Source organism: Erythranthe guttata, chromosome 2, assembly GCF_056151865.1.
Source record: "Erythranthe guttata isolate IM_541 chromosome 2, IM_541, whole genome shotgun sequence".
Taxonomy (NCBI): Eukaryota; Viridiplantae; Streptophyta; class Magnoliopsida; order Lamiales; family Phrymaceae; genus Erythranthe; species Erythranthe guttata.
This window is the reverse complement of record NC_142534.1, coordinates 4,151,745-4,290,626: the sequence shown is the minus strand read 5'-3', so window position 1 is coordinate 4,290,626 and position 138,882 is coordinate 4,151,745. Positions and strand designations below refer to the sequence as shown.

Below are 138,882 nucleotides of genomic sequence, written 5' to 3'. Positions count from 1 at the left end.
CCGCCCCTGTTATCAGGTATTAATTTATCGAGTTTATACCTCCCAGCTGAAATAAATATTAGATAGTACTAATATATACTCCCTCCGTTCCTAAATAGGTGTCGTTTTTCACCTTGGCACAAATCTTAAGAATCTCAATAAATATGTCTTGATTTTAGGAAAATAGATATTGATGGACCAAAATACCCTTGTTTATTAATTAATGCAGGAAGAGTGTTATAGAGTTAATAAGGGTAAAATTGAAAAATAAGCAATTAATGGAGCATTGGAATTGTAAAATGACAGATAATATGGAACAAAAAAAATTCTCAAAAGAGACAGATATTATGGAACAGATGGAGTATTAAACAACCTATTGCCACGTTTGTATGTCTAGAAAAACAAAGTGCCACTAAAGTTTGAAAAGGTTGAATTGTAATAGTGGTGGAGATCTTGGCGTATGGGTAAGGAGTAACTTTTGTATTGGATGCTTCTAGATTTGATGACACAATTTAAATGCTAAGTAATTTAATATGGATCTTACACTTGGACAATTTTTTATTTTTATCTTAAACAACTTTTAATCGAATATTTGACACGTAGGATCCTTGATTATCATATTCCACGTCCATAACATAGGGGTATAATAATTCTTAGAGGGTGTTTGGCTAAGCTTATTTTAAACAGCTGATAAGTTCTTACGTCTGATAAAATGTTTTAAGAGCTGATAAGTTTTTTTTTTTTTGATAAAAAAGAGCTGATAAGTTGTTACATCTTATTTTTAGGATTAATTTTTAGAGTGTTTGGATAATAAGCTTATTTCTTATTTTTACTCATTAAGATCTTAAATAAAAAGGTGGGGTATAGATATTTTTTTAAAAAGATCTTATTTGCTCTCCAACAGCTTATTTAAAAAAAAATTAAGATCTTTTTAAAAAAAATTACCAAACACTTTGGAAGAGCTTATAAGCTCTAAAACATCTTATAAGCTCATTTTAACATCTTATAAGCTTAGCCAAACACCCTCTTAAAACTAGCATATAAGATGTTTACTTTAGTAACAGCTTATAAGTTCTTTTAAAGTGTTCTGGTAATTTTTCAAGAAAAATCTTAAGAATTCAAATAATTAGCTGCTGAAAAGTTTTTAAAATTAAAAATATATATATACTCCACCTTCTCATTATCTAAATATTTTAAAAATTAATTCTAAAAATAAAATATAACAACTTATCAACTCTTAAAATAACTTATCAGACGTAACTGCTTATGAGTTGTTTAAAATAAACCTAGACAAACGGGCACTAAGTAGTTGAATGTAATAACCCTTTTTTATTTAATGATTTGAAGACAACAACTTCACCACATGGTTGAAACTTAGACTATAGGGAAATTAGGTTAGGTTGTGGTTGTCTATAATTATCAATATTCAATACTTACAATCAAACTTGTATTAACGTAAAGTCACATCCTAAAGTATGATCATGTAATCTACTTGTACATTATTTACAGGCAAACTCGTATTAAAATTGTGTTTATTCAGGTCAAAATTGAGTTTTTTTTTTTAATTTATTTTTTTACAGTGAAGGAACTCGCAGGCAACTATATAGATGCGTTGGGTAAACCTATACTTTCGTATAATAGCTTAGAAACCATACGAGAGACGTAAACCACACTAGGCTTACAATGTATATGACAAACTCAATCCAACGACCGCTGACAAGGGAAATCGAACTTAGATCAACTGACACAAAATCACTTGCTCCAACTGCTAGGTCATCATTTACGAGACAAACTTGAGTATTGATATTATAGCTAGTGGTGGAGCAAAATTTTGTACCATATTGGATTAGAAATACAATCATGCAACACTAGTAGAACAATGATTTTTTTTTTACTACGAGCATTAACTGTAACAAAAGATACCAAAATCGTAGTAAAAAAGACTTTTGCTATGTACGAATTTGCTCCGTAGCATATACGGGTGTGACAAAAACTTTGTTACGGTAAATGACCGAAGCAAATACTTTTGAACTACGATAAATCCTAGTATTTACTACGACTCCAAAATTGTTCCGTAGTAAAATGTACATTTCTTTACGACTTTTTACTATAGCAAAACAAATTTATAGTAAAAAATCATTTTTCTACTAGTAAAAATATCGGAAATTTGAAATGATTGTCTTTTAGTATATGCAGTTATATACATCTATCTTTCAATAATTGTTCTCAAAAAAAAATATATATATATATATATATATATATATATATATATATATATATATATATATATATATATATATATATATATATATATATATCAAATTCAATGCTTAATTTAGTCTGTCTATAATAAGTAAATAAATCCGATTCTGAATTGTCCCATCGAATAACTGGAATAATTTAGGGGCATTAGGGAATCTTGATTTTTGCCAAGAAAAACCAATCTCGATCTTGATTTTCGGATAAGGAATCAATAATTTTTGTATCTCTCCTTTTTCTTTTTCTTTTTTTTTTTTTTTTTATTCTTATTCTTATTATTATTTTCTTTATATGCGTGTAATGTGTAAGGCCTCTATTTGATTTTGAAAAATCTATTTTTTTTTATTGTTTTTAGAAACCCCAAACTCAAATATATTCCTTAGTCTTAAATGATTTTGTCTTAAAAGTATTGAAAACATGAAAAACTTGTGTAGGCCTAAGACAAAATTGAATATTTTTGTTAGAATATAATTAGATTTTTATATTACATTAGAAATCTATTTAGTATTATTTCTTAGTTATGAGTCTTTTCCCATCCCTGTATAAAGAGAGTGGATCGTTCAATATTGTATCTCTGTCTATTATAGTTGATTATTCTATAATAATATTGTCTCGTTATTCTGTATGACTGAATTCGAGTATTATCTATTTTTCCATTCTAACATGGTATCAAGTGCTTGTTTGATTTCCTGTCTAGATTTTTTATTATTTTTTATTTTTTTATTTTATAAGGAGTCAGTAATTTTTGTATATCTCCTTTTTTTTTTTACATGCATGTAATGTGTATGGCCTCTATTTGATCTTGAAAAAATCTATGCTTTTTAGTTTAGTGTTTCTAGAAACCCCAACTCAAATCTACTCATTCTTGAGTCACAAATTATTGTCCTAAAAGTAGTGAAAACATGAGAAACTTGTGTAGGGCCTAGACAAATTGAATTCATTTTGTTTGTGTCTAATTGGACCCTTTTTGGTGGAGTTGCGTGCATCAATTACTATTTTATATTATAATTTTTAAAATTTTAATATTCCATGTATATAATTTTATACGTTATTACCGGCTGTCCTAAAATCAGTTGGTGTTAGGAAACATGAAAACTCTAGTCTTATAGTGCATTATTTAACACAAACAAGCGTTCACAGCATTCGATTTTGATCCACCACGCTTGAGCATTCACCACGTGGACAATTATAGTGCCAAACTCGATCTAGCAATTACGATTTAATTAATATATACTTGTGGGATTAAATTAAATAAATAAACAATGAATCAATCGAATGCTTCATTGCGTTCATTTAAAATTATTCAAAAAAGTAAATATATCATATCGGGTTTCATTATATCTTCCCATTTGTTGGAAGAGAGCGAGTTTTTGAACGCCTATAAAAACTCAGTTCACGCTTCTAGTTTCCACCCCTGGTGAAAAAAATATTTGGATCCAACCCGCGTAGTCTACTTTTATGCAATATCTTACAAATCATACGAAAAAATATAAATTATAATAACTATAGATCATGTACAAACTTGACCTAATTGTCATTATATAAATATTTGGTGGCAATATAACTTGAATTCTATGTCAAAGTGGCACAAGGATTTTAAGTGGTAGATGCAAGAAAATCACCACTTCAATAAAATGGCCGGCAACCGCTTAGTCGGTGCCCTAATTAATTGCTAGTCAAATAATTTTGTACTTTTTAATTAGGTTGTGAAATTCTTAAAAAGAACCCATCAATATCAAATTACTAGATTTTATTGCATTGGTATATTGAATTGCTAACAAATCTCCGTGTTATAAATATTAGCCAAACAATCCTATAAACTTATACTTCCTTTTCTCTTAATTAATTGTCGATTTTCAACTTTGCAAAGTATTAAGAATTTCAATGTACGTATCTTGATTTTATGAAAAACACGTGAGAAAGACTAAAATAACTTTGATCATTCAACGATATGATACAACAGAGTTAATACATAGAGTGAGATTAGTAAAGTTCAAACAAGAAAAAATGCATTTGGTGAATATTTGAAATCTAAAGTGTCATATAATATCGAATAAAAATATTTTTAAAAAGATATAGTTACTATGGAACAGAGGGAGCAACGGCAGATCCATTATAGTTCTAAGGTGCAACTGCACACCCTTGATTTACACTCTAACATATTCTCTCAATATTTTTCTATATTTTTCCAAAAAAAATTGTGAATGATTTTGCTAGTTTTGATTTTCTTACATATTAGTATTATTTTATGTGTGTATTATTATTATAAAAAAAATCAGGGACTCTACCGAACCCGCCTAAACTTTTAGTCTATTATCATCTTTATTTGGTGTTATTTATATTTCTATTATACTCAATTTCGAACACTCTTGACTAAATTCTTAGATTCACCACTGAGTAGGTGTACATGTAATTTAGCATATAGTTAATTTGGTAATAAAATTGAATCGTAGTAAAAAAAAATGCTAATATTATAACATGTGGAGTTTATTAACATTAAATTAAACATATGAATGTAAAATACAATCATTAGGCCCGGTTCTGAGGGGAGGCGAAGTAGGCGGTTGCCTAGGGACCCCGGATTTTTGTAAAAATTTAGGGCCCTCAAATTTTTTTTATACCCTTTATATATTAGTACTTATTCAAAAAAAAATATATTATATAAATAATTATTCAGATTCATAATTCATAAATAGATATTGATCAACGATTTTTACTTGTTTCTATAATTCCTCTAATTATGGGGCCCCCAATTATTAAATTTATAGTTCATTAGTTATTTAATTTTATATATTTACACTTGTTTTAGTGCTACTTAATGAAAATTACCCTTCCAAAAAAATCGGGGGCAGCCGGAAACTATAACATAACTATATCAAAAATTTATAGCGTTGCCTCTGGCTATATATCATACAAAAGCAAATAACATAGAGTTTATCATCTTTTTAGACAAAAAAAAAAAAAAAAGTTTTAACGTAGATTATAGAAGGGTCCCATTTTTCAACCATCTTCAAAACTCGCCTAGGACCCCCAAAATCTCAGAAACGGCCCTGACAATCATCAAGCCTAAATTATTAATACAATTCAAAACCCAACAAGCAAACCGCCCCACTTAATTACTATGAAAAGGACATACAAATGAATATTGTTCCCACGTTTTATTTTATTTTATTTATTAATGGAGATATGTGAATACTAGTAACAATTCATTGCACATATCCAATTATAATATATAAATTTAGTAGCAAAGATAATAATATCAAATCTTGTTCTAAATTTATCGTAATCCATCTACCGTAGTTTCGAATTTTATCTAAATCAAAATTGTAAAGTCTCGTGCGCAGATATCGTTAGAATACTTGGAAAAATATCATAATATAATATTCTATTAGAACAAAATTGAAATAATAATACATAAAACCTACATTGAAAATCTAACGTAATTTGTATTGATTAATAGGATTGTGGAGCTATATGTGGCCTACATGTATTTATTATTATTATTTTTTATTATTTTTTTTATAATTTTTTTTAAAGCAACTACATGTAATAACTAATGTGGCTATCTTAGATATCACGTGATCTAATTGACCTAAAAGTATTTGGCAAAGTCCAACTGCACGTGACAACCACCATGAATTGTTAGTTATATTTGCCAGGGGGGGTTGGTTCAGAATGGTTGTTACATTTCTCTAAGATAACATTTATTATCATGGTTCTATTTAAAAAATTGGTAATATCAAAATTCAATTCGGTATAATAAGGTGTGATAATAGTTTTACTATCATATTATCTTTGATTAATATTTGGGTCAAAATTGATTTTTTTTTTTTAATTAAAAGAAAGAGAAATATGCTTTAGATGCCAAAGCAAAAATAGTATTTAAGGCATATATATTTTTACTATAAATTATTAACTCATCCATCACGAGTTGCTTTTGAAATAGGGATTATTAGCTTAAAATCTCTCAATACTATTTTATGGTGGTGTTTGCAAAAGCTTATTTAAAAGTAGAAGTTAGTGATTGTGAATTAAGTGTTTATTTCTAAAAGTTGGGGGTGTTTACAAATTAGCTGGTAAATTAACTGAATTAGAAATAGATGGCACATTGGTGCTTTTAAAATTATAACTTAAAACAGTTTATTTTAAGAGAAGCAAAATCAAAAATTTGTTTTGCAAACACCTAAAAACAGATTATTGTATGTGCAGAAAAAATGATCATAATCTGTTTCTAAAAGTATTTGCAAACACCACTTAAGTAGCGGACCCGGACCTAGTGCCCACAAGGAACCAGCCCTCATTGCCGTTGAAATTCCCATACTGCGGCTGCCAGGATTCGGCCATAAAACCTTGCACCAACTTACTACCCCGAAACCAGTAAAGTTGTACCCATGCAGGCCCAATGTCCGTTTATTGAGTTTATTAGTACTTGTTAAAGATGAAAAAAAAAAAATTATTTAGGGACTGAGGGAGTAATAGTCTTATAACAAACAACGACTACGTTTACATTTCATCGACAAAAAGATTCGAGTTCGTGAGCCCCCACACCTCGCATTTTGAAGAAGTTTCTATACCGACAAGGCTAACTTTTGATGTTTAATTAATATTTAAGAACAATGATATTAATTAAACAACGCCATCATATTCTAACTGCTCCACTTAATTACTTATGTTAAATTAAAAAATAAAAAATAAAAACTTATGTTAGCTTCCCAAGTTGTTAATTATTTATAAATTATAGCCTATTGTCTTGTCACTTGTGTATAAAAAAACCCATTATCCATCCCATAAAATAAAGTCAACTAGTGACCACTCAATTTTTCTATTTTACTAGATTAAAATCACATTTTACACGTGTCATTTATTTGATGAGTTTGGGTGCTGTTCAATTTTGTATTATGTATTAGAAAATTAGAGGTGAATCATTAGCATGACTAGTGACCAGTTGAAAGATTATCCAGTAAGATCTGATTTCATTCTCAATTTTGTTATATATGATTATTGATCAAAATAAAATTATACAATCTTATGAAAAATGAATTGTATAATCGAAAAACAAATTTAAAAAGAAAGTCGATAAAATCCGGTAAACTGTAAACGAGACGGTTAATGGAGTAACAGGAGAGAAAATCTTAGGTGGTATTTGCAATAACTTTTACAAATTGATTATGAGCTTTTTTTATTCGTAATCTATTTTTTAAGTATTTGTAAAATAAACTTTTGTTTTTGCTTCTCTTAAAATAAGCAATTTTAAGCTATAATTTGTTAAACACTCATGCCCTGATTTTTCTATTTAAGTTTATTTTCCAGTAAATCTGCAAACACCCACAACTCTTAGAAATAAGCACTTACAGCCAACTTAACTCACAATTAATAACTTCTGCTTTTAAATAAACTTTTGTAAACACCACCTTAGTGACTAATGAGATTGACTTATTTCTATTTTTATTTTTCTTATGTAATTAAATTTACATAGTTATTTAGGTAGCGTTTGCAAAAGCTTATTTAAAAGCACAAATTATGGATTGCGAGTTAAGTTGATTTTAAGTGTTTATTTCTAAAAGTTGGGGGTGTTAGCAAATTTACTGGGAAATCAACTTAAAAAGAAAAAGCAGGGTCACGGGTGCTTAACAAATTATAGCTTAAAATTGCTTATTTTAAGGTGGTGTTTGCAAATGCTTTTAGAAATAGATTATGAACTTGTTTCTGCACATAATCAGTTTTTAGGTGTTTGCAAAATAAGCTTTTGCTTTTGCTTCTCTTAAAATAAGTTGTTTTAAGCTATAATTTTGAAAGCACCCATGTACATGCTTTTTCTAATTTAATTATTTTCCAGTTGATTTGCAAACAGGGGCGGAACCAGGATCAAAATGTAGGGGGGCTAACTAAAATTTTGGGGTACGGGGCAGCGCCCCGAAAAAAAATTTAGGTGCACAAAACATTGCAAAAAATAAGTTTATATAACTAATTTTTAATTAAAATATCATATATTATATTTTAGTCATCACAAAAAATTCTAAATTAATTCAAAGTATTCTAAGAATATACTGCACTTAATATTTCGGAGATTCATGGCACGATCTCATCTTTTTTTTAAGACGCTCGATAAAAAAAATTCAAAAATAAGTAATATTCATAAATTTTATTTAAAATAATACAAGTTTTAACCATTTTATTTTATACTTTATATTAAATATGATATATTTATCTATAATTTATATAAGATTTTGGAGAAAAAACAAAAAAATTAATGGGTCAAGATAAATATTTACAAAAACTTTGGGGAGGCCAAAAGTAATATTCTAAAAATTTAGTACCAAATATCTAAAAAAAAAAAATTCTTGGGGGGTCAATGGCCCCCCATGCCCCATCAAAGTTCCGCCAGTGTTTGCAAACAACCCCAACTTTTACAAATAAACACTTAATTCCAATTTAACTCACAAACAATAACTTCTATTTTTAAATAAACTTTTGCAAACACCACTTAAGAGAAGCAAAAATAAAAGTTTATTTTGCAACCACTTAAAAATAAATTATGAGCAAAATAACTCATAATCTATTTTTAAAAACTTTTACAAATATCACCTTAATTATATTGATAAATGCCACATGTCGAAATCTTAAACACCCCAATTGAAGTTCATCGGGTGCAACATAAAATAGACTGATTTAGACATAGGTCTCATAAGACGGCATGTTGATTTTTGAGTAAGTTAATTTCGAATTGAATTCATCAATATTTAAAAAACAATTATATATCATAAGCAAACAAAAAATGAATTGGACGAATTCTGGGTGTCAAATCTCAGTTAGACAAACCATATATGGCCCGACGAACACCAAGTGGGGCTGGGTCCGGGTTTAACCCGACCCTATTTCTCATTCTTATATATAAATTTTAATATAATTAATCTCATCTTGTTATTATTTTATCCTTATATTATAATTCTATTATTAATATTATTATATTATATTATTATATTTCTATATTTTGTCGGTTATTGATGAAATAAGAGTTTGAAAAATCAAATGATATAATAAAATAGGAAAAGAAAACATAATATACTAAAGGGTCTTATGAAAATTGATATTATATGTTTATAATACATAACTTGAAGAATACAATGAACTTGGACTAAACTTTGATAGTTTATTTTATAATAAATGATTTACATTGATTTGATACACAAACCCAGTGTTTTGAAATACGGATCGGATTAGCTGATTGAACTGGCTAATTCATAAATCGTTGCCTTGTGTCGGTCCAGTTTGAGCGGTTGAGCTGTGATATCGAACCCGAGTGAAAATTGGGTTTTTTTTGCCAAAATTTATGTTTTTTAATATAAAAATAAACAAATAAATGGTCAAAACGATGTCTTTCTACTATTTAGTTGAAAAAAAAATTAGGGTAAATTACAACCACCCTTGAGGTATGGTCAAATTACAAAAAATCCGTCATGTTTGGGTAATTACAACTACCCATCAACTATGAATCTTATTACACGTACACACGTACACCATTGCAATGTCAAATTTAGTAGAATCTCCTAGATTATATGGAATATTCCCATATTATACCCGTTTTATCCCATTCGAGCTCCACATTCTGAAGTAAGATGATCATAAAATATGTTTTTTGGCTTGTATATATCAGATTGTGGTGCATCAGAGACTGCATTTTTGCACGAAACGAGTACAAACTAGAGAACATTCCACAAAATCTAGAAGATTATATTGAATTTGACATCATAAAGGTGAACGTATAAGAAAATTCATAATTAAAGGGTAATTATAATTATCCAAAAATGAGATGTTTTTCGTAATTTGACCATATACTTAATGGGTAGTTGTAATTTAACCAAAAAAAAAAAAGAAAACGGTTGTGAAAACATTGCTAACAAACCACAACGTGGGGTGCGTCATAAAATTGTGAACTAGATTATATAAATAGAAAGACTTTTTCTCCAATCAAAATTAAATACTATGAATAATTAATATTAATATTTAGGACAGAAACATGGGAAAGCGACGTAAGGGAATTTTAATGTGCACAACAAGATTAGGGCAGATAGATATGGTTGCACGAAAGAGACACAACCCATGCAACAAGCAGCCTCAATTATACTATGGATATTTTCATTTTTTTTATTTAATTTTTTTTTTTAATTTTAAGTTGCTTTATTTTATAGTTTGCCGACCTGTTCTTTTTGTCACATGTGTACATTTATTAGACTACGCAACTAAATCTAACGTAGAACGGAAGCGCGAAAAAGAATTAATTTTTTTAGTATAAAAGAACTCTTGGATCCACAAGAAAATAGAGAAAACTGTAAATATTTTATTAAAATTCGAAATTTAATTGAAAATAAAGTTCGAAGGCAGCGATTTATACTAATAAAACTGAAAAACTTAATTAAATAAGGAAAATACTATCTAGTAACTATGCGAACAACCCAATTTACTGAATCCTAATTCGAATTTTCTATGACTTGTTATTAATTTTCTTAAATTTTCTAACATAACAAACAAATGAAGTTTTAGGAATTTCATCGATTATGTATATTATATGTACCTCTAATTAAGTTCATAATTTGAATATATTTTTTAAGTTATGTCTATGTTTACATGATTAAAGTCAAATGGCGGTTTAATAAATTACTAAATTTGGGAAAAGAAAAAAAGAACAATTTTGCCCAATAAAAACTTATATCTTATTATTATTATTATTATTATTATTATTATTATTATTATTATTATTATTATTATTATTATTATTATTATTATTATTATTATTATTATTATTATTATTATTATTATTATTATTATTAGTTTTTAAAAAGGTCTCCGGTTTCAATATATGTTTTTATTTTCAATATTTATCTACATAAAACAAAAGAGATTAGTCAAGTGAAAATTAATATATATCTTGTGGGGAATAAATAATGAATAGTGAATAATGAATAATGTATAATGTATAATGAATGAATGAATAATGAAAAAAACAATATAATATGATAGAAGAATTTCGTTGGAACATGGTTAGCACGTCTTACTGTCTATTCCATCCCTCCTGTATTTCTGTGGTTTCTGCATATATATATATATATATATATATATATATATATATATATATATATATATATATATATATATAGAGGGCCGGTTCTGAGGGGAGGCGAAGTAGGCGGTCGCCTAGGGTCCCGGATTTTTTTTTTAAATTTAAGGCCCCAAAATTTTTTATACCCTTTATATATGAATATTTATTAAAAAAAAGATATATAATTATTGAGAACCTTAATTTATAAATAGATATAAATCAAAGATTCTTACTTATTTCTACAATTCCTCTAATCAGTGGGCCTCTAATTATTAAATTTATAATATATTAGTTATTTATTTTTATATATATTCATTTGTTTAAGTGCTACTTCATGCAAATTATTCTTAAAAAAATCGGGGACGCTGCCCCCGAACTCCCATAAACTTTAACCCCACTATATCATATCTAGCTTTGCCACTCGCTATGTACCTTACAAAACCGAGTTAACATAGAATTTATCAACTTTAAAAAAAAAATGAGTTTTATTGTAGATTGTAGAAGGACCCCATTTTTTAGTCATCTCCAAATCTCGCCTAGGGCCCCCAAAATCTGAGGAACGGCCCTGTATATATATCAAATTTGGGTTATCTACTTTCCAATAAATTATTATTATATTATTATTATTATTTTTGTGCGGATGAAAATAAAAATAAATGGAAATAAAAAAGATGAGCTGTGCAAAATTTTGAGGGAAAGGCCAATACGACGCCGTTTTGTCATTTAAACTGCAAAGGAAAAGAAAAAAAACTAAGAATTAAGGATTGGCACTTATACATGTACTTACGCGGTGTTTGCAAAAACTTTTAGAAACAGTTTCATAACTGTTTTTTTTCCTCATATAAAATTGAATTTTTATTTTTGCTTCTCTTGAAATAAACAGATTTAGCAACTTTAAAACTAATTAACTCACATAAATTTTTGTTTTTAAACAAACTTTTGCAAACATCATCTTAATTCGTAGTTCGGGTTGGAAGTTCACTAGTATGGTACGGGCTCATTCTTAGGGATGGCCATGGGGCGGGTACGGGGCGGGTATCGCAATCCCCGCACCCGCCCCGTTTAGAAAATCAAGCAACCCGCACCCGCCCCATACTCGTTGCGGGTTGAAATTTTAGAACCCGTCCCCGACCCATTTTGCACCCGCGGGTACCCGCCCCGTTTGACGACCCGTTTTTCCTTTTCTCTTCCATTTAAACTTTTCCTTCTTATTTTGAATATAAAAATCAATTCTAGTTATGTTCCTTCAAAAAAAATAACTTTTTTTTTCCAATGCAAATATATATATATATATATATATATATATATATATATATATATATATATATATATATATATATATATATATATATATATATATATATATACTAATTACTAAATACAATTAAAATATAAATGCAAATCAACAATCATTTTATAAAATAACATATTACATCATAAATTAAAAGCAAGCATCGTTGTCTTTTAACAAGCCATCCAGTCACCTACGTTCGATAATACTTAATACAAAATAAATAGAAAGAAAATAAATAGAAAAATAATACATACAAGGGTATTATACGTAAATAAAAAATACGGGTGGTAAACGGGGCGGGTACGGGTCGGGTACGGGGGAAATTTTACTATACCCATACCCGCCCCTTACCCGTTGCGGGTATGAATTGTAAAACCCTTACCCGCCCCAATCCTAAACGGGGCGGGTATTACCCGTCTAAAATGGGGCGGGGCGGGGCGGGTACCCACCGGGTCGGGTAATATTGCCATCCCTACTCATTCTATAAAAACAAATGGAGAAAGGGCATGAAATTTCCAGGCCAACTTTTATCAAATTTGTAACCACTTAAATTAGCCCAATAATATTCAGGACAATTTATTTAAATTTTCGACTATATTATTAATTTATTTTGTTATAAAATCTCGTCACTAATCATCAAGAAAATGAGTGTATCGGATTTGGATCAAAATATGGGTGCAAGTTGAAAACCCTAACTGAAATCTAAAGTTAAAAATCCTAATTAAAATTTCAAACCTCAACAATCCTACATGTAATAAGTTTAAATGTAAGAGTGAATTATGGTAGTAATTTTTTTTTTTAAATGAGATAGTTGAAGAGATGTTTAATGGGTGCAACCTGACTATAATTAGGTTGAAGCTGAGAAATTATTCTTGCACCTTGCACCAATTTACCACATCCGAAACCAGTTGAGCTACACCCAATAATAATAATAATAATAATAATAATAATAATAATAATAATAATATATATATATATATATATATATATATATATATATATATATATATATATATATATATATATATATATATATATATATATATATATATATATATATATATATAAAGATTTCATGATTAATTTGAAGATTTGTGGTAACATTGAGCACCAAGCTGGCAAGTTAGTACTAAAAACAACATTCTTTAAGACTAAATGTTTCCAATTTCCCATAGGGGATTAAAAAATGCTTAATTTCCAACTTAAACAAAAAAAAGAGAAACTCCAACCATAAACATAAAAAAATAAAAAATTATAAATTATAAATAAAAAAAATAATACTATAGCTCCTGCCTCCTTCTATATGTGATCTGGTTCTTTAACCATCTATGTAAGAATAGAATGAATATATATATAAATGTATATATATATATGTGTGTGTGTGTGTATTATATTATGCTCTTTTGATTTGTATAATGTGTTTCTCATGACTTTCTGTACATACACATGTATAGAGCTTCATCAATTTGTCCGATCTGGCTCGGCTCGTTTTTCAAACGGATCGATCCAACATTTGTCGTCCTTAACCGCTTTGCTCCATCTACTCTTAAAAACCCTCATTTCTTCGTACGATCTTTGCCGTATCTGCATACACACATATATATACATACATACAACACTTATATATACAAGATATATACATTGCATGCAAGTGTATACATTAATATATATATTTGTTGGGAAAAAACTTACCGCGTATCTCTTACTAGAACTAGTCGACGAGTTCTTTGCATTTGAAGATTGAGTGTTATCCGTCTGCACAAAAAATGAATAATCGAAAATCGTAATTTTTTTTTGACTTATTTAATCGGTTAGTAATAATGTATAATTTAATTTACCTTATTTTTATCGGAAGCGCCACCAAGTGTAGGAAGACCGAGATGAACAATGTACTCGTGATCTACAACGCCGACTTTAAGAGTTCTATCGCCCTATAAATTAACACGATTATAGTTTAGTTCCACCTTATAATTGAATTAAATAACGACTAAAAAAAATATATTCGATTCAAAATTGAGTTATGGAATAATCGAAAACTCGCCTGTGCACAATATCCGAGCTGCATATCCAGGCCCCACGCGTGAATCAAGTCGTTCTGTAAAAGTCCATTGTTCGTTTTCAAACATTAAAATTTCCACAAAAAAAAAAAAATAAAATAAAAAACATAAATATAATTCAAGATATTATTTAACCTAATCTTGATAACGATTCGAATTAAATCAATTTTTGAATATGATTGTAATGTGTAGAGTGTACCTGAATCATATACCACGCGCAACGCCACGCCGCTCTCGAAAAAACGGGAGCCATCATTTCCACCCAACTGCACCACATTTTTTAATTTAATATCAATTAGAAAATTAAATACTACGATAATTTTCCGAGTGCGTAATATATATTACGAAAAAAAAAAAAAATATTTATGGTTTGGAATATTCTTACCCTACACAGGGAGGAGAAGTACTGTTGTTGTCACACTTTCCAGGCTTATAGTATCTCCTATATTATGGAATAATAAAAATATAAAAGCTTAGAAAAAAAAAAAATTTATTCAATCCTTAAAAATTGGTGCAATATTTTATCGTTGATCACTAAAATATTATCGATCAATTAGTCGTGTAATGATAATATTTGCACGAAATAAATCTAACAGTTACGTTATAATACGCATTTTTCATGTAACAATTTAATTGAATAAATTAAATTAAATTAAAATATATAATGAATATATTTACTAACCGGTGCACCCTTGATCTCCGACCACGCACGGTAATCTGATGATGTATCTCGGAGCTACTGCGGTCAAGACCAGGCTGTGAAATCTCGAGCCCTTCTTCTTTGATAATCGATAAGTACCTACAAAAAAAATTAAATATATTTTTTCAATAATTGACTAATTTTAAGTTTAATTTGTAACATTTAGAAAAAACTTATTACACATGCATCCAAAGGCTGAACGAAGAAAATCGATTCAAGAAAGTAGTGTCGTCTATAAAATTCTTCCGGAAAAAAAAATGTCGTTTCGATTGAATTTAATTAGCATGGAAGTATACATATAAATTAAAATAATTAATTTATACCTTTCTGGATGAAAATTATCAACTCCGAGATCTTCGTCCCAGAGGAAAATGTACTCGTATTCAGCAACAATATCTGGATGTAGAAATCGTTTGGCGAACCACCTATATATATATTCATTCGGAAAACGGTTTTCAGACAGTTGAATTCCATTTTTTTACAAAGAATTTTTTTAAAAAATAAAAAATTAAAGAAAGGCGATAAATTTTATTCGTCACCATTTAGTTTGGTTTACGGCAGATACATGAATTACACTGTCACACCATTCGAACTCGTGCCACTCATCCACATGATCGTCGTAGTGAAAAAACATTATCGCGAATTCTTTTCCCATAAACTGCAATAAATCCACCAAATATAAATTGTGTATTTATATTTATATATATATTTAGAGATACCGTATTTATTTATAAGTATACGAAAGTAATTAGACGAATAATTATATAATACCTTCTTAACAATCTCGTTCACCAATTGTTTTTGGTTAATCCCAACTGCTAAGGCCAGCAGACTTGTCGTGTGCTTCGAGTTGTTCTGATTCAGAAAATAATAAAATAAAATAAAAATGTACGAAAACGAATTATTAATATTGAATTATTATTAATAATCCGGTTGTAATAAATTAAAATATTAAATTAGTAGAAAAATGTGACATTAGTGATGTATACATACATCCTCCGGAATCGGACCGGACAAAGGGTGCATTTTCAAGTTTGAAGTTGCCGAAACTATTCCCTTAGGCAAAGCTTCGCTACCGATGGGCCTGCATTTTTCCTACAAAAATAAAATCAATTTTATTTAAGTGGGAAAATAAAAAAATATTCAGAAAAAAATATGAAAAAAAGTATTGGAGATCGATGTTACAAACATTGCATTTGTCGACGGGTGTATTTTCTCGAATATCGCGCAATCCAATGTCCATTTTTTTCGTTACTTGCACCTGAAGATATATAACAGAATCATGCACAAATTAAATTATTAGCAGAAAAAGAACTTTATATTATTTGAAATATAATTTTTTTTTCATTTGAAATATTTGCACCATATATTTTTTTTTCTGAGAATAATAATTAATACGAAAAAACCGACCTCGCATTTGACAGGTTCTGTAAATTGCTGCTTAATGTTGAAACCAAGTCCAGATTTTAACTGCATTTGATTAATTGAACAATGTACATCAAATCGAAATCAATTTAAAAAAAATATCGTTCGAGAAAATATAATTAGATTAATAAGAAATTGTTTAATTAAATTTATATATACCGTACCGGAAAAGAATCAGTTCCGAGCGAAGCGCTTACGAGGAAGTAAGCACCGCAAATCAACGACATAGTAATGAAGAGAGTGAAGATACATGTTCTGCTTTTAGAGTCTGTTAATAGAGATATCTGAAAAATGTAAAAAAAAAACTTTAATTTAAATAATTAATCTGAGGGTGTAATTAAAACAAACATTCTAAAAAAAAATAATTAGATATAAAATGAGAGAAGAGAAAAAGAAAGAGATAATCCCTATAAATGGAAGCATTATTCAATTCTGCACAACTGAAAACATATTGACTCATAACAAACAATAATCAACATACAATTAATCAGAATTAATTAGTGTCTGATCTGATCACCCCAAAAAATAAATTAAATTAATTCAATTCAGATACACTATAATATTATATCAATTACAAAAAATAAATAAAAAATAAAATAAAATTTGCATTCCGATCGACCAAAAAAAAAAAATTAATGAAAATTAAAATTAACTGAAACGAATAAAACGATTAACAGTCCTAAGTTTCAAAAGTCAACCTTTTTTTCCACAAGAGAGAGAGAGATACACAGAGAGAGATACACAGAGAGAGAGATACACAGAGAGAGAGAGACAGAGAGAGAGATACACAGAGAGAGAGACAGAGAGAGATACACAGAGAAAGAGAGAGAGAGAGAGAGAGAGAGACTAACAGAATTGTATGACTTCATCGTGCATGGCAGAAACACCACAAGCTCTACGCCTGCGTAGAGAAGAACAGAAAATGGGTCTCTCTTTATTTTTATTTGATTTTTCTTTTGTCTGAAACAGAAACGACAAATAATCACCCCTGTATGTATATGTATATGTGTGTGTATATATATATAGATATAGATATAGATATGTTTTTGACAGTACGAAGAAGAATTTTGATTTGTATCTCTGTTAGAAAGAAGAAAAATAAATAATAATGCGGGCTGCTGCAAGCCAAGGTTGGAATGTCTTGGTCGTGTAGAGGACGTGGTTTTTGGATTCTGCCACGCGCGAGTATGGAGAATGGTTTTCGTACTCGCTGCTGGGTTCTTGCCACGTGGACGTTGGGTGTGGGGCCACCGTTAATTGTCGTGGATGGGAATGGTATTAACTATTAATTATTTGGATTCTGAGTCAATGATGTATGCAATATTTGGATTAGTAATTTAATTTAATTAATTGTTTCAGAATCTTGCTGGCATATTAGTAATTATTAATTAATATTCCTATTCGGCTCACGTTAGCATCAGCCATTATGTTTTTTTGTCAAAATTACACCGTTGAGACTAATATTTTTCTTTTTTTTTTTTGGAAAAAAAATGAGTAAATTTGTTTCTTTTTTTGGGGTGAATTTTGATAATTTGTGAATCGTATGTTAGTGGTGGAAATAAATTTGAAAATCATATTGTTCAAGTTTATTTAATTTATTTTTTCAAATTTCAAAAATTGAATTGAAACAGGAATGAAATTTTGAGTTGTTTGACTTTTTCGTATATTATTATTTAATTTTTTTCACTTACTAAAGTTTTATATCTTGTTGAATAAAATTATTACAAATTGTGATGTATAAAATCCTCAATGATTGGTCAAATATTGAGTATTATGATTTTTCTTTTAGGTATATAGTCATTTGAAAAGGTTGGAGAATCAATTTTATGGGTGAAATTGAATAAAAACGAAAAATTGGTTTATGAGATGTTACATTTGATAAAATTAATCGGTTGTTTATGCACCGTACATCTATACAAATAATTATCAATTATGCACACACATATATAGATGCGTGTGTTATTATATATGTAGAACAAGTCACCCAATATATTTCATCGAGTGTAGCATCTGCAAAACCAGGAAAATTAATTAATACCATCGATTTTGTTTCGAAAGTAACAAATTTTATAAAAAGGGTTTTTCTTTCTAATTTTCAAAATTTTAATTCCACATTCTTTTTTTTGGACCATCATTGAAATTTTATATTAAAATATGAGATTCTGATTTCGAGATGATTGTAATTTTCAAAGATATTCGAAGAAATATATATGTCATCCATTCCAATTCAATTTTTTTTTTTTGATTGGGTATGAAATGTTTTGAATTCCATCCATTTTAATCTAAGTATTTTGATTTGGAATATATGTAGCACGAAAACTTCAACTTCTTAACGTTTTCGCGTTTTGTATCGGATACTCGAGGACATCTGCTGGAAAACTTGTGAGTCATTTTGCAATTTCAAAAAAGATAGAAATATGTTGAATAACAAATTTTTATTATTAAAATAAAAAAATTGTAATATTACTATAATTTGAGTACTTTATCATAATAAATATGACACTTAAAATGTATTTTTCTATGTATATAGAATATTCATTCCTCTCAAAAAAAAATTCTATTTTTTTTTTAATATAAGCCTTATAAATATTGTTACAACACTCTCAAATTGTGAACTCTCAACATCTATCTCCACAACTTAGTAGACAAAAATAGACTCATCGAAGCTATCTTGCTAATCTCAAATGGTCAAATTAGAACAACTCAAATATATTAATATATTGTTATTTATATATAAAAAAAATTGCTATTATATTTTACTAGTTGAAAATTAAATAAATGAAATTGGGAATTTGCCGAGTAATATGAAAGTGACGTAACTTTTATCAAAGGTCACATTATTGAAAACAAAATAAAAGAATTTTCCAAGTTCTTATCTACGATGAAAGCATTATTGAAATGGTTATTGACTTATTCTACTCAACATGTACTTAAAATAAAAAAATAAAAAATTAGAATAATATTAAATAAAATTAAAAATAAACTAAGTTTGAGTGATTGATGTGGATTGGAAATCAATTTAATTTAAATTAATTTCCCAAAATTATATGATAAAAGTCAAGATTATTCGATCCGAATGTGACAAAGCGTACACTTCTCAAAGATTTAATACATATGTCGGTGCCGTGTACAAATTATTATTTGCTAATTTTAAAGAGAAAAGAAAAAAAGAAAATAAAAGGAAAAAAACTTTCAAGAAATATGTATATTAAATAGGTTTTTAGCTCATTATATATGGAGTAAACAACACTAACAACCCCTAGACATGATCACGGTTGCGGTTCTAACCGGAATCGAACCGTGGTCAACGGTTATAAAACTGGAATTGGAACCGGTTTGACCAAAATTGTAACTGAAATAGGAAAAGCCGGTCTAGTTACGGTTTCCCAGATATGGAACCGAGAATGGGCTGTTCGAACCGGCCAAACCGTTTTTATTTAATAACAAATTAAAAATTAAATATTCCATTCAAACCATCGAATTTCAAAAAAAAAAAATGAAATTTCCACGTGGTAGCGTCCAATGTCGGATTTAAATATTTTTTTTTTTAATTTCCACGTGGCAGGTATTTTTTCAAATAAGAAGAAAATATTATTCGGAATCGGTCGAACGGGCCGGTTAGAACAGGAATCGGAACCAGCGATTTGGATCCGGAACCAAAAACCGTGACTATATCTAACTACCCTTATGTAATATCTAATTGTTACAGAAGCCTCTTTGTTAAAATAATTAGCAAGAAACCCCTATAAAAAAAATAGCCAAAGCTAGATAAGTCTATGCGAGTTAATCATGCAACACACCCACCATAAATGAAGTTTTCAATATTTTCAATTCAGTCCCTTCAACTTTCATAAATGTCCTCTTCTTTCGTAAATCAGGGACTGAATTGCAATTTCTACGGAATCACACTGAACATAGCTGAACATACTTGAATTCGATCTTTATTTTAAACTGTTTCACATCTTAAGTTTGTGTAACACATCTTTAGATTATTACTGTCTTATGATAATTATTTGGAATAGGCCCAATAATTGGGACATGTTTACTTAGGTTTAGATAGCCTCAACTGAACATATGTCAATGGCCTTTTTAGATTATTATATGTATCAGGAACTTCTTTTCAGTATACACTCGTAGTACATCCAATTCTTGTAATTGTACCATGGTTTTAAGTTCTTAATATAATATCATTTGTTATTGTTCAAAAAATAAAAAAGCATATGCCTATGGTCTTCAGAACAGTAATTTCACATCATATAAAATCATTATTGATATGCATAACTGGGCCAACCCAATGGGCCTATAATTCCTTACCTACTGGGTCACGAACCCAATATTGAAGACCACTACCACCGAAGCCCAATCACCTTCAAGTAAGGTTTGGGCCCGGCAATCTCAACTAAGGTATAAATAAATGTTTGAACTCATTTCTTAAGGTAGGTCCTATTATCTGAGCAATACTACCAACTGTATTTTCTGGACTATTTCCACTATCCGCACGTCTGACTTGAACGTCGGAGGGTTCCGCCGGATCAACTCCGACTTAGTTTACGTGTTCTATGATCGCAGGTATCTCAAGGTCATCAAGCTCGTGAGCCAGTGATCCACTCTGCTCTTCCAGCTCATCATACTTCAACACTCTAAGGTGACCTATCTCTAGTATCATCAATTATCATTAAAAATCAAAATTGAAAATATTATATGTACATGTTCACAAACCCAGTGCCGATCTGGCGTATTTAGGGGCTTGAGGCGATAATAAAAATTGTATGATTAATAATATGGGAATTCAGGGGCAATGAACTGATGTTTTTTTTTTTTAGGGTATTTAATGTCTAATGACATAATATAAATAAAATATTTATTAATAGAAACCTCATAAATAAAATATTGAAAATATTAATGTATACCCAGATAAAAAATGCAATAAATTTTGTTTGATTAAATTTTTTTATTAAACTTTACATCTATTTTTAAACTAAACTTTTAAAATTAATAATATAAGAATAAAATTTTGTTTTGGAAAAAATGAAGTATATATTTTTTTAATCAATAAAACAATAATTTTTTGCATATAAAAAATATATAATATGTGTATATAAAACAATACAAAATTTGGCCCCTCTAGGACATTGGGCCCTACTCGCCCCACCCAAGACCGGCCTGCGCGAACCATTAAGATATGTTCTATGCTACACTTGGTGAATTTTACTCGAATTATGTCAACCATTGACTCATTTTTTTAATATTATAATGAATGAAATAAGTACTATACTTTTTTTTTTCTCTTATTATTATAATGAATAAAATATATCTAACATGTAATTTAATGTTTTTTTTTTTACAAATTTCAACAAATAAATATTTATAAAATTCATATAAAATGCTAAATTTATAAAATTATGCTAGTTGTCACAAATTTATAATTAAAGTAGGGCTGGGACTGTTGGTTTTTATCCACCAACCGACCCATTACCGACCATATTTTTAAGCGGATAATCAATTTTTAACCGACCCATTGGATCGGGTCGTAAATTTCAACCAACCCATCTATAATGGGTCGATTGGTGGTTTCTAATACTATCAAAAGTTGGTTGACCGATAATTTTCAATTATCCAACTATACTATTAAAATTTTATTAAAAATATAAAATAAATGCCGTGTTTTCTTACGTGGTTATTGAAATTATCAAAATAATTAGTATTTTAAATTTTAAAACAATCAACAAAGGAAAAAAAATTGACCTAAATCTTCAACCAGTTTATTTATGTCCAACCTTAAACAAAAAGCGCGCAAAACTCCACTAAATCTCTAGTGCATGTTTGAAATTACTATGAATTTCCTAATTATATTTTTCTGTTAAATTGTTATTAATTATTTTGAGCTGATAAATGATGATCGCACCGTGGCATTACGCAAAATGTGGATATTTTTACTCCAAAATTTGATTTTTTTTTAAGTGAACTAGGTGGCGGGTATAAACCATCAACCGACCTATTCCGGAACCAAATATTCGGTTGCCAACCATCAACCGACCCACAAAGGTTGGATCGGCAACGATTTTCAAATTTGAACAAAAATGGTTTGACGGATGGGTCGGTTTTTAGGCTGGTAATCGACCGACCCAACCCAGTCCCAGCTCTAAATTAAAGTATTTATAGTATTTATAGTATTCAATATTAGTATAAGTTTATGTATCTTATACACATTTTTTGAAATTAGAATATTTATAAAATGTAGCGTCGCGGACATTGTTGCGGAGACCGCCGTTGGAGATAAAATGGAACATCACGGAAATTTAGCGGTAGAAACAGACACTATTTAATTAAAATGCTAAAAAAAGATTTAAAAATTATAATAAGTTACTCTAGCATAGGTCGGGTCGGACAATTATCGACCAATTACGTACTCGACTCGACCAATCGATTTTGCTGAATATTTAAAACGATTACCAGCTCGACCATTATGGGTCGAATAATGGTTTGCAACCGACTTTGTTGGGTAAACAATGGGTCGATTGATAGGTATTATCGGCCATCTATTTATTGATTTTTCTCTTATACAATAATAAGATATTTCTAGAAAATATTCAAAATTTTGGGAATGCTTATATTGCAAAAATTTTAACTTTAAAATTAAGAGTTTTTTTTCTATTCAACTTCTACAATAAGTAAATATATCATAAAGAATATGAAATAAATATTATAAAATAATACGTGGAGGTTTATAAATTTGTGTTTTCAGTTTTTGAGTTTTGAGTTTTGACTTCTTTTATATATTTTTCTAAACGTTAAAGAAAATAAGGATTACAATTAATTATTTATAATAAATTTTTATTATTAAAAAAATCGGTTGACTGATATTACCCGACCAACCGACTTTGAGTAAACTAAAAATCACCGACCGACTCATTTATATATGTGTCGGTTCTCGACCAAAAAATTATCGGCTAAAAAAGCGGCTCGGTTGAGCGACATAACCGACCCATGCCCTACCCCAAAAGTTACTAATATTGAAATTAATATAATAATTTACAAAGTAATATTACAATAAAAGAAACTATTATATTAATTTAAAACCTTTAAATTTGCAAATGAGTGACAAAAATGTACAAGTTTTCAATTTAGGGGGTTAAATATAAGTTCTGAATATATCTCTTTATTTTGATAGAAACCATAAAATATAGGGACTAAGTTGAAACATTTGAAAACATAAGTGAAATCAGAACTAATACCAAATCGTCGGCGTCACCAGCCCTAATCCATTTTCCGCCACCACGAACACCGCCAGAAAGCCGTCCTCCACCCCATTCTAGTCCGCTCCGTCCGATTAAATCGCCGCCACGGTGCGCGTGAGCCGCATTTATTTCCGTTCCGGCGGATAAATCGCTTCTCTTAGATTTTACAACACGCCAGCCGCTGTATGCCGGAACTTTGCCGCGGTGGCCTCCGTTCCGATTCCACGAACTCCGTTCCGGCCGCTGTAGCGGCGTTCCGGTGAACCACTCAGCTTCAATTGATTATGTTTTCCTTTCCTTGATTCTGTCTTACAGTTTATAATTTGAGTATGCTATTCATGCTCTATTAGAATCTTTCTATTTTACAATAGAATTTTACCTTATTATTAGGGTTGGTGTAATGAAACATTGCTAGAACTGTGTTTCTGACAAATCTTGCAGCATATGATTCGTTTTGTTGGTTACTTTTGTCCACATTTCTGTTACAAAGTTAGGGTTTTTCCATCCTTTGATTTTGGTGTGGCATTGCATTATATTTAGAAATGGGCCGACGGTAGCATTGAGTAGAAAAAGATCTCGAGAATTCCACAAAAAATGTCCGAAGAAGCTGGAATGATGCTGGTCTACGACGACCCCTCGGATCAAAGATCCATGTCACTCGACGAAACAAGCAGCACCGAGGATTCCCCAAACGGGGCCCACCTATCCCTAGAGTTGACCAACGAAGCCACCACCCCCTACATCGGTCAGCGCTTCCCCACCCACGATGCTGCCTACGAACTCTACACCGAGTTCGCCAAACGCAATGGCTTCTCGATCCGCCGTCACCGCACGGAGGGCAAAGACGGCGTCGGAAAGGGCCTCACGCGGCGGTACTTCGTCTGCCACCGCGCCGGCAACACTCCCGCGAAAGCATCCAGCGAGAACAAACCCCAACGAAACCGAAAGTCCTCTCGGTGTGGGTGCCAGGCGTACATGCGTATAAGCAAGTCTTGCGAATTGGGAGGAGTGGCGGAATGGAGAATAACGGGGTTTGCAAACCACCACAACCACGACCTTCTAGAAGCTAACCAAGTTCGTTTTCTCCCTGCTTATCGAACGATCACAGAATCAGACAAGAATCGAATACTCATGTTTGCGAAAACCGGGATTTCGGTCCAGCAAATGATGAGGCTGCTCGAGCTCGAAAAATGCGTGGAGCCAGGTTATTTGCCCTTCACAGAGAAAGACGTGAGGAATTTGCTTCAGTCTTTCAGAAAAGTGGACCCGGAGGACGAGAGTGTGGATTTGTTGAGGATGTGCAGAAGTATTAAGGATAAAGATCCCAGCTTTAAGTTTGAGTTCACTCTTGATGGCAATGGCAGATTGGAGAATATAGCGTGGTCGTACGCCTCGTCTGTGCAGTCTTATGAAATATTTGGTGACGCAGTGGTGTTTGATACCACACATCGTTTGACTGCTTTTGATATGCCTCTCGGAATATGGGTGGGGATGAACAACTACGGCATGCCTTGCTTCTTCGGTTGTGTGCTTCTTCGTGAGGAAAACTTGAGGTCCTTCTCGTGGGCTTTGAAGGTATAAAAAGTGATATTAGAATTTAGAACGTATTTTCAGAGGCTAGCTTTGTTGTCTATTCAGTTAGGGTTTATTGCATTTAGCACCTCCCGTGTTTTCTCTAATTGTCAAAAAACTGTGTATATTAACAAAAATCCCCTTGATGATTCAATTTTATTAGCAAACTATGCCTAAAAGCGCACCATTTAGAGGGTTGTGTGCTAAAAAATTGCATGTTAGGTTTTTTTTTTTGTTGCTAATATTTATAACACAAGGGGTTTTTAGCAATTCGGTATAACATAGAGGTACTAAATGTGATAAACTTTTTCTGATAATGTGATTGACATTCTGTGTTTGGCTTGTTTTGTTGAAGAGAGAGAGTAGTTTATATACGTTCTGGTTTGTGTATGAATGTCAGAGAATAGTTTATATGTTTGCAGATAGGTCCAGTATGTGTGATATCAATAATATCTGCTAACATCGCAGTTCGTGTACGAATGTATTAGGCTTTCACGACATTCATGAACGGGAAAGCTCCACAGACAATACTAACCGACCAAAACATGTGCCTCAAAGACGCAATAGGAATGGAGATGCCGACAACGAAACACGCTCTCTGCATATGGCTTATTGTGGCAAAATTCCCGTCGTGGTTCAATGCAGTTTTGGGTGAAAGATACAACGATTGGAAAACCGAGTTCTATCGGCTCTATAACCTGGAAACGATCGATGATTTCGAACTGGGTTGGAGAGATATGGTGAACTCTTTCGGCTTGCACACAAATAGGCATATAGCTAGCTTGTACGCCCTACGGAATCTTTGGGCACTCCCTTTCTTGAGAAGCCACTTCTTTGCAGGAATGACCACTCCTTCACATTCGAAATCGATCAACGCTTTTATTCAACGCTTTTTGAGTGCTCAAACTCGCCTTGCACATTTTCTCGAACAAGTAAGCTCATTTGTTTATGCTACCTGTATGAAGTTTGTTTAGTGGATTTTATTGCATTTAGTAACCCCTGTGTTATATCAAATTGCTAAAAAACTCCTGGTGTTATTAATATTAGCAAAGAAGCCCCTTATAATGCATCTTTTTAGTACATTACCCCCTAAATAGGGATTTCTATTGAGTTTATTGCACTCAGTAGCCCTGAGTTATATCGATTTGCTAAAAAAACTAGTTATTTTATTGGCAAAAACCCCTTATGATTTTTTTGAGCAATTAGCACCCCTGTTTAGGGGGTGTTTAGGTGGTTGTGTGCTAAAAAGAGTTTGAATCATAGGGTGGTTTTTACCTATAAAATAACATGGGGTAGTTTTTTAGCAATTCGATACAACTCGGGGGAACCGAGTGCAATAAATCAATTTTTTAGCACATTATCACAGAGGGAATTTTTAATAAAATAACACGAGGAGTTTCTTTTAGCAATTAGAGAAAATACAGGGGTGCCGAGGGCAATAAAACCTTATTTAATGAGTTCAAACTTCTCTTCCTCTTCACATTCTTGTTAATCTCCTCCGATTAAAAAAGTACTGTTATTTTACGATCAGGTAGCTGTAGCAGTGGATTTTAAAGATCAAGCAGGAGAACAACAAACGATGCAGCAGAACATTCAAAACATCAGCCTAAAAACAGGGGCACCAATGGAATCACACGCCTCCTCAGTTCTAACGCCTTTCGCCTTTTCGAAGCTCCAAGAACAGCTGGTTATGGCAGCCCACTACGCATCTTACCAGATGGACGGTGGAGATTTCCTCGTCAGACACCACACGAAACTCGAGGGCGGCCGGAAAGTCTACTGGGCCCCACGAGAGGGAATAATCAGCTGCAGCTGCCACCAGTTTGAATTCTCCGGAATCCTCTGCAGGCACGCCCTTAGAGTGCTCTCCACCGGAAACTGCTTCCAAATACCGGAAAGGTATCTGCTACTCCGGTGGAGGCGGATCAGCTTGCCACCTGGCGGCAGACAACCTCAGACGGCTCCTAGGACCGATCAAACGGATAGGGTGCAGTTGCTGCAGAGCATGGTTACGAGCCTTGTGGCGGAATCTGCGAAATCGAAAGAAAGGATGGATTTTGCAACGGAGCAAGTTTCGATTATCCTTTCCCGAGTTAGGGAGCAGCCCGTTTCGAATCCTGGCTTGAGGGAACTATCTTCCACTCATAGGAGTCTTGCTTGAAAAGGAAAGAACATATATATATATAATATATTATATATATATATATTAGAAGACAACTTTTGTAGGATATAGTGAGAGAAAATATACTAGGTAATGATGGAAGGCATGTCTGTAAAGGGGTTATATTGTGACACATTTTTTGTAATTGTTTCTGATGAAAAAAAACCACACACCCTTTGTGTTTTCTCAGACATCTTTTGGGAATATCTCTATTGAGGTGAATGTATAAACATTTTATTATATCAATATATATATATATATATATATATATATATATATATATATATATATATATATATATATATATATTGCATTTATTTATATATTCTTCAAATATATTTATAAATGTAAATCAAACAAATTCATCAAATGGGACTGTAAAAATTGTTGGATGGTGATGTAATTATTGCACATTATGAAACTAACATGCTAAAATGCGCTTGTTTTTTGGTTTGTGTTTTTAGCAGTCACTACAAAAGCAATCTCCTAGAGAGCAGAACTTGATCTGGAATCTCGGGCAAAGGCAGTCGCTTTCGCCGGAGCAACTGCCGACGATAATGTGGTTACAATAGCACTGCCCTGCAGAGCAGAACTTTTTCTTGCACCTCCTCGGGCAGAGGCAATCGCTCAGATTCCGGCACTTCCCCACCTTTGTGTCGGCGCCTGACTCTAGGTGGTTTTGTGGCGGCGGATGGGAAACTCCGTTGTTCGCCGCTGACATGGACGAATCTGTAAATTAAAGAAAATTGATTGGCCAATAATAATAATAATAATAAGGGTAAATTGCAACCACCTCCTGAGGTATGGTCAAATTACGAAAAAACCCCTCATGTTTGGATAATTACAACTACCGCTCAACTATGAATCTTCTTATAGAGTCAAATCCAACATAATCTTCTAAATTCCGTGGAATGTTCTCTAGTTTGTACTCGTTTTGAGCAAAAATGTAGTTTCTGATGCACCACAAACTGATATAGACAAGACAAAAAAAACACATCTTATGATCATCTTGCTTCAAAATATGGAGCTCGAATGGGATAAAACTGGTACAAAATTGAGAAGATTCCATATAACTTAGAAGATTCCACTAAATTTGACACCGCAAGGATGGACGTGTAAGAAAATTTATAGTTGAGAGGTGGTTGTAATTTACCTTAATAATAACAATAGAAATACTATCTTATATTAAAAAAGGAATAGTAGACACCAGATAGTTTTTACAACATAGATGTACACATAATCACACAGCGACAACGAGAGAAGAGGAGAGAGAGAGAGAGAGAGAGAGGTACTAACCCAGCCCAATTAACAGAATAGTGACAAGAAGAACCAATTTGAATAAAGCCATCTTCTACTTGTACAATGTAAAACAACTGTAGATATTCTCTTTAAGTAAATATGTATGTATATATAGCTATCACATAATTCAAAAATATGGTATGTACTAAAAAGTAATCACCACACATGATTTCTTTCTGTTCTTATTGGAAGTTCAATTCAATTTACGAATCTAATTACCTACAATCAAATTCGAATTGTACGAACCCTTAACCTAAACAGCTGTGTTAGAAATCTAATATTTTTGGGGCAATTTAATGTATGTCCTTCTATAGTAGATTTTATGTGAATAAATCCAACTAATAATTTCTTATTTTAATAAAATACATTGTACCTATTGTGGCGAAAATACCCTAACAATATATGAAAATAAAAATCCAACAATAATAGCATAATCTATATAACCTTTTAATTCTTGATTTTATCCCCAAAAGATAGTAATCAACTCCTCCGTCGAAACTGATTTATGCTTGTTTTAAAAAAAAAAAAAAATTATGCATTTTTTTTATTTGCATTTTCAGTTTCTTGTTTGCATGAGTTTTATGGTCTTAGAGGGTGTTTGGCTAAGTTTATTTTAAACAGCTGATCAACTCTTACGTCTGATAAGTTCGATAATCAACATAATAATAAACTGACTAGAAAGGCGTACCCCAACAAAAACTGCAGATTCCTCTTCAAAAGTCGAGTTCGAAACAACGACAGTATTTTTAAGTACGAAAAGTTTCACATACACAATAATATACCACCACACCTTACTATGAACATATCCGTTCGTCCATATAATTACCTTTTTTCCCATTCAAGAAGGACAAAAAAAAAAATTAAGATTCCTCGTCTCTCGAAAGAACGCATTTTATTTCTTCGGAAAGGATATTCCAACAGCCTCGCGCAACCAAATTGCATCCTCTTCATTCTGATCTTCTCTCCACACCTTAAACTCAGACGCATACTTAGTAGAGCTCCATTTTTTCAAAATGGAAAACGTACACTTGTCCCTATCACCATCCGGTCCAAGAACACACCATGTCTCATCTGCCACGTCATCATTGTGACAGGTGGCACTTTCGTCATCGCTGAGCAACTCGATCACCTCAATCTTGGGAGCATCATTGTGGACTTTTCCAGACTGCATTAGTACTGACTCCGATTTCTTCGTTTTCAGTTCGACTGTCGGAAACTGCAGAGTCTTACTGCGGGTGATCTTATCATGGTTGTGTAGAGGTTCTTCGTCAGAGGGGAATCTTTGGGACATGTGTTGCTTTTTATCCGATTGAGATGCATTGTTGTCGTGCTGAGCCTTGTCTTCTGTCATGATAAATACTAAATATGTCAGAACAAATTCTGCTTTTTTATCTTGAAATGTTTTAAATTGGAAAAAAGGTAGTGTATGAACACCATAACAACATCTTGACAATCAAATTATATCTATTAATTAGTTGCCGGAGCAAAGCACTAATTCAAAACTAAAGAAAAATAGAGTTCAAAAATGAGGTAAACACTCGGAAAAATATAAATGTAACACAGGCAACCTCAGTCATCCGGCATACCTGATGCTTTATTATCCTGCCACCTGTCACCTGGAACAGAGGAATCACATTGTGGGATCGATTTTGGGGAGCTTTTATCACTTTTCATGTCATCATTTTCCATTTCATCATTTTCCATAACATTATTTTCCATGTCATCATTTTCCATGTCACCAGAATTAGAATCGAGCTCGTTTATGTCTGGAATCACTGTAGGAACATTGGCTAGCAACCGTGACTGTTCTGATGGAGTTTGTAATCTCTTTTGCTTCTCCAGGTACTCAAAAAGCGTTGAAACAATATTAGTTAAGGCCAAAAAATCTCTTGCAGAATAACTTTAAAAAGGGGATTACATGTTATTTCTAAGCAATATTTGCATTCGAAAAGATTACTTGTTTGCATTCAAGAATAGTAACTCATAATACAGCAATAATTAAAAGCAATTCATGAATGAAATGTAACACAATAGTAACTCATAATATAGCAACTCATAAAAGGATATTCACGCCTCCATCCTTTCTCATTGGCTCGATCGATGAGGTTTCGCAACAAGGCCAGCTCTTTACTGATCCACTGAAACAATGAGAAGAGAGAATCTTCATGTAAACATTCGCAACGTCGATAGAAACTATTCTTTATTAATTGAAATGCAAGAATAGTGAACAATAGCAAATGATTAATTGAAATGCAAGAAACTGTTCTCAAGCCCGTTAAATATAACAACCAATTATATTAGCTAAAAATTTGACAATTTAATTTCCCACATCTAAGTTACACGTATAAGTTGAAAAAAATTTATACTTGCTCATAGCGGAATCGAAATTTGAACTTCCATAATGAACAACAAATAAAGCAAGTCAACAGCAGTGGAAATTATTATTATAATGCAAGACAAGGGCATAAAGCATACATGCATCGTTAAATCCTCGTGAAGAATTTTGGCTTTCTGTTGAAGATCAGCCTGTCAAAGAAGATACAATTTATTACATTTAGAAACAAATTCAATACAAAACAGACTATAACCGCCGTCTTGGAATTTTACACATCAACTTTTCTAGTAAAAAAAAAAGGAATTAAACAGAATATAATACGTGTACGATATATTACAAGTTAAAACGGCAGCAGAGCATTGAAGTCATAGTAATACTCACCACTTTAGGCCTTTCAATCTCGCCAGCTACTACTTTCTCTCTCAAATCCTTACATTCTTCCTGAAACAAACAAATATGTAACATGTGTCATACTTTTCTTGATTAAATGCCAGATTTTTGCAGGACTTAAGAATTAAGATGCAATTGAGCTTTCTTGAAATTTTCTAGTGTAGTGTTAGGCTTGTTATTGAGAAATAGAGAATCCTCTGATATTACAGTAATGTTTTTTTTAGTTTAAAAACGAGACACAAGATATAAAAATGTAAATGAGAATATGCCGTTCAATATTGGAAAATCCCTGTAAGACGTCATGTCCTGGATCAAGATGATTACCTCCGAGAAATTATCATCTGAAATCAGACTCAAGTGAATTTCTTTAGGCATAGCTGAAAATAAAAGGACAGTCTCTTTTTGGTTTTCACCAATTGAAACTGTTTTTACACCTGAAAAAACAAACTAAAAATAAAGCTTATGCAAAAAGTAAACGATATTTCATACCGAGAGTTTAATTGCCTAGTCCCTAACGCAGCCATTGTAAAATGATATGGTTGATTCTGAAGGGGTCTTCGATAATTAAATGTTTTAAATCTTAAATGAAAGAAACATGGTCAATGAAAGCGAAGTATAATCAATTCTTGAACAGGAATGCCCAATTCTTGAACGATAATCAAATGGACCGGAGTTGAGTTTGACTCACCTTTGACTTGCATGAGCTGATGAGAATTTCTTGCACGACAATCGTGTGGATCACATTTGACTCGAACAAAGCATCCAATCACCTTCTCTTCAAACGATTCCGGTTTCTTGAGCAGCTCATGCAGCAAACTCCTCTTCAGGTAAACAAGTTTCACATTTTCAGCTACAACAGACGCAAAACAGCTTTGTAACACACCTTTTTCCACTTCTTTCTTCTCCAGTTTTTTCTCCTTTTTTTGCCTCTTACATGCACCCTGAATATCTGCATCACTGTCTTCTGTATCGTCTGCCAGCTCATCATCCTCATCCTCCTCTGAATCCTCACAATTCTCAGCAAAGTGGTCATCGAGGAGGTCATATATTCTGTATCGACTTAACGTTTTCTTTTTGAAAAGGGATTGTAATTGCTCGTCACATATGACCATTTTCCTCCTCTCTGGATGAACTAGTTTATTTTCTTTAACATACTCGTATATAATGTCAGTCACTTCACGCTGTGACAATTCTCCATCTCTGCTTTCACCGATTGAAGAGAGGAAAGATAAAAGGGATTTCGATGCCCAACCAACAAACTCCTGCTTATTCGATTTTGTGAGTGTTGGTGTTGTAGACTTTTGTCTAACGGATCTCTTCCCTTTACGATTTCTCTTACTTTTCTTTTCATACTCCTCAGCATCATAATCTGAGACCTCCTCTTCATCAGATTCTTCTGTCTCATAGCCAGATAGACATCCTTTTTTCTTCTTCGCCGCATTTAGTGCAGCACGCAAATCCTCCAATGTGAATCCTTCTTCGTCTTTGATGATATTATAATATTCCATGTATAGACCCTCACATGTATTTCGATCTGTAAAATCCACCTTGACCTGGATAAAGCCAAGCATTTAGAACGCATCCCAATTTTACTTGGTGACAAACATGGCAAAACACAAGCACAGAGAAAGCAGAAACTCTCACTCTCTTCTTTGCACATATAAGTATAATATTACGTCATATAGAAATCTTGATTTGTAACTAGTAGGCATACCTGCTCCAGCATCTACATAGTACATATAAAACGTGGATCTAACTAATAGAAATAAGTTAACCAATGAACTTATGCACTGGAAAGTATGGATGTAGAATTAATTAAGGTATCTCTATACTATGGCTTCTTAACCTTACAAAATTTTTAGGAAGCTTTCAACATAACTACATTATCTGAATGCATAAGGATCGAGAAATTAAATATTCGAGGGATTACAGATGTTCGAAACTAGAATCTATCCACTTCCCACATTGGCCAGTTCATAAATTGAATAGCAAATGTATCGATTTTATACGGACACTAGATTCATTTTCAGATTATTGGCTCAAAGAAGAAATATAGAAAAGAGTTCAAAGCAAAATATAGAAATGAATGTGTTTCAGAATACACGTAAATGTGTTGCTACGACAGCCGCATATACAGAGTGTAAGGAGTGGATCTAATGGCAAAGTTTCTTCATTAAATTTCTAGAACAAGTGTAAGCCAAATCATACTCCATTATCTGCTGAGCTGAGTCGAAGCTATAGGGTCACACAATGGAAAAATGGTTACTTCATGCACATAGTAGATAAAGTAGGGTACATTTCATGTTGACCATACCCCATTGGAGTCAATATCCTTGTTTTCTTCGATAAGTAATGCGAGCTTTAGGCAGCAACTGCAGAATCCATTTTTCGGTTTAATTTGTAAGAAATCTGCAGAAGGAAGGCAGCGGCGGCAAAAAGCAGTTGTACAGGTGTAGCAACGGAAGTAGGATGATTTACGACAAGAGTAGCAGGTGTGCCAATCTGAAAAATACATTATTCATTTTACATGTTTGATTTGTTAATTAAATATAAAATAGTGCACACAATTATCTTGAGTGCTATACTTGAGATATATGTAAATAAATAAGTTCATTGGTAAACATTTTATATTTATTATTCATTGAAGATTTATCTAATTCATTTTTTTAATTCTAAGTTACATTTGACGGTATAATTTAGTACATTTTTGTTAGTACTTTTATTATATGTGGTAATTTCGTAATAAAGTTTCTAAAAATACTATAGCTACAATGTTTTTTTTCCATGTACGTGTATCCTAGTCGTATCATAACCTGTAATTTTCTGCCATTATCGTGTGCCTATATCCATTTTATGCCATGTAGAAATTACCGTGTCAACATCCATGCAATATAGGGCATCTGTACTTCATCACTAGTACATCTTTAATAGTAGCACAATCAAGGACTAATTACGAAAATTTCAGTTAGACTAAATGGGAGGTTCGACTGCAATAAACTGTGAAGATTTCAGTTGGACTACGACGGGAGGTTCACGTGGATTTAGACGAGTTTAATATCCATTATTCCACAAGATTTACTGCCCAAAGTCATGAAACAAAAGAACAAGGAAATTTACTCGTTAGTTAATAATTTTTTACAAAATAAAATCACAAGTGCTATGCTTTCCAAGTTAAACGAAGGTCAATAAGAAGAATCAAGTAGATATACAAATAATTAAAGTGATGGATGTCAACTTACCGCATGCCCAGTAGTCATCACTTTCTAAAAACGAGTCGTCCTTCTCCACACAGCGAGGATGGTAACATTTTAGACATTGCCTGTAAACAGAATTGTGCATTATTTAGAGATGCTAATCATTTTCTATTTATCATGATTATTAGGTTATGTTTGGCAGAATAAACAGGGAAATTGCTCGATAAGGGCAATCACAGTAGCATGTTGGGGGGGGGGGGGGGGGGGGGGGGGGGGGGGGGGTGCAATTGCCAAAACGACAACTCAATGAGCACTTATATCACTTCATATATGTCAATGGAGAAACGGATTTCTTACAGACACTGCAAAGAATCACTTAATATCCACAGAAAACATAAACATCAACGTACAGGCAAAATCATACAGAGATACTTTCGATCCAACTTAATGAATCTCAAGAAAAGCTATCGTAATGTTTTATTTTAAACATTTCATTGCAGCGTGAAGTACATAAGCTTGGTAGTTTGTTTATTTTTACTTCACCAATATCAACGGAAAAATAAGATAAATTGGGTCGTCGGTAAAGAAAATTACATAGATAACCAAAGGAAAAGGAAGAAAATGCCCTCGCCCGAAGTTCTATCTACAATCACATAATTTTGTTCTCCGTTTTGCCTCCACTAGCACTTCCGTTTTGTTTTCCACAGCACTAAAGAACTCGAATACATAATTGGTTCCAGCTAAGTACGATACAGCTTGATATATGTACAAGAAATAGACGAAACGACAAAATAATTTCTCGTGTCAATGAATCACTCTAAAGCATGATAATAGCATATGTTCCATCACTGCATGTGGCTTATGATTTTAGGCAGAGTATTGGGATAATTAAGCCTCTGTACAATTCCTTTTAACTAAGTGATATCCACAAACTATAAACCTTATATCCAACTTGAGACTGAAATAATTACAAATAAATAAATAAAATAAAAAAAATGAAAACTAAAATTGGATTACAGAATTATAGCAATTGGAAAATTAACACATAAATAAGAAGGAAAAACAAAAAAATTGAGAGAGAAAATAGAAAACGCACTGGTTATCACATATACGAATATCGCCGCCGTCTTTGCATACAAAACACCAGCTATCGGCGGCTTCTTCCTTGCTTAACGCCACCTCCTTCTTGCCTTTGCTTTTCATCGCCGCACTCAAACAATGCTTCCGGCTTCGAGTTCTCTACAGAAAAACCCACATTTTGCCGATATTTAGCAAAACCCTCCGTTTTTTTTTTTTGAAAAAAAAAAATAGTAAAATTAAAGAAGAATTCAGCCTGAATACGACAAAGTTTTGGCAAATTACCTATTCGGAGATCAGGAAATATGAGCTTCCGCTAAGATTCTGCTACAATGGCGAGATAATTAACCCATTTCAGAGAACAGAGAGGTTTTTAATGTGGTGATAAAATTGAAAATGTTGAAGGTTTTGATCATGCATGTCATGTGTCTTTTGTGTGTGTGTGTGTGTTTTAGAGAGAGAAAGAGGGGAGACAAGGAGAGAGAATGTTGGAAGATCATACAAAATGAATGCAAGTTGCAGAAACTAGTGAATAAAAAATGGTGGAAGATATATTATATACATTTTCTTTTTTTTTTTTTTTTTTTGTGTGGTTTATTGGAACTTTTGAAAAGTGATTTTGAGTTTGTTTTGGGTTTACAATCACTTTTGAAACATCTTATAAGTTGTTTTTAACAGCTTATAAGTTTAGCCGAACATCATCATTTAACCTATCTCTTTTTATTAAAAACACTACAGGTAACTTATATGTTTATTATTGATGTAGTACGGAAACTTCAACTCCTTAATGTTTCTGCGTTTCGGACGCGTTTCGTGTCTGAAATTCGAAGACATTTGTCGGAGATCTTATGGACCATTTTGTAATTTCTAAACAATTAGAAACATTTGTGAACTTTGAATAGCAACATTTCAAATATTTTTATTGTTTCCATAATTATTTACATGATTTAATGATCAATGCAAATTGATAGTTGATAGTAAAAATACTAAAAGTTATTTTGATTATGTTTGTATGAAAATATATAAAAAGAGTTTATATATAAATAAAAACTTATATATGTTTATATAGGCTATTTATAAATGTAGCCCTATATTTTTTATATGTTACACGTTTTCCCCAATTTTCCGTAACCTCATTTATGGGACATGTCATTTCCTCGTATTCGTTTTCCCGTATCGGCGTTTATGTGTCCGTGCTACATAGCTTATTATACAAACACTTCAAAATTTAATTTTAAAACGTAACAACTTATCGGCTCTGAAAATAACTCATCAATATAAAAGTTTTCAATTACTTAAAATAAGCTTAGTCAAACGGGCTATAGGTACTTTTTTGTAAAAGATCTTATAAGTCATCCAACAACTTTTATTTTTATTTTAAGATCTTTCTAGAAAAAACACCAAACAATTTGAAAAAAAATAACAAATAAAATGCAAAAGGAAGGAATACATATAAATAAACAAATAAATAAATTAGTCATCTAAGTTGTCATGTTTCAGTTTTATATAAAATAACGATGCAAAATTTGTATTTCTTATTGAACTTCACCCGTTGTCTAATGATGTAGCTAACAAACTCGTCGAAAATTATTTATATGGACACTTAAATATTACAAACATTCTCCTAACTTATTTTGTAAATTCATCTTCTCACATAATCAAAATCCTATCAAAGCTAAGATGTCGAATTTATAACTTTTAAGCGTCCATATAAGTAAAGTCCGTTTTAAGTTTATTTGTCATGTCTTAAAACTAAAAGTTCATGCGTACCAAAAATACTACATTTGCAAAGTTATTGCACGAGAAAATTGAAATATAACAAGTTAGAGGACTAAATCCCTAAATAGGCCAATATAGAGGACCAAAACTACAATTTACCAAAAAATAAATAGAATTTTCCAATCATTCAACAAAGGAAGAGAGAACATTTTATATAGCAATAAATAATAATAACAAGTCTAAAGGGAGAGAATCAATTAGCTACATAAAGAAACTAATCTCACTTTAATTTGTCTAATCTTGAAAAATAGCACTGTACAACAAAAACACTCTTCCCCTATTCCTTTTGCTATCCACTACCTACTCCTCACAGTGATCCAATCTTCCGGCGCCTCGAAAACGTTTTCCGATTCATATTTCCGCATCAACTTCTTCGCTGTGAAAGGAATCATCTTATCCACAACAAACTCATCGTCGTCGGACGAATAACTACCGTCCGATTCGTAACTCGCGAAATCTACAACACTAGTCGGCGAAAACGAAAGCCCCTTCCGCAAATTACTCACGAAACTCGCCTTTCTCGTAATGAATGGATGGCAGAGCAACTCTTCGGTCGTCCATCTCTTCTGTGGGTCCCGCTGCAAGCACTTTGACAGAAAATCCAACCCCTCCGATGAAAAATGCCTCGGAAATTCAGGAATCTCGTTTCCTTTCGCAATCTTTAAAAGTGCAGCCATTGGATTCGCTGCATCGCCGCCCCACGGTGGCCTCCCTGTAGCCATCTCGATAACCGTGCATCCTAAAGACCAAATATCCGCGGCGAAATCCAGCCCTTCGTTTCTCACTACTTCAGGAGCCATCCAAAGAGGAGTCCCTCCTATCCCAATTACGCAAGACTTTCTCGATTTTCTATCGCTCAATCTCTTCGCGCATCCAAAATCGGCGACTTTTATAGCTCCTAACGAATCCACGAGCACGTTTTTGCACTTGATGTCGGAGTGCACAATCCCGTTTTTGTGCAAGTACTTCAAGCCTTGAAGAATTTCTCTAGTGTACAAACGAATCAGTCTCTCGTCTAACGACCCTCCAAATTTCTGTGACAGATCGGATAAGCTACCTCCTGCCATGTACTCGAAGAACAGGTTGTAATTTGTCTCACCATTTTTGGTAAAGGAGACATCTTTTCCTATGCATTTAACTATGTACGGAGAATCGAGATTCTCGAGAATTTCGGCCTCGTTTTTCAGCGACATGATCCCGGCTTCCGTTTTTGCAGATTTAGCAACGAAAAGTGCTCCGGTGGAAGTATCTACGGCCAAATGAACGGTGCCGAATGAACCCGATCCTATTACACTGCCCTTTAGCCAATCAGCCATTTTCTCTTCTCTTGGTCCTTTTCCCAAACACCTTGCGTGCATAAAATCGTTCGATCACTCTCCAAATTATCGGCAAAACCCGATCGGTGGCCCGAAATTCGGAGTGTTTTGAAATGCACACAGATGCTGGGATTTATTGAAATCCCACCAAGTTGCATAATGCAACAAGAACGGAAACAATCAATAGAAGAACGCCAAAAGAATACAAATTCACAAATATGCAATACAAATTCAAAAGTGGGAAAATTACAGGGTGCAAATCTCTCTCTCCCTTTGCAGTAAATCTAAAAAAAATTGGAAAGAGCGGCTTCCATACGGTGGAAAACCGCTCCTCGTGAACGAAGCTTCCTGTGTGTACCAGAAGGGAATCAAATGGTGGTTCTTTCAGAGTGAATTAAGAGAGATGAGAGAGAAAGCTATTGAGAATATATATATATATTGTGTGTGTATGTATATGCGACGGTTGGTGATCCAAGAATGTTGGAATTTCTTGCGATGTGATTGGGTGAGGAAACCGTGGAGAAATGAATTGAATGGTTAACTGCCACTTTTCCCTAAAACTAATTGCAATTTCCGTCCCTATACTTTACTATTAAATTGATTTTAGTCCCTAAATTGTCGAACCCATGAAATTAGCCCCTAAATTTTGAAATTTTTTGGTTCGACCGTCAAGCCTCCAGGTTAAGTTGGACGGAATTGCCATGTGCGGCGCAGGTGACGTGCACATCATTCTCCCTTTCCCTATTGCTATTCTGAAATTCCTAATTCCCAAAATTTCTCATAAACTATCGTCAAGCCCTAGTTTCGCAAGCCGACGAACGTTAGTGGAGTTGAAACATCACAACTTATCAACAATCTTCGATTTTGGTAAGTTTCGTCAATTGAAGGTCGATTTTGGTAATTTGTCTAGATGTAGCTTTGATTTCATGTGTGCTCATTTTCACTGAAATTTAAATTAACATTCAACATATTTAGAAACCAAATTAAACCCTACTTTTCTTTGTCTCACTTTCAACTAATGCATGTGTAATTGGATAGTTATTGTTATTTGGATCTAATCCAACTGCAATTAATAACTGAAACCATGGTTATCCTTCAGAAACCAACCATTTCTAAACCCAATTTTAAATTCATTAAAATGCATAAAATCATACAAATATGTTCGCGCATGCATGTCAATTGTATTCTCACAGTAGAACCTGGATTAGTTCTCTTTAATTCTTGACAGTAATTCCATATCTTGTTGAATTGTTGCTCAAAAGTTCCCTGAATTAGTTTCAATATTTTCATTACTGAAATGATTTGCGCGGTAGTAAAATTACGAATATCGTTCACAATATGCTTTTCTTCCTCTATCTAACCCTCCCAAACCTCCCAAAATCTCCCAAGAACTCTCAATAATCCTCTCAAGTCATAAAATCTCACAAAACTTAAAGGTAGTTTATACTCTAAATCACTTATATGTCAATTATAATTAGTTTATTTGATTATTATTAATTATTCACTAATTACTTAAAAAATATTAATCAATTATTAGCTAATTATAAATAACTAAATTATCTGTAATTATTTATTATTTAATTATCAACCTTTAATTAAAAATTAAAATTCTTTATTATTTATTAATCATTCATTAATAATCAAATAATAATTAATTAACAAGAAAAAAGAAAAAGAAAAAAAAAAAGCATGCACGCCCATGTTGGGCGTGGATCGTGTTTTTTCGCTTCTGAGCGTAAAACATGTTATTTCACACCCGTTTTAAACGTGAATAGGTAAAAATACGGATTTTTAAAACCCTAAAGAGAGAAAGCTTTTGAAAATTAAAACCGTATTCGTAAAAATGGTACCGCATTTATCAAATCCCTTTTCATGATTGCCCTATAAGGTTGTGATTTAGTCACAAGCTTTCAAAGTTGTACATATCTCGTTCATAAATTCAATTGTACCTAATTTTGAATTGTCTTTCAATTTTTTTACAAAAATCTTCCAATCCAGCCTCATTCAATGCTTGTGTTGTTGTAATTCCAAGAGGGAAATAAAACGAAACAAAAACCTAAGATTTCTTTTTAATAGTAAAATGCTAGGAAAAAATAAGAACTCGTGATTTTTGTAACCGCCTCGGTCCCTTCCGAAACGGCGTACTTCCCCAACAAAAACAAAACATGAATTAAGCTACATTGAAAAATAGCTACAACAAACAATGAGGGAAAAGAAAAAAGAAATTTGAAATAGATTAAGCAAATGGTTGTTGATTTACAGAACAATCATTTTGGTTCAATCTCAAGATAACCTGCTTATAAATAAATGCAGGACTTGTATATAAATATAAATGTATGTTTGTCACACACACTTGTGCAAAAGAATGATAACTCAAATCAATGATATTGTACATGTGCTGGAGTTGTAGTAGTATTTTCAGCCAACCATCTTCTTACACGTGTAATCAAATATAACCTGGAAAACGCTCCTCGAATCAGCTTCATCGGACTGCCTTAGCAGATGAGCCACCCTCGAAAAACCAATGTGTTGTCTGACCACAGATTCTTCCTTAATCTGCGTCTTTCTTTCCTCGTTTTTCGGGACCTTTTTCTGCGTTAGTGCCCATTGCATCGCCCATATCGCTAGTGGACGCATGTAAGCAAGTGATCGATAACGACCTTCGAAATCCCAACCCTCGGGTGTCTGAAAGGAATATCTGTGAAACAAGATATTTTATCTTGGCTGCTAAATATTCGGAAAATGCATATAATACGAAAAAAGAAGCGATAAAGAAAAGAACGTACCCGTGACCTTCTTCAGACCAAGCTACTTCACTGACACCAACGGCGGTTTTAAATGCCGTTTCAACCATATTCTCATGAATCATGCCTGCAGCAACTGCATATGTAATCCCACTCCATATTTCCCTCGACTGCATTGAACACAGATCAGGTTCGCCACTTGGCAGCATCCCATTGGCTGCCCCCATTCTCCCGTTCTTTACCTTCAACACATTGAAGTTGTAAACCTTTTCAAGCGCTTTTCGTGCTTTATCTTCATCTACAATCGGTGAAAGACCACAAGCTCGAGCATACCTACAAATTTTTATTTTCATTTTTGCGTGAAACGTCAAATGTCAAAGAAGTTTTATATCTTCCACCAGTACATGCTTATAGAAACACACCAATATAGTTCGTATTTCGAAGTATGAAAATTAAATCAAGAAACGTGTGCATAAGATGTTGACATCATATAAAATCAAGAAATGTACGCTCTACTAAAAGTAAAGACGTGTTATTAGACCATAAGGCCAGTTTGCCAGGATTTGTGTTTCTTTTTCACCTCAAGTAACGGCGGAATAGGGGTTTATTGCATTTAGCACCCCTGTGTTCACTCTAATTGTCAATAAACTCCCCTTATTATAAATATTAGCAAAATCTCCCATATGGTTCAGTTATATCAGCAAACTACCCCTAAAAAGCATCATTTAGGGGGGTTGTGTGGTTTTTTTGCTAATATGTATAACATGAGAAGTTTCTTAGCAATTCAGTATAACAAAGGCGTACCAAACGCATTAAACTCGGCGCAATAGGTTAAACGAATAAATTTCTACTCATAGAACTAAAAAAAGAAATCTACTTTCGATAACAACGTACCATTGTCCAGCCAATTGATCAGCCTGAATAGATGAGCTCGTACTACTCCCACTATCATCATAATCAAAATATTCTCCATTCCACAACTTCTCATAAACCTTCTTCGCTTTCTCAAACCTAAACCAAAAATACTCCTCCGAACCCTTATCACCAACAACACCAGCAAGAGCCGAAGAAGCCTGCAAAGCCGCCACCCACAGCCCGCCACAGTAAGCACTCACCCCCGATACAGACCAAGTATCGTACGTCTGATCAGGAAACCCCTCGTTTTCAATCATGCCATCTCCATCTTTATCAAACTGCTCCATATACGCCATTGCAATGTATACAGACGGCCACACAGCTCGAGCAAACTCTTCATCGCCAGTCGCAACAAAATCTCGATAAACTTGCAGCACGAATTTCGGGTTCAAATCTTTCCATCTGTCAGTATTGTGGAGGCTGTAGAAATTCACCTCGAACCACGGGTCCCGCATTCCGATATCGTGCGGGACCGCCCCGAGGACTTTCCTCTGTACGGAAGTTCCGTCTTGTAAGAGATTCATCTTGCTGGGGTCGTGCATCATTACAGCAGCGGCGAAATCTCTCTGTATGCTGAGCTCGATTTTGGGGAAGAGCATCGTTAGGGCGAAGGATGCATAGAAGTGGACGTCGTACGTGTTGCACATGTGGTACTCGATTCCCTCGAGGTAGAGGAACTGCCCCACGTTTTCTTCTCCTTTCTGGAGCAGGTTTGTACCTAGGGCTGACGACATCGATACTGGAGTGTGGATCTCGTTGAGTAGTGACGTCATTCTGTCGAGGATGTTGATTGCTGTGTCGTTTTGGTCAGAGGGTGTGGGGGTGGCGGCGGCGGTGGTAAAAGTGGAATTTGACCGGTCGAGGGAGAATCTTCTTTTGCCGATAGTACGTAAACCATGCAATGGTGGAGATCCATCTGAAAAAATATATATAATAGTAAAATATATATTAAATTAGATCAGCTTAACTCTATAAATCTTTGAACATAGATTCCATTTATCGAATACCTGTCCAAATTGTCCCCCCTGCGTTAAGATAGTAAAGCTCGTTGAAAAGAGTTGATGGATACCTGCAGTAGACCAAGAAAAAATGTTGGGTTTATTGCATGGCATATTTACTTTCATTGCTAAAAAAAACTCCCCATTTTGTTTTAATTAGCAAAACCCCCTACAATTTAATTATTCTAGCAAACTACCCTGAAAAACTCACCGTTTAGGTGGGCTCTGTGCTAAAAAAAATCACCGTAGGGGGGAATTTTTGCGAATAAAAATAACACAGGGAGTTTTTTAGCAACTCGAAATAACAGAGTTTTTTTAAAAATTCAAAATAACATGGATTATTTACCAACCCTCATTAGGAGAGTTGGTACCTAGCCTTTACCAATAGGGTAAAGGTCTAGGGTTCGAGTCCCCCCCTCCCATACTTCCCCTTGTTATGGACTTGAATTTACTCAAAAAACAAAATAACATGGATTATTTTACAAGTCACTCAAAATATGTTTAACCCTTCAACCTTGCTGCAAGTTCAATATAATAAAAGAAATACTTACCATTCAGGAAGACTCTTGTCCTCGAGAATAGGTCTTTGCCATGCTTCTATTTCTGACTCCCATTGGTGATGCTCTTTATTTTTTGTTAATAAAAACGAAAAAGATATAAAAGAAAAAGAGAAATTAATCTGAATGTTTTCAAAAATGTTTACAATAATACAATTTAACATGATATATTGAGAGATTACCAACAATAGCATCATGGGCAATCTGGGATGCCACGTTACTTTGAGTCCCGTAGAATTTTGTGTAACGTCTGATTAAACAATTTAACTCACTAATCCAATGTGCGGAGAAAAAAAGGAAAATATATTGATGAAGTGTACACGAAATAAAGGAATGGAATGGTAACTAGCCTGAAATAAGTTCTTCCACCCTGAAAGTTGATTTCGGGGCAAGCCCATGACAAAGAAAACGTAACAGTTTGTACAGTTTGTGGTGGAATAGTGAGAGAAGCTGCAATGGCTGCCCCAATGAGTGAACCAGGTTCTGAAGGCAACGACATTTCTTCGGAATTTAGGTGGTCAAACGATCCCCGCTGATTACAACAGAAAAGGGTTATTCTGTCAAGAATGATGGATCTCCTTATAGTTATAGATCCATAATTCATGAAGAAACTAATTCATAAATTCGAAGTTCAAATTATTCTTGCAAGATAAGTTAACAACCTTAAAATCCACAATTTGATTTAAAAAAAAAAAGACAGTGGCAGCTGCCTTTTTAGTTTCAACTAAGAAATCGACAGACTCTTTTGCCACAATTCTTACAACTCTTGATAAGAATGAAATGCCTCGAAATTTTCAAAACAGTAACAAAAGTTACAGAAGCCGATACTCAAATAATTACCGTTTCTTTATTCTTTCTTATACTCCAATAATTAACATAAGTCACATGCAAAGTAAGTTTAGATTGAAGTGATAACGGATAAACGTACCTCTTTAATTTCATGCCACATGTCTCTAGCTGTGATACCTTTTGAGTTTCCAGATATCACAAAACCAGGGCACTGAGAGACATGAACTACATCCGTTTCTTCTGCTGCAATTGCAAAAGCTACCGAAGGCTTTCCGTTTGCAGTCCTATATCAGCTTACAAGGACTCAAAAAGAACATCCACGGAAGAAGCTATATATATATATATATATATATATATATATATATATATATATATATATATATATATATATACTGAATCATTTCGCATTTATGACAAGCCAGGCACTTACATATGGTGCAAGAGAACTCCACTAGTGTTCTCCGTCCTGTAAGAACATATCAGATTAACAAGTCATTAGAAACTACTAACACATACCTAATATAACTGAAAATAAGTATTGCATATTTTTACCTAAATTTCGAATTGAAATGGTGACCGGAGAGTCCCGAATCCCCACCAACAGAATTCTAGCAGCATTACAAGGACTGTAAGAAACGTATTTCGAAAATCCATAAAAAAAAATTAACAAAGGAAAAACTTACAGCCCAACTAAATAGCAAGGTCGCATCCGCTTCCGTCTTTCCCAAATTCGACAACTGATATTAAAAATATCAGAATTATTATTTGCCAATTAAATTATTATGGAATACAATTCTTTTCATTTTTTCTCTGTTTAAAAATGAATTTTCGTGTTTGTAGCTCGATCGTGATTTGGATTGAGATCCAATCCAACAATTCATTACAACTATTGATTGCAATTATTTTATTTTTTTTCCTTCGCCTTCTTTCATCAAATAGGATCTACTACTCGTATTTGCTATTTCCTTGTACTGGTTCTAGGAAGTCAAAACACATCCTCAAATCACACAGCAGAGGCTTAAAATGGAGTTCGGATAAGTTTTTCATACCGTAAAAGTAAATACAGCCACAGGGTAGCTGCTTTCCTTGTAGTTGTTGGGGATAACGGGTGAAAGTTGACGACACACTATTTTTAGAGCTGGATCGGGTTCACCTTCATTCAATAGAAAATGTGATTTTGTGAGATTAAAAAAAAAAAAACATGATCGTGGGAAATAAAAAACCAAGAAAATGTTATAAGATTACATAATAATTACCATCGTAAACGGTCCAGGCCCTCGGATACAATGCATGGTAAGTAGAGTTTTGGCCACCCAAATTCCAGTCCCATGATCCTATCCCAGAAACTGAGCTGTCACTGTTTATCCACATTATTTAGAAGCGCTGAATACCGATTTTCAAAACTAAGTTTTCACGGAGAATTGAATGTACAATGTGCTTACCTCAAAATTTCTGGGCTCTTTGGGCATAGGACACTAGAAAACTTTTCACCATTCGGTCGAGAAACAAATACCTGGAAAAAAAAAATAGTAACGGGCTAAGAAATACATCACCATCGACAAACTAATATATGCCAGAGCAGAGTGCTGTAATCAAATAACATATTATACATGAGGTAAAATATGCATTAGATCACAATGCGATGGGTCTTGTATTAAATTTCATTTAGCATAATACAAACCTCTAAAACTTACAGAAAATTGGTTTGCCAAGACTGGTACATCTTCACAGATCCTAGGAAATAGTTGCCAACGCATGAATTCACCTTTGCAACTTCTTCCAATGCTTCCGGCACTGAAAATCAACATCAGAATATAAAAACTATTTGGGATAAATTTAAGGTATTTATGCCTAACCCGATTGAAAATTATTTCAGCCATTTTTTAATTCATGGAAGACGGATAATTAAAAATTCTAATGGGTCTTAACAGAGACACAAGAATAGACTAGTCATAAACAGCATGTTATTGAAACGAGTTATTCTCTCGTAGGAGTTTGTTAGAATGTATCATTGAATGGAAAATATTGCTATATTTGTTTGGACAATTGCTAAGTAAATATACAGTGTTCGAACAAAAAGAAACGAGAGAGTTAAGGTAGGTATTATACCCTATTCCACCAATAGGAACCCCATGGCAAGATGACGTATGGCGCTTCGTGAAAGGATCAACAAATACATCCTGCATGAACAAAGTAAATCACATTCTTTAAAACTGATACCAACCTATTCGGTTTTCATTTTCCATAGTGGAGGAAAAAAATAATTTACGCTGCTTGCGGATTTATTTTTCTCCTCTCGAAGATGTCGCCACAGTCTATAACCTATAGGGGCCTGCAGAAATCAAAACCGAGATATTACAGGAGATAGATATAGTGGAACATTAAGCATGGATAATAGTTGACGAAAATAAAGTTCAAAAGAATACCATACTGATGATCTCTTTTATACTTAAACTGAATGAAGAGAGGGCACTCTCCTCGGTAGTAAGTTTTCTTTTCCAAGTCAGAGATGGAGGTGTCCCGGGATCAACTTTGACCTGGAAAATATACGATGGATGGATAAGAAATTAAGATACTATTTAAAAAAAAAAAAAAAAAAAATCGATTTGAAATATATCACAGGTTATGTCAGCAAAGATGACAATCTATGTCTCGAAAATCTCAAAAGAGCAAGTAAGACAGTCCACTAAAGCAAAATCATGGAGTTATTCTAGATAATGGAGTGCCACGATAAATTTCTTGTGGAAAAAATAAATATTATTCAGTTCAAAGGAGGATGGTTATATCGAATACCGAAATCAAACAAAGAGGACAATGAAATAGTTTCAGTACAACGTCGATCATGGTAAAGATGATGACAAGTGAAAATTCAGTTAGAGGGTATTTCTGAAAGAGTGAAATATATCCTGCGTACAATCAAGAATGGAATAAATAACGAGTCGATCACTCCAACAGATTAACATACATATTTAAGACAAAACGAATACTACATTTATTTGTTAAGTACTTGCACGGTGTTACCACAAAGTGAATAATCATGAAAGCAACCAGATACAAAGTTATCATCAACATAACAAAGGAGACACAAACTCGCACTAAGTTCCCGACGAACCTTATCACCGTGCAAAGCCGGCTCCCCTTCTCCTCCATCAAAACCAGTCTCCGACATATTGCCTGCAAGTAAGGGCAGAAACAGACGATTGTGTTTGAAATTAAATCAATATTAATTAACTAGTCATGACAAGATACCATTACACACACACACACACACACACACATATGTGTGTGCCCAAAAATATACTTAATCATCCTTATAGAAATGCTGAAGGTTTTAACTAAATCCCATATACTAGAACAGCAAAACAGTATCCCATACATATATATTCAAAATTGCATAAACACTTAAGTTATTAAAAAAAGTTAAAAAAAAAAAAAAAAAAAAAAAAACAGAATTTTGAAAGAGATAATAATAATAATAAATAAATAAGCAAATTGAGCACACAAAAAAAATATTCAAAATCAAACAAAACACCCATTGCAGAACCAGATACAATACTTGATCACAAGCCCATTCAACTAAAAAAAAAAAATCGTTCACTCTAAAACAGAGGTTATTGATCATCAATGTGATCAGTGGAACTGATCGGAAAACATGGAAAACTAACCGCCGGAGTAAAATTGCAGATGCTAATTTGCCGGAGATGGCAATCGGAGATTGGTGGGAATTTGTTTGGTTGTATTGGATTGGAGGTTTTAGGGGAGGAGGAATCAAACAACCATTGCAAGTCAACTTTTTCGCTCTGTTTTTGTGGGGAGGGGCCGAATTGAAAACCTCTACGCTGGATATTTGCATTTTAGTCCCTTTACTTTTGATTTTATTACTTTTTTCCACGATCCTTAATTATTCTTTTTTCATTCTTAATTGGCTAGTGTGATTACGACGACAACTAACTATAGAGTAGTTCAATTGGATGGATAAGAACGTAATATATATTTAAGTTATATTTCTAAATGTTTTAAAAATAAAATATTATAATATTTGGATGAAAAGGTTGTCTTTAAAAAATTTAAAGGGACCCCAATTATTTCAATTATAAAATTTATTAATTTTTTATAAAGTAAAGAGATCCCACTTATTTTTTAAATAAAAAGAAAAGGTCATTGAGCTATTAATTAGATGGTGGTAATAGATTATTTGTAACTAAAATTGTTAAAATTAAATAATTATTTGAGATCAAGTTATATTTTAAAGATAAGTGGAAGCAATCTCAAAGAAGTTGTATTTAGATATTATAAGTTCTTTTTAAGAAAAATAATCAAGTACGTTTAAAGCTTACAAGTTAGTTTTTAACCATTTTATGTATGTTAATTACGTATGATTAGAGATGGAAAATATCCAATGCATTTCACCACCTCCATGGTTATTTATAGCTTTACTTTTCTTGGCATTATTAAGCTATACAGTAGAATCATAATAAATTAATATTCGAAAAATTAATAACACTGCTTAAATACTAAAAAAATAAAAAAATTGGGCCCGACTCGGGAATAATATGCTAAAGTAATAATTCGCTAAATTTATAAATAATGGATAATTAGAAATTCTAATAGAGCCCATCGGATATATAAAATAATGATTCGTACAAATAACTCTTCAAATAATACATCGTACAATATATTTATGCCAAGTTTATAAAGATATAGCAAAATATATTTTAATTTTCTTTTGTTTCTTGTTGAAGTTGGAACACACTAAACTCATTCCTCACTTTCGATTTTGTTTTGTCACAAATCAACTAGTAATAATAATAATTTCATAAAGTATTAACAAGTTTTTTTTTTTTTTTTCTTGAGCAAGTATTAATAAGTTATCAATAAATGTATAAATCAATAATTACTAATTTATCCATAACTTGAAATTCCGCAAATTAATGAAATTTTATTGGTACATATTGTATCGAGATTTAATTGTAACATTGAATGAATGATTTATAAAATTTGTTCTATCTTATAGTCTCACCTCTTAACTCTGTTAATTCTCATTATGCCCTTTGCTATTCTCGTAAATAGTTGCACCATGATCAGAAATAAAGTGTGGTCCTTGAGATTTTCAATTTCAATTAGTAAAATCCTCATTTCGTACATTTAAAATATGGAAATTAAAATCCTCAAAAAAAAAAAAATATGGAAATTAAAATCCTAAAAATTCCCTATAACAATTTGCATTCAAGTAATAAATAGTTAAATTATGGGTTAAATACAAAAACACCCCTGTACTATGGACTTTGTATCATTTACTCCCCTGTACTATACATAAATACAAAAACCCCCATGTTATTATATTTTTTTCAAAATCTGACGAAAATACCCCTACTAAACCTATAAATATAAGGGTTTGTTTGAGCCATTTTACACAATATTTTTTAACATTTTCGGTCAATTTTACTTGGAAATTTTTATTTTTTTTATTTTTTCCTTCAAAACATTAATTACTTAGATTTTTTTTTTTAAATTTCTGAATAAAAATCTTTTTATTTTTGTCATTTTCAATTTCTTCATTTTTTTAAATGTCTTTCGGTAGTTCAAATTCTCAACAATAATAGGATTGTAAAGATGTTTGTAATCTTAGGATGTTTGAACTACCGGAAGACATTTAAATAACAAAAATAAAGAAACTCAAAATGACAAAAATAAAAGGTTTTATTTAGAAAATAAAAAAAAATGTAAGCAATTAGATGTTTTGGAGAAAAATATATAAATACCAAAATTTTCAACGTAAAATTGACTGAAAATGGTAAAATATATAGTGGGAAATGACTCAAACCATATATATATATATATATATATATATATATATATATATATATATATATATATATATATGCTTGAATAGGGGTATTTTCGTCATATTTTGGAAAAAATACAATATGAGGGGGGTTTTTGTATTTATGTATAGTACAGGGAGGTAAATGATACAAAATCCATAGTACAGGGGTGTTTTTGTATTTAACCCTTAAATTATATATCAAGCAAAAGACTTGTTCAATCCAATAATACAACCTCTCATGTTTGGTGCCGACATGTTTCAAAAGACAAACAAAAATGCACAATCATACAAAATAACTATAAAAAAATAAAATAAATAACGAAAACATAACAGACACATCACAATGCTGCCAAGGCAAGAAGAATTGAAAAAACAGGAAAAGTATATATATATATATATATATATATATATATAGTCATCTCAAGACAAGACATATTTTGACGAACATCAATGGCAATCTCGAGAATTTTTTCAAACCGAACAGAAGCCGTAAGCAACAACTAGAAATCACCGATAAATTACGTCTAAATAAAAGCTTCATTCGATGGTAAACAATTTTGTTTATACCGTAACTGATAAGTGCCCAATAAGTGGGGCGAAATAATCCGAGCCATCAAAAAGGCAAGAAAAAATTCTCTCTACATCTGGCATTGTTCAAAGAGACAAAATAGCACAGCATAGAAATACAGTGCTCTTATTTACCGGAAGTATCATTTAACTACTTCCATTTGAGAAAAAAAAAGAATTCGAGGTTTGTAACAATGACAAAATATATCTCCAACTACCAGAAAATTTTAATTACCCTCTTAATAACAATATATCTTCAAGCAGTAGCCTCCTTCAGATACGCAATTAGATCTGCACGCTCCTTAGGTTTCTTCAATCCAGGGAAGACCATCTTGGTTCCAGGAATATACTGCAAAAACATCAACAAGTTGCCCATTTTAAGAAATCTCGACATTTATTACCAGCAACGAGGGTCGTACAATAATTACAAACATTCCAGAAAGAAAACTCAAGTAAGCAGATCATAACACAGAAAAGAACCGAAAATAATACTATATAAATTACGCACACTTGCATATTTACTTGCATAAATGACAAACGTGTATTCTACGTCAACAAGATTAATACAGATTCCAAGACAAAGGTCCATCACAAGTGATTCTTCTTCAGAAAGTCCAATTGGATAAGGCATGCGAACAAGTTCCAAACATTACATAAGACAGAAATCTTGGATAAAGGGGAGCACAAATGACCCTCTAGCTACCACAACCGAGCATCGAATGATATGATACGAGCACATGCAAAACAAGTAAATGGATTTCATAAGATATCAAGTTTATTTAAATGAACTTTAACCCAATTGGATTTCAAATTGACTGTGTGACGATACCAGACATCAAGCTTAAAAACGGCAGTGCACATACTTTGCTGACAAAACAAACTAGAAAACAAATTCAACAGAACCATGAGAAATTGAGATCGATATAAGAATACAATATCCGTCACAAAAACCTCGAAGCAATACGTTCAACATGCTAAAATAATATATGTTGTTCACACATCACCATTGTTTCAGTTAATAACGAAATTTCACACACACACACACACACACACACACACACACACACACACGCACACACACACACACTAGTACCTTCTTAGGGTTAAGCAAGTAGTCGTAAAGTGTATTCTCTCCCCAGTTGACAGCCATGCTCTTGTTGGCAGCCGAGTACGAATAACCCGGGGTAGTACCAGATTGTCTTCCGAAAAGACCATTCAAGTTGGGACCTGAAATTAACAAGACATGAGAAAATTCTTACATGTTCGGATAGTGCTCAATACAAGGAAAAAATGGTGGAACAAAATTACGAATCACCTAAATAATTACATAGTTTCAAATAGAGAAAATAAAACACCACCAAATCAAATAAACACATCAATATACAATAGCCTAATGCCAAGAACAATTTTTTATTTTTATTTTTTATTATCACATCTAAAAACAGAGGCAAACTTAGATCTCAGACAATTTACGGAAAAATCAAGCCAAGTCAATATCAGAATACCAATTCGATGAAAGGAAAAAATAAAATTTGTCGGTGATTCCAAAGCCGAAATCAAAGTGAATAAACGATAAAAACGATCACGAGATCCACGCACACAAATTCCTCAAGCAAAATCCAGCGAATATATCAAATTTAAATACCGGTACATCGGCAAGAGCAGATCAATAAAATAAAAATAACCTACAATCCGATTGAACAATGAATAAGAAAGGAGGGAGGGGGGGACGAAGGAAAACCTTGTTTGTGGCCGGCGCCTTTGTCGACGGTGTGGCACTGAGCGCACTTAGTCCTGAAGATCTTGTCGCCGGATTTGACATCGCCGGGAGGAGCTTCATCGAACGAGGCCATCGACCCGATTCACTGTGGAATTTTGGATTTGGGGCACAAGGGTTTTCACGATGGAGGAGCGTATGAAATGAATGGGAATAATAATAATTGAATATTGAGAAAATAAAAAGGAGAGAAGAAGAAGAAGAAGCATCTAGAAGGGTCGTGGGATGGAGTCTACAAGAACAAGTGAAAGTACGATTCTACCCCTGTCGCTGGTCAATGGGTGGAAGATCCACATTGGTTGGGTTTATTGTTTTTCGAATTAATTAAAAGTTTAATTAATACCAAAATATATACTATGATAATGCTATAATAATAAGTTTAAGAAAATTATGATTAAACTAGAAATTATTCATGATTTATAAGGATTAAAGAAGCATAATAAATCTAAATAATTTATATATTAGTAATTTTGGTTGTGAGGTGAGGTCATTTGGGTGTCACATTTAATAGTTATTATAAGTTGTAACTTGCGAAATAACTCTTATAAATGAATTTTAGGGCTCTTACTGATTTTTTGTAATAAAGTTTTTTTTATTATTTATTTTTATTGTCCTTTACTCGTATACAATAACTTCGAGAGATGCAGGGCAATGTTTTTAATGGTTTTGGGAGTTAATTTCATTTTATTTGGGGGAATATATTTTGAGAGAATAATTTGTATATAATTTGAGATTAAACAAAATACATTGTAGCAGTTAAACTATATTTAAAGTTGTTTGAAAAAATACAACTATATTTAAAGTTGTTTGAAAAAATGCACCAATCATTCGAGAGGAGGCAGGACACATCAAGGTGGGTAGTTTATTCGGAGGTACGCCAGGAATAATAGGCTGATGACGCTGAATAAAGAAGTCGTTTGGAGAAGAGAGAAACTTTTGAAATTGTTTTATAATTTTATTATAAAAAACAACAAACACGAATCCATTTCTAAGACGAAAACAGAACCCACATTAAGTTTCTCTTCTATAATATTCGAACTAGTCTAGATTATGAACCCTACCAGTAACTTCTTTAAATTGGAAATTGCATTTGACGACACACAAATACCAGCAAAACTTAATATACAAATCTCACAATCACAAATTACCTAAAAATCCTTCCAATAACAACCAATTACAGAGATACAGATCAAGAGTGAGCCACCACAATAAAAACAAGGTGGATATAATCAACAAAACAAAACAAAACCAAAAATTAGCAAATCATTATACAAACACTTCTGTTTTTCGCCACAAAATGCCTTGCCTTTTCAATGCTGACTAGGATTAAAAAGGCTGAGTTCCACAAACGAACCAGACAAATTTCTCCCGAGATCGCTCCGATTAGAAATTAACGAAACAGTGTCGTTATCGTACTCATCAACGGTCACCCTCCTAGCTTCTACATCTCTTTGCAGATTCCTCAAAGATAAAGAATCTGCAATAGGAAGGTACACGAGCATGCAAATACCCACCCCGGTGCAACACAAAAGGGAAAGAAAAGCCAAGAATGATATGCTGTCAAATGCAAGTCCTTGTTGGTCGGTTAGGACCGACAAACCAAGCAGAAGAACCCTCAACGGTAAAAAACAAGAAACGCAAAAGATCAATCTGTACACCCTCTTCTGCAAACCCTTATTTATTACCAGGTGAAGAATTCGCCCACCGAGACAGAACAAGTAAGCGGTTAGTACGGTAGCGAAAATGCCAAGGAAGATGGTGCTCAATAAAGGATAACTGCAAAAGGCAATAATACCATCGCTCGTCTTTGAAGAAGAGATGAAATAAGAAGGTAGTTTCGGATTATGCTCCTTATACTTGGGTCCGATTAAAATAACCACAAGCTGAAGAACGAGCACTGGGAAGCAATAGAGAAGAACGAAGCCGATTGTTTTCACATTCCACTTCCGACTTAACGTACCGGATCTCTGCAGAGAAGCACGGAGAAGAAAAACGAGGGTGAGAAACATGCATGGCTCTGCGAATCCCAGGTTTGAAATGATGTAGCATTTGCAGATATTTTCCTGCCATTGCAAAGTGAGTGTATCCAAGAATCTGCCTTTGCATCTCAATAGATTCAGACGGATAATTTCACCGACACCCCACCATACGGCCAAGAAGATGTATGTGATTCTGATAATCAAAGGACCGCTGAAATAACTGTACTGAACAAGACCGTGCCCGCGGACCCTACTTCGGAAGTAAAATGAATATATAATACAAAACAAACCCAAAAGGAATAAGCCCGAAACGAGACAAATCGTCACCACACCAAGTGCATCACTGATAAATCCTGTCACACGCATTACCCAAAGCACAGGTTCCACTCATGCTCTTGGCCAGCATGGACACACAAGAAAAAATACTCTATCGAGTACCGTGATAGATTCCTCAGAAACAGCAACCATGCAACAAATTGCTCGACTTTTTAATGTCCTTATGAACTCAGATTTAAATCCACTTGTGAACAATAAGTATTTACTAGAAGTAATCTTTTATGAATGAGAACCAGCCTGCATCATCCAAAGAGGAAAATCGGTTGTCAAAGCAACTTCAAAAGAACAAGTCAAAAGTTATATATTACAACAGTAAATGTGAGCAATAATATTATATAGCATATGCATATGTCCTATGGTCATAAAAGTGTGTTTTCGTGACAAGAAATAGTGTCAAAGGTGAAATCGCTAAAATTCAAGTCGACAAGAAGAATGACAAACGACCAACATTTCTTTGATATAATGAATAAAAAGTTAATTTGCCATAAGCAAAGATAATTTTTTTTTTTAATAGAACTCGACAAAACTTGGAATGCGTAGTTTCATGATTATAAGATATCCATCGCAACATAAATCCTCGCAATCTAATCCTTTCCTACCAAACACATTAAATCTGACTTTTGACGATATCTTTGATGTGATTTTACTCAGTAGGCCACATGCACACACCACGTGGCAGAACAACTTAGTAGAAAATGAAAAGTGTCGCAAACAACATATTAGTAGTGCACGATAATTCACACAACTCTTCGTAGTTACTCTTTCCAGCAAACTGTTATGTGCAACATGTACGAACACCACAAGCAAGCGAATTTTTGTCGGGCAAATGAACAATCTTATTAGTCTAGACTAAAAACCCTATCAGTAACATGCAAAAAGTAATATGCAATTGACTATACATCTCACAATGACGAATGACTTACTTAAAACCTTCCAAGAGAATTTACACGACAAACGGTCCGATGATCAATCGGTGACCACACAACAAAATCTGATCTATTTCCTAGTATTTGCCCGGCTACATTCAGTGTTGTTTTTTGAAATTTGGTAGAAGTATCGACTCCTAAATTCGAAGTACTTTTCATAAATACAGCGGTGACCTATACAAAAACAACTAAAAATTGTAAAATAGTTAGTCATCTATTCTCGATTTCCCTCAAATTCACTGTCTAATGCATTTATGCTGTGTACACTGGTGCAAATACATCAACCTCCACCAAGTATTCCACATACGAGCACGCAATTTCATGAATCATGAATAATTAATCAGCAAAATCCAAAATTGAAAATGAAAAAATTCTAGCCTAATGAACAACTTCACAAACTCAATCGAAAACCTCCTAATCTGTAACATGCACGACAATTTCACAAAATAGGACAACAAATAAAAAAAATGTGATAGCGTAAATTGAAAGAAAAACACGCACAAGAGCGCTGAAAAAACAAAACAAGTTGACAAAAATCCAAGCTTTCATACCAAAATGCATAACTTCAAAACATCAGCTCCAATTCAATGCCAACAAACGAAAAATTAAAAACTCCAAAAGTAAGAAGGGTAGAGAGAGAGAGAGAGAGAGAGAGAGAGAGAGAGAGAGAGAGAGAGAGAGAGAGAGAGAGAGCTTACGACTTGCGAATTAGCGATCCGTCGAGGTATGAAGATAAATTTAAAAATCGGAGATAAATGCAAGAGAGAAAACCCTAGCCGGAGAGAAACCAAAACTCAAGCCAAAAGGAGAAAAAAAAGAAAACCGGAAGAATTTCTAGTGAGAGAAAGAGAGAGAGAAGAAAACAATGTAAGGTAGAGGGAAGTAGTCTTCAGAGAGTGTGTTTGTGGGACTTCTTTGCTGACAGCCTGTCGCCAGCCAATAAATCCAAATATCAGGATAAAAGTTTTATTTATTATTTAATAAATAAAAATAAAAAATATTATAACAAAAATTCAGCTTAATCTGTAATTTCGCTTTTTCCTTTTTTTTTTTTTTTTTTTTTTTTTTTTTTTTTTTTCTTTTTTAACCTAGTTGTGTGATTGTGTCTATAATTTCTTGTGTGGGGTATATTACGTAATTAGTGGGGAGTTTGAGGGGTTTTTTTTTTAAATATTCCAGACAGGGGGCTTATACTGTTATACATACTGGCATGTGATGTGCACGAAGCGAGAGGCTCGGGTATGTCCGAGCCTAGCTGGCGTTTGGCTCGTGACGGGTTTTGCGGTGAATGTCTTCCTGGCTGAAGGTCTGGTATCCACGTATTTACGCACGATCGTGTGCCACTTGTTTATTAAAAAATAAAATTAAAATATTGCCTTCGTACATTTTTTGAGTAAATTCTAATTCATGTATTTTTTTTTTAAATTGCATGTTACACATACTTTTTTTGAAGTCTAATTTCGTCCGATGCTTTAAATCATCTCAGCATTGACTAATTAATTAATTAATTAATTAGATGAAAATTAAAAAAATAAAAGAAACATTGACTAATTATTAGATGAAAATAAAAAAAAAAATTCCTTTATAACTATGGTGTTTGCAAATGATTATTTAAAAGCAGAAGTTAGTGATTGTGATTTAGAGCCCGTTTGGCTAAGCTTATTTAAAACATCTTATAAGCTCCTACATCTGATAAGATGTTTTCGGAGCTGATAAGCTGTTAGATCTTATTTTAAAAATTATTTTTTAAGGTGTTTGGATATGTAGCTTATAAGTTACTTTTTGTTTTTATAAGTTGTTCAGGTGTTTGGAAATAAAAGGTCTGTTTATTGCTATAATGACAAAAAAGTACATGACGCCAGTATAATTCTTAAACTTATTTGACTCAAATACTTTTGTTCCTAAAATATTATTATAATATTTACAAATTATTTTTTCAAATAATAATAATAATATAAAATTATATAATAATATAAAATAAAAGTTGTAAAAGAAATATAATTTTTTTTTAGATGAAAGAAATATAATTTATTATGGAGATAATAAGAATATTCGTGTATTTTTATATACATATAAAATATAAATAAAGAATAATTTTTTTTACAATTATTATGATAATTACGATAATTATATTTAACTAATTATTAATCTTGATTACAAAAGAATACGTTGTTTTGATAAAATATAAATATTATTAGTATTCATGTAATATAATAAAGTATTTGAGGGTAATTTTGTATTTTAAGTGTTTTAGTAAAGAAGCAAATAAGATCTTAAAGAAAAAAGGTGGGGTAGAGGTACTTTTTTAAAAACATCTTATAAGCTCCCTAACAGCTTATTTTTGGAAACAATAAGATCTTTTGCAATTTTTTTACCAAACACCTTTTAACAACTTATAAGCTCCTAAACATCTTATAAGATGTTTTTAGGAGCTTATAAGCTTAGCCAAACAGGCTCTTAAGTTAGTTTTAAGTGCTTATTTTTAAAAGTTGGGAGTGTTTGCAAATATTAAAGAAAATGAACTTAAATAGAAAAAGTAGGGTTAGGGGTGCTTTTAAAAAAATAGCCTAAAGTAGATTATTTTAAGAGAAACAAAAGCAAAAGTTGATTTTGCAAACACCTGAAAATAGATTATGAGCAAAAAAAACCGCATAATCACTTTCAGAAAACATTTGCAAACACCACCTACATATGAATAGTTTGATGACACGTAGCTTTTGTTTGGACTAGAATATCTTATATATAAAAGAAAGAAACGTTGGGCAACCCTAAAAAACCTTAATGGTATTTCTGTAAATTATTTATTTTTAATATTTCTTCTCTACTAATTTCTAACTATAATTTTTAATAATTATCAAAATTAAAACTAACTTGTGAAGAATACTACATTATTGTGACTTATGTAATTATTTATTTTTAATATTTTTTCTGTAATAATTTTTTAACTATAATTTTCAACAATTATTGATCTCCTAATTTTCATCAATATATCTCAAATCTTAAGAGATAAAGCTAGAAATTCAATATGAACAATACTACATTATTAAATTTTACTATATTAGTTTACTATATTTTCTTATTATGTATTAAATTGATCTTTTTTTCACTATTTAAATAATATCCCGTGCATCGCACGGGGGAAAAATGCTAGTTATAAAAATATTCCTTACTTTTTTTTCATTTTTTTTGGAGAATTGAATTTAAACTCATAGGCATTACTTTTATTTTCATCAAACTATTTTTTTAATGAAAAGCATAAATATTGTAATATAATTTTGCTCTATTAATGTATATTAAATACTAATAAATTAAATTTTATTATTTTACATACAAAACAGCAAAAATACAAAAAAATAGAAAAATTGAATTTCCTATGTTATAAATAATATTTTTATTTTTTAAAGGGAACTAGTAATAGAAAATTATTAAAAAAATAACCAATGAAGCAATTTCCTTTCCCCTCTTTCTCAAAGCAAAAATCCAATTTAAAAAATAAAATAAAATGTCCAATTTACCCTTTTATAAAAAGAGGGGCAAATTGCACATCACCCCCTAAAAAATTCTAATTTTCGCACTTTACCCCCTCAAATTTTAAAAGGTGAATGTCCTCCTACAAACGTTATGCTTGTTGCATATTGCACCGATAGCAAATTTTGGATGAATCATTCATCGGAATTGAGGATTTTTGTTGCACGTTGCCCCGTTATATGTTATTTTTGTTGCACGTTACACCTTAAAAATATTATCCTTTTGCATATTGTCCCTTTCAGATGTTGTTTTTGTTGCACAATGCCCACAAAAAATTGGCATCTGGGGCAAAGTCCAACCAAAATAATATTTTGAAGGGGAATTATCCAGTTTTTGAATTTCTAGGGGGGGAAATATGAAAATGAGAAATTTGTAGGGGTTGAAGTGCAATTTGTCCTAAAAAGAGAGAAGAATAAAGAGATTGAGAAGAGGATTCAAATCAAACACTCGAAATGAATTATGCGAGTAACCAAACACCACCTCTTTCTTTCATTTCCCCGCCATCTCATTCCAAGGCTTCACTTCTCAACCTCCGCAGAATCGCCGCCGCCGCCGCCGCCGCTGCTCACCAAGAAAGCATGCATCGACCTGTTGAAGAGCTGCAAATCGGTACATTCTCTCAAGCAAATCCAAGCCCACCTCTTCACCCATGGGCTCCACCAAAACATCGACGTTCTGCACAAGCTCATGGTCTTCGCTGCAGGCGCAAACTTAGCCCACGCCGAGAAAATATTCGCTCGGATTGATCGCCCGACTTTGTTCATCTACAATGTGATGATCAAGGCTCATGCGATTTCCGTTTCCGGTAATTGCAGCAGAGCCCTCTCCCTGTTTGATGAAATGCGCGTGAGGGGTTTGTGCCCCGATAATTACACGTACCCTTTTGTGTTTAAGGCCGTCAGCCGGTTGAGGGTGGTTCTTGAAGGGGAAAAGATTCACGGGTTTGCGTTGAAAAGTGGGGTTTTGTGTGATTGTTATGTTTGCAATTCGGTTCTTGATATGTATGGGGCGTTGGGCTGTGTGGAGAGCTTGTCTAAAGTGTTCGACGAAATGCCCGAAAGAGAATCGATTTCGTGGACCCTCCTGATTTCCGGGTTTTTGAAGAGTAAGAGGTTTGAAGATGCTATTGGTGTTTATCGGAGGATGAGACGAGAGGCAAATGTGCAACCCGATGAGGCTACAGTTGTCAGCACTTTATCGGCTTGTACAGCGTTAAAGAGTTTGGATCTCGGCCGTGAAATTCACGAGTACGTGAATATGCAGTTGGGGTTTACAGTGATCATCGGAAATGCTCTGCTGGATATGTATGCCAAGTGTGGGTGCTTAGATATTGCTAGGGGAATATTCGATGCTATGCAAGAAAAGAACGTTATTTGTTGGACTAGTATGGTATCGGCGTACGTTCGATCCGGTCTTTTGGATGAGGCTAGGGCATTGTTTGAGAGAAGTCCCGCGAGAGATCTTGTTCTATGGACAACCATGATTAATGGATACGTACAGTTCAACAAAGTTGACGAGGCGTTGACCTTGTTTAGGTACATGCAAATGGATGGAGTTAAGCCAGACAAGTATACTCTCGTTTCCTTACTCACTGGATGCGCCCAATTGGGAGCACTCGAGCAAGGCGAATGGATCCACTCTTACTTGGAGGAAAACGGAATACCCGTCGATGCTGTGGTCGGTACTGCACTTATAGAGATGTACGCAAAATGTGGTTGCGTAGATAAATCATTGCGTATTTTTAACCAATTGAAGTATAAAGATACAGCATCATGGACTTCAATAATATGCGCTCTCGCTATGAACGGAAATACATCCACGGCTCTGCAATTGTTTTCCGAAATGACACGAGCCGGGATAAAACCAGACGATATCACCTTTATCGGCGTTTTAAGTGCTTGTAGTCACGGAGGGCTAGTAGAGGAAGGGCGTAGGCATTTCAATTCCATGGCTGAGTTTTATCGAATCGAGCCGAAGCTGGAGCATTATGGTTGTCTGATAGACCTTCTTGGTCGAGCCGGACTTTTGGATGAAGCCGAGGATGTAATAAATAAGGTTACGGATAAGGATAACGAGATTATTGTCCCACTTTACGGTGCTTTGCTGAGTGCATGCAGGAACTATGAAAATATCGGTATGGGTGAGCGTATTGCGAAACGGCTTTTGGAGATCGAGGCAAGCGATTCGAGCGGTCGTACGCTTTTGGCTAATATTTATGCAGCTGCGAACAGATGGGAAGATGTAAGAAAAGTTAGAAGGAAAATGACTATGTTCGGGACTAAGAAGTCGCCTGGGTGCAGTTTGCTTGAAATTGATAATGTCGGCTAATTCGTGGTCCGGATATCAACTCTGGTTGCAAGTAAGCGTTTAGTTTTAATTATGTTAGAGAGCATTCGGTCTCGTTTGTTAGATTACCTGTGTTGAATGAAGTGACTATTGGAATTTCTTGTGTTCGGTTTTTCTTGGACTCGGTTTTTTACAGAATGCGGCATAAGTATATAAAATATTTCATGAATCATATTTTCGTGTTATTATATATCTAAACATATATGATTTTTTTCACGGGGTTCGGGGCTACGTCCCTAAAATTTTTAGGAGTATTTATGTAAAACTACATAAAGCAAAGTATTTTCCACGCCCAACTTGGGCGAGTTTGTGAGGTTCGGGAGTTTTAGAGAGAGAAAGCAATATAATTTTGGATGAACGGTATTCGAAAAATTAGACCCGTAAAAATCATTTCAGTTTAATATATGGATACATTTATCGAATAAAATCCCAGATTACAGCAGCACGAAGTACGATATTGTGATAGAGGAAATGTTATTTCGAAAAGGAATTACGGTACTTGATTGATGGTCGGGTACACAAGAGACGCAGGCGGGGACCATCGGACCCGATAAGATGTGATAAAATACTCGATAAGTATTTATTAAATCCAAGATTGGAAATTAGCTTATTTCGAAATAAAACGATGAAAAACTCAAACAAGTCATCATTTTTTTGATGAGTTAAGTCGATGTTGGGCGAGTTAATGTTGTTTAGAAAAAGAAACGTTTTCTATTTTGATTCGTCGAAAATTTCGAAGAATTTCTGATCTATTTTAACGACTTTTAGCCGATAAAAATGTAAGTGTATTTTCGTACAAAACGAACAAACAAGAGACCTTTATCGAAACTAAAAACAAATTGTTGTCCTTACTACTAAATTTCCCCTAATAAACACATGTTCAAATTAAGAGCATTAAGAATTTGCTTTTATTCAAAACTAGCATTTTTTTCCCCGTGCGATGCACGGGATATTATTTCAAATGTGAAAAAAATAATCAATTTTATACATAATAAGAAAATATCGTATACTAACATAGTAAAATTTAATAATGTAGTATTATTCATATTTTATAACATTGGTTTTTTTAAATCTGACATATTAAGATTTATAATCCAAATATATAGATTAAGATTTAAAAATCGTATTTCTATTTTTATCTCTTAAGATTTGAGATATATTGATGAAAAATCGGAGATTGATGATTGTTAAAAATTATAGTTATAAATTAGGTTAGAAAAAATATTAAAAATAAATAATTACAAAAATATCATTAGGAATTTTTTGAGTTGCACATCGTTTCTTTCTTTTATATATAAGATTAGCAATATTTCCAAAATATTCTCTTTTTATTTTTAATTAGTTTATTTTTATAATGAATGAACCTCAAATACAAGTGCAGTAATTAAACATTAACTCATGTGCAATAGCTTGCAAACCATACGAAAGATGTAAATTACACTATTCATAACTCATTTATGACAAACTCAACTTAGAAAACGCAAAAAGCCAAAAACAGAATTTTCCTCTTGTTTCTATCGAGTTGGGACTCTAAAATTGGAAGTTCCCAATATGTTTATACAGTGCATATATATACATATAGATAAATATGCTTTTATTTATTTAAAATTCAAATTTTGTTGAAAAAAAAATCCAAAATTCAAAATCGTAGAGTTTGAACTCAATTAGTCACTAATTTCTAATTGCATTTTATCATCATACTACAAAAACATCTAATTGTTAAAAAAAAAACATCTATACAGATTCAATTCTATTTGAAAATACATCAAAAATTTGTATCATAATTAAAGAGTGATATTAATACCTATATTGTTTTTATAAGTATTTGGGCTCAAATATATTTTCTAATCAAAAGAATTAAACAAACATACAATTATTCAAAAATAAAAATTTTAAATCATTTTTTTCCCTATGTGGAGTTGGGATATGTTTTAAATAAGGTTAAATTATTGTAAACTTAAATTATAGGGTAAATGGCAAATAGGTCAATGACAAGGGCACTTAATTAAAAGAGGGACATCTAACTTTTTTGTCTTTCAAATAAATCCAGCAAATTCAAACTTATTTGCAAATAAGGAAAATCCTTTTATATATATACCAAAATTACCCCCAATTTATTGAAACCCTATTCAACTCCAATTTCATGATTTACACCCCAATTTAGTACAATTTCATCAATTAACCAATTTTAACCTAATTTCAATTTTGATCCCAATTTTGACCCGCCACCACCGGAGACCGCCGGTCGCCGCCGTTGACTTTTTTTTTTTTGAAAAACTTTTTTTTTTCCTGAAATTTTTTTCCGGCCGGTCAACTGCCGTTGACCGCCGGGTCTCCAGCGTTGACTTTTTTTTATAATTTTTTTTTTATAATATTTTTTTTCTTAAAAAAAATAATTTTAATTAATATTACTGTCTTGGCTGCTAAATTATTGTCTCCGGCAGTTATTTAATTGTCGGAGACAGTAATTTAACTGTTAATTGATTTATTTTTTATTCAATAATATTTTAATTAATATTACTGTATTCGTTGCTAAATATCAGAAGACATCTGCCTGGACTGGGCGGTTGCTTGTAAGGTTTGAAGCCTTGCTTGATCGGTAACTGGTGCTCGACCAGATTCCTATCAAGGCCAGGCATTTATGAATACTCCCAAGTAAAGCATTGTGAGCAAAAATGACTGCTATTGCAATCTAATCCGAGTATCCAAAAGAAACAATAGCACAAACCGAGTACGGTAAGAAATATTAGGAATGAATAGAGAAACCTGCGTACGACTTTGTTTTACTGCTCGAGGTGGTGATAGCTTTTATATATTGACTTAATTAGTTGCTTGCATAGTGCTCTTCCTATTCTGCTTTTGTCTCAGCATATCTTTCATCAGCAGAGGCTGTCGGAGACAGTAATTTAACTGTTAATTGACTTTTTAAAAAAAAATATTTTTAATTAATATTACTGTATTCGTTGCTAAATTACGGTCTCCAGCAGTTATTTAACTGTCGGAGACAGTAATTTAACTGTTAATTGACTTTTTTATTCTTAAAAAAATATTTTTAATTAATATTACTGTATTCGTTGCTAAATTACTATCTCCAGCATTTACTTAACTGTCGGAGACAGTAATTTAACTGTTAATTGGCTTTTTATTTTTTTTTTTAATTTTTTTTCTTAAAAAAGTTATTTTAATTAATATTACTGCCTTGGCTGCTAAATTACTGTCTCCAACAGTAATTTAACTGTCTTAGACAATAATATTAATAATATTACTGTTCGGGAAAATAATATTCATAATATTATTGTCCCAAACAGTAATATTACTGTCTGAGACAGTAATTTAGTAGTCAAGACAGTAAAATAATTAAAATATTTTTTTCTAAGAAAAAAAATTCAAAAAAAAAATAAAAAAAAAAATAACGCTGGAGACCGGCGGTCAATGGTGGTTGACCCGTCCGGAAAAAATTCAGGAAAAAAAAAGTTTTCAAAAAAAAAAAAAAAAGTCAACGTCGGAGACCGGCGGTCAATGCCGGAATCTGGCCGGAAAAAAACATTTCAGAAAAAAATTATTTTCTGAAAAAAAAAAAAATTGGGGGTTAATGTGATATATTTATTTAAATCCAGGGTCAATGTGTAATATTAAAGAAGTTAGAGCATAATGGGTGGAATTGATAAGAATTATATTATAGAGGGTATTTTAGATTGAAGACATGGGAATGAGTTTAATTGAGAGACTGTTTTTTTTTTTTTAGCAAAATGCATTTAAGTCCCATGTGATGGGCCTTTTTGCCATTCGCCCTAAATTATAATAACGATGTTATCATTCATCACACGTCATATTCGAACAAATATGTAAATTACGTTTTCTTGAGGACTAACGTGAAAATTCATTATAATCGAGGGGCAGAATAGCAATTAGTCATTAAGTATATATCTTCGCCCTTTCCATTTTCCCAACAGAAAGAGAAGAAAACCTTTTTTCGGTTCTTCACGAGCGAAAGATCATCAAACAGAAAGGAGAAAATGAGCACCGAATAGTAAGAAAATAAATCCCAGTTTTTTTCATTAATTTTTTTAATTAATATTTTCAGATTATCTAATCTTATTGTTTATTAATTAATTAATTAATTTTTTGTAGCGATTATTTGTTCAAGCTTCTTTTAATCGGCGATTCCTCTGTCGGCAAATCTTGTCTTCTTCTCAGATTCGCTGTATGTTGATTCTTAAATCGCATTTATTTATTTATTTAATTAATTAATTAATTATTTATTTATTTAATTAATGCAATGGGCTTATTGTAATTATTTATTTATTTATCGAATGGGTTTTCTTTGATCCTCAATTTCATTTATGGAAGTAATGTTAATTGATTGATGATTCTAGGATGATTCGTATGTGGACAGTTACATTAGCACAATCGGAGTTGATTTCGTAAGTTTTGTCGGAAACATTTCGTGTTTAATCTGTCGATTGTTGTCGGTTATGTTTTGTTCTTTTTTTATTGTGTTTATGGGATGATTTTTTTTGTTTTTTTTTTTTTTTTTTTGCAGAAAATAAGGACGGTTGAATTAGATGGGAAGACAATCAAGCTGCAAATCGTAAGTTACGAATAATTCAGTTATCGAGTGCTTCACTATGTATAAATGCATTGCAGAGAATTATGCAATACCGACGAGTGTGTAGTATTGTAGTGTTTTTCGATTGATTGTGTTTTGATTTTTGTTTGTTTTGGGGTATTCGCGGGTACGATTCGTTAGTAATTTGATTAAATTGAAATGTTTTCATTTGTTGTTTTTCAACGAGTTTGAAGAAAGCTACGTTGCACGATGATTAAAGAGTTTTTATTATCTTAAATTTGCTTTAGCCAAAGTCGCATACGTTAGTTGATTAAATTGACGGATCACTAGTGTTGATGGTTGTCGCCGAGGAGTAAACGTAAAGAAAATTCTTGCAAATTTGATTATACTCTCTTAAAAAATGCGTGGTGTTTCCTATTTTTTTTTTATGATTGAGGAAACTATTGACTCTCGTACTATGACGGGAATAGGTAGAAATACAAATTATGCCATTTTTAATAATGCAATAGGGAATTATTAATTACGTAAGCCATGCAATTTCGATACCTTAAGCAAGATTAGGAGTTATTAGAGTTAACTTATTGTTGTTGTTTTATGTGTTTCAAGTGGGATACTGCGGGCCAGGAGCGGTTTCGGACTATCACTAGCAGTTACTACCGAGGAGCTCACGGAATCATTGTAAGAAAGATCTTGCTTTAGTTATTACCGTATTGCTATAATTTTTTGTTGCAAAGATTACATGTATGCATACCAATCTATTGGTTCGGAGAAGTTTTAGGGAATAATTCTCTGTCATTTTCCTTTTCGTCGGAGCCGTTACGCGTTTATTTTGAATTAGTACATGCTGATTAATGTACACGGTACCAGAAATGTTGTAGTGTAAATTTAACTTATTTACTAAGGCCTCGTTTGGTTGGGGAGATTAGCCACGATTAACTAAAATAATTGGACTTTAATTGATGTTTGGTATCCCCAATAACTTGTCGGGTCGACCCGCAAATATTATGTTATCATGGTTTATCTTACCTTCTAGGCATGTTTTTTATTGAATCATCGAAGATCCAATAATATAATTGGGTCTCGTTAGATTATCTAATCTTATCTGGCTAATCTTATCTTGGCAACCAAACGAGGCCTAAGCCTGTGCATTTCTCTTGGTTTATACCTTTTCTTTGGCCATTATCTCAAATCAGTTGCTTAGTTGCTCTACTTATGTTAGGTATTTTAACCCACCAAATTCATCTAGCATGCTTATGCTTCTCGTTTTTTTTAGCAATTAGCAATACAAGGAATTCCAAGAATCATGATCGAAGAGCCTTTTATTTCATTAAAATATTCCTTTTCACTGATATCACTTGATCGCAATTTACACTTTAATTGAGTGTTCTCACACATCGAAATTGTAATAGATTGTGTACGATGTTACCGAGATGGAGAGCTTCAACAATGTTAAGCAATGGCTTAATGAGATTGATAGGTACGCCAATAACAATGTTTGCAAGCTTTTGGTGGGGAACAAATGCGATTTAGTCGAGAGCAGAGTTGTCGACACACAAATGGGAAAGGTGAATAACTATTTCGCCCAGCAATTCATATTAGAATTCAATGTGATACTAAATCATTCTTTTTTGTTAATTTATCAATTTTTTGCATTCTGTATCAAATATGCAGGCATTAGCCGATGAGCTTGGGATTCCTTTTTTGGAGACGAGTGCGAAAGATGCTATTAATGTCGAGCAGGCTTTCTTGACTATGACTGGCGAGATTAAGAAAAAGTAACGTCACTTATCGACTTATCGTTACTTGCTTACGGCTATACTATTCTTTATTATGTTTCCGAAAATCTTAATTTTGTTAATCATTTTATTATTTGATGATATATCTAAACGAGTGTTGAATGCAGGATGGGAAACCAGCCAACGGCAAACAAGCCAGGCAGCACGGTCCAGATCAAGGGACAACCGATTGAGCAGAATAGCAACTGTTGTGGTTAATTGTCTGTGTGTGTGTGTGTGTGTGCGCGCGCGCGCGTGTTTAATTTAGAAGATTGTAAAAAAGAGTAGCAAATGTTTACTACTTTGGATTTATTTGTTTGTAAACACTAAAAAAATGTTGCTAACTGTGTTCTTGAGAATGTGAAAAGACTATTTGTTAAGATTTATACCATCTTTTTTAAGACCGCTTGTTAAGGAAAATATGACAAAGGAAGTTGGAGAGTGATGAATCGATTTTTGTTTAAGTTGATTGAAACATCGAAGATTTTGACTTTTCAAAATACTATTTATATATTCAAACCATTTGAAAAATTTGATTCGAAGTTTTCGGAAAAAAACAGAAATCAAAATAGTAAAAAAAAAACAAAACTGAAGAATTTCGAAAAATTCCATACCAATTTCCACTTGGCTACACATAATGAATAATCAATATACTCAAATGAATAACATTCGATAACAAACCCTCAGCAAGTCTAAGAATGAAGAAACTCCAAAATGTCGAAAAGTACGAGAAGAGAATAAATACAAGCAATTCAAAACAATCAATATCCAAGACAAAAAGGAAGCCAAAAAAAGATAAGTAGGCGGTCGAGGGGCAATTTGGTAATTATGAAAAAAGAAAAAAAAAGGGAGAGAAATTCAGCAATTAAGACGTAGAGCAGCACGTCTTCTTTGCAATGGTATCTTGCGAAGAACCAACATCAAGTGTCTTCCCTTCTTTGACACTCGAAAGTGAAGGCTCGTCCGAAGAGAGAGACTTCTTACTAATAATCCGATATATTTCTGAAAGTGCGGACTGAAAAGCCTTCTCCACATTAGTTGCTTCCAAAGCAGAGGTTTCGATGAACGAGAGCCCCTCTCTTTCGGCAAAGCCTTGCGCATCTTCTGTTGCAACAGCTCTAAGATGCTCGAGATCGGTTTTATTGCCTATGAGCATAATAACAATGTTGGCATCTGCGTGGTCTCTCAGCTCTTTCAACCAACGAGTCACGTTGTCGAATGTAGTTGGTTTTGTGACGTCGTATACGAGAAGAGCTCCAAGGGCACCACGGTAATATGCGCTCGTTATTGCCCTGTATCTCTCTTGTCCAGCTGTGTCCCATATCTGAGCCTTCACAGTTCTCCCATCAACCTACAAGCTCGGGAAAAAAAAAATTATATAATTTTTTTTCTTTTTTCGAACATTAAACCAAAACAAGTCATGCAAAAATATCACTAAATAAAATAAAACTAAAGATCCAGAGATACTTAGGACTAAACGAGAGTTCATCACGGTTCTGTTATGGGCTATAGAGATACTTGCCCGAAATTTTGTATGCATTCTTACAACAAAATTAAAGGCTCGTAATCTTTATATTTGCACGAGAACCAAGTTTATGTGTGTTAAGTAGCATTGTGCTTTGCACGATACTCAATTATCCTTTCTTTCTTCTTTCATTTCCTTTCATGTTTCCTAAACCTAATGCTTCTATGAAGCAAAAAGAGATGCATTTGGCTCTAAATAAAACAAAACCTCATAATCCGACTTGTAGAATCCAAGTCCCCAAGATATGAGGCAGACTCAGTCCCTTGTCACAAAGAGACACGTTCACAGAAACGAGAAAGCTTCATTTGTTTTGGACATAGCTAATTTGATTAAGGAATAGGCTCTCATATTCATTGTTACCGGGGGTGAAAGTCGGATGGATCGGATCGGAATTAGCTATTTCGGAAAATTTCCAAAACTTTTCGGAAGTACAAAATCAATTCAACGATTCCAATTTCAAAATTTTCGGAATTTAACAATTTATTCCAATTCCCAAATTTCGGAATATCGGAATTTTTTTTCTGAAATCACACAAGTTTTAAAATTTCAAAACTTAGTGGAAATATTCTGAAAATTTCATAATTTTCCAAAAATAAGAACATCCACGTCGATGAAAGTAAAACTAATAACTAGTAAATTTTAAGTTCAAAAAAAATAATAATAATAAAAAAACCACATCATAATATCCAATAAAACTTCTAAGTTCTAACAGCAATTTAATATGTCAAAATCCTAAAATAAAACTCAAATCAAATTACTATATCAGAAACCAAAAAAGAAAACTTAAAATTACTATTATATAAGATATATAATTTATAGGTATTTTTTGGAAAAAAATCGGAATTTTTCGGGATTAATTTTAGCAATTAAATCGGATCAGAAATTCCATTTTTTTTTATTTTTTATTTTTTTTATACAATTCCAATCCAAAAAAATCGGAAGTTGGAGTGAAAAGAATTATTCCAAAATCGGAACTTTTCGGATCGGCAGAACTGGCGGAAATTGGAATTGCTATTCCAACCTGCACCCCTAATTGTTACTATTACTATTTTATCCTCATTCTTAATTGAAGGTTAAAAAAACAATCAGAAGAGAGCATCAACGAAGAAAAACGTAAACAAGCTCTTACGAGTTTGATTAATTACAAGAACTTGGAAATGCATATTCCCACATTTCTCAGATACGGCACAAAAACAATATCGGAGTTGCATCAGACGATTTAAATCTCAATAAACTAACACGATTATCCAGATTCAAACCGAGTAAATTTTAAATTTAAATTTATTGAAATATAACTGCATAATCACACACACTCATTCTGACATTGACAGATCTAGAGATCTAAATTACCACCACATAAATTATTCAAAAAACAATCATAAAATCAAAATTCACCGACTTTCTAACCCTAATCACAAAACAAATACTAATCAGATGACACGTGGCTCGAAGAACTCGCTGAATATCAAATTATCAATCACCATTTTCACCCTTTCATTTTGTTAACACACAATTTTGAATCAATTTAATACTAAGAATAGAAGGCGATTGAAGCGCGTGTAGAAGAAAACCTGAAGAGTGCGCGTGGCGAACTCGACGCCGATGGTGGATTTGGATTCCAAGCAGAACTCGTTCCGAGTGAATCGGGAAAGCAGGTTCGATTTTCCGACGCCGGAATCGCCGATTAACACTACCTTGAAGAGGTAATCGTACTCCTCGTCGGGCCTCCGAGCCATTAAATCACTGAGTTTAACTCGGAATCTTTTGCAACTGCGGAATCGGTTTCCTTCACTTTTCTAATTTTTCTTTTTCTTTTCTTTTCTCTTTCTTTCGGCAGACATGCCCATGGGGAAATGAGTTGTACTTAAATGCTTTAATGTTGTAAATATGTTCAATGACTGAAATACCCCTCGAGATTTTCATGGAAATTTTGACGAGATTTTGGAAAGGGAAATCTAGTAATATTTCCATTATTTTAGGAACTTTTAAATTTTGAAATTTCAAGTGGGACTAACTATTTGACTGAGTAACGGCCTAAATTTGCTGCAACAACAAAAAAAAAAAAAAAAAAAAAACCAATTTTTCCCTTAAGGTAAGGGCAAAAATGTCAAGGACTAAGTTAAAATCAACTTATTTAATTGAGCGTAAATTACGAGAAACTTCGTGAGGTAAGATGTAATTATGAAAATCTCTCTTATGTTTGAGTTATTACGAAAATACTTCTGAGGTATGTTGCACGTCTTACACAGTCCCCATGTAGGGATGGCAATGGGTACGGGTTTGGCGGGTCTTGGACCCGGAACCGACCCGTTTGGGGTGGGTCTGGGTCAGCTAAATGGTTATGGGTCGGGTAATGGGTTTAAGTTTCTAGAACCGGATGATTCTGAGGCGGGTTACGGGTTTTATTGGAACCGACCCAGAACCGACCCGCATATATATATATATATATATATATATATATATATATATATATATATATATATATATATATATATATATATATATATATATATATATATATATATATATATATATATATATATATAAATTTCGGATTTCATTTATCAAACTATTAATTTTCATCTTGTCTATTCTCATTTACCTATTTTCACTGTTTTATTTTTCGACTCTCATTTCTCGTGAGTAATATTTATCACTTGTTGACCACCGCTAATTGTGTTGCATTTTGAATTTTACTTATTATTGAAGTTAAATATAATTACTTGTAATTTTATTGTCCATGTTATATAACTTGTAGAGATTTTTTAAAATATTGTATTTTAGCATTGAGATTATTTCGTAAAAATATACAAGCAAAATGTTTTGAAAGTTAAAAAATATTAAACTTTTTGTATGTTAATGGGTCTAGCGGGTCTGGCGGGTCAGAACCGTTTAGTTAGGGTTTGGGTTGGGGCGGATCTGGGTCTAAGCTAAAACGGGTTGGGGCGGGTCTTGGGTTTATATATTTTTCGTGGGTCGGATCTTGGGTTTAGGCAAACCCGGCCCAGAACCGACCCGTTGCCATCCCTATCCCCATGCGGTATTACATTTAATAGACTCTTTTTTATTTTGTGAAATATTCTTCTAAAAATGTAATTTTTGCCCTTTAACTATGCTACATGTAAGCAATTAATTACTTAGGGGATAACTTGTAGTATATTTAAAAGACATAGTTAATTTTAATTTTAAAACTAAATATATATGAAAAAAAATCAGGAGGTTTTCATAATATTGTATATATGAGAGGATTTTCGTAATTAGATATAACCTCAGGGGTTCTCGTAATTTATCTTTTTTTTTTCTTTCCAAATAACAGAGGGGTAAAACGGACAAAATACATTTTATGTGAATTTAAACAGTCAAACATTGGTCATAGGAGAATTTCGATAATTATACAAACATGAAGGGGATTTTCGTAATTAGTCTTTCCCTCAGGAGATTTCTCGTAATTTGCCCTTTAACTTATGCGCGTATAATTTTGCGACCATGCGCAATACATAAAAATAAATGAGATCACAAATTGTTGTGATTACACACTTCCATTACAGGCAGAACTTGATTTCATGGACTAACCAAACTCAAATAATTTCTTAATGAAATCTTCACAATCACAATAATCGGCAAAAATAATACACAAATTCTTTTAATTACACAAAAATTATTTGAGTTTGGTTCGTCGATAAAATAAACCAAAACTTGAATGCAAAATTTGTTCGAAGTTTCACACTTGTTTCTAGTCCAACTCGATTAAGAAAAAAAATAATTAAATATGTATGAGAAGTTGGTTCCTCGAGCTCGAAATGTATCTCACTTAGTTAAAACTCAATCAAATTCATTAATGTCCGAAATTTAATAAACATTTTTTTTATTCAATCAAATTTGAAAATTTATGCACTCAGCTCGACTCGATTTCATAAAACAAGTGATATATAGCAATTCACAAGTTCGTTGAAGGCTATTACGTTTACTAATCTCCAACCTTAGGGAACTTCATTAATTTTTCCACTTTGATGTACAATTTTTTTTAATACAATTGTAGATTAAATTAAATATAAAACCACTTTTAGAATTACTATAGAGTTTTAGAATATGCACCAAATTCCTAATTTGCATAACAAAGTAGTAGAATATATGTGATGAATTCAAGAACATTAATGTATAATTCTACTTAATTGATTCAAGGTTTAGTAGTATCGCAGTTTCTTTTATAGTGGTGTTTGGTGAGATTATAGGTTCAGATTATTTTGTATGCGTGTGTTGAAGGTCAACCTTTTTGTCGATTAATAAAGTTTTTGGAGTATAATGGTAAGTATTATGTCTGTCAACGAGTAACCCGAGTTTGTCCCCTTTAATGAAGATTTTTATCTTTGTTATAGACATTTTTCTCGTAAAAGGCAGTTTAGTTGGTGGAGCAAGAGATGCAGTGTCAAATGTACAACATTTTTAAGGTTACGTTTTTTGTCGAACTCGCACAAGCGCGAAATGTTTACCCCATAATAAATTATTTAAATGCCACAAATTGAAGTTTTCCTTGATGAGAGTATTGTCAAACCTTACTCCATCAACTATGCCATCCTTGTAGGCGTGGTTTCCTCCAGGAAATTAGATGTTACACCTGATTATTTACATTGGGTGGATTTGAACCGGCACATACACATGGATGTGTGTGATTATGTGTAGATCTACGGTTCAAATTCACCATATATAAATAATCAGGTGTAGCATCTAATTTCCTGTTACCTCTTTATACATAATTTTTTTTGATGAATTCTTTATACATAATTTGACTTAGAAAGGGAAATGCAATCTTTCAAAAACAAGAAAATAACAACTTTCTTTTCCAATATAAAAGGAAAACAAAAAAATCAAGAAGTTCACAATAATACAAAGCAGGGTACAGAAAGACTAATAAACCCAGGGCATCCATATGTAAGACAGCCCGTTACCCGTATATACTCACTCCTACTTAGCTTCTTCGAGAAATGGGTAATCGGTGTAACCAAGAACGGGATCCGGAACATAGAATGTGCTCCTATTATACTTGGTAAGAGGAGCATCAATCTCGAACCTTCTCACTAAATCCGGATTCGCCAAAAACGAGCGCCCATAAGAAATCAAATCCGCATAATTTTCAGAAATGGCACAATTGCCCTTACTCCTATCGTAACCACCAGCAGCAATAAAAGTGTTCTTGAAAGCCTTTCTCATGGGGAGTAGCTTATGAGGAACTTCATCTTCCGGCCCTTGATGCACCCTCGCACCAGTCACCCTCGGTTCGATCATGTGTAGGTAGACAAGGTTGTATTTGTTGAGTTCGTTGGCCATGTAAAGGCCTAGTTTATCGGGATCTGAGTCGATCGACTCCATGAATTCGGTGTATGGAGATAGTCTTATTCCAACTTTGTTAGATCCTATCTCGTTCGTCACCGCTTCCACTATTTCAAATGCAAATCGGCTTCGATTTTCCAAGCTTCCCCCATATTCATCGGTTCTGTCGTTGACTTGATCTTTGAGGAATTGTTCGATTAAGTAGCCGTTTGCTCCATGTATCTCAACTCCATCAAATCCTGAAAAACGCAAAAAATGTTAAAAAATTATGAGTTGCTAGTTTTAGTATGCTTGAGAATAATTATGTACAAACCTGCTTCAATGGCATTGCGAGCAGCGACCCTAAAATCATTGACGACACTACGGATTTCATCTTTGGATAGTCGTTTAGGTGGGGCCCAATCTACTCCGTCAAGGCCAGGTGTAATTCCCTTGTCCGTTGATGAGATTGGAGCTTGGCCATTGGGTTGGTAACCTGAATATTAAAGGCATTTATTATTCAATTTATGTAGAGCATTTGTGGACCGAACAAGAACTCAAAACATTTTTGAATATTTATATATGTATATATTTCGTCATGTATTTTTTTTTGGCTCTGTTAATTACTCGGATCTTAGGTTCGACCGATATGCTTTACATACACATCGACTGTACAACATAATCAATTTCAGTGTTACACGAGTTAAGTAAATATTACACATACCGTAAGTAGAGACACGGCCAACATGCCATATTTGCAGGAAAAACACGCCACCCTTTTCATGAACTGCATCCACAATCGGTTTCCATGCCTCCACCTGCTCCTTTGTCCAAATCCCGGGTGTGTCTCGGTACCTATAAATTTGATGGTAATAATTTTATATCAAGTTGCAATTTAGCTAGAACAAACACATAGTGCATTTGAACTTAACGATTTGGATTGGAGAAATGATTTCAAATAACTCCAACTGAGATAGGAATGTGATTCGATATTCATTGCAAATGAATCGATCAAAACAAAGCTAAACGGAAATATTACTACGGATTTGAAATACTTCCCTTCAAATGTTGTCACCCAAATACAACCAACGAGTGGGCTATACGAGTCGAAACTCTTGAAAATACAATTGTGATAATACGGAAAATAGAAGAAAGGTGTGAAATGAATAATACCCTTGTGCAGTATCGGATACACCAGTTGCTTCAGCGATGAGAAGACCGCCTTTGGTTGTTCGCTGACTGTAGTACACTGCCGCGTGAGGCTGCGGCACATTGTGGAAAGACCGGTTTCGAGTTAACGGTGCCAATACAATTCTGTTATTGTTCAAATATTTGAAAAAGAGATTGAAATAAAAATTAAAATATGCTTCAGAAACACAACAACAATGTACTAAAGATCCACACACTATTTCTTCATCTTCAAAGTTCATAGGTAGTAATTAATTATAAACCTAAAAATAAAAAATAAAAAATTGAAAAAAAATTAAAATTAAAATTAAAATTAAAATTAAAATTAAAATTAAAATTAAAATTATTAAAATATGCTTCAGAAACCAACAACAATGTACTAAAGATCCACACACTATTTCTTCATCTTCAAAGTTCATAGGTAATTAAATATAAACCTAAAAATTAAAAACAAAAAAAACTTCGGAAAAATCAATAATCACAGATTTAATTAATTAATACAGCAGCACAAATTTTCTCGATCGACCTGAATCATATACACTGTGACGCTCATTGATTAGCTTAGATCCAAAAAATTCACTCTCCGATTCAAATTTTTAATCGGCATCGCACACAATCACAAAATTACAAAAAAACCTAAAAAAAAAAGGGGAAAATTAATGCAGAAAACGAACCTGTGAGAGAGATCAAATTCGCCCATTTTGTAGGGAGTGAGCAGAGGAACGAGGTTTTGAGCTGCCATAACTATGAACAATCTGCGGCGACAAATGCTGTGAAGAGAGAGAGAGAGAGGAGAGAGATGAGAGAGAGAGAAAATTGAAGAGTTGGCTGAAGAAAAAAAGATCTTCTGTATGTATATTTTATAGGCTACTGCTACGAATCAATATATATATATATATATTTCTCCGTTCACCGACATAATTTTCTGGCCACATATAAATGCAAATCCCTCAACGGCTACTGTTCACGATTGGCGTGTATGGTACGCGTTTGGTATCGAATTGCAATTTAACACGTTCTAGAGAGAGAAAGTAGAGAGAGAGAGAGAGAGTTGATTTGCTGAACTGAAAGAGTTTGTTCATTTCTGGCCATACGTTTACTGAACACGACACTCTTTCATCAATGTGCGTATCGGGTGACGTCGTTTTCATTTATTTTATTATTTGGGTTAACTTCACGTGTCTCTCACATTAATGACACGTGTCCAAATAAAAGTTCCGAATATTTCGGCAACTAATACATTAATAGAAAAACAACTGGAGAACAAGTGTAACTTGTACACTAATAGAAAAATACTAACACAACAATAATAGAAAAAACTAACAAGAATTAATTAGACATAAACTCTTCTCTCTCTCTTTTCCTTTTCTATAGCTTTACTAAACATAATTAACTATGTTTAAAGGGTAACTCATTCTTCTCAATACATTTGTGGCAATGTTTGGAATGATCTTGGTAGTTATTTTTATTTTATTTTGCATATATATGTTTTGATGGAATTATTTAAAAATGGAAGTAATGTTTGTTTATGATTTGAGATTATATAAAATACACTGTAGCAGTCAATCATAGTTAAAATTATTTGAAAAAAATGTACTTTAGAAAAAAAATTGAAATATAAACTAATATTTGTAGTTTTTTTAGTGAATATATTTTTTTACTGTACTAAAATCATGTGTGGGGGAGAGAGAAACTTTAGAAGTTGTTTTGGGAATGTTTTCTAAAAAAAGGTAAAACAAACATGGATTTTTTTTCGGGAAAGAATAAGAGTGAAAAAGAAAATTAACCAAACATTGCCTTAGCTATTGTTATGTAATCCTCGTTAAATTAAAGACTCCGAATGAGTTTATCAATGGTAATTAGATAATACATCTGGTTATTTACACTGAATAGATTTCAACTGTAGATCTATATATAATTACACATACATATGTATGTATGCTTAGTGACTAGTTATTTAATCAATTTATGATTGAAATCCAACCAATATAAATAGGGATTTTTGTGCATAAGTCCCCAACCAAATATTTTTATTATTCTAGGTTTATGGGCTATATCTCTTTCACCAATAAGCCCATCCCTATTAATATTTATTATAAACTAGTACTTCACCCGTGCGTTGCACGGATATCAGTTTCAAAATGAGAAAAATAATAATATTTAAACGATTATCTCTTTATAACAACACTAATTCAAGTAAAACAAAATGGAAGGAAATAAAAAAAAATTATCTCTTAATTCAGAGTTATAATATATGAAATTCAATTAAATATTACAAAGAAAAATATGCGAATGGCGCAAAACACGATATGAAGATTAAGTGAAATAATTTAAAATATATGGTATAACTCTATTTCATTGAATGCAATCTACTACACCATGTGAATCCTCTGCAAAATAACTAACTTAACAACAAACACAATAGCATAAAGGTAACACAATAGATATTCAAATAACCTGCAAGTTTATCGCTAACAACATTCAATTAGTGATGCACATTACTCAAACAAAAACACAACTTATAAATATTGCAAAAGAGATAAGATGTATACGCCAATACCAATAATAATATCAATACTGATATCAATATTGATACTAATATTATACTAATACTGATACTAATTCTAATACAAATGTTAATACTAATACTAATACTAATACTAATACTAACACTAACACTAATACTAATACTAATATACTAATACTAATACTAATACTAATACTAATACTAATACTAATACTAATACTAATACTAATACTAATACTAATATTAATACTAATACTAATACTAATACTAATACTAATACTAATACTAATACTAATACTAATACTAATACTAATACTAATGCCAATATTGATACTAATACTAATCCTTACTGATATTGATACAAATATTGGTACTGATACTGATACTGACACAAATACTGGTACTGATATTGACACTGATACTGATACTGATGTTAATACTGATACTAATGTTGATAGTCATATTGATACTCATAGTAATATTAATTTTAATACTAATACTTTTACTAATACTGATACTCATACTAATGCTGATGCTAATATCGTTACTCATACTGATACTGATGTTGATAAAAATACTAACACTAATACTAATATTATATTAATAATATAGATACTAATACTAACATTGATACTGATACTGATACTGATACTGAAAATGATACTAATATTGATACTCATACTGATATTGATACTGAAACTGATACTGATACTGATACATATACTGATACCGATATTGATACTTATATTGATACTGGTACTGATATCGATACTAATACTGATACGGATACTTATCTGATATTAATACTAATATTAGTACTAATACTGATACTATTACTAATAGTAATATTAATACTATTATTGATACTAATACTATTATTAATTACTAGTACTAATATAAATACTAAAACTAATTTTAATGCTAATGATACATATATATATGTATATATATATATATACTCATATTGATACCGATACTGATACTGATACCGATACTGATACTGATACTGATACTGATAGTGATACCAATATTAATAATGATACTGATACTGGAAGTGATACTGATATTGGTACTGATATACATATTGTGGTACTGATACTGATATTGATACTTATACTGATACCGATACTAATATTGATACGGATACTTATACTTATGTTAATACTAACATTTGTACTAATACTATTACTAGTACTAATACTAATACTAATACTAATACTAATACTAATACTAATATCAATACTACTACTATTACTACTACTAATATTAATACTAATACTATTATTAATACTATTACTAATATTAATATGTTTATATTGTTAATGTTAATGCTAATACTAATTTTGATGCTAATGCTAATCTAGATATGCTAATTATTATGCTAATGCTTATTATGATTGTAATTCTAATATTATCCAAATCCTTATCGTATTTTCAATCCTATTCATAACACTAATCATAGTTTTAATCCTAATCATAATCACAATTCTATTCCTAACACTAATCATAAGCCTAGTAATTTTAATACTAATAATGCTAATGTTAATATTAATTCTAATTCTAACTTAATTATAATTCTAATCCCAATCCTAATGTTAATTGTAATCCTAATACTAATGCGTGTCACTAATTATCGTACTAAGCATAATCATAATCTTAATTATAATTCTAATACTAATATTATTAATCATAATCCTAATATTATATTAATCCTAATTACAATATGAATCCTATTTCTAGTATTAATACTAATATTAATTCAAAGAATGTTAATTATAATACTAATTGTACTACTAATTAATATTAATCACAAATTTTGCAACAATTTTTTTTGCAATGATCTATTATTTAGTATATAAAAAACAATTATATTCAATCTCGAACCTTTATATCAATTTTTTTCATGTGTGGTAGCTGAACTATAAAAAAACACATATTAAATATATTAGAAATTAATATTTAATTATATTATCAAACTGACATTAAAATTATTTAAAATATTATAAGGGTATAAGCAAACGTAAGACGTAAAAGAACAATAATCATTGTTAATAAGATAAATTATGAAAATCCTCCTGAACTTAGGCTAAATTACAGAAAATACCCCTACTTATCGGTGATTACCAAAATCCCCTTGATGTTTGTTTTGTCTTACACGACCCCCTTATTGTGTGATTTTTTACGGAATCTTTTTTATTCCATGTAATGTCCCAAAAAATATGGAGTCTACCCTTGCAGACGTGACATTTCTTTTATTGTACTTTTTAAACTCAAAAATTACCCTCAGGGGTGGTCATGGTAATAATAAAAAAAATGTGAAAGTGTTATTTAAGAAGAATAAAGATTTCGTGTAAAGTTCACCTGAGGATAATTTTTGTCTTTAAAAAGTACCATAAAGAGATGTCGTGTGTGCAGGGTATAATAAGCATTAGAGGAATATTCCACGTAATAAAAAATTCCTTGAAAAATCATACCATAAGGGGGTCGATGTAAGGCGGAAACAAACATTAGGGGAATTATTAATATAAACTATTTACGGCAAGAGCACTTCGAGTCGGATTATTAAATGAGCTATCAAAACATTTAACCACCATTTTTATACTCCAAAATAGTAATTTTTAATTCTAATAGAGTTATGAAATGAAGGATTTTGATATTTCATCTTTCAGAACGTAAAAATACATTATGCAATCATGCAGAATAAAATATCAAACATGAGTTATGAATTTAACCAGCTCAATGTCCATTTAGAAAATAACATGTGTCAATTAGATATATTTCATTAAATATTTAATACATATGGTTGGAGCAAATATATTTAGATGCATATCAAAATAAAATATTAAATAGCACATAAATATTTGCAAACTCATTTTGATACTTTTGGGTTGGAGTTGCTCTACATATTTACTTAATTATATTTATTAGAGTTATAATGAAATACTTATTAGTGGAATACAATATATAGTATATACGATCATTATACATTTTAAACAAAACAATTGATATTCTTAATATTAGGCATTAAATAAAGTGGATAAACGAATATAATACCAAAGACTTAGAATAACATTATATTTTGAAATATATAAAATCAATTCGTTTTTTTATCAATTGATTAAACTTAACTTAGGTTATTCAATTTATTAGCATAATCATGATAAAATTTGTATTTTAATTAGTATATAATTTAAAAACTTAAATCAATCGTAAAATATATTGTCAGTGGATTCAGTGAAGAAAAAATTATTGTTTAAATAATAACATGAAATTCATGTAGTATAATTTTCAATATGGTAAATAATTTGGAGTACATTAGTCTACACGTGGCATAACAAATAGTGTCAATTTTCGTAAGATAGTAAATTCAAACATGTATCTTTCTTTTTTTACAGATAATATTAATATATAATATTAAATTAGTAAAAAAATACATATTCTCTAGACATGTTCATGTATAATATCAAATAATTTATTCTGCAAATCTTTTTTTAATATAAATCCAAGTTTATAAATTAAAATAAAAAAATTCCGTAACACCACCAATCATGCAATTATAATAAGGAAAGATTTTAAATCGAATTTAACTGAATTCAAATTAAATTTATTATAAAATTAAATTAAAAAATAAATTTATTTTGGGTTTCCAAGAAAATTGATATATTTAGATAGGGGTGAGTTCGGGACGGGATTTCGGGAATTCGGGATTTTCGGGATCGGGATTTCGGGATTCGGGATAGAAATTTTAAATCCCAATCCCGTCCCATAATATTAAATCCCGGTAATATCGGTATCCCTAAATATTTCGGGAATTCGGGGTTGGGATCGGGAATCCCATATTTTGGCTAAAAACTAAGAAATATATATATATTTTTTTTCATTAATATTATTTTATACATTAAACCAACTTGAATATATTATATAAATACTATTATTATTGCACTATTTATTTTTACCACAAAACTTGGAACAAATGAAATTTGAAAAATTTAAAAATAAGTTGAAACGATATATTATATTGTATTTCTCATCTCCTTGACAAATATATATATATATATATATATATATATATATATATATATATATATATATATATATATATATATATATATATATATATATATATATATATATATATATATATATATATATATATATATATATATATATATATATATATATATATATATATATATGTGTGTGTGTGTGTGTTTGTGTGTGTGTTTATTAGTTTTTTTTTTTCTTTTTTCCTAATTCGGGATTAAAATATCCCGATCGGGATTGAACCAATTCCCGAATCCCGATCCCGTATTTGTTCCTAATCCCAATCCCGAATCCCGTAATCCCGAATTCCCGAAGTTTTAATCCCAAATAGTAAAATTATAATCGGGACGGGACGGGATCCCGAATCCCGATCCCAAAGTCCCAGCCCTATATTTAGAGCATTTTATAAATGGTAGGATATAAATATATTAATAAAATAATAAAATATATTTAATTACCTTTAATTTTGGAAAATGATGACATGTTTTTTGATAATTTATTTCCACCAATCAATTCGCCACATGGGATGAAATTGAATACACATCACCAATTGAAATTGCCAAATGTCAATCAGTTAGGTGTGGAATTCAACTTTTATATATTATATAGTTTAAATTAATACATATACATTAAGTTGGCAAAATATTTAAACAAAAAAAAATCCATGTATGGTAATTAATTAATTTATTGGTATATTCATTTGAATTATTAATGATTTGTAAAAATAATAATTATTAGTGTTATTATTATTTTTGAATATTATTATTAGAAAAAACTAAATTCGAAAATATATATCATCAAAAAATGAGTGCTCTATTTTAAAAAAAAAAGACATTCGACAAATATATTTCATAAAATTAAATTAAAACGTGCGATAAAAACAATTAATTAACCGTGTATAAGTAATTAAATATAATTGTGATTATTTTGCAATTAAAAAATTGAGTGTAAAATATGATATAAACAATCGAATACTCGTTAAAAAATTGAGTGTTCTGAATTTTTAAAAAAGAACAGGCGAAAAATATAGTTCAGAAAATTAAAATTATAAAACAATATAATATTTTTAGAAATGATAGGATATTAAATTCCTGAAATATTATATATAAATATGTGGCAATTAATAAATGATTGTGTAAATGTGAAATAGGAAAGAACTTAAAAACATACCTAAATAAAAATGTCACATAATCAATTGAAGAATCCACCTCATCAATTGAACTCCAACTAAGCAATTTTGATAAATGACATCATCATTTGCCACATGTCAATCATTGAGGGCATAGATCCTCTTTTTATATTATATATAGATAAAGGAAACATTCATGTATATGTCAATATTACCCCCAACCCTTTATACCCATTCTTAATTTTAACCAAAATTTAATCAATTTTGTCCACAAAAATCCAATTTTGATTTTTTTTTCAAAAACTTTTTTTTTTCAATTTTTTTTTTTGCCGCCGGATTCCGGCGTTGACTTTCCGATTTTTTTTTACTCTTCTAAACCCGATTTTCAAATACCCACCTTCACTCTACCACCAGGGCTCAATCCCGAAGTTGGTTCCATTTGGACCAGTTTGAACTCTTTCAATGATCTGCTCATTTTTGGGGACACTGGGGAGTTTGTAAGAATTGCAACAAACATTCTGACTCTTGCTGGTGGAGATGGGGCTTAGCTGTTTTATTTTCTTCCGGATTTTTTCGTCGGTTTCCGGCGTTGACTTTTTTTTTTAAATTTGTTTTAAGTTTTTTTTTTTTTTTTTTTTTTTTTTTTTTTTTTTTTTTTTTTACGTCCGCCGCTAAACGTTGACCGTAATTGTGCTGTCACTGACAGTAAATTAACGTAATTATACTGTCAATTACAGTTAATTAACGCTATTGTACTGCCGTTGACAATACATTTATGTAATTGTTCTGCCGTTGACAGTAAATTAACGTAATATTATTATTTTTTATTTTTTGTTATTTATTTTTTTTATTTTTTTGATTTGTTGACAAGTCAATGTAATTATATTACTGTCGTTGACAGTAAAATAACTGTAAACACATCAATATTATTATTTTTTGGGTTTTTTTTTTGTTTTGTTTGAGTTATTCACGGAGTAACGTAATAATATTATTTTCTATTATTGTAAACACAATAATATTACTGTGGTTGACGGTAATATTACTGTTGTTATAGTAATATTGCTGTCAACCACATCAATATTACTATTTTGTTTGGATTTTTTTGTTTGTTTGAGTTATTCACGGAGTAACGTAATAATATTACTGTCTATTATTGTAATATTACTGGTTGACGATAATATTACTGTTGTTATAGTAATATTACTGTCACTCACAGTAATATTAATTCTTTTGGCTTTTTATTATGTTTACATTTGTTGAACGGTCAACATAGTAATATTACTCTATTACACAATAATAATGAGTTTTGTTGTGTTAATATTATTGTGCTAGAGATTAATATAGCAATATTACTGTGTTAAACTGTAGTTTAGTTAATTTTATTGTGTTTAACAGTAATATATTTAATATTACTGTCAATCACAGCAATATTATTGTTTAAACGAAAAAAAGTTACAGCAAGAAAGAAAAGAAAAATAAAATCGAAAAAGGGTCAATGCCGAAAACCGGCGATGACCGCCGGTTAATGCCGAAAACCGGCGAAAAAATACGGAAGGAAAAAAAATTGAAAAGTCAACGCCGGAATCCGGTGGGAATTTTTTTTTTTCTGAAATTTTCTTTTTTTTGAAAAAAAAAGTTTTGGGTCTAAAATGAATAAAATTTGGGGTCAAATTGAGGTTAAATTAAGTTAAGGATGAAATTGTAGCATATTAAAGTATGAGGGGTTATTTTAGTCCTTTACAAAAATCTGGACCATGTGTGGACTCATTGGTAAATGAGTTTTTTGTCTGGATCTCTCTCTTTATGAATAAGTACCCATTGATGAGTTTATTTGTAATGACCCCATATAAATAACCAAGTGTAACATCAAACTAATGCACGGAAAAGAAAATTGGGGGCTTAAGATATGTGTCACCAGTGACAAAACTTATTAGAACTAAATGACAAGTTCAACTAAACTTTTGTTACACGTCCTTTATAAAATTCATTCCAAAAATGCCCTTTCATTCACAAATTCAAAATCTGCATTAAGTAAAATTCAAATTGTATTTATTGTTTTCTAATCTGCATTTAATATTTTCAGTTTTCAAACCAACATTTTTTGATTTTTTTTATACAAAACACGTTTGTCCTTTTCTTTTTCTTTCTATTTATTTATATTTATTCATTTTAGCATTTGTTATACTATTAAAAAAAATTATCTTCATAATATTGAAAATTACGAAAAAAATGTTTCTCATTTTCTAAATTCAATTTACATATTTTTGAATTTTTTTTTTGATTTTATCATGTTAATACTGTAGTAGACTATAGTATACTACGATGTATTATAATATACTATTGTATACTATAGTTTACTATGGTGTATTGTTCCTTACCTTGCAGCAAAACAACACTCAATCGTCGCCAAACCTTAGCCGCCAACAACGCGCAGCCGCCGCCAATCCCTAGCAACCAACAACTCGCAGCCGCCGCCAACTTCTATCCACTAAACCTTAGCCGCCAACCAAAACTCTAGCCCCGTCAAAGAGCCCTAACTTGATGCAACCTCCTCCTACTGTAGATCTAACCTTACACCACCGTTTCAAATGGCCATCTACCACCATAACCATCCACTCTACAACTACGACAACCATGCCTCTCTCAACCGTCTTGAGCCATGAGTCGCCGCTGCCATTTGCATATCCGTAGTTCTCCAACGTCACCACCCACTATAGCCATCACCATAGCCACCATAACTGAGTGGTGAGTGAGAGCGAGTGATAGAGAGAGCGAGAGGGAGAGCCGAGACGGAGAGCGAGAGGCGAGATGGAGAGAAAAAGAGAAAACAAAAGAAAAATAAATTTGATTAGTCGAAGAAACGTGAGATATTATATTTAGGGTATAAGGGCAAATTATGAATAAAATAATAGTTAGGAATATGTCATATATTATTTCAAAGTAGGAATTTAATTAAAAAAATAAATTTAAGGTTGTCATTTAATTTAAATTAGGTTTCATGGACTCTTACCATATTACTCCAGGAAAATTAGAGACTATCCCCTCCATATTACATTTATGGGCAAATTACCAAAACCCCCCTGAGGTAAGCCTAAATAACGAAAATCCCCCCCATGTTCTCGTAATTACGAAAACCCCCCTTGACTAACGGTTGACCGAATTTTTTTAACCGAAAACGTGAAATGTCTATTATATTCTTCTGTTAAATATGTAAAAAATAAAGGGCAAATTACCAAAACCCCCCTGAGGTAAGCCTAAATAACGAAAATCCCCCCTGACATCCCTTTCAGTTGATGATTTATTGCTTTTATAAATTTATTTATTACTTTGTAATTTGTATTGATAATTTGATATTATAATTTTTTATTTTTTTTATTTATATATTTTAATTGATTTTATTTATCCAGAGGAGTATTCATACGGATTTATGCTTTTAGCTTGAATGATGCATGGTTGTATTTCTCGAATTGTAAAATATTTAATTTTATATATAAAAAATAATTAAATTTTGAAATCTCATTCATTGATTTTTTTTAATCCAATAAAAATACATTGTACATTCATAATGATTGATTATATTTGGGTTTAATTTGAGAAAAATAAGTATTTTGTACATTCATAATGACCCCTCATTAAATAAAATGCTTACAATTACCCCCCTAAGGTTAATTTCGTGTAAAAGGGCAAAATTGGTATTATCGGAGGAATATTCGGGAGAATAAAAAAGATTCTATCGAGTCTAACACCGTTAGAGCGATTTGTAAGACGTCTGCATACCTCAGGGGGGTTTTCGTAATTACGAGAACATGGGGGGGATTTTCGTTATTTAGGCTTACCTCAGGGGGGTTTTGGTAATTTGCCCTACATTTATTTAATTAATTGTATAACTAATTAATACAAAAAAAAAAAAAAAAAAAAAAAAATCACGCACGCATATTAACAACAGTACATATGCACATTAAAAGAGTATACACGAGCACATGCGCACACACACACACTACACATGCTATAGATTAATATAGCATGTGCACACACAAAACTATGTATGCACAATTAATTAAATAAAATAAAAATGCACAAGAACACACGTATGTGCACATGAACACATGCACCCATTACAAAACACATTGTGAATTTTAAGGGCTTCAAAAAAGTATATTCTTTGTGTATATTCGTATTTAATTAATTAGTTCGGCACAATTATTATAAGTGTGTTACATGTTTTTTATGCTTGTTTATTTAGATTGAAAAGCTTATGATACTTATATACTATATGATGAGTTTAAATGCATATACATAATAGGTTAAATACTAAATAGAAATGGGTTGTATTCTAAATATTCATCTCATCCTGAATTTTAGGCCCCCGAATTCTCAGGAACTCGATAAACAATGAAACCTTAAATTTTTTTTTTTAAATAAAAATAGGCAAACATCAACTATCTCCTTTTACAATCATCATTCCAACATACAAGGAAAAAGAACACAAGAAGTTCATAACATCACAAAGCATATAACACATTAAAATTAAAACATATTGATTATAATTGCTCCTAATTAATTAGCTTTCTTCAAGAAATGGATAATTGGTGTAACCAAAAACGGGATCTCGAGACAAGAACGTCTTCCTATTGTACTCGTTAAGAGTAGCATCCAACTCGAACCTTCTCACTAAATCCGGATTAGCCAAAAACAAGTGCCCATACGCGACCAAATCCGCGTAATTTTCAGAAATGGCTAAATTACCCTTCCCCCTATTGTAACCAACGGAAGCAATAAAAGTATTCTTGAAAGCCTTTCTAATGGGAAATAGCTTATGAGGAACTTCGTGAGCAGAGGAATTGGATTTTGATATGCCATAACTATGAAGAGAGGGAAAATTGAACTGTATGTTGAGTACTTAAGAATTATTAATTCGTGTATATATATAGGTAATTATTATATTATATTATATTACGAGTCATTTTCTGGCCTCGTGCATTTCTCAACAGTCAACGCTACACTCTCAATAAAAAAATAAAAAATAAAATATAAAAATAATAAAAAAAAAGAAAAAAAAAAGAAGGAAAATCGAAATCGAAATCGCAGCGCTCCAAGAAAAACAAAACCTAATTTTTTTAATTACTTTTTGACATGATATTGTATAAATATTTGTTTTTGCCCCCCAAATTTTATCTTAACAACTTTTTATTAATATGATTTTTTAATGAATGAGTCCCTGACCAACTATCTTTATTATTCTAGATTCAGGCGTTATATCTCTTTCGTCAATAAACTCATGTCTTCAACACGTATTATAAATAAAGACAAAATTAATGTATATGACAAAATTACCCTCAACTTTTTAAACTCAATTTTCTAATTGTAACCCCAATTTAACTTTAATTTAATCAGTTTTGACCACACAAATTTAATTTTGACTTTTTTTCTTTTTTTGAACTTTTTTTTTCTTTCGAAACTTATTTTTTGCCGCTGGTTTCCGGCGTTGACTTTTTAATTTTTTTCTTCCCTAAAAAAATTATCTTTTTTTTTACGCCCGCCGCTGAACGTTGACTTTAATTGTACTGTCATTAACAGTTATAATTATACTGCTGACAGTAATTGTACTGTCATTGACAGTAGTACATTTACGTAATTGTACGGTCGTTGTCCGTACAATTATTGTCAACCACAACAATATTATTATTTCTTTTGGCTTTTTATTTCTTTTATTTTGTTTGAGTTGTTGACAAGTCAACGTAATTATATTACTGTCATTGACGTAAAATTACTATAAACACAATAATATTACTGTCAATCACATCAATATTATTTTTTTTTGCCTTTTTGTTTTGTTTGATTTGTTGACCAATTAACGTAATTGTAATATTATTACTCTCAACCACATCAATATTCATTCTTTTGGTTTTTTATTATGTTTACGTTTGTTGAACGGTAACATATTAATATTACTCTATTACACAATAATAGTGATTTTTGTTGTGTTAATATTATTGTGCTAGAGAATAATATAACAATATTACTATGTTATCGTTAATATTACTGTGTTAAACAGTAATATAGTTCATATGACGGTCAACAGTCGATAAACAATAAAACCTTTAGAAAAGATTAAATAAAAATAGGCAAACATCAACGACACAAAATATCTCCTTTTACTAAATAATCTCCTTTTACATCATTCCAACAAACAAGGAAAAAGAACACAAGAAGTTCATAATGTCACAAAGCATAACACATTCAAACTAAAACATATTATTAATCATAATTAATTAGCTTCTTCAAGAAAAGGATAATCGGTATAACCAAAAACGGGATCTTGAGAGAAGAACGTGGTCCGATTGTACTCGTTAAGAGTAGCATCCAACTCGTACCTTCTGACCAAATCCGGATTAGCCAAAAACAAGCGTCCAAACGCAACCAAATCCGCGTAATTTTCAGAAATGGCTAAATTACCCTTCCTCCTATTGTAACCACCGGCGGCGATAAAAGTATTATTGAAAGCCTTTCTAATGGGAAGTAGCTCATGAGGAACTTCATCACCACTAAATCTCGGTTCGATCATGTGAAGGTAGACAAGGTCGAATTTGTTAAGTTCTTTTGCCAAGTAAAGGCCTAATGCATCGGGATCGGAGTCAATCGACTCCATAAATTCGGTGTATGGAGATAGTCTAATCCCAACTCTATTAGAACCGATCTCGTTCGTCACTGCTTCAACTACTTCAAGTGCGAATCGGCACCGATTCTCCAAGCTCCCGCCGTATTCATCGGTCCTGTCGTTGACTTTATCTTTGAGAAACTGTTCGATTAAGTAGCCGTTTGCTCCGTGTATCTCAACTCCATCAAATCCTAAATAATAACGCACAAAATATTGAAAACAACGAGTTGCTAGTTTTAGTATGCTCGAGGAAATTTATTAACTTATAAGGAGAAGGCATGCACAAATATTTAAACCTGCTTCAATAGCATTGCGAGCGGCAACCCTAAAATCATTGACAACACTACGGATTTCATCTTTGGATAGTCGTCTAGGTGGGGCCCAATCTACTCCGTCAAGGCCGGGTGTTATTCCCTTGTCCGTTGATGAGATCGGAGCTTGCCCATTGGGTTGAAAACCTGGAATATTAAAAGGCATATTTATTTATTCTAATCCACACGATCACAACAAAGACTAAATTTTTAAGTGCATGAGTTGGTAAATATTTCCACATACCGTAAGTCGAAACACGGCCAACATGCCACATTTGCAAGAAAAATACGGCACCTTTTTCGTGAACTGCATCGACAATTGGCTTCCATGCCTCCACTTGCTCCCTCGTCCAAATTCCAGGCGTATCTCGGTACCTATATATATAAATTAAATTGGAACGTAATAATTTATATGATATACATCAGTTAAAAGATGATTGCGATTAAAAAACACATTGCATTTTATACTGCACGATTTTGGATTCGAGAAAGGATTTCAAATGACTTCAAATGAGATAGGATATATTTGAAATTCCACCGCAACGGTTCAAAATTACTTGAAAAGAAAGCTAATGATTTGAATTCCATTGCCAATAAATCGATACATAAAACACAATGACGGACCGGATCCTAGTTGGAAATCCTCCCAAAATACGAAGTTCATAATTCTATCTTCGTCACTCTTAATAATCACACACGGCTCTCTGAATCAATGGCGATCGTGTGTTAAATGATAATTTGGTGTCGTACATTGAGAAATAGAGCATACACTTATATATTGTATATGAAAAACATACAACTTTATTTACATGTAAAAAAAAATTCTTGTTCGACCATCGTGGAGGTAATTGCTCGCCGTCATTGACATATTTTTTTCGTATTAAATTTCGAACAACCATAAATAAATTCCTGTATTGCTTATAGATAATCGCCGGACATCCTAAACATTGATACAATTACAAGTTAATGATAGAAAAACAGAATTAACAAAGGTGTGAAACGACGAATATACCCTTGTGAAGTGTCGGATACACCGGTTGCTTCAGCAATGAGAAGACCGCCTTTGGTTGCTCTCTGAGAGTAATACACCGCCGCGTGAGGCTGCGGCACGTTCTTGTACGACCGGCTTCGGGTCAATGGTGCCAATACTATTCTGTTGCACGAATGTTCGAATATTTGACAAAAAAGAAAAAGAAAAAAAGTATGCTTTAGAAACACAATGAATTAACAATGTATTAAATATCCACAGACTACTCTCCCCTCTTCAAAGTTTAAACATCAAGATATTTTTTATCAACATAGTTAATACCTATTCACTAGCGGAACCAGGATTTTAAATTGCGGGTAGTGGAGAAGCCAATGTAGGGTGGGGGGTCATGCCCCCCTCAAATTTGAACTTTTTTTTTAACTACTATATGTGTAAGTGTAGTTTTTTTAGCTTTGCATTGTCCTCCTATAATAAATGGATCTAATAAGTAGGATAAAGAAGTTACGAAATATGACTTGGAACCCGGGCGCGAATCCACCCTTGGAAAGTGATGGCACTCAAGCCATCCTCAATTATAGAAATCTCCACTATATTACAAAAAAAAAAACCAAGTTTTTATTTTCATATCTTCTGGTTTTGTTAAAAAAAAAAAACCTATAAAAAATTAACTCCACCATGTAGCAACATCTCAAATTCATCAGTGTTGGAACTAACAATTATTTTCATTAATTTTTTGAATGCATATTCGGGCCCCAGTGATGAAATCCACTTCACCAAGAACGCACTAAACCTTTTCTGAGAGAGCCGATCATGCTAATTATACACAATTTTTTTCTTTTTTAAATTTAAAATTAAAAAATAAGGATTAGAGTATTCTTGAGGGGGCCATGGCCCCCTGTGGCCTTATGCTGTTATACCGTTTTAAAAAGGAAAAACTTGTACACTGGTTATTAAATTATGATAAATAATCCCACAAAAAAAGAAAACATAGAAAAAGAAGAAATTGCACCTGTGAGAGAGATCAAATTCTCCCATGCTGTAGGGAGTGAGCAGAGGAATGGGATTTTTAGCTGCCATAATTGAACTGTATGTTGAGTACTGATTAATTATTAATTCGTTGATATATATATTTTATATAGAGTTAATTATTATATTATATCAATCTCGTATATATATATATATATATATATATATATATATATATATATATATATATATATATATATATATATATATATATATATATATATTCTCACAATAAATAGATCGATAGCATTTTCTGGCCACATACATTTCTCAACGATGGTGGTAATGTCTGTGCACGATTGGCATGGCGTGCCTCGTACGTGTACTTTTTTATGTGTCATTTTACACGTTTTAGAGAGAGAAAGTATAATACAATTGCTGATTGAAGAGAGTGTGGATTTATGCCCACATACATTCCTCAACAGTCAACCCTACTACACTCTCAATAAACAAGAAAATATAAAAAAAAAAAAAAAAAAAGTATGCGTTTTTTTTTTTGTGTGGTAAATATCACTTAACCCCTTGTAATTACAATTGTTTGTTGATGACTCCGTTTTGCTTGTAATATTAGCACATAACCCCCTTATGGTTGATGGGTAGTTTCCGACTTTCCGTTAGCTTTTCCGTCAAACTTAACCTCTTGTGTCAAACGTTAAAGTAATTTTTTTTGCAGATGACCTCCCTGTGCTTTCATTTTTGCAGATGACCGACCCCCTTGAATTTTTTCACACGCGGTTAAGTTTGACGGAAAAACTAAAGGACAATACCCTATAAACCACAAGGGAGTTAGTTATGTGCTGATATTACGAACACAAGGGGATCATCTGCTAAAGTACGAACACAAGGGAATCATCTGCTAAAGCTTGTAACCACAACGAGATTAAGTGCTATTTAACATTTTTTCCCCCTCATATGTTTCTCAAAATTGCATCTATTTAGATATACATTATGTTAATTCCCGAAACCGAAATCAAAATTGAACTCACGGATATTATTAGTGGCGTAACAATGAAGGGGCGGGGGGCAGCCGCCCCTCCAAGAAATTTGTTTTTAATTACTTTTTCACATGATATTTTATGAATATGTGTCCCCCCACCCCCAAAATTTTATATTAGCAACTTTTTATGAATAACTCTATGAATAAACCGGGGGCGCCGAACTCCAGAAAAAATTACCTACGGGGCTACGGTTACATTTATTATTTCCGAAAAAATCCGCCTCTCGTAAAATATAGTCTGGGTTCGCCCTTGGATATTATGGTCATTTTCATATTTTTATGGTGACAAATTGATCAATCAGAGATAAAATTCCTTTTGGGCACCGACGTGAACATTCGTGGTTTGAATTTGTACATTTGACCGATCGATATTTATTTGATTTCGTATAGAACTAAAACTCAATTTCATATGATTAAGGGGCCGACAAATTTAGATGATTGGCTAAATGTCTTAAGAGGTTCGACAGCATTTTCATCAAATTCTTTAAAATAATATTCATAGGAAATAACACAAAATAGTTAAATATTTATAGACTTTAATTATAATAAAATACATTGAAATATATAGTATATGTGATCACTAAAATCCTTTAAAAAGAGGGATTACGATAACTATTGTGAATTTGTGATCAATCATATTCCAACTATTTTAGTTATTTCAATAGTTACATCATCAAAATTCGTTCGTCTAGATAAAGTTTAGCATAATATAATTACAATACTTATTAATTCAGAGCTATTTCTTTAAGGAAAATATTCAGAATTCTATGTTCTATAGAACATGATATCGCGCATCTTTCGTTTTTGCAAGTAGGTATTACGCCTATCGCATCCTATACACGCAGTTCATATAAGAACACATATTATACACACCACACACACAAACTATCACCCATTGCTCACATACAAACGTACATACACACAAACACGCACACAAGAACGCACACGTAGACATACATGCACACAAACGTTACGCACACAATTAAAAAGTTATTTACCAAAAAAAAAGGCAAACATAAACTTTCCCTTGCAACTAAGCCAAACCATCATGCCAACGGAAAAATTACAGTTTATGTCCCTAAACTTTACCACTAAAACGATTTATGTCCTCAAACATTTCAATCCACGAAATATGTTCTCAAACTTGCCACTTTTGATCACTTTATGTTATGCCGTTAACGTCGGCAGCTAACTTCGACGGAAAATGCACACGTGACGTCTATGTGGCCGTTAAATGTGACGTGGCACAAGAATATACTAATTTCCTCTAATTCACTCTCCCAAATCCCAAATTCCAAATCACGTTTTATTCCCATTCCCAAATTTTCAATTCAATCTCCATTCTTGCTTGAACCCATACTAAAATCGAAGTCATAAACCCATAAAAAGTCAAAACATTCTCACATTTGAAGAGTTTTTCCCTTCTTAAAGAACAACAGATTCACGTGCAAAAAAAATTAGAGGAAGCTTTAATTCTTCTCCCAACTTCGTCTCTAGAACGCTGGGTCGTGTGATTTTTCACCTGCTGATGCTTGTGCCCCTTGTGGTCTCGAGGAAGCAAGCACAAGGATGGTGAAGATGGCACAAATTCTACCCAACTCAGCAGTTTCAGAACCTGTCCAGAAGGTGTTCGACAAAATGTCTGAACCAATTCCGGAAAAAAAAAAACATGCAGCACTTGTCAAAGCTGCATATAATTCTTTTTTCGCCAAGAATAGAGTGCCCAAGAACGAATTCCAGCTCCCCGACTTCCCCAACGAAGTGGAAGAATACATGATTTTTCAGCCCGAAGATGAAAGTAAAATCGATGAAACATTCGGCATTTGCTGGTAAAACACCACGAAAAATAGCCATGGATTCACAGACGATTCTGCTATTTTCGAATTTCATCTCAATTGAAGGATTCGAATTGGGTTTTTAGGGATTGGATTTACGGGTTCATTGGGGATATGGATAATTAGGGATTTTAGAATAGAAATAGGGGAGGAGAATGATGTGGCGCTCCACATCACGTTTCGTCGACCAAGTAGGCATTGGGTGTTGTACATCTCGACATTTAACGGCCACATAGACGTCACGTGAGCCACGTGTGCTATTTCCGTCGAAGTTAGCTGCTGATGTTAACGGCAGATCATAAAGTGATCAAAAATGGCAAGTTTGAGGACATATTTCGTGGATTGAAATGTTTGAGGACATAAATCGTTTTAGTGGTAAAGTTTAGGGACATAAACTGTAATTTTCCCTCATGCCAACTAAGGTCGTTCCTGAGAAATTGAGGGCCCTAGGCGAGTTTTAAGAATTTGTAAAATTGGATTCCTGTTTTGTATTGTATAATGTATATATTAATTCATTGATGAGAACGACTGGATAAGAAATAATCAGATGTAACATCTAACTAATGTAGCCAAAAAAAGCAGAGACTCTCCTCCCCAAATTACTTTTATTTAATTCATTGTTTAAACAAAAAAAAAATAAAAAAAAAACATGCACACATATTAACAATAGTACATACACACATTAAAAGAGTATACACAGGAGCACATGCACACACACTCTACACATGCTATAGATTAAAAAGCATCGCACAGACACACACACACACCATGTGCACACACAAAAGTATGTATGCACAATTAAATAAAATAAAAATGCGGGAAAATTACATTTTTCGTCCTCAAACTTTATCTACTTTTTCAATACTGTCCCTAAACATTTTCGAGTTACAATAGTGGTCCCTAATGATGTCATTTTTCTACAATTTTCGTCCTACCGTTAGATTTGCTGTTAGTTTGGATGGAAGTATGACGTGGACTTGAAACGTGGACCAACTTATATGACCAACTAATACACGTGGACAATTGTTTTGTTGAAAAATGTAATGAACTGGAAATTTGTAGGTAGTAGGCGCAACATACCCATTTCTCTACACTGCCACACTTCTCTGTTTCTCCATTTCTGCACTCTGCAGCACCAAGGAAGATACATCATATCACAAGCGCCTCTCCAATTCTGAACTTTTTTTGTCCACTTTGTTGAGCTCGTACATTGCAATCCTTGTAGTTGCTTCGTTCTTCAACTCGCTCCCCTTTGTCTTGTTGCTTTCTTCTCGTACTTGTGTGTTAATACACGTACATTAAAATCAGTCTTATAAGAGCATTTGAGAACCAAAAAAATTAAAAAAAGAAAACAAAAAAACCATATGAACCAACTAAGTACGAGATGAAGCAATTTGTCCCCCATAGGCAACAATTATTAATTATAAAGTAAAGATGTAACAGTTTCTTTTTTTGAGTTAAGAATTTCTTGGGTGTGAACACATCTAAAAGCTCCAGGAACTTTTGTTAAAAATATTCCAAACTTACAGCATGCATGGAGGTAGTGATTATGTTCAAATGAATTAATTTTTTTCGTATTTCTTCACTAACATCACTGTCATCTTGTTTATGAAGGTTGGTTATAACTGTGTGTGGTGTGTGTTGTGTGGTGGGTGTGTGGTGTGTGATGTGTCGTCTGTTGTGTGTGGTGTGTTGTGAGTGTCTTTTATTTCTTTTACACAACTACTCAACGATTGTCAAACGATAAATTTCACTTCAAAGATAGAGAACCAAGAATAGACTTATTGAACAAAGACTAAGTGTTTTTTAAGTTCAGATCTTTAACTCTTTTTGTAAATTATCACAATAACTTCAACACAATTCTTGGTTGGTTTCGAAATGGGTATTTTGAGAGTCATGTGCGTGCATGGTGATTCTCTTGCAAAGTTAAAATGGATGTGTTTTTGGTGGTTCTGCCGCAAAATAATTGGGTGGTTGGTGATAGTGTGCATGGCAACATCCGACGAAGCTTTGCTCGAACTCAACAGAAGCACACGGGTGGCCATGTTGGTTAACCATTCATGTAGTATGAATTACAATGATATTTATAATTTCCACATCATACTTCCATCCAAACTAACAGCAGAAACTAACGGTAGGACGAAAATTGTTGAAAAATGGCATCATTAAGGACTACTATTGTAACTCGAAAATGTTTAAGGACAATTTCGAAAAAGTGGTTAAAGTTTGAGGACGAAAAATGTAATTTTCCCTAAAAATGCACAAGAACACGTACGTATTTCGACATGGACACACCCATTAAAAACACATCGAGAAAGGCGACGAAGGTCGCGCGTTCTTTCATTACAAAAAAAAAAAAAAAAAAAACCGGAGGAGGCGGTCTAGGGCTACACATTATTTTTATTTTTTTTTTATTGTAAGGGTCAAAGTACATTCTTCGTGTATTCATATTTATTTAATCAATTTAGCACAATTATAAGTGTGTTACATGTTTTTTATGCTTGTTTTGTTAGATTGACAAGCTTATGATACTTAGAGCAACTTCAGCTGTTGTGTTAAAATTTATCACTTCTTATCAAATTATACACGGTGAACAGTGTTTAACACACCATTTTTTTTGACTCACTTCAGCAATCATTGTTTATATTCTAAAACATCACTTGATTTTGCCATTTCATCCATTGTTGTTTCAAATTTGACAAGCGATCTTATCTAATATCCATCTTATCTCTCAATATTAGGCCCCCGAATTCTCAAGAACTCTATAAACAATAAAACCTTGATTTTTTTTTTTAAATAAAAATAGGCAAACATCAACTATCTCCTTTTACAATCATCATTCCAACATACAAGGAAAAAGAACACAAGAAGTTCATAATATCACAAAGCATAACACATTAAAATTAAAACACATTATAATTACTTTTTAATTAATTAGCTTCTTCAAGAAATGGATAATCAGTATAACCAACAACGGGATCTTGAGTGTAGAACGTGTTCCTATCATACTTATTTAGAGGAGCATCCAACTCGTACCTTCTCACCAAATCCGGATTAGCCAAAAACAAGCGTCCATACGCGACTAAATCCGCGTAATTTTCAGAAATGGCTAAATTACCCTTCCTCCTATTGTAACCACCGGAAGCAATAAAAGTATTATTGAAAGCCTTTCTAATGGGAAGTAGCTCATGAGCAACTACTTCACCACTAAATCTCGGTTCGATCATGTGAAGGTAGACAAGGTCGAATTTGTTAAGTTCTTTGGCCAAGTGAAGGCCTAGTGCATCGGGATCCGAGTCGACCGACTCCATAAAATCGGTGTATGGAGATAGCCTAATCCCAACTCTATTAGAACCGATCTCCTTCGTCACTGCTTCAACTACTTCAAGTGCGAATCGGCACCGATTCTCCAAGCTCCCGCCGTATTCATCGGTCCTGTCGTTGACTTGATCTTTGAGAAATTGTTCGATTAAGTAGCCATTTGCTCCGTGTATCTCAACTCCATCAAATCCTAATTAATAACGCACAAAATATTGAAAATAGTGAGTTGATATATAGTTTTAGTATATGCTTGAGGAAATTTATGTGGCTACTCTCAATTGCAGCGATTTGCCCTCCTATAGTTGAAAAATTGTCTCAATGTGGTCCTCGCCGTTAGTTTTTAGACATTTAACCTTATAAACACCGTTTGATCTAAGTTTGAAATTACAAAAAATCACCCCTCCTAGTTTAAAAGATTATTAAAAAAAAATTAAAAATTTAAAAAAATTAAAAATAAATTGTGGCTGCCGTTGTCTTGATTTTTTTTTCTTTTTTTCTTTTTTTTACCCTTTATTATATTTTTGAGGAAATTTATGTACTAAGGAGAAGGCATGCACAAAATTAAACCTGCTTCGATAGCATTGCGAGCGGCAACCCTAAAATCATTGACAATAGAAGGGATTTCATCCTTGGATAGTCGTCTAGGTGGGGCCCAATCTACTCCGTCAAGGCCGGGTGTAATTCCCTTGTCGGTTGACGAGATTGGAGCTTGCCCGTTGGGTTGAAAACCTGAATATTGAAAGGCATATTTATTTATTCTAATCCACACGAGACAACAAAGATTAGATTTTTGACTGTTAACATGAGTTGGTAAATATTTCCACATACCGTAAGTCGAAACACGGCCAACATGCCACATTTGCAAGAAAAAGACGGCACCTTTTTCATGAACTGCGTCGACAATTGGCTTCCATGCCTCCACTTGCTCCTTTGTCCAAATTCCAGGCGTATCTTGGTACCTGTATTGAAGATATTAATATTAACTGATACATTTCAGTAACAGCTTAACATTTTGGTCGAGATGGTCATTCAATATGGTATCAGAGCCAGACCAAATAAATTGTTTTGCATTTTTCTAGCGATTCGACATATAACCAATGTACCGAACGCAGTAAACTCAGACATATAGTCGGAAAATATTTTAATGAGTGAATTGCATTTACTAACCCTGTGTAAATTGCATCTGCGCGATTCCCCCCATCATAATAGAATTAGCAAAAAACCCCATGTACTATTAATGTTTGGAAGTATCCATTAATGAACATGGTGAGAAGATTTATTCCAAAGAAAAAAAGGACAAGAAGTCGAAGAAGACGAAGAAGAGAGGAGAGGGGAGAGATGGTCTAGGGTTTTGGGGGTAACAATGTCATTTCACATGCAAAAAATGAAGAAAAATCGCACAATCCACGAGTGTGACACACGATATGCTTCGAGGGGGGGGGGGGGGGGGGGGGGGGGGGGTTTCGGGGTTTTTGCTAAATTTTATTAATGACAGGGAGGAATCACGCAAATACGTACGATTTACGCAGGGGTAGCAGTAAATGCAATTCACTCATATTTTAAACCTTATATTTGTATATGCAAAACATAACACTTGTAAAAAAAAATATTGTTTGACCATCGCGGAGGTAATTGCTTGCCGTCATATACATATTTTTTTCGTCTTAAATTTCGAAAACCTATAATTAAAATCGCGAACTACTTATCCGAGATATTGATCCAATAGAAGTTAATGATAGAAAAACCGAATTAACAAAGTTGTGAGATGAATGTATATACCCTTGTGAAGTGTCGGATACACCGGTTGCTTCAGCAATGAGAAGTCCGCCTTTGGTTGCTCTCTGAGAGTAATACACCGCCGCGTGAGGCTGCGGCACATTGTTGTACGACCGGTTTCGGGTTAACGGTGCCAATACAATTCTGTTGTACGATCGTTCGAATATTTGGAAAAAAGAAAAGTATTCTTTAGATACACAATGAACAATGTACTAAACCACACACTACTCAAGAAACTCAACATAGTTAATAGCGTCACTGGCGGAGCCAAGATTTTAAATCTGCGGGCCAAATGCACTAAAACTTTTATGAGGGGGGCCAATAATACTAATTATATACAATTTTTTTTTAAATCTTTAGTTAAAAAATAAGGATTTGCGAGATTTTTTTAAGGGGGCCATGGCCCCCTCTGGCCCTATGTTTGCTCCGTCACTGGTTTCAAACAGACAAACTTATATTGTTTAGCCCAAGCAGTTAGATTATGATAAATAATTAACAAAAAAAAAAAGAAAAAAGAAGAAGAAATTAGACCTGTGGGAGAGATCAAATTCCCCCATGTTGTAGGGAGTGAGCAGAGGATTAATGGGATTTTTATCTGCCATAACTCTGAGTAATCGATCTGTGGGGAAAATAAAATGTTGTCAAGAGAGTGAAAAAATATTGAACTGTATGTTTACTGAAGAATTATTAATTCGTATATATATATATTTCATATAGAGCTAATTATTATATTATAATATTATATCGATCTGTCATTTTCTAGGGCACATGCATTTCTCAACGATGGTGGGTAAGGGCGTGCTGGTGGTTGTACTTGTTTAGAGAGAGAAAGTATAGAGATGCTTATTGAAGAGTGTGTCTGATTTCTGGCCACATACATAACAGTCAACGCTACACTCTCAATAAATAAAAAAACATAAAAAAAGAAAAAAAAAAAAGAGTACGCTTTTTATTATTTTTTTTTTTTTTTAAATATCACTTTAACCCCTATGGTTACAGGCATTTTGAAGATGCCCCTTGTGCTTGTAATATTAGGACATAACACCCTTGTGGTTGATTGGGTGTAGCTTTCGTTAATTTTCAGTCAAACTTAACAGCATGTGTCAAATGTCAAAGTAATTTTTTTTTTGCAGATGAACCCCCTTGAAATTTTTCACACGCGATTAAGTTTGACGGAAAAACTAACAGACGCTACCACCAATAAACCACAAAGAGGTTATGTGCTGATATTACAAACACAAGGAGGTCATCTGCAAAATTTGTAACAACATGGAGATTAAGTGATATTTAACCTTTTTTTTCCCCCTCATATCTTTCTTAAAATTGCATCTATTTAGATATAGGTCATGTTAATTCCTAAAACCGAAATCGAAATTAAACTCACGGATATTATCAATGGCGGCAATGAAAGCACCCCCAAGAAAAAAAGCCAACTTTTTTAATTACTTTTTGACATTATATTTTATAAATATGTGTTTTTGCCCCCTAAATTTTATCTTAGCAACTTGTTATAACTAACTCTAAAAATAAATTCAAGGACTCTGTCCACGAACTCTCGAAAAAATTAACCTACAGCTACATGTATTATTTCCGAAAAATTCCGCCTCCCTTACAATATAGTATGGATCTGCCCCTGAATATTATATACATATTTTTATGGTGACAAATTGATCAATGAGAAATAAAATTCTTTTTGGGCACCCAAGGGATAATCATAATGGTAATGAACTTGTACATTTGACCGATCGCTATTTATTTGATTTCGTATGGAGCTAAAAGATTCAGAGAGATTCGACAGCAGTTTCGTCAAATTCTTTTAAATAATATTCATAGAAAATAACACAAAATACTTCAATATTTATTGACTTTATTTAAAATAACATATATTAAAACATAGTATATAAAAAATGCGATCACTAAAATCCTTTAAAATTGTGGCCAATCGTATTCCATCAATTTTAGTTATTTCAATAGTTATTTCGGTCGTCTAGATAAAGTTTTAACATAATATAATTACCATTCTTAGTAATTCATAACTAATTAGCATAACAAAATTTAGGAAAATCACAAGAAATTCACAATTACAAATTAAAGCAGGGTACATAAATACATATTAATCACTCGTTATTAGCTTCTTCAAGAAATGGATAGTCGGTGTAACCAACAACGGGATCCGGAGTGCCAAACGTGCTCCTATCGTACATATTAAGAGGAGCATCGATCTCGTACCTTCTCACTAAATCCGGATTAGCCAAAAAAAAGCGTCCGAACGCAACCAAATCCGCATAATTTTTAGAAATGGCTAAATTGCCCTTACTCCTATTGTATCCACTAGCAACAATAAAAGTATTCTTGAAAGCTTTTCTCATGGGAAGTAGCTTACGAGGAACTTTATCTTCGATACCCGCACCACTATACACTCTCGAATCGATCACATGGAGGTATCGGATATCGAACTTATTAAGTTCGTTGGCCATGTAAAGGCCTAGTTTGTCGGGGTCCGAGTCGATTGACTCCATAAATCGGTTGTATGGAGATAGTCTTATTCCAACTCTATTAGAACCGATCTCGTTTGCAACTGCTTCCACTATTTCAAGTGCAAATCGGCACCGATTTTCCAAGCTCCCCCCATATGAATCGGTCCTGTCGTTGACTTTATTTTTGAGGAATTGTTCGATTAAGTAACCGTTTGCTCCGTGTATCTCTACTCCATCAAATCCTAAAAGCACAATAAATGGAAAAAAAAACAAAGTGATATTTGTTTATATTACGAGGAGTACTTGTGGATTGGAATGAGATATTTTATTGTAGTTGTCAAATCATGTTTTGGAAGAAATGAATTTTGCATTCAAGTAAAGAAAAGGCGGATTAAATGTATATGTTTGTATTGGGGAAATTACAGTTTTCATCCCTCAAGTTTGCATCGATTTCATATTTGGTCCTCAATGTTCACAAAACACACATTTGGTCCCTCATGTTCCAAATTTAACACTTTTGGTTATTTTCGTCAATTTAGGAATCAAGCGTGTTCCATAAAATTGACGGAAAGGACCAAAAGTGTTAAATTATTGGAACATGAGGGACCAAATGTGAGATCAGTGCAAACTTGAAGGACGAAAACTGTATTTTTCCCTGTTTGTATTTTATTGGAGATTAACAAATTCAAGATTTGAAAATGATAATTAGGGACACTTAACAAACACTCGGAGCCATTTAAAGAAAAAAAATACGAGGAAGTGTGCACAAAACCTGCTTCGATAGCATTGCGAGCGGCGACCCTAAAATCATTGACAATAGAAGGGATTTCATCAATGGATAGTCGTCTAGGTGGGGCCCAATCTACTCCATCAAGGCCCGGTGTTATTCCCTTGTTCGTTGATGAGATCGGAGATTGGCCGTTGGGTTGAAAACCTGACGACCGAATAAGAACCGAGTTAATAAACTTCAATATTAAAACAATTAGGTTTTCTGAACATACCATAAGTCGAAACACGGCCAACATGCCACATTTGCAAGAAAAAGATGGCACCCTTTTGATGAACTGCATCTACAATTGGTTTCCATGCCTCCACTTGCTCTTTTGTCCAAATCCCAGGTGTATCTCGGTACCTATATATATAAATTAAATTTGAAAAACGTAATTTAATTAATTATTTATTAATATAAGGTTGCATTTGGCTGAGAACATTTGATCAGCATCGAAGGTTTTCGAATTCATAATAACAAATTCATTGAACTTGATTTGTATTCGAGAATTTTTTTTAATCTCTCTCTCTCTCTCTCTCTCTCTCTCTCTCTCTCTCATATATATATAATATATACACACACGCATATATATATATTGTGCAGGGAAGTGGCGGAGCCAGGATAGGGCCAGAAGGGGCCATGGCCCACTCCCACAACAATTCTCGAATCCCTATTTTTTAGGGTTTTTTTGCAAATAGAACCCCTGTGAAATCTCAAACGGACTCAAAAACCCCATATGTTACAAAAAATAACTGAAACCCCCTACAAACTTTTTTATATAACACATTTGACCCATTTGCAAACTAGCCTTTGACCACACGGGAAAAGACAGAAATACCCCGGGTTCTTTTGCTATTAAATAAAAAATATTATATATAAATAAATCAATTAAAAAGAAAAGGAAAAAAAAAAAGCATGGTCTTCATCATCTTTCTAGGGGGGAAGTGCCTTTGACTAATGTTCATAGGGGGGTTTTTTGAGCGTTTCGAGATTTCAGAGGGTTACTATTTGCAAAAAACCTCCTATTTTTTATGTAAAAAATTCGGAAAAAAAAAGAAAAAGAAAAATCATGCATAATTAGCATTATCGGGCCTCTCATAATTTTTTTGATGCATTCGCCCCCACAAACTTAAAATTTTGGCTCCGCAGTTTTGCTGCAGGGTTCTATTCCGGTTGGGTTCAATTGATATAAACAAAAAAAAAAGTACCCTTGTGAAGTGTCAGATACACCAGTTGCTTCGGCAATGAGAAGACCGCCTTCGGTTGCTCGCTGGGAGTAATACACCGCCGCGTGAGGCTGCGGCACGTTGTTGTACGACCGCCCTCGGGTTAGTGGTGCTAACACAATTCTGTTTGTTGTTGTTCAAATATTTGAAAAGAATAAATAAAGTATGACTAAATAAAATACATAAGAAAAGAAGAAGAAATCAAAGGCAGAAAAGGGAACCTGTGAGAGAGATCAAATTCCCCCATTTTGTAGGGAGTGAGCAGAGGAATTGGATCCTTTTTAGCTGCCATTACTACTATGAATTATCGATCTGTTTTTTACACTTTTAGAGAGAGAAAGAAGAGAGAGAGAGAGAGAAGTTGGTGATTGAAGAGAGTGTGGATTTCTGGCCACATACATTCCTCAACACGCACTCTGCAGCAATGGCTTGCTTCGTACATGTCCTTTTCTTTTCTTTTCTTTTATTTATTTATTTTCTCCCACGTTTCTTTCTTAAAATTGAGTTTTTTTTATTAATTATATTATTCTAATATTTTATCTTACGTTTTCTCATTGACCACTGAATCATAGTTTATTAGGTTAATTACAATGACACGTGAGATATGGTTAAATTACGAAAAACCCCTTCATGTTTGAATAATTATAAGTACCCCTTTCAACTATGATTTTCTTACACGTTCACCCTTATGGTGTCAAATTCAACATAATTTTCTAGATTCCGTGGAATGTTCTCTAATTTGTACCCGTTTTGTGCAAAAATGCAGTGCACCACAATCTAATATATACAAGCCAAAAAACACATCTTATGATCATTTTGCTTCAAAATGTAGAGCTCGAAAGTGATAAAACGGGGACAAAATTATAATCTCGAAGATTCCACTAAATTTGACACCGCAAGGGTGGACGTGTAAGAAAATTTATAGTTGAGGGGGTGGTTGTAATTACCCAAACATGAGGGAGTTTTCGTAATTTAACCATACCTCAAGGGGTGGTTGTAATTTACCCTAATTTATTTTAATTCGGTTTGAATACAATTTGCACTCTTATATTACCTAAACCATCGCATTTATCGTTAGGGTTAAATTATGATTAGGGAGAAACTGTACTATAATTTATTTTGGGGGTGAATTATAACCACTCCCGAGGTAAGGTTAAGTTACGAAAAAAGAAACCCTCTTATATTCTTTAATTTGTATTCATTTTGTACAAAAATGCAGTTTCCGATGCATCACAAACTTCTATTTACAAGTCAAGAGACACATTTTATGATCATCTTGTTTCAAAATGTGGAGGTCGAATTGGGTAAAATGGGTACGAACTGAAGAATATTCCATTTAATCTAGAAGATTCTACTAAATTTGACACCACAAGAATAAACGCATAAGAAGATCCATAATAGAAGGGTGGTTGTAATTATCCAAAAATGAAGGGTTTTTACGTAATTTAAACTTACATCTGGGGTGGTATCCTTAGTTTTGGTTAGGGTAAAATGCTTAAAGTTTTAATTTTTTTAGGGGAAAGTACAGTTTGCACCCCTGAACTATAAGGGTTGTCCGAAACACCCCTCTTGAACTACAAAACGTAACAAAACGCCCCATCCGTTTGCAATCCTTTTGTTTGTAATGACGTGGTGAATTGACTTTTTTTCTTTTAATTATTTTTTTTATATTGTAATATCTTTTGACATTTTTACCCTCAAACAAATACACTAAATGAAGCCAAAATGAACTTTGAAAAAAAAAAGCGTAAATAGAGCTTTTTTCATCTTCGACCAAGCAAACCCCCAACAATCGCAGTAAATTTGGATGCCTCAATTGCTTCAAGATCTCCGCCCAATTACCATTATTCACAGCGTATTTTCTCCCATTCCATATACTCTTTTCTCTTTTGTTCTTCTTACTCGACCTCTCAAAGTAAAACACCACATACAAAATTCAAGCAACAGGTATCATGTGGTGGAATCGCCGATCTCCGCCTCCATGCGGTTCCTGCACCTGTATTTGGCCGGTCAATCAATTTTGGGATATCACTAGCTTTGGATGGAGAATTGTGATGGGTGTGATGTGGGGAGGTGTTTGGATGGGAGAAAGAAACGTTGGGTAGGGCTGGTACAAATTTTCTAAACACATTTAAGGGCAAATAAGTAAATTCGCATAAAAGTTAACGGTGTTAGTTTTCCAAAGTTGACCAGAAATGACAAGGGGGCGTTTTGTTGCGTTTTCTAGTTCAAGGGGATATTTAAGACAACCCTCATAGTTCAGCTGTGCAAACTGTACTTTTCCTTTTTTTTTTTTATGATTCACTCGCTTGTAGTGGTTAGGGTAAAGATGTAATTGTTTCCAGAAAAAAAATTAGTAAATGGTCATTGAAGGATATATTGGTCAAATACTTATTTTTCTAGATGCTTAGAATTCGGTTTTCCAGCCTATAAATAACACCAATAGGCACTTTGCACCCTATAATTCTAAAGATGGCAAAGTCCACTATAATGATGTATTTCATAGCAAAATACACCCTATATCAATGTCATGTGAGATATTAATTATAAAACAAACTCAATATATCATGATATTTTTTATTTTGAAGTTTCTTTTTGTTATCTTTTATTTTTGGGGAGATTATAGAAACTCCTCAGGTAAGGTCTGATTACGAAGATTCCCTCATATTTCCTGAGATAATCTGTCATTTTGCACAACCCCTACGGTGTTACTTTTAACCAAAAAAAAATTATTCCATAAACTATTCGTTTAAAAATGTCATCTTTGCTTTTTAACATGTGTCACTATTGTTCAAAGAAGGTAATTAATTGTAAGCATATTATTACTAAGGGGGTAAATTGTAATATATTTGAAAATTGAAGTTATTTTTAATTTTAAAATTTCATGTATTTCTTCACTTTATAATTATTAAAAATAGAAAAAGTATATAAAAATATATAAAAATAATTAAATACATCTTGTAACATTAAAACTTTTGATTTGTTTTTTAAAAAAAATTGATTTTTTTTACAATCTTTTATTCATTAAAATCGAATTTACATATCTTTATAATTTTTATTCAATAAAATGAAGTCTATCTTACAAATATTTTCATTGTTTTTAAATACATTTTTAATATCTCTTTTATTTTATCAATAAATTTGGGCAAAGTATGAGGAACCCCCTGAGGTAAGTTGTATTATCGAAGATTGCCCTCATATTTGCGTAGTTACGAAAAACCCCCGAGGTATGTTATCGTCTCACAGTCCCACCAAGGTATTACTTTTGACTGAATTTTTTTATTCCATGGAATATTCCACTAGAAATGCCATTGCTATCCTTGGTGGGTGTAAGCACAGTAATTGTAGGCACAATAAAATTAAACTTCTATAAATTAATACAGTTGTGACCGACATAATTATCTGTGAGAAGAAAAAATGCCATGTCATTAAAGTCAATGTTTTCTTATTGAATTTATTAATGAAGATGGTAAGTGTTACATTTGATACTTCAAGGGATAAATGCTACAATCCATATACTTTAAGAGCACAAAGTGTATTTAACCCTACATTTATCATTTTTTCATAGATAGCGTAACGATTTTGAATTTGTACATTTCAATGATGGCTATTTATAGCTCTCGATTTTCATCAAATTTCGTTTAAGTTAGTCAAGCGTACGGGGAACAAATTAGCCCATGCCCTTGCTCAATATCCTTGTAATAATGTGCTGGAAGGTTTTGCTCTTCCACCCAATTTGACTGATATAGTCTGAATAAAGTTCTTCTTCCCATAAAAAAAAAAAATGATGGCTATTTATATGATTTCGTATGATTAAGGGCCCAGCAATTTTAGATGATTGGCCACGAGTTTTAGAGAGATTCGACAGCAGTTTCGTCAAATTCTTTTAATAATATTTTATGGAAAATAACACAAAATACTTCAGTATATATTAACTTTTAACTAAAATAACATAAATTATAATGTATTATATAAAAAATGCGATCACTAAAATTCTTTAAATTTAGGGATTACGTTAACTCTTCTTATAAATCGTATTCCATCGATATTAGTTATTTCAATTGTTATATCATCAAAATTCGGTCGTCCATATAAAGTTTAGTATAATATAATTACAATACTTAGTAATTCAGAACTAATTTTTTTTTAAGGACAATATTCATAATTCCCAGGTTCTATAAAACATGATATCGCAAAATTTTCATTTTTGCAGGTAGGTACCACGCCTATCATGTCAACATAATAATACTTGGGAAAGAAGTTCATAAATACAAATCAAAGGTACATACAAATATATTAATTACTCCTAAATCCTAATTAGGTTCTTCAAGAAATGGATAATCAGTGTAACCAACCACAGGGTCTGGAATGTAAAATGTACTCCTATTATACTTATTAAGAGGAGCATCAATTTCGAACCTTCTCACTAAATCCGGATTCGCCAAAAACGAGCGTCCATACGCAATCAAATCCGCATAATTTTTAGAAATGGCTAAATTGCCCTTACGCCTATCGTATCCGCCAGCAGCGATAAAAGTATTCTTGAAAGCCTTTCTCATGGGAAGTAGCTTATGAGGAACTTCATCTTCCGGCCCTTGAAGCACCACCGTACCGTACACTCTCGGTTCGATAACATGTAGGTAGCAAATGTCGAACTTATTAAGTGCGTTTGCCATGTAAAGGCCTAGTGCATCCGGATCCGAGTCGATTGACTCCGATAAATTCGTGTATGGAGATAGTCTAATCCCAACCCTATTTGAGCCGATCTCATTGGCCACTGCTTCCACTATTTCCAGTGCAAATCGGCACCGATTTTCCAAGCTCCCGCCATATTCATCGGTTCTATCATTTACGTAATCCTTGAGGAATTGTTCGATTAAGTAGCCATTTGCTCCATGTAACTCAACTCCATCAAATCCTACAAGTAAAAAAGGGGGAAAATAAAAACAATAAATTAAAATATAAAATTTGCTTATAGTGGGAGGAGACAAATTTCACTGTAGCAATGCACCAACATAATTTTGAAGATTTTTCAAATGTCGACTCTAAAAATGAAATTAAAAGCTTAACGAACTCGTATAATTCGAAAACAGAGCATATAACAAAACCTGCTTCGATAGCATTACGAGCAGCGATCCTGAAATCATTAACAACACCAGGAATTTCATCCTTTGTCAGTCGCCTAGGTGGGGCCCACTCTTGTCCATCAACGCCAGGGGATATTCCCGTGGCTGTTGATGAGATTGGAGTTTGGCCATTGGGTAGAAAACCTGATGGCCAAATAAAAAACAAGTTAAAACATCATTTTGGAAGCGAGTATGTATACACAATAAGATTTTGAAAATGAGGTTTTTTGCAAATAAAATAAAAAATAAATAATATTGAATTGGGTTTAATTTGTAATACCATTAGTAATGGCACGGCCAACATGCCACAGTTGCAAGAAAAAGATGGAACCTTTTTCATGAACTGCATCTACAATTGGCTTCCATGCCTCTACCTGCTCCCTTGTCCAAATTCCCGGTGTATCTCGGTACCTATAAATGTGACCGTAGTAATTAATGTTGCTGGAGGTATTAAATATTAAATAATACATTTCAGATTTCACTAAAAACATAATTTTTTAGTCGAGCTGGTCATTCAACATGGCATCAGAGTCATACCAAATGAAAGATTCTGAGTTCGAATCTCACGTCTGCACTTTGATATACACTAGAAATCCAAATTGCAATATTAGGATAAAAAATGGCCCCGGTTCACTATTCATTTTTAGGCTACAGAATACCAGTTAAACCTCTTTAAATTAATACAGTCGGGACTAATAAAATTCTATTACTTTAGCGGAATATTAAATTACTGAACTAATAGTTTAATATTTTTTTACCGAGTTGGGACCGAAAGAATGTATTTTTTAAAACGAGATTATTAATTTATCAAGGTTCAACAACTGTAGTTAGAAACGACCCTCGTTCCATCGAAATGGAACCTAAACGTAGGTTATATACATGTCAAATTCTTAAAACTCGTTAAATAAAAATGCCAATAAAATAAATATACCCTTGTGCAATGTCGGATACACCGGTTGCTTCAGCGATGAGAAGTCCGCCTTTGGTTGCTCTTTGAGAGTAATACACGGCCGCGTGAGGCTGCGCGACGTTGTTGAAAGACCGGAATCGGGTCAGTGGTGCTAATACAATTCTGATGTTCAAAGAAAAAAAAAACATTCTTTAAAAAACAATAATATACTAAAGATCAAACTTCATATACAATTCACTTTAAATCAACAAGATGCATCTTAAAATGTTCAAACTTCGATACGGGCCGGGCTTAAATCTAATAAAGTCGAGGTTTTTTTTTTTTTTTTTGCATTCGATACCTCTGTGTTTTAGTTTAATTGTTAAAAAAAACTCTCTACAATAAATTAATGTTAGCAATAAAAAAATTAAAATAAAAAATAAGGGAAAACAAAACAGCAACAAAAAAGAAGAAGAACCTGTGAGAGAGATCAAACTCTCCCATTTTGTATTGAGTGAGCAGAGGAATATTTTGAACTTCCATAACCCTGGTTCTATGGTAAATATGTTGTAAAGAGAGGATAATAAATATGTAGAATTGTTCACTCACACGAGTTTTGTACGATAAACTAACCGAGCCAGGATTTCAAGTTCGGGGGCAAAAGTTCTTTTTTTTTTTTTTTTTTTTTTTCTCTAGAGGGGCCGTTGATGCTATTTTACATGACATGATTAATTGTTTCTATAGATATTTATGAGCTTTTAGTACTAATCACCCCAGTGTAATCTCTAATTGCCACAGAAGTCCATGTTTAAAAACAATTAGCAAGAACCCCCAATAAAATTAGTCAAAGGCAATAATGCCCATCCAAGTTGATGGTGTCATACACTCGCGAAATAGGCCATTGGGGTTGTTTTTTTGACCTGAAAAGACTAAAATACCCTTTAATTTAAAATTTTGGAAAACAAGTCCCAAAATGATGTTTCCAAAATTTTCAATTCAATCCCCTTCAATTTCAGAAAAGCCCTCTTCTACTTCAAGTCAGGGACTTTTTTTTGCAAATCTTTTTATCAGGCAACGGGTCATCAACCCTTTAGTTTCGGTCGTGGATCCTCCATGACGAAAGGCAAAACTCCGGCGACTCTTTGACGGCGAAGAAAGAGGATTCAGATGATTGGTTTTTAAAGTACATTTCAACTCGTTCTTCTCTAGAAATTCGTCTTTTCATGAAGGTCAACAGACAATTTTGATGCAAGGACCGGTGTGCGTCACAAAACACGACGTAGGGAGGTTTTCGTTAATTTTTTTTAACAAATAGATTTTGGGACAATTAGAAATTACACAGGGGGTCTATGCTAACACTTAATATATTTCTATATAATTTAATAAGAATTTGAAAAATGTTCGGGGGACATGGCCCCTTTAGTCCTATACTGACTCCGCCATTGATATCAGATGAAACTCTTCATTTTCTCCCACCGACAAGCGATAGCAGCCACACACCTCAATATATGTAAGAACTTTTTTATTTTATTTTATGTGAATGAGTAATTATAATTAAAATAAAATATTTTAATAGAAGCGACAATTGTAAAATACCTTAAAATTAATTAATGTGCACATGTATATTGTACGCAGCCACACATGTCAACATTGACGTGCATGGATCAGGGTTATAGCTTTGTCTCATAGCGCGTGTGGTACTGTCAAGTGTCAACAACAAGAAGGGTATTATTGGGAAAATAAATATTTTAATATTGGACCCGTTCATCCTGATTGTTTTTTTTCTTTTCTTTTTTTAATTCTTAATTATTGTTTTAATTTTTTACTTTCAAAATATTCTACTTTGATAGCTTATGCGACTCAGTTAATCCTGATTTTAAAATTTCTACTTTCTCCCAATTTATTTGGAACAAAATTATTATTATTAATTTTCTTATTTTTTTGCCGAAAAGATTTATTATTCCATTATTTGTTGGGGGTGTTAAATCCTACACTAAGAGTTACTAAATCCCGCACATAAATAAAAAATATTCTCTCTCTACCAAAAATATTATCTCTCTACTAAATATTTTCTCTAACTTCTCTTTAATTTTTTCTAGGGTTTTCCACACAAAAGTTATTAAATCCCGCACATAAAAAAAAAAAATTCTCTATACAAAAAAAATATTTTCTCTCTATGCTCTATTTTTTCGACTTCTCTCCAACTTTTTTCTAGGGTTTTCCAAATACTAAGAAGTCGTCAAAAGTCGTTTTTTGTTACGTAATAATCATCAACTAATGAGTTCAATACCTTCTAACGACAATCCACTTAAACCTGATGTAAGATTTTAATTTTCTTTGCCAAGGCAGAGGGCAGACAACCTGGAAGACGAAACAGATAGCGCGCACATGTTGGACGCGCAGTACACTGTATTCGCGTCCAAGATGGGGCGCCGTCTTTGATGCGTCCGCTTCTACTTTAGATGTGATCCGATGTTGTGTTTTTTTTTTTTTTTTTTTTTTATATTTTTTTTTTCAGGATAATAGGGAAGTTGATTATTCTGAATATTTTTTAGGAGTACAATTGTTTAATTCTAGAGCCGATTTAATACAGTGGGCGAGAGACACAGCTGAAAGCCATGGCATTAAGCTAAGTATAGGTCATACTTTTTGTGATAGAGTATACGTCACCTGTGATCGGTATGGAAAAAAGTATGTGAAACGGAAGAATAGAGGTGTAGAAAGTACAAAATGTACTGACACGAAAAAATGTAATTGTGATTTCCAGCTGAAGGGGGCTCTACAAGCAGAGGATAAATGAGAACTCTCTATAGCTTACGGGAAGCATAATCATCCTCCGACTTCGAAGCATGTGAAGCATAATCATCCTCCGACTTCTAAGTTACCGAGATGTTGACGAGAAGTCACGTGAAGTCTAAGAAGATTTTAAACTATCTTTGACGTGAAGATCCAAATATTATCACTTCGTTGAAATACATTTATAATGCAAGACTCAAAATCAAAATTAAATTAATGTGCAGAAAGATAGTTATTCAACATTTGATGCAGGGTATTGATTAGAGCAAGTATATACAACGACACCGCGCTGATTCAATGACGAATGAGGTTATTGACTTGGTGTTTGTTGATCCTCGAATTCCTGATATATATGCAGAAGTTGTTCCCGTATGTCCTACTCATCGACGAGGCATCTGTAAAAAAACAATTACGAAACATTGTAGCAACAAATTCTTATCTGCGAATTTAACAAACAAGAAAATACTTGCACAAAGATAATTTATTGAATTAAAATAAAATATTGCGGGTTACAAACTCTAATTTAATCCTCTGATTATTCTCTCAAGAAAAATATATGATTGACTTTGAATTTCGGAGACGAGTCGTTGACTTGATCTTCTCCGGATTTGATTTGGATTTGAATAACGTCTTCCGAGGGTCTTGCGACTTGAATCTCGGATCGAACGCTGAACTTTGACGGATTTTGACTTGAAGATCTTGGAATTCTTGATGGATTTGGCCCTTCAATCTTCCTTCGATCTTGATTTGATGTTAATAACGTTAATTCGAGGGTAACGCCTTGATTTGATGAAGAACACCTTCGATTTGATGAACTCCTTCGATTTGATGAAGAACGCCTTGAATTTGATGAAGAACGACTTGAATATTGTAGAGAGAATTTTCTCCTACGGTTTTTATTCTTCTTGAGTTGTGTCTTGAATTGTGTAGGGAGGGTCCCTATTTATAGTGGTAGAATAAGAGTCCTACACAAAGTCTTCTTGATGACGTGGCGCGATTTGATTGGCTCTCTTTAAATTGATATTTATCTCTTATAACTTGGAAGAGAAGAAACAATCCTATTGGTCAATAATTAATTGATAATTATCTCCATGACTTATTTTGCAAGATAAATTATAATCTTGGGATTCAATTTAATATAATATAAATTATATTAAATTTACGTGTCTACAAATGCCCCCTCGAGACTTGTTCACGGACAATGCGTCTTGGAGTGAATGAGTCTCGATAATTGTTTAACTTCAATTGCAGCTTGATCTAGCAAAGCACATACATTTTTTGAAATCATGACTGGACTTAGAGAGATTCTAAGTTGCCTACGTACCCTATAGAGGGATCAAGTCATAACGTAGTTCAAAATATATCCTTTTGAGGGATGTCATGCACAGTTTACACTCATGTGGACAAGGAGAAACATTTGCAGTTTAAGCTCGTGCTGAAGGAGCATTTGACTTGAATTTGTAGATAGTTTACGCTCGTATCAAGGAGCCTTGACTTGATTCCGATATATAGATAGTTTATGCTCATATCGAGGAGCCTTGACTTGATTTGGATATATAGATAGTTTATGCTCGTATCGAGGAGCCTTGACTTGACTTGGATATATAGATAGTTTATGCTCGTATCAAGGAGCCTTGACTTGATTTGGATATATAGATAGTTTATGCTCATATCAAGGAGCCTTGATTTGATTTGGATATATAGATAGTTTATGCCCGTATCAAGGAGCCTTGACTTGATTTGGATATATAGATAGTTTATGCTCATATCGAGGAGCTTTGATTTGATTTGGATATATAGATAGTTTATGCTCATATCGAGGAGCCTTGATTTGATTTGGATATATAGATAGTTTATGCTCATATCGAGGAGGCTTGACTTGACTTGGATATGTAGATAGTTTACGCTCGTATCAAGGAGCCTTGATTTGATTTGATCTTGTAGACATTTTAAACTCGTGTCAAGGAGTATTTCATTTTTTTTTTTTTGGACATGTAGACCTTTTAAACTCGTGTCAAGGAGTGCTTCATATGAACTTGAATTTGATATGTGCTCGTAGACCTTTTAAACTCGTGTCAATGAGTGTTTCACTTGACTTGGACTTGTAGACCTTTTAAACTCGTGTCAAGGAGTGCTTCATTTGATTTGGATATGTAGACCTTTTAAACTCGTGTCAAGGAGAACTTCATTTGATTTGGACATGTAGACCTTTTAAACTCGTGTCAAGGAGTGCTTGATTTGATTTGACTTGTCATATTGCATAGGGTGTTGTTTTGCCCCCATCCTCGTGATCTTCTTGTTCTTCTTCGACATGTTCTTCATTGAGCTGGTACGACTTTTGGAATGAAGGTTCTTTGACTTCATTTGCAGTTATACTCAATTCCATATCATGTGCTCGAGTGGCCAACTCTTCAAAACTTTTAGGTTGAATTCCTTGAAGGATATATCGGAGTCCCCATTGCATTCCTTGGATGCACAGTTCAATAGCTGATGTCTCGGGCAGTCGATCCTTGCAATTAAGACTCAAATTTCTCCAACGGTTGATGTAGTGGATGACAGGTTGCTTCTTCCATTGGCGGGAATTGGTGAGCTCAATCATGCTGACTGTTCTTCGAGTGCTGTAAAAGCGGTTGAGAAATTCTTCCTCTAAGTGCTTCCAACTATCGATGGAGTTTGCCCCCAAATCAATGTACCAATCAAACGCATTGTCTTTGAGCGATCGGACGAATTGCTTGACGAGGTGATCTCCGTACGTCCCGGCATCATTGCAAGTCTCGACGAAGTGTGCCACATGTTGCTTGGGGTTGCCTTTGCCGTCAAATTGTTGAAACTTTGGAGGTATATAGCCCATTGGCATCCTTAGATCATCAATCCTTTGCGTGTATGGCTTGACATAGGTTGATGATGACTTCGAGCTTCCTTCCAACTTGTCTTTGATGGTTCCACTGATCAGCGTTATCACTTGATCTACATGAATCATCCCTTCTGGAGAAACTTGAAGTTCTTGAGCTGGAGCCTTCTCGTTTTCAACTGGTTGTTGCTTTGTGGATGTCTCGACTTCGTCTTGAACTTCTATCTGATTCTCCACAGCTTGACTAGCATCGGCTTTGTCCATCTTGTTGATCAACTCGGCAATTTGAGAATCTCGTTGTTGAACATGCTTTGTGAGTCCCTCAATTGCCTTTGTCAAACTTGCAATTTGCTCCTCCATGGTTGTAGCGTTTGTTGTCATGACGGATGCCACCTCTGAGTAGCCTGATGTTGAACGAGGCGTGGGCTGTGAAATCTTTCGTTTTGAACCTTCCACGTCTGCGCTTGTGTTGACAAGAGGTGGTAAGCCTTTCTGAATGGTTTGAGGCGTCGAGTTAGTCTCGGAGGACGCTTGCAGCTGCAACACTTCGAGGATCTTCGAGAGAGAGAAGAGATGAGAGGTAGAGATGTCCCACCGGGCGTGCCAAAATTTGTAGCAACAAATTCTTATCTGCGAATTTAACAAACAAGAAAATACTTGCACAAAGATAATTTATTGAATTAAAATAAAATATTGCGGGTTACAAACTCTAATTTAATCCTCTGATTATTCTCTCAAGAAAAATATATGATTGACTTTGAATTTCGGAGACGAGTCGTTGACTTGATCTTCTCCGGATTTGATTTGGATTTGAATAACGTCTTCCGAGGGTCTTGCGACTTGAATCTCGGATCGAACGCTGAACTTTGACGGATTTTGACTTGAAGATCTTGGAATTCTTGATGGATTTGGCCCTTCAATCTTCCTTCGATCTTGATTTGATGTTAATAACGTTAATTCGAGGGTAACGCCTTGATTTGATGAAGAACACCTTCGATTTGATGAACTCCTTCGATTTGATGAAGAGCGCCTTGAATTCGATGAAGAACGACTTGAATATTGTAGAGAGAATTTTCTCCTACGGTTTTTATTCTTCTTGAGTTGTGTCTTGAATTGTGTAGGGAGGGTCCCTATTTATAGTGGTAGAATAAGAGTCCTACACAAAGTCTTCTTGATGACGTGGCGCGATTTGATTGGCTCTCTTTAAATTGATATTTATCTCTTATAACTTGGAAGAGAAGAAACAATCATATTGGTCAATAATTAATTGATAATTATCTCCATGACTTATTTTGCAAGATAAATTATAATCTTGGGATTCAATTTAATATAATATAAATTATATTAAATTTACGTGTCTACAAACATATTTATTAAACATTTAAAAAAAACATTTAACGTAAATTAAGCATTTATTAAATATTAGAAAGTTATTTAATATTTATTAAACAAGTCAAAATATTTATTCAATATTTATTAAATATTTTTTAATTATTAAATATTTATTGAACATGTATTCAATATTTTAAAATTTTAATTATTTAATTCTAAAATATTTTTAACATTTATAAAGTATTAAAATTTTATTAATCATTAAATATTTATTAAAAAAATTAATAAATAATTGAATTGATATGAATTAAAAAAAAACAAATATGAAAGAAAGCATCAGCCCTTCGCTTCCAACGTAGCCGCGCCTCCCAAAACCCCACACCTGCCATGACGTGAATTTCATGGCAGGCACCCCACCCCGCCTCCTCCCCGCCCCCCCCAAAATCCCACACCTGCCATGGACGTATTTCATGGTAGGCCTTTCATCACCCTCTACCACCCACCATATATTGACAAGTAATAAAATTGTGATTTTTTTTTTTTAAAAAAAGAGAGAGAGAAGAGAGAAGAAAAACCTATTTTATTGTTAATTAGTAGAATTAATTTGAGATAGAATGATTACCTTGATTGTAAAATAAATTTCATAAGGTTTTCTTCAAGTTCGAATCTCGAATTATAATACTGTTTTTATGATGTTTTTGTGCAAGCATGAGGGGAAAAGAACTTGTTTGGGGGAGAGAAAAAGAAATTTTATTATGTGCAGGATCTAGTAATTTCCATGTGGGATTTAGCATTTCAGTTAATTGAAAAGAGTTTTGGGCCTCATTAAATTCTTGTGGGCCTCCACAAGGAAAAAGACTATCCCAAGGTAATAAGGAAACCATATTTAGAATATTATACAACAGCCCCAACTTGGGGTGAAAATGAAATAATAGAAAATGAAACTTCCTAAATGAACCCCACCTAGGCTGAAAGTGCAAATATCAAAACTTCTCATATATTTAGAATATTATACAACAGCCCCAACTTGGGGTGAAAATAAAATAATAGAAACGGAAGCTTCCTAAAATGAACCCCAACTAGGCTGAAAGTGCAAATATCGAAACTTCTCATCCCCACTCCACCTGCCAGATCTAGTCCTTTTCATGTTGAAGCTCTACGAAGCTGAGGAATTCCGATCCTATCTTGAAGAAATAGTGACCTGATATGGCGAGGGAGATCGCTTCTCTATAAATTGCTTGTTCTCTTTGTGAGCATGTGCACATTCTGCAAGTCCGTCTGCCGATCGGTTTCCTTCGCGAAAAGTACCAACCACCCTCCGCTGGACCTTGGAAAAACGAAATTAGAATGGTATATAAAATTATCGAAAATTCCGATTTTTGATTCGATTTTAGTTCCAAATATTTCTATGGTTTTTCAAAATATATAATATAATTTTATAATATATTTTGTAATTCCATAATATAACTTATTTTATATTTTATATGAAAAATATAAAAAACCGAAGGGTCAAGTAAATTAAAACCTTAGAAAAAATTAATTGGTATCAGAAATTTTATGTTGCATTTTTCATTATAAGAAAATTTAATCTATGTTTCAATTTGGTCTTACTACATGTGTTTTTATTTATTCCGTTTTGTCAAACTCTCTTTTTGGGTTTCTTGCATTTTCCTGCAAAATTTCAAAAAAAAAAAAATAGAAAAAATATTGTGAAAATTTTCATTATATCCGAATTTGGAATCAGAGATTATAAACTAGTGTAATTTCCGAAATTTTTGAAATTCCGCCGAATTCGAGGCATTCCAAAATCTAAATGATTTTTTGTATTCCGATTTTTCTGGACCATAAATTAGAACCCATTTTGTACTTCCAAAAAAAAAAATATAAATTTATAGAAAAAGCCATTTCCAATCTATTACGTCCGATTTCCACCCTTACACACTCCACACATACATAAAAAATTAGATGCACACAATCAAAAAGCGTAGTACAGAACAAACATATTACACCTTGTTGAATTTTGAATGCCTATAGATATCTACTCATCTGTTGAGACAGACTACATGTTACGACATTAGGTGACGTAACAGAATTGTTGTGTTGTCACAGTAATAAATCTACGAAAAGCAGAATAAAGAACACAACAATTTAATGTGGTTCGGATACAAATGTACCCTACATCCACGAGGACTTGCAAAACTAGTTCAGATTTATGTGTACATTAATAGGACTTAATAAAACACTAAAGACTCCCTCTTTACGTGATACGCCGTTCTTGCACACGACTCGAACTTGTTGATAATCAAAGCAATTCCTCCATCCGCACTCTTGGACTTCCTCCAATGTTGAACTTCCTTCAAACGGCGGATCGACCTCTCCCGAGATCTTTTAAGCACTTCTCCCGAAACGCCGATCTTCTTTATGGCCTGGTAGAAGAAACCTGTTCTGTTGCCACACCTGCCGTGCAGACAGGGCTGCAGCACGGGCTGCACCCTTCAAAGCCTTTATGCTGGGATTTTTCTTATTAAAGCTCCATCGGACTCATATGAGGTTGAGGGCCTTATATAGGCACGAAATCCACCACCCTAAACCTAACTTGGGCCCTAAGAAATCGATTAACTAGGTAATAGAATCCTAGTCGATTTCTACTTCTATTCTAGATAAGTACAAAAAATACCTAACTAGAATATAATACATGGAAATAAATCTAAGTCCTAATAAAAATATTACAAAAATAGGACTCTAATTAATTCCAAAATAAACATGGAAAACAAATCTTTGCCAATCTTTAATTTCCACGTATGGCGGATTTCTTCAATCTTCACAAATAGAAATCTCGTGCCAACACACCTAATTAGCTTCTTCAAGAAATGGATAATCAGTGTAACCAACGACAGGATCCGAGATGCCAAACGTGCTCCGATCGTACTTATTTAGAGGAGCATCCAACTCGTACCTTCTCACTAAATCCGGATTAGCCAAAAACAAGCGTCCATACGTAACCAAATCCGCGTAGTTTTCAGAAATGGCAAAATTGCCCTTACTCCTATTGTATCCACCGGCAGTAATAAAAGTATTCTTGAAAGCCTTTCTCATTGGAAGTAGCTTATGAGGATATTCATCTTCCGGCCCTTGAAGCACCTCCGCACCTCTAACTCTCGGTTCGATCACATGGAGATACACAAGGTCGAATTTATTGAGTTCGTTCGCCAAGTAAAGGCCTAATGCATCGGGATCGGAGTCGATCGACTCCATAAAATCGGAGTATGGAGATAGTCTTATTCCAACTCTATTAGATCCAATCTCTTTGGTCACTGCTTCCACTATTTCAAATGCAAAACGGCACCGATTTTCTAAGCTCCCGCCGTATTCGTCTGTCCTATCGTTGACTTGATCTTTGAGGAATTGTTCGATTAAGTAGCCGTTTGCTCCGTGTATCTCAACTCCATCAAATCCTAGAAGCATCATAAACGAAAAAAAAAAGTATTTTTTGTTTATATTATGATGAGTTAAAAAAAGTAATTTTTGTTTATATTATGATGAGTTGTGGTGGAAGGAGGTAATGCATATTTATTGTAGCAGTCAAATCATGTTTCTGAATAAATGTATTTCAATTTAGAAAAAAAAAAAATGGCGGAGTAAAAGTATATATTTGTATTTTAGTGGAGACATTTTGGGTTTGTATATCAGATTTTTAAATTAATTTTCAAATTATGTAAATGAAATTGAAACTTAACAAACATTTGGAGCCATCTACAAAGAAATTACAATTGGAATTAAGAGGGCACGAAACCTGCTTCGATAGCATTGCGAGCAGCGACCCTAAAATCATTGACAAGACCGTGGATTTCATCTTTCGTTAGTCGCCTAGGTGGGGCCCAATCTACTCCGTCGAGGCCGGGTGTAATTCCTTTGTCCGTTGGTGAGATTGGAGCTTGCCCGTTGGGTTGAAAATCTGATCACCAAATAAAAATGAGTTAAACTTCATTTTAGAAACAAGTATGTACGTAAAATAGGGGAAGTTAAATGCTTCACCTGGTTATTTATACAGGGTGAATTTGAACCGTAGATCTAATTAAATAACCACCCACTAAGCACACATATATATAGACGTGTGTCTGATTATTTATAGATTTACGATTCAAATCCACACAGTGTAAATAACAATGTGTCGCATCTAATTTCCCTTAAAATAGGCACTTGGTTTTGTGATACCATAAGTTGAGACACGGCCAACATGCCATATTTGCAAGAAAAAGATGGCACCCTTTTGATGAACTGCATCTACAATTGGTTTCCATGCCTCCACTTGCTCTTTTGTCCAAATCCCGGGTGTATCTCGGTACCTATTTATATAAATTAAATTTGAAAAACGTAATATAATTAATTATTTATTAATATAAGGTTGCATTTGGATGGGAATATTTGATCAGCGACGAAGGTTTTTGAATTCATAATAACAAATCCATTGAACTTGATTTGTATTCGAGAAAAAAATGAAAAAAAATATAAAAAATATTGGGTAAATTACAATCACCCCTAGTACGGTCAAATTACGAAAAAACCCCTCATGTTTGGGTAATTACAATCATCCCTTTAATTATAAATCTTCTTCACACGTCCACTCTTGCAGTTTTAAATTTAGTGGAATCTTCTAGATTATATGGAATATTCTCATTTTTGTACCCGTTTTATCCCATTCGAGCTCCACATTTTGAAGCAGGATGATTATAAGATGTATCTTTTGGCTTGTATATATCAGATTGTGGTGCATCAGAAACTGTATTTTTGCACAAAACGAGTACAAACTAGAGAACATTCCACGGAATCTAGATGATTATTTTGAATTTAACACCATAAGGGTGGAGTTGTAAGAAGATTTATAGTTGAGGGATGGTTGTAATTACCCAAATAGAAGGGGGTTTTCGTAATTTGACCATACCTCAGGGGTAGTTGTAATTTAGCCAAATATATATTGTGCAGGGTTCTATTCTTGTTCGATTATGTTGCGGGCCAATTTTAGAAGAAGAAAAAAAAAACAGTACCCTTGTGAAGTGTCGGATACACCGGTTGCTTCGGCAATGAGAAGACCGCCTTCGGTTGCTCGCTGAGAGTAATACAGTGCCGCGTGAGGCTGCGGGACGTTCTTGTACGACCGCCCTCGGGTTAGTGGTGCCAACACTATTCTGTTGTTCAAGAACAAAACATGCAGTTATATATATATATATATATATATATATATATATATATATATATATATATATATATATATATATATATATATATATATATATAGGAGGAAGCAAAAATTATGATCGCAATCTTGAAAAATTATGTTTTCGTTCCAATTTTCACCCACAAACATAAGCTTCGAATTTCGGAGAAGAGCCGAGAAAACAAACCTGTGAGAGAGATCAAATTCCCCCATTTTGAAATGAGTAAGCAGAGGAATATTTAGACTTGTAGTAGTGCTATTATTTTGAACTGCCATCACTCTTTACTTATTATCTCTATGGCAAAAATGTGAACAAGGGAAATATATATATATATATAACTTGAAAAGTTTATGTATATATTTCAGAGTGGAAAGGTAGTTGGATAATAAAAGCTCAGAAAATAAATAATTAAAGGCATGTGTGAAGTGTTTAATCTCCATAACTCATTCAATTAATTGAGGTAGCTATTTCCCCGTTGTGGTTAATAGGGTGGCGTCCTTTAGTTTTCTGTTAAAATTAATTGCACCTACCAAACGCTAAAATACTTTTTTTTTTTTTTTCAGATGACTCCCTTATGCTTATGTTAATTTTTGCAGACGACCCCTTGAAGTGTGACACGCGCGTGGTTAAGTTTGATGAAAAAACTAACCAACGATACTTATGTCATCTACAAGGGGTTTATATGCTGACATTAAAAAAATATATATATAAAAATTGGCCTTTCTAATTAACCAAATTGTTTTCTCTTAGATAATAATAAGGGTAAATTACAACCAACCCTCTGAGGTATGGTCAAATTATGAAAAAACTCTTCATGTTTGGATAATTACAATTATCCCCTCAACTATGAATGTTCTTACACGTCAATCCTTATGGTGCCAAATTAAATAGAATCTTCTAGATTTCGTGGAATGTTCTCTAGTTTGTACTCATTTTGTGCAAAAATGCAGTTTCTGATGCACCACAATCTGATATGTACAAGCAAAAAAGTACATCTTCTGATCATCTTACATTAAACTGTGGAGCTCGAATGGGATAAAACTGGTACAAAATTGAGAATATTCCATATAATTTAGAAGATTCCACTAAATTTGACACTGTAAGGGTGGACGTGTAAAAAGTTTTATAGTTGAGGGGTAGTTGTAATTATCCAAACATGAGTGGTTTTTCGTAATTTGACCATACATCAGGGGTTGGTTGTAATTTACACCCTACTAATAAACAACAAGAAGAAGCCTAGATTGTAATTTATTTTTAAAGAGAAAATAAATTTAAAAAAAAAAAAAAAATCCTTTTTAGATGCTCCTCCACTTATTGAGAATCAATGGGAGATAAAATTCGTTGGGAAGATTCGTGGGTCTTTTATTGGAGATAGCGTAACGATTTTGAACTTTTTCATTGACTCAAGTGTAAGTATATATATATGATATATCCCCTTCGATCACTATTTCTTTAATTACGTATGGAGCTAAAACTCAATTAGTCGTTTGATTAATTTGTCACATTATGCTCTTTGATTGAAAACTTTAACCTCTCTAGACTTTTTAATTGAGACTTTTTGTTTTGGTATTTCCTCAATCATACAACAATATTAGGGAAAATATCGAAAAAGTCCCAATTTAAAAATCTTATATGAAAAAAGTCCAAGAAATATTCTTCTATATGAAAAGTTCCAAAATCAAAATATTAAGGGCAAATTACAGCCACCCTCTGAGATAAGGTCAAATTATGAAAAAAAACCGCTCTTGTTTGGGTAATTACAGTCACCCCCTCATTTTAAATATTTTCAATAAAATTTACGTAATTCGGTTATTTACCGAACTAAATCGTATATTCAGTTCGATAAACAGTATAAAATGTTGGCGTACCGAAATTTTGGTTCAGTTTTTTACCGAACTAACATCCCTAAATTTACCTCTAGTGGGGTTTTTTCGTAAGATAATACATAGTTAAGGGGGTGACTGTAATTACCCAAACAGGGGGAGATTTTCGTATGACCTTAACTCGGGGGTGGCTGTAATTTGCCCAATTATTAATAATAGGGTATTGGTATGTTTTCACGAAAAAATTGTAACAAATAATTTAGAAAAAAGAACAAATGTGAGAGACGGATCAAATTCTCCCCCATTTTGTACTTCTTAGTTCTTATTGGGATTTGTTTTTTACGGTTTGAAAATTGCTATTTACGGTTCATAACTTCCAAACCTCTATCTCTGTAGAAAAAAAAACCTCTCAAAAGCTTTAGAAGAGAATTTGCTAAAAAATCATTCTTATTGGTGTGATATACGAACACAAATGAACTCATCGGATGAAGATTGGGATACCCGACATAACGAGGTAAAAATTCCGTCTTTTTGATCGAAAAAACTGGGCAAAACGCGTAAAAGCCCAACCTGGGCGCCCATTCATGCAGTGCACGCCCAAGTTGGGCGTGCAAGCTGCATTTGGGCGCCCGGAACGGGCGTTCATACACGCCTTGGGCGCCCATCTTGGGCGTTCCAACATGTTTTTGCGAACAAAAAGCCCTACAAATCGATTTGTAGGGCTTTTTAACATGAAATTGGTTCCGTAATCAACCTACCCAATGCATATTACACATAAAGGAGTCGAAATTACCTCAAAAAATCGAAGCCCAACCTTCTTCAAGCTTGATTTCGAATTTTCGATTTTTTTTTTTTTTATTTGCAGTTTGGGGGGTTTTGGGGTTTTTTTGGGAGGTTTGGGGTTTTAGAGAGATAAATTGTTTTTTGTTATGAACCGTAAATAGCAATTTTCAAACCGCAAAAAACATTTCATTTCTTATTAGAGAGCAAATAAATTGAAAGTTTCAGTAATAATTATTCCCTCCATTTCTAATTAATTATCATTTTCCAGTTTTGCACATGTATTAAAAATGTCAACAAATGTGTCTTGATTTTAGGAAAAAAAACACATTAAAAAGACTAAAATAACCTCAATCATTTAATTGCACCAAAGGCCCCATCCTTATCATTTTCCAGTTTTGCACATGTACTAAAAATGTCAATAAATGTGCCTTGATTTTAGGAAAAAACACATTAAAAAGACTAAAATAACCTCAATCATTTAATTGCACCAAAGGCCCCATCGTTATCATTTTCCAGTTTCATTTAATTGCACCAAAGGCCCAATTCCTTGGCCCGACAAGTATTTGATGGAGAAATGTAAATTTATGGTGACTCAACAGCCCGTTAGGGTTGCAGACCCGGACCTGATGCCCGCCCACAAGGAACCAACCCTCATTGGAATTGAAATTCTCACACTGCGGCTGTCAGGATTCGATCCTAGGACCTTGCACCAACTTACCACCCCGAAACCAGTTGAGCTATACCCATGCGGGCACTGTTGAGTGTAGATTTTACACTCAATATGTTTACTTTACGTGGATCTTTTGTTTAGATTTAATTATATTTGTGCTTCAATTGATTGATTTTGTGTTTTATAGGTGAAAAAGGAGAATTAAGTATCCATGAAGGAAAAATGATCAAAAAGAAAGGAAAAAGTAAAAACTTGTTGGGCTAAATACCTAACACGCAAGTGCACGTATCGCAAACAAGTAGTAATAGTGGACTCGTAAGAGTCGGATGTCGATCCCACAGGGAATACTCAAATTACATAATCCTAAGTACCAAATTCTAACAATTATGATTTTTATCCAGCCTACGCAAGGCTGTCAAATCTAATCAACTAAATAATTAAACTAATTATGAAATCAAATAATCACGAGAAAATATCAAAAAAAAAAACGGACCTAGAATTTTATCCCACCGTATGCGATAATTCATCACCCAATTAAACATCTATCATGCAAGCTACGATTCCTGATTATTAACCCGAGACACTAAATTACTCATAACCCGTTGTCGCGTGTATTATAAGTATATTATTCATAAATAGTTCACTATATGTCTTTGCAAACCAATTATGAATAAAGCATTAACTGGCAAGTCTTGTAAACGGCAACCTAAGGTGATATATGTATGTCTACGATAACACATGCAATTAACACACTAATCCGGTGCAAACTACACGAAGACTCTTCTATCCTTGTTATAATTATTAAAACGATATGTCGATTCAATTCTAACAATAACACATAGCAACATAAATTAGCTAGGTTCATGCACTAAATAAGATCAGATAGAAGAAATAATTATGGAATTTAAACTTGCATAATATTAGAAAAATAGGTTCAAATCACCACATAGGGTTCTAATAAAATCCTAGATTAAAAACTTAGCTACTCGTAATTCTTATGATAAACAAAATAGAATAAATACAATAAATAAGAAAAACGATGCTTGAGTCTTCATTGATCTTCGTTCTTCGCATTTTGTGGTGTAAAATATCGTACTTGTGGTGTAGAGATTTGTTGCTTTTATAGTTTTCTTGATAAGGAAGAGTGGAAAACTAATAGGAATCAATTTTCGCATCTTTCCCCCATTAGGATTTGTTCTTCGATTTTGACCATGCTGGAGTCCGAATTTTAGAATGTTGCGTGAAATAAGAATTGTAGCCCTTGAAATTAGCTTTCCAATGCTGCCAAAATCAACTGATTTGAAGTTCTTATGAGAGATGTCACGTGGTAATTTGAGCAAAGAAACATAGTGTCAAGAATTAAAAAGAATATTTTGAGAGAGATGAATTAAGAGAGAATAAAGAGGAGAATTAAGAGAAGACAAAAATGGAGATTAATTGATTCTTAAACTTCATAATTTGGATATCCCGTTACTTGGCCAATTACCATGTATTTATAATACTCACAAATAACTACCACACCACTAACCCATTACTTAACCAAATTACCCAACTAATTAGCCCACTAACTAAAATGCTTGCATAATAATTTACGCACACATAGGAAATAATTATATTTGACTAATTCTATTAAATCTCCCACTAACTTACTAATCTAACTAACTTATTTCACTAATTAAATTATGCACGTATCAAGAGATATGCTTGAAATGGTGGACACAACCAAAGCTGTTGCGAGATTCCTTCTTCCAATTTGATTAATTTTCTTATTTGTAACTTTTTCCTTTCTTTTTGATAATTTTTCCTTCATGGACACGTAATTCTCTTTTTTCACCTATAAAACACAAAATACATGAGTTAAAGCACAAATACAATTAAATCCAAACAAAAGATCCACGTAAAGTAAACATATTGAGTGTAAAATCTACACTCAACAGGCACTGCGGTCATTTCATGATTTGATAAGAGATGGATATATTTAGAGTTTGTATTAATAAGATTAAAACATTAAAATTTATATTTAACCCAGTATTGAAAATCGAAAATGACAGATAATATAAAATACAAATAAAATCTTGAAAAAGATACTGTTGCTACAAAACAGAATAAATATTTTGAGCAAAACATAATTTTTATGTAAGAATAATTAATTTTGTATATATATATTGACAACAGTCTACAACTGGCACTGGCAGGCGACAACTGAGGACTGAAAGTTTGATGTACATATATCATGTATGTACCTGCAGAGTGATGGTACACTTCACAACTCACAAGGGTGGTTGAAAACGGTTGAATAAAACATGTCAAATTAAATAAAAATATCTAGGGTGACAACAAAGAATTAAGGCCCTTTCTAGACTTTTTTTTTGAATAAAAAAAAAATGCCCTTTCTAGACAGTATTGAAGAATGTGGTCTTTAATTTCAGATCTTGGTTTTAGTGGTCACCCGGCCCCTTCACGTGGTTAAACAACAAAAGAGAACTTCCAAATACCATTAGAGAGCGAGGCTCGATCGATCGATCGAGCGTGTCTTAACTCAGAATGATGGATATCCTTGAAACCGAACCGAAAATCGAAAAAATCGAGCCGATATGCACTGGCCCGGCTTAAAAACCGCATACACGGTTAAAAAAATTGAAAATTCAAAAATATCGGTTTGTGTATGGAGAATAAAAAAATTACCGAATCAATTTATAAAAAACGACGTCGTTTGATATATAGTATAAGTATTTACTGTCTTGCCCTAGCGGCCCTCTATCCTTCGAAAACCTCCATGTGACATGTTTTTTAGTAGTTAATTTTGGGTTGTGACGTGTTTTTTATTAGTTAATTTTGGGTTGTTATTTGTTAATTTTCTCAAACAAATGTAATGAAAGTCCAAATTCACTGTTAATCAAATATCGGTTTTATGCTGAACTGTTAATCAATTTGCAACTTTGGCACAGTCTGGTCAGAAAGGGGGAGTAGCAACAACTCCAGATGCCCCAGCAAAAACTGTCATACACAAGGGAGAAACTTCAATGATGAAGAAGCATTTCAATGATGAAGCAGCAGTCCACAACCGCAAGGCAAAGCGTCCAGCAGTTCTCATGATAATGATCTGCTCTCCGACTATGATTATTAAGGGAAGTTTCCTTGAAAAAACTTTTTGTTGTCTTTTTTGAACTGCTTAAATTTATGTCTTATTTAGGACTGTTATAGTTATGATTACTTTCCTGCCTTTTGGATATCACCTTGGTTATCTTTATTTTGTGCCTTGGGCTTGTTTTGGATAACTTTGAGTTGCAGAAAATTTCTATTGTACTAACAATATGTGATGCAGGGGGAGTTAATCATTTCTGCAAAGAGAGAAAATCTCATATGCAGGGGGAGTTCTTGTTAAATATGGATTCTGACCAATCTATGCCAACGGGGGAGATTGTTGGCGCCATATTTCCGGCTATTGAAGATCGAGGAAATCCGTCGAGTTTTGGAATTAAAAGATTGGCAAAGATTTGTTTTCCATATTTATTTTGGAATTTATTAGAGTCCTATTCTTATAATACTTCTATTAGGACTTAGATTTATTTCCATGTATTTTATTCTAGTTAGGTATCTTTTGTACTTATCTAGAATAGAAGTAGAAATCAACTAGGATTCTATTACCTAGTTAAATAGATTTCTTAGGGTTCAAGTTAGGTCTCAGGGCTTATTTTCGTGGCTATATAAGCCTACAAGACATACAAGAACCGTGGGCATTATTTGGGAGAAAAACCACTTCATAGCATCGAAGTTTTGGCATGCACCATCGTTGCACTGTGCCAACATATACAGATTTGATGTATAGATCTCAAGGGAGATCAGCCGCGTTTTCTGAAAGGAGTTCAGGCTTGAAGAAAGTTCAAGGCACGCAGAGTGGAGCTGCTGTAGAGAGAGACACGGAGTTCGAGTTGTGTACAAGAACGGCGTAAAAATTAAAGAGGGAGTCTTTATTATTTTTTAATAAGTCCTATTAATGTACACTGTAAATCTAAACTAGTGAAATCGTGTTTGCAGGTCCACGTGGATGTATGGCACATTTGTGTCTGAACCACATTAATTTCTTGTGTTCATTTATTTGTTTTAAGTAGTTTATAACTGTGTTAACACAAGAATTATAGTTGTAACTGAATACTGTTTCCACAACTTAACTGTTACAACTTAGGTTAATTGATTTCTATAGGCATATAAATCAACAGGTAACAGCATTAACATCTATAAATATAATAATACAAACTCATTCCAAAAAAATATATATACATTTAGGAAGTTTCCTTTTCTATTATTTCATTTTCACCCCAAGTTGGGGCTGTTGTGTAATATTCTAAATAAGGTTTCTTCTTATTTTTATTGTCATTGTAGGAGTATTCTTTTTTCTTGTGTATGTCACAAGGATGTAATGAGGTCCCAAAACTCTTTCAAATAATGTAATAATAAATCTTTTTGGCCAAAAAAAAAATTAATAATAATAATTTTGTTCCAAATAAATTTGGAAAAATTAGAAATTTTAAAATCAGGATGAACTCAATCACACAAACTATCAAAGTATAATATTTTGAAAGTAAAAAATTAAAACAATAATTTAAGATCAATGAAAAAAGAAAAGAAAAGAAAAAAACCCGGTTCGATCAGGATGAACGGGTCCAATGTTAAAATATTTTATTTTCCAATAATACCCTTCTTGTTGATGACAGTACCCCACACGCGCTTGAGACAAAGCTATAACCCTGATCCATGCACGTCAATGTTGACATGTGTGGCTGCGTACAATATACATGTGCACATTAATTTTAAGGTCCAATTGTCGCTTCTATTAAAATATTTTATTTTATTAATTAATAATTACTCATTCACATAAAATAAAATAAAAAAGTTCCGATATATATTGAGGTGTGTGTCTGCTATCGCTTGTTGGTGGGGAGAACATCATAAGAGTTTCATCAGACATCAGTGACAGAGCTAGGGGGGGGGGGGGGGCCATGGCCCCCCAACATTTTTCAAATTATTATTAGATTATATAGAAATATATGAGGTGTTAGCATAGACCCCTCGTTAGTCTCTAATTGTCCCAAAAATATATCTTTTAAAAAATCTTGCATCAAAATTGTTTGTTGACTTTCATGAAAAGACGAAGTTAGAGAGAAGAACGAGTTGAAATGTACTTTAAAAACAAATCACTTGAATCCTCTTTCTTCGCCGTCGAAGAGTCGCCGGAGTTTTGCCTTCATGGAGAAGCCGCGACCAAAACTAAAGGGCTGATGACCCGTTGCCTGATAAAAAAATTGCTAAACAGTCCCCGACTTAAAGGAGAAGAGGGTTTTTTTTTTTTTGAAATTGAAGGGGACTAATTAAATTGAAAATTTTGGAAACTTCATTTTGGGGCTTGTTTTCCAAAATTTTAAATTAAAGGGTATTATTTGAGTCTTTCCAGGTCAAAAAAACAACCCCAATCGCATATTTCGTGAGTGTATGACACCATCAACTCGGATGGGCATTATTGCCTTTGATTAATTTTAATAGGGGGTTCTTGCTAAATGTTTTAAAACAAGACTTTTGCGGCAATTAGAGATTACACAATGATGGTTAGTGCTAAAAGTTCAGAAATATATATAAAAACAATCATGTATAATAGCATCAACGGCCCCTCTAGAGAAATATATATAATTTGGATTTATAATGCATATCAAGCGCAGACATGAGATTCGAACTCATTATATATCTTTCATATTTTGTCTACTCTGATGCCATATTGAATGACCAGCTCAACCAAAAATTTAAGTTTGTAGTAAAATTTGAAATGTATCATTTAATATTAATATCTCCAACAATATTAATTACTACGATTGAACTATATAGGCTTTGAGATACACCTGGAATGTAGCGCCTCGCTCCGAGTAGCAGGCACCTTTGTGGCGGAACACCACTCAACATGCAGTACATTCAATGACCCCAAATATGATCCTCAAAATTTCGATAATCAAAATATTAAACCCCAATATCTATACCATCGTGTTTACAAAAGGGGATTCTATTACAAGTCGACTTCGACACTACTTACTCTATTACAAAATTCTCGATCAAAGGATCCTATACGGAACATTATTAGAGGTACCTCTCGACGAGGCTAATTGGAGGCATACACGAGCTTTAACACTTGGTATGAAAATTTAGGTATAAGTCTTTCTTTTACCTGCGCATTAATATCAGAAAGGATAAACGAATAAGTCCGAATGACTTAGTGAAAAACATATGATCCCTGAGTATGATGAGAATCAACAGAATAGAACCTATAACGAGAGACTTTACAAGAATTTCATTAACATAAGTGTAACATGTACAAGAGTGTAACATGTACGGCTTGAGTTCAATATTTGGTCGGGTCTCCAACCTTGTAACTCCCAACAAATAAAATCATATCACATCCTTGTCCCTCCACTCCGTCCCGAGTGGCCACTCGGTCGGAAACAAGCAAGAGGCACGACCGGAACGTGCCGATCCGGCTCAGGAACGTTTAACTCCAAACAAACGTGAGTCCGAACCATCAGGAGGTACCATTCGGGAGACCAGTCATCGTTAGCCCAATACTGCCCGATCGTCTTGCCGAAATGGTCCTAGGGCCCAGCTCCCCCAAGAGCGTCCTCAAGGGTGGGGACAGTAGGTTCAAGAATCAATATCATTCCTTTTAGGAATATCAAGTCATTCATTTCATGAATCAAGTCAATCGTTCACAAGATAAGTCACGATCATGATAATTGAATATCATGTCTCAAAATAATGAACATGTTCAGATTTCAATTCAAGCCAATGAAAGAATTGTCGTGAATATGGAATTCAAGAAGAACAATAAGTTCCATGTAAGGTTCGAAGAACGAGTTTAGCAGGATCTCAATGAATTCAATAAACATGAGATTCACGTTCGAGCCAACAAAATATTTATTCTCGAAAAGCATTCAAGACAAGATTTTGAGAATAAATATAGTTCAATATCGAGTCAAGGAAAATGTTCAGGCCAAGGAATCAAGTATAGGAATTAGCCGTGAACATAGCAACCAAGAGAATTGACAAGTTCAAGATTTCAAGAAACAGGATCAAGGTTCCAAGTTCGAGCAAAGAAACGAATAAGCTCGCAGAACATTAAGGATCATATTCCAAGAAAAATATAATCAATGCATCAAAGGTCAAGATGGAGAATATATTTGGTTCAAACAAAGGAGATATTAAGCGCAGGAAAGAAGTCTGATAAGGAGTCAGTTTCTCACCTGGAGTCCAATGCTAGTTCTATAGGTGCATCTTTAAGCTTAAACCTTGAGTGAGAGCTTTACTACGCTCAACACCTATGGAAATATTAGAACTAAATAAGATTCTGAACAGTAATATAGCCATATTACCATCCACTATATGGCATAGTCAATTTCTTAACATATACTAAGAATTGCTTCTCGTGGCACTTTATTCAAATAATCACTGCGATCGTCGTACTTATCTGAATGACCTAAACGATATATATAGTTAAAGATAACATCTGTATCTACAAGTTTACTAAAGACCTTAATCCCAAATTAACAACATAACCCGTCCATAACAACCCCGAAAGATGAACACACAAACCTGCCAGATTGTCGGATAATTTCGTTTACTGTCACAGTCCGTTTGAAAACTCATAACAAATTGTCCAAATAATACATCAAATGAAACCTGACAACTTAATCTACAAGTTTCATGAAGACACACAGCCCAAATTATGATCCCAACATATCGAAAACAGTCCCGCAAGAAGATACTCAAAAACTGCCCTGTTTCCGGCAGATTACTGTCATCGGATTCTGACCTCTAAAACATGCATATTACATACTCTAATTCGATACAATTGAACACTTACATATAGTTTACGATGTCCTCTACGAGTTTCCTGAAGGAACTGATTCCGAATTCGCATCCGAAAACAGGTGCGGCAGCAGATTTTATTTCCCCAAAATCCCAGCGGGCTGGCTGACTTTTCTTCAAACTCCGGCGACCACCGGCGGTGCAAACCATCGAGAACCACCGCCAATAGAGAGCCAAATTCATTATCTTTCTAACGATGGATCCTTATTAACGAGGTTCAATCTCAAACAATTATTTCTTTGAAGGCCTAACCGCTGAAATTCGAATTATTCGCCGGATTCCGGCCACGACCCTATTTGCTGGAAATAGAACATGTTGCTATTTTGAGATTTCTAGATTTACTAATTGAACATCGGAAGAACAAAGGTTCTAAAGGGTGGTCGGCCGAGAGTTTTCATGGAGAAAGGAAGATACCATGAATATTGCTATTTCTAGAACTGTTAAAAAGAAAGTGAATATGAGATAAACATATTCACTTAATAAGTTGAGATACAAGTGAATATGAGATAAACATAAAAAGAAAGTGAGAAGGAAACCAATCCACGTAGATTGAATTTCCTGATATTTGCTTATAGAACAACTATTTTATTTTATTTGCAAAAAGAGGACATAATTGTAGATAATTACCATCAACCTCAAGTTATATGAAAAACCCATATCTAACATATATCAACTAACTAAATTCAAATATCCTAATTTTCTATAATAAAAATGTTATCTTCAAACTTAAACAACTTACACATTTACGGGGTGTTACATGGAATTTGGACAAGGGAGCAAGTAGAGGCATGGAAGCCAATTGTAGATGCAGTTCATGAAAAAGGTTCCATCTTTTTCTTGCAACTGTGGCATTCTGGCCGTGCCATTACTAATGGTATAAGAAATTAAACATTATTCAAGTTTTATTTTATTTTAATTTGCAAGAAAACTCATTTTCGAAAAGCTTATTGTGTATACATATACTTGCTTCTAAAACGATGCTCAACTAGGTTTTTATTTGGCCATCGGTTTTCTACCCAATAACCAAACTCCAGTCCCATCAACAGCCAGGGGAATAACCCCTGGCGTTGATGGACAAGAGTGGGCCCCACCTAGACAACTGACGAAGGATGAAATTCCTGGTGTTGTTAATAATTTCAGGATCATTGCTCGTAATGCTATTGAAGCAGGTTTTGTTATGTGCTCTATTTTCAAATAATTCGAGTTCGTTAAGCTTCTAATTTGATTTATTTAGAGTTGACATTTGAAAATTCTTATAATTATATTGGTACTCAAACATAATCTGACTCCTACAGTAAAATTTGTCTCCTTTCACTATAAACAAATTTTATATTGGGTTAATCTCAAAAGGTCCATGATAAGGGCACTTAATTAAAAGAGCGACATCCAACTTTTTTGTCTTTCAAATAAATCCAATTCAATCAAACTTATTTGCAAATAAGGAAAATCATTATATATATACCAAAATTACAATCAATTCATTAAAACTCAATTTAACTCCAATTTCATGATTTACACCCCAATTTAGCCCAATTTCACCAATTAACCAATTTTAACCATAATTTTAATCTTGACCCCAATTTTGACCCGCCACCACCGGAGACCGCCGATCAGCCGCAGTTGACCGCCGGTCTCTGGCGGTGACTTTTTTTTTTTTTTTAAACTTTTTTTTTTCTGAATTTTTTTTCCGGTAGGTCAACCACCGCGTTGACTTTTTTTTATATAATTTTTTTTTTTCTTAAAAAAATATTTTAATTAATATAACTGTCTTGATTGCTAAATTACTGTCTCCAGCAGTTATTTAACTGTCGGAGACAGTAATTTAACTGTTAATTGACTTTTTTTTTTTTTAAAAATATTTTAATTAATAGTCTTGGCTGCTAAATTACTGTCTCCAGCAGTTATTTAACTGTCGGAGACAGTAATTTAACTGTTAATTGACCTTTTTTTTCTTAATTTTTTTTTAATTAATATTACTGTCTTGGTTGCTGAATTACTGTCTCCGGCAGTTATTTAACTGTCGGAAACAGTAATTTAACTGTTAATTAACCTTTTTTTTCTTTAAAAAATATTTTAATTAATATTACTGTCTTCGTTGCTAAATTACTGTCTCCAGCAGTTATTTAACTGTCGAGGACACTAATTTAACTGTTAATTAACTCTTTTTTTTTTTGAAATATCGTTTTTTCTTTAAAAAAAATTTGATTAATATTACTGTTTCAACTGCTAAATTACTGTCTCAGACAGTAATATTACTGTTCGGAAATATAATATTAATAATATTATTGTCTCAAACAGTAATATTAATTTAGCAGCCAAGACAGTAATATTAATTAAAATATTTTTTTCTAAGAAAAAACAAAATTAAAAAAAAAAAAAAAAAGTCAACGCCGGAATTTGGCCGGAAAAAAGAATTCATAAAAAAAAATTATTTTCTGAAAAAAAAAATATTTTTTCAAAAAATTATTATTTTGGGGGTTAATGTGATATATTTGTTTAAATCCGGTGTCAATGTGTAATATTAAGGAAGTTAGAGCATTATGGATGGAATTGATAAGAATTATATTATGGAGGGTATTTTAGGCTGAAGATGTGACGCCCACTACCGAAATACACAGTAACTTTTTTTTTTTTAAATAAATAAATACAATGACTACTAATCAATACAACAACTTCAACTTAAGTTATCATCACTAAAATAAAATACAAATGGGCGACCAAAGTGCACAACTACAATCTCGTAAAAATATATCTTGAACAACAATCAGCTTTGAATAGAACTAGAATACAAATAAACTCTATAAAACTTCCAAGTAACTTTACTCCTAAGTGCAGTCAACACAATCGTCCACTTATAGCACCTGCCAGTGAGAATAAGAAGGAAAATAAAGGAGTAGTAAGTCCAAGTGGACTTAGTGAGGATTGCAAGGGAAAAACATTGGAATAAAATCATAAGGACAATAAGAAAACAATTGACAAGTCGGACATTATATTGGAATTGGACCATCTAGAGAAGGATCATTTGATAAGGTACAAAGTCAAAGTATGAGAGCATAACAATCCAATCGGAGTAAGCAATACAATCAATATGAACAGGTAGAGAACATTTTCAACGAGAAATTCCCGAATATCAATTATGAATTTCGTGGGAATGAGATTCCCACGGTAAAAGTTCTGGATATCACATAAGAATTTCATGGAGATTCCCATGGTAATAATTTTGGATATCAAATAAGAAGACCATGGAGATTCCCATGGTAACAATTTGTTCATGTACCTGTACCTGCCTTGTGACTCCCTTAGCCGTTACTACCTTATACACCGATCAGGGAATGACCCTGCTAATCGATCAATAGGCATGCACGGGCGCATGCCGATCCATCCATCAGCATAGTTAACCTCCAACTATGCCAATGGTCTAGATCCAATATGGGTACTGTCGAAGAGACCTTCCACCGTCGGCCCAATACCGCCCAGCAGTCTTTTTCGAACAGCCCCGGGCCCAACTGGTCAATTATCCTTAGGGCGTCCCCAAAGGAATCAATAATATAGAGATATCGGATATGCTTCCGACTATCTCA

General features: G+C 33.0%; 16 protein-coding genes and 1 long non-coding RNA gene across 18 annotated transcripts; 3 read left to right on the top strand and 14 right to left on the bottom strand.

Annotated features, from left to right (window-relative positions):
• Positions 1-13,860: 13,860 nt before the first annotated feature.
• LOC148772158 (uncharacterized) lies at positions 13,861-17,877 on the bottom strand. Its single transcript, XM_088825613.1, has 15 exons — positions 17,663-17,877; positions 16,976-17,095; positions 16,797-16,856; positions 16,576-16,647; positions 16,380-16,481; positions 16,158-16,241; positions 15,926-16,044; positions 15,710-15,811; positions 15,369-15,485; positions 15,072-15,128; positions 14,886-14,952; positions 14,671-14,724; positions 14,468-14,560; positions 14,322-14,384; positions 13,861-14,213 (listed from the first exon to the last, which is right to left on the bottom strand). Exons 1-15 carry the CDS (start codon positions 17,678-17,680, stop codon positions 14,091-14,093), a joined length of 1,251 nt encoding a protein of 416 aa, XP_088681739.1. The 5' UTR covers positions 17,681-17,877; the 3' UTR covers positions 13,861-14,090.
• A 6,145-nt stretch (positions 17,878-24,022) lies between these two features.
• FRS11 (FAR1-related sequence 11) lies at positions 24,023-28,021 on the top strand. Its single transcript, XM_012984787.2, has 4 exons — positions 24,023-24,308; positions 24,590-25,624; positions 26,110-26,553; positions 27,153-28,021. The coding sequence occupies exons 2-4, from the start codon at positions 24,644-24,646 to the stop codon at positions 27,780-27,782; spliced, it is 2,055 nt and encodes a 684-aa protein (XP_012840241.2). The 5' UTR covers positions 24,023-24,308; positions 24,590-24,643; the 3' UTR covers positions 27,783-28,021.
• A 1,749-nt stretch (positions 28,022-29,770) lies between these two features.
• On the bottom strand, positions 29,771-36,639 carry LOC105960596 (zinc ion binding / DNA binding protein). 2 transcript variants are annotated; one of them, XM_088825604.1, is made up of 12 exons: positions 36,363-36,639; positions 36,097-36,239; positions 35,046-35,125; positions 34,121-34,308; positions 32,495-33,359; positions 32,131-32,240; positions 31,798-31,857; positions 31,557-31,607; positions 31,149-31,219; positions 30,816-30,936; positions 30,668-30,770; positions 29,771-30,425 (listed from the first exon to the last, which is right to left on the bottom strand). In XM_088825604.1, exons 2-12 carry the CDS (start codon positions 36,201-36,203, stop codon positions 29,974-29,976), a joined length of 2,208 nt encoding a protein of 735 aa, XP_088681730.1. In that variant the 5' UTR covers positions 36,204-36,239; positions 36,363-36,639; the 3' UTR covers positions 29,771-29,973. The 2 variants fall into 2 exon arrangements, with proteins under 2 accessions (XP_088681730.1, XP_012840239.2); XM_012984785.2 differs by having other exon boundaries at positions 30,668-30,936.
• Positions 36,640-37,950: 1,311 nt separating this feature from the next.
• LOC105960576 (mitogen-activated protein kinase kinase kinase 17) lies at positions 37,951-39,674 on the bottom strand. Its single transcript, XM_012984768.2, has one exon. The coding sequence runs from the start codon at positions 39,212-39,214 to the stop codon at positions 38,153-38,155; it is 1,062 nt and encodes a 353-aa protein (XP_012840222.2). The 5' UTR covers positions 39,215-39,674; the 3' UTR covers positions 37,951-38,152.
• Positions 39,675-41,382: 1,708 nt separating this feature from the next.
• LOC105960595 (uncharacterized) lies at positions 41,383-49,092 on the bottom strand. The gene is made up of 20 exons (XM_012984783.2): positions 48,841-49,092; positions 48,288-48,349; positions 47,602-47,712; positions 47,445-47,507; positions 47,285-47,355; positions 46,870-46,969; positions 46,618-46,688; positions 46,432-46,532; positions 46,225-46,328; positions 45,859-45,912; positions 45,728-45,783; positions 45,606-45,641; positions 45,315-45,459; positions 44,737-44,918; positions 44,569-44,636; positions 44,381-44,453; positions 43,839-43,900; positions 42,811-43,747; positions 41,959-42,249; positions 41,383-41,870 (listed from the first exon to the last, which is right to left on the bottom strand). The coding sequence occupies exons 2-20, from the start codon at positions 48,342-48,344 to the stop codon at positions 41,591-41,593; spliced, it is 2,862 nt and encodes a 953-aa protein (XP_012840237.2). The 5' UTR covers positions 48,345-48,349; positions 48,841-49,092; the 3' UTR covers positions 41,383-41,590.
• Positions 49,093-51,542: 2,450 nt separating this feature from the next.
• On the bottom strand, positions 51,543-53,629 carry LOC105960575 (cytochrome c). The gene is made up of 3 exons (XM_012984767.2): positions 53,311-53,629; positions 52,663-52,796; positions 51,543-51,918 (listed from the first exon to the last, which is right to left on the bottom strand). The coding sequence occupies exons 1-3, from the start codon at positions 53,420-53,422 to the stop codon at positions 51,826-51,828; spliced, it is 339 nt and encodes a 112-aa protein (XP_012840221.1). The 5' UTR covers positions 53,423-53,629; the 3' UTR covers positions 51,543-51,825.
• An 861-nt stretch (positions 53,630-54,490) lies between these two features.
• On the bottom strand, positions 54,491-57,498 carry LOC105960594 (uncharacterized). Its single transcript, XM_088825590.1, has 2 exons — positions 57,286-57,498; positions 54,491-55,898 (listed from the first exon to the last, which is right to left on the bottom strand). The coding sequence occupies exon 2, from the start codon at positions 55,689-55,691 to the stop codon at positions 54,657-54,659; it is 1,035 nt and encodes a 344-aa protein (XP_088681716.1). The 5' UTR covers positions 55,692-55,898; positions 57,286-57,498; the 3' UTR covers positions 54,491-54,656.
• A 3,064-nt stretch (positions 57,499-60,562) lies between these two features.
• On the top strand, positions 60,563-62,633 carry LOC105960593 (Pentatricopeptide repeat (PPR-like) superfamily protein). Its single transcript, XM_012984782.2, has one exon. It carries the CDS (start codon positions 60,575-60,577, stop codon positions 62,441-62,443), a length of 1,869 nt encoding a protein of 622 aa, XP_012840236.2. The 5' UTR covers positions 60,563-60,574; the 3' UTR covers positions 62,444-62,633.
• A 3,740-nt stretch (positions 62,634-66,373) lies between these two features.
• Positions 66,374-69,207, top strand: LOC105960592 (ras-related protein RABD1). Its single transcript, XM_012984781.2, has 8 exons — positions 66,374-66,491; positions 66,593-66,665; positions 66,838-66,885; positions 67,005-67,052; positions 67,638-67,709; positions 68,441-68,596; positions 68,703-68,806; positions 68,935-69,207. The coding sequence occupies exons 1-8, from the start codon at positions 66,478-66,480 to the stop codon at positions 69,023-69,025; spliced, it is 606 nt and encodes a 201-aa protein (XP_012840235.1). The 5' UTR covers positions 66,374-66,477; the 3' UTR covers positions 69,026-69,207.
• A 195-nt stretch (positions 69,208-69,402) lies between these two features.
• Positions 69,403-72,201, bottom strand: LOC105960591 (ras-related protein RABA2a). Its single transcript, XM_012984779.2, has 2 exons — positions 71,903-72,201; positions 69,403-70,157 (listed from the first exon to the last, which is right to left on the bottom strand). Exons 1-2 carry the CDS (start codon positions 72,065-72,067, stop codon positions 69,672-69,674), a joined length of 651 nt encoding a protein of 216 aa, XP_012840233.1. The 5' UTR covers positions 72,068-72,201; the 3' UTR covers positions 69,403-69,671.
• Positions 72,202-75,139: 2,938 nt separating this feature from the next.
• LOC105960582 (putative 12-oxophytodienoate reductase 11) lies at positions 75,140-77,611 on the bottom strand. The gene is made up of 5 exons (XM_012984772.2): positions 77,501-77,611; positions 76,812-76,952; positions 76,363-76,493; positions 75,973-76,134; positions 75,140-75,898 (listed from the first exon to the last, which is right to left on the bottom strand). The coding sequence occupies exons 1-5, from the start codon at positions 77,566-77,568 to the stop codon at positions 75,294-75,296; spliced, it is 1,107 nt and encodes a 368-aa protein (XP_012840226.1). The 5' UTR covers positions 77,569-77,611; the 3' UTR covers positions 75,140-75,293.
• Positions 77,612-90,642: 13,031 nt separating this feature from the next.
• LOC105960587 (putative 12-oxophytodienoate reductase 11) lies at positions 90,643-106,229 on the bottom strand. Its single transcript, XM_012984778.2, has 6 exons — positions 106,203-106,229; positions 93,493-93,560; positions 92,508-92,648; positions 91,740-91,870; positions 91,481-91,642; positions 90,643-91,375 (listed from the first exon to the last, which is right to left on the bottom strand). Exons 2-6 carry the CDS (start codon positions 93,558-93,560, stop codon positions 90,795-90,797), a joined length of 1,083 nt encoding a protein of 360 aa, XP_012840232.1. The 5' UTR covers positions 106,203-106,229; the 3' UTR covers positions 90,643-90,794.
• LOC105960583 (12-oxophytodienoate reductase 1) lies at positions 99,107-102,311 on the bottom strand. Its single transcript, XM_012984774.2, has 6 exons — positions 102,211-102,311; positions 101,970-102,057; positions 101,442-101,582; positions 100,491-100,621; positions 100,230-100,391; positions 99,107-99,852 (listed from the first exon to the last, which is right to left on the bottom strand). Exons 2-6 carry the CDS (start codon positions 102,038-102,040, stop codon positions 99,272-99,274), a joined length of 1,086 nt encoding a protein of 361 aa, XP_012840228.2. The 5' UTR covers positions 102,041-102,057; positions 102,211-102,311; the 3' UTR covers positions 99,107-99,271.
• Positions 103,436-106,369, bottom strand: LOC105960585 (12-oxophytodienoate reductase 1). The gene is made up of 5 exons (XM_012984776.2): positions 106,132-106,369; positions 105,893-106,033; positions 104,917-105,047; positions 104,688-104,849; positions 103,436-104,157 (listed from the first exon to the last, which is right to left on the bottom strand). The coding sequence occupies exons 1-5, from the start codon at positions 106,200-106,202 to the stop codon at positions 103,556-103,558; spliced, it is 1,107 nt and encodes a 368-aa protein (XP_012840230.1). The 5' UTR covers positions 106,203-106,369; the 3' UTR covers positions 103,436-103,555.
• Positions 106,370-110,159: 3,790 nt separating this feature from the next.
• On the bottom strand, positions 110,160-112,609 carry LOC105960586 (putative 12-oxophytodienoate reductase 11). The gene is made up of 5 exons (XM_012984777.2): positions 112,404-112,609; positions 111,968-112,108; positions 111,317-111,447; positions 111,019-111,180; positions 110,160-110,828 (listed from the first exon to the last, which is right to left on the bottom strand). Exons 1-5 carry the CDS (start codon positions 112,466-112,468, stop codon positions 110,224-110,226), a joined length of 1,104 nt encoding a protein of 367 aa, XP_012840231.2. The 5' UTR covers positions 112,469-112,609; the 3' UTR covers positions 110,160-110,223.
• Positions 112,610-120,792: 8,183 nt separating this feature from the next.
• On the bottom strand, positions 120,793-124,482 carry LOC105960572 (putative 12-oxophytodienoate reductase 11). The gene is made up of 6 exons (XM_088825531.1): positions 124,307-124,482; positions 123,950-124,090; positions 123,120-123,250; positions 122,698-122,859; positions 121,755-122,359; positions 120,793-120,913 (listed from the first exon to the last, which is right to left on the bottom strand). Exons 1-5 carry the CDS (start codon positions 124,393-124,395, stop codon positions 121,755-121,757), a joined length of 1,128 nt encoding a protein of 375 aa, XP_088681657.1. The 5' UTR covers positions 124,396-124,482; the 3' UTR covers positions 120,793-120,913.
• An 8,903-nt stretch (positions 124,483-133,385) lies between these two features.
• Positions 133,386-135,413, bottom strand: LOC148772157 (uncharacterized). Its single transcript, XR_016034363.1, has 3 exons — positions 135,297-135,413; positions 134,677-134,751; positions 133,386-133,607 (listed from the first exon to the last, which is right to left on the bottom strand). It is a non-coding gene; the product is annotated as an uncharacterized LOC148772157 (long non-coding RNA).
• Positions 135,414-138,882: the final 3,469 nt, after the last annotated feature.

What these genes read in the sequence shown, in the direction of transcription:
- LOC148772158 (XM_088825613.1), bottom strand. An exon ending in GCCGTAAACCAAACTAAATG is followed by an intron (nt 15,812 to 15,925) that starts GTGACGAATAAA and finishes ATATATATATAG; the next exon opens with GTGGTTCGCCAAACGATTTC. An exon ending in GTTCTAGTAAGAGATACGCG is followed by an intron (nt 14,214 to 14,321) that starts GTAAGTTTTTTC and finishes GTGTGTATGCAG; the next exon opens with ATACGGCAAAGATCGTACGA.
- FRS11 (XM_012984787.2), top strand. Translation starts at nt 24,644, where the DNA reads ATGTCCGAAGAAGCTGGAATGATGCTGGTCTACGACGACCCCTCGGAT. An exon ending in CCTTCTCGTGGGCTTTGAAG is followed by an intron (nt 25,625 to 26,109) that starts GTATAAAAAGTG and finishes CGAATGTATTAG; the next exon opens with GCTTTCACGACATTCATGAA. An exon ending in TTGCACATTTTCTCGAACAA is followed by an intron (nt 26,554 to 27,152) that starts GTAAGCTCATTT and finishes TTTTACGATCAG; the next exon opens with GTAGCTGTAGCAGTGGATTT.
- LOC105960596 (XM_012984785.2), bottom strand. Translation starts at nt 36,203, where the DNA reads ATGAAAAGCAAAGGCAAGAAGGAGGTGGCGTTAAGCAAGGAAGAAGCC. An exon ending in AGGATATTGACTCCAATGGG is followed by an intron (nt 33,360 to 34,120) that starts GTATGGTCAACA and finishes GGCTTTATCCAG; the next exon opens with GTCAAGGTGGATTTTACAGA. An exon ending in GCAGGATAATAAAGCATCAG is followed by an intron (nt 30,426 to 30,667) that starts GTATGCCGGATG and finishes TTATCATGACAG; the next exon opens with AAGACAAGGCTCAGCACGAC.
- LOC105960576 (XM_012984768.2), bottom strand. Translation starts at nt 39,214, where the DNA reads ATGCACGCAAGGTGTTTGGGAAAAGGACCAAGAGAAGAGAAAATGGCT.
- LOC105960595 (XM_012984783.2), bottom strand. Translation starts at nt 48,344, where the DNA reads ATGTCGGAGACTGGTTTTGATGGAGGAGAAGGGGAGCCGGCTTTGCAC. An exon ending in TCTTGGCAAACCAATTTTCT is followed by an intron (nt 46,689 to 46,869) that starts GTAAGTTTTAGA and finishes TTTTTTTTCCAG; the next exon opens with GTATTTGTTTCTCGACCGAA. An exon ending in TGGTCTGAAGAAGGTCACGG is followed by an intron (nt 41,871 to 41,958) that starts GTACGTTCTTTT and finishes CTTGTTTCACAG; the next exon opens with ATATTCCTTTCAGACACCCG.
- LOC105960575 (XM_012984767.2), bottom strand. Translation starts at nt 53,422, where the DNA reads ATGGCCTCGTTCGATGAAGCTCCTCCCGGCGATGTCAAATCCGGCGAC. An exon ending in AGGCGCCGGCCACAAACAAG is followed by an intron (nt 52,797 to 53,310) that starts GTTTTCCTTCGT and finishes TGTTAATTTCAG; the next exon opens with GTCCCAACTTGAATGGTCTT. An exon ending in ACTTGCTTAACCCTAAGAAG is followed by an intron (nt 51,919 to 52,662) that starts GTACTAGTGTGT and finishes ATGTTTTTGCAG; the next exon opens with TATATTCCTGGAACCAAGAT.
- LOC105960594 (XM_088825590.1), bottom strand. Translation starts at nt 55,691, where the DNA reads ATGCGTGTGACAGGATTTATCAGTGATGCACTTGGTGTGGTGACGATT.
- LOC105960593 (XM_012984782.2), top strand. Translation starts at nt 60,575, where the DNA reads ATGCGAGTAACCAAACACCACCTCTTTCTTTCATTTCCCCGCCATCTC.
- LOC105960592 (XM_012984781.2), top strand. An exon ending in GTCTTCTTCTCAGATTCGCT is followed by an intron (nt 66,666 to 66,837) that starts GTATGTTGATTC and finishes TGATGATTCTAG; the next exon opens with GATGATTCGTATGTGGACAG. An exon ending in ACTGGCGAGATTAAGAAAAA is followed by an intron (nt 68,807 to 68,934) that starts GTAACGTCACTT and finishes TGTTGAATGCAG; the next exon opens with GATGGGAAACCAGCCAACGG.
- LOC105960591 (XM_012984779.2), bottom strand. Translation starts at nt 72,067, where the DNA reads ATGGCTCGGAGGCCCGACGAGGAGTACGATTACCTCTTCAAGGTAGTG. An exon ending in TCGCCACGCGCACTCTTCAG is followed by an intron (nt 70,158 to 71,902) that starts GTTTTCTTCTAC and finishes CCGAGCTTGTAG; the next exon opens with GTTGATGGGAGAACTGTGAA.
- LOC105960582 (XM_012984772.2), bottom strand. Translation starts at nt 77,568, where the DNA reads ATGGCAGCTCAAAACCTCGTTCCTCTGCTCACTCCCTACAAAATGGGC. An exon ending in GAATTTGATCTCTCTCACAG is followed by an intron (nt 76,953 to 77,500) that starts GTTCGTTTTCTG and finishes GAACAATAACAG; the next exon opens with AATTGTATTGGCACCGTTAA. An exon ending in TCGCAATGCCATTGAAGCAG is followed by an intron (nt 75,899 to 75,972) that starts GTTTGTACATAA and finishes TGCGTTTTTCAG; the next exon opens with GATTTGATGGAGTTGAGATA.
- LOC105960587 (XM_012984778.2), bottom strand. Translation starts at nt 93,560, where the DNA reads ATGGCAGCTAAAAATCCCATTCCTCTGCTCACTCCCTACAGCATGGGA. An exon ending in GTATCCGACACTTCACAAGG is followed by an intron (nt 91,871 to 92,507) that starts GTATATTCGTCG and finishes TTATATATATAG; the next exon opens with GTACCGAGATACGCCTGGAA. An exon ending in TGGCCGTGTTTCGACTTACG is followed by an intron (nt 91,643 to 91,739) that starts GTATGTGGAAAT and finishes TTAATATTCCAG; the next exon opens with GTTTTCAACCCAATGGGCAA.
- LOC105960583 (XM_012984774.2), bottom strand. Translation starts at nt 102,040, where the DNA reads ATGGCAGATAAAAATCCCATTAATCCTCTGCTCACTCCCTACAACATG. An exon ending in GAATTTGATCTCTCCCACAG is followed by an intron (nt 101,583 to 101,969) that starts GTCTAATTTCTT and finishes ATCGTACAACAG; the next exon opens with AATTGTATTGGCACCGTTAA. An exon ending in GTATCCGACACTTCACAAGG is followed by an intron (nt 100,622 to 101,441) that starts GTATATACATTC and finishes TCTTCAATACAG; the next exon opens with GTACCAAGATACGCCTGGAA.
- LOC105960585 (XM_012984776.2), bottom strand. Translation starts at nt 106,202, where the DNA reads ATGGCAGCTAAAAAGGATCCAATTCCTCTGCTCACTCCCTACAAAATG. An exon ending in GTATCTGACACTTCACAAGG is followed by an intron (nt 105,048 to 105,892) that starts GTACTTTTTTTT and finishes TTATATATATAG; the next exon opens with GTACCGAGATACACCTGGGA. An exon ending in TGGCCGTGTTTCGACTTATG is followed by an intron (nt 104,850 to 104,916) that starts GTATGTTCAGAA and finishes TTCGGTCGTCAG; the next exon opens with GTTTTCAACCCAACGGCCAA.
- LOC105960586 (XM_012984777.2), bottom strand. Translation starts at nt 112,468, where the DNA reads ATGGAAGTTCAAAATATTCCTCTGCTCACTCAATACAAAATGGGAGAG. An exon ending in TGGCCGTGCCATTACTAATG is followed by an intron (nt 111,181 to 111,316) that starts GTATTACAAATT and finishes TTTGGCCATCAG; the next exon opens with GTTTTCTACCCAATGGCCAA. An exon ending in TCGTAATGCTATCGAAGCAG is followed by an intron (nt 110,829 to 111,018) that starts GTTTTGTTATAT and finishes TTTTACTTGTAG; the next exon opens with GATTTGATGGAGTTGAGTTA.
- LOC105960572 (XM_088825531.1), bottom strand. Translation starts at nt 124,395, where the DNA reads ATGGCAGTTCAAAATAATAGCACTACTACAAGTCTAAATATTCCTCTG. An exon ending in TGGCCGTGTCTCAACTTATG is followed by an intron (nt 122,860 to 123,119) that starts GTATCACAAAAC and finishes TTTGGTGATCAG; the next exon opens with ATTTTCAACCCAACGGGCAA. An exon ending in TCGCAATGCTATCGAAGCAG is followed by an intron (nt 122,360 to 122,697) that starts GTTTCGTGCCCT and finishes TGATGCTTCTAG; the next exon opens with GATTTGATGGAGTTGAGATA.